Here is a 144,179-nt window from a genome sequence, read left to right on the forward strand (position 1 = left end):
TTTCAAAAAATTTCATATAAACTTATAGCCTACATGCTTAACAAAGTTCTTTAACCCAAATACATCCCAGTGACTTTATGGAGTTAAATTAGAAAGAAAAATAGGCTTGTCACTGGGCAGCTTTATCCCCTTTTCCAGAAAACCTGAGTCATACTTTCAAAGATTTTATCTCTCAAAGTTTTGTACTTGGCTTAATATGAGAGCTTTTTGATGTAATTTCTCTCCAAATTATTGAGGAGGGGGAGAGTCAGAGAGAGAGAGGAGAGAGACAGAAAGGAAACAGTTTCAAAGAATATGAGGAAATGTCTGTGATAATTATAATCTGTATTTTGGTTTTTCGAGAAAATCACTGTGAACTAAAAGACAGTATATAATTTTCATTTGATTTATTTCTTGAGTCTTCAAAGTCTTTGAACGGAGCCCATAAAAGATCATCATGGTTAAGCAAAACTGAAAATCACCAGTGAATTCTTCTCAATAAATTAGATGAGTCAAGCTATATTGGTGTGAAGCAAAATATGATCGGGCTCTAGGAGAAAAGGGAAACATGGGGGTGCTGGGGATGAGAGGACAGAGACGGGAAGGTAAAATGAAGCAACAATTTAATTTTACAGGTTTTTCCTAAAGATTAAAATTTATCTCCATATATCCTTCTATCCAGGTTAGCACTAAGATTTTAGACCTGGAAAGAAAGGGCTTTAAAGGTGGCGATTCCAGTGCTTGTACTTTTCCAGCTTTAATGTGAATATGCATCTCTTGGGGATCTTGTTAAGATGCAGATTCTAATTCACGAGGTCCGGGTTGAGGCCTGAGAGTGGGCATTTCTAAAAGCCTTCCTCCAACCGCTCTTTGAGTACCAAGGATCTAGTTCACTCTCCAAATTTTTTTTTTTAAAGATTTATTTTATTATTTATTTATTTATTTGGGCTGCCCACAGGCTTTCTCTAGTGGAGAGTGGGGGGCTCCTCTTCATTGTGGTGCACAGGCTTTTCATTGCAGTGGCTTCTCTTGTTGCGGAGCATGGACTCTAGGCTTGTAGACTTCAATAGTTGTGGCACTCAGGCTCAACAGTTGTGGCTCGTGGGCTCTAGTGCACAGGCTCAGTAATTGTTGTGCATGGGCTTAGCTGCTTCGAGGCATGTGAGATCTTCCCGGCCCAGGGATCGAACCCATGTCCCCTGCATTGGCAGGCGGATTCTTAACCACTGCGCCATCAAGGAAGCCCCACTCTCCATATTTTCGCAGATGAGCATGGTAAGGGCTAGAGGTACTGAGTTTCCCAACACCACACAACTACTCGGTGACAAAGATGTGAGGAGGACAGATCACGTCCCCCAGTCCAGGATTTCCTACACGGAACCAGAGTTTTTCCAGTCTTGATCTGTTGGTAAAAAGCCATGAAAATCATGATGCTCTTTGCAGAATGCCCTTAAACACTCACATATTCGAAGAATATTACACAAGCTGGTGCTATGTCAGATAGCATCTTAGGATAGAGTCTAGCATTAGAAGTCCATTATTTAATTTCAGCAGTGAACAGGTTGGTGAGCTCAAGAGGAAATCCTGGTTTTGTGCATCCTGAAGGTTACATCATTTGAGGAGTTTTCTCTAAAAAATGGTATTCAAAAGTACAAATACAAATTATTGGGAAAGAATATTTATCTGGAATGGGAGAAGAAATCCCAGCAAGTAACTGAATCATTGGGGATTCCTGCCTCTATCTTGTGAAATCACTTTAGGTAATTTACCAGAACTATTTATAAAGAACGGTGCCTCCCTGAAGCTTAGCACTCACTCCCAGTATTTACAAGAGCCTGTGCGAGTGAGTGGTCCTGAAGCTTCACCTTCATCAACTTCGCTGTAAAGCTGCCTCTGGTCGGAGACAAAGTTTGAGAACCAGTGCTGTCTCATTAGAGAGGGCTCTATGCTAGCGGTTCCCCTGGTGCAGGTCTAAGGGGTTACTAAGACCCATTCCAAAACCCTTCGTGGAGCAGATACTCAGTGTGCTGGTCCTCCACTGGATTAGACCCCTTGAGATTCTTACCTAGACATGTTCTGCTGTCAGAATAATAAAGGGTATTGTGTGAATGCTCACTCAGCTTCATTCCCACTTAGAAGGCACAGAGAGAAGCCAGTACAAAAACCAGGAAGGCAAAAGAAAGTCAAACAACTCTGAACAAATGCGCCAGCCTTAGAACCTTCTCCCATCTGAGTACTACCCTTTCCACTATATGTTTTATCATCACCCAGACCACCCAATTATGACCCAGATTTTGCTTCTTTGCTAATGTTCAACACTTTCGGTCAGCAGGATATTTATGAAAGTGACCAGAACTATAGAATTGAACCATAAAATGAATAGGTAGAATGATGTGAAAACAATGTGTGTGCGCTACAGTTCTTCCGAATGGTCGTAGATATTGCGAATTTGAATTTAAAGCCACTTTACCTTTACTTTTATAAATACACAAAATCCTGTTTCAGAAGATATTTGCTATATATTTTTTTTCATATGTAAATAATCGCTCCTTGTCCTTCAGGGTAGCATAGTTTCAGCACAACAAATCTGATTAAGCTAAAATTATCAGAGAGCGTAATGGATGTTTAAAACCTTCGGAGAGAGAAAGTTAAGAACATTGCACTTTTCTTTGGTATTGACGTTATATGATAAATTACAATAACACATTTTAAGCCATTCATCTTGTCTGTTTGTATTTATTTAACTGGGATATGTTGTTTGTTATATTCACAGTTTATGCCAGTTCTGGTAGATGCTATATCACATATATCTAAATTTGGTTTACAGATCAGGATGATTTATTTAAAGTAGACAAACACCCACATTAATTTATACTATGGAAATCAGCTTTGATTTTCTTTTTGTGGCCAACTTGGGAAAAAATCTGGTGAAATCATTTAGTCTCAGAATTTGCTTTATGAGCGATTTTCTCTGGGAAAAGAAGGGGGGACCTTCTGCTAAATTGGGGAGCTGGGTAACCAAGCATCTCTAGGAGGAACAAAGGAAAAGAACAGAGGGGCTAATTGTTTAATTAGTAAATGTCTGCTTGGTTAATGACATATTAATGAGTTTTTAAGACCGTCATATCATTTACCATAAAAGACCCATGTGCCTATCCCTGGATGTACTGTATAATTAAGTAATGTGGCCCAGAGGAGTTAATCATTTAAAACCCTGTCATCTTTCTCAAGTTTGCAGATAGAAAAGCCAGCACAGAAGGCACCTGCCAGGTAGAGTCAGGGTGGCACATAATTCTGAACTAAATTGTCTCTCTGCAACGGTTACACAGTCAGATGTCTGCCCAGAAGCAGAATTTTTTTTTTTTTCTTTTGACAATCTAGAGAGCTGCTAAGACATGGCTGTTTGCTTGCTGGCATTCAGTTATTGGCTCTGAGAATGTCGGTGTGTAGAATGGGGGCTGTTTGAGTGGCTTTTGAGTACTTAGAAGAATACAGAGGCTCAGAGGACTCTCTAATTCTAGGATAGCCCTCTCCACTATGGTAGCCACTTGCCACATGTAGCTATTTAAATTTGTTAATTAAAATTAAATAAAATGAGACATTCATGTTCTAAGTCACATTAACCACATGTCAAGTGCTTAGTAGCCATGGGTGGCTGGTGGCTACTCTATTGGCAGCCCAGATACAGAATGTTTCTGCCGTCACAAAGAGCTCTCTTGGACCATGCCGTCGTGGGTCATGGAACACCAGCAATAGGAGCTGTCAGGACGAGCAGGAAACAGAGTTCAACCCGCTTCCTTGCATGTCCACCCCTGAAGAGCTGAAGAGACGACGCATTCTTCCAACTCTGGGAGCTCAGCCCAGTCCTGCGTAACTAGTTCACATTCTTTTTTGTGGGGCAGGGTCCACACCCAAACATTGGCAGCCCTTTGTTTAGACTAGAAAGTGAAATTGACATGACCACAAAGTACATGATTTGGGGAATATAAATCACACTCCTATTAGTAAATTACAGAGCTTAGTACCACAATCAGCATGATGGAATTTTCTAGCCCAGCTCCTTGTTCTAACCTGCTTCTCCAGGACCCTCTACCTCTGCTTCCATCAGACCAGCAGGATAGAATTTTAAGTTAGAAGCAGTGGTTCTGCTCCTCCTGTATCTGCCAATGCAGTTTTCCCTGGAGTTAAATTCTGTGTCCAGAAATGTTTGAATGTCTTAATTTTCTTGGACCTTCCACATAAATGAGTTGTCCAAATGGGTTATTTTAAATAATTTAAATACCACTCCCTTTTCCTAAGACTGTATTACTGTCTGAGTTTCATTAATATTTCCTGGAATCAGCCCTCTTGGCTCCTAGAATTCTAAATATATTGGCTATTTGGGGGTCATTATAAATTTAATATATGTAAGCAGGTGACACCCTGTACAATTGGAGGTGCACGCCAGTGCATCCTTAGGGTCGAAATGCTTGAGACCCTCTCCCTAATCTTCCAGTAAAAGCAAGAAAACTCTGCTTCCCAAGATTCCTGCTGTAGCCCACGGCCCCTGCGTTAAAATCTTTTGCTAGAGCTGTAACACTGTTGCAACCGCCAGTGACTGTCCCCTCACACCTGACACCTAGGTTTCAAATAATTTAGGCTTAGAGTACCACCTGGCCCCCCAGGTTCCGACAAATCACAGAAGCTTCTAACTGCTAGTGGTCCGGCACTTTCTTTGTGTCATTTCCAGTGGAAGGACTTCGGTCAATTCGATTTCAAAAATATGGTTCTAGAAGTCAAAGTACTCAGCTAGAACATAGCTCTATTGGTAAATGCACATCCATTCTTATGACATGGAGAAATCTTGCAGGTAATATTGTCTGAGCATCAAAAATGTTGCCATGAAATTCACATTTTATTTTCTCCCCTTTGGACATCAGGTGGGGTAGATTTGATCACGGCCCACAGGTATTCACTCTCTCCCCACTTCGTCCTTGGGGGAAGTACAGTTCCTCTCCCTTTGGCCCTGTGACTTGTTTTGTTTCATGGTGGAGAGAGCGTACTTTTCCACTCCTTAACTTGAGTGTATTTCACTCTGGTCAAATGGATGTTATCGGTTGTAATTTGAGCAGAAGCGTAAACTGTGCTTGCCACACTGGACTTGCACTTTTATGGCCCACCTTTCATCCTGAGAAAAGTATGCTTTGAGTAGCTATTCCAAGAGGATGAGAGAGACACAGTGTAAGCCTACCCAACCTGAAGCCGAGACCCGCACCCAGCTGAGGCCAGCCTCAATCAGCTAAACTCCAGCCAGCCTGCAGATGTGTGAGCAAGAAGTATGTGCTTATTTTTTAATGCTACTGAGGTTTTGGATCTGTCAATAGCTGCAACATCAACTGGACCCTTCCTTTTACTTCCTAGTGGGGCAATGTTGGTTGTATGTGAACCAGTCACACGGCACCTGGTCATGCTGGCTTTATACTTCAATGATGATGAGACACTTGGAGCCAGAGCAGGGCAAGCATTTGCCTACTCAGTCCTGTCTTTGTCCTGACTGTGGTGGGGAAGTACAGAAGGTTGTCTTGGTGAGTCCTCACTGAAATGCAGAAGTAGGTGAAGGCCTTAGTTGTTGTAGTCCTCATAGGTGCCAGTATGGTTTTTGTAGTCATTAGAAAAGTGCATAATATTCTATTTTTTCTCTATAATCTATACATCCATACTCTTCTTGAAGTGACCCTTGACCGATTACTTGGTTTGCACATAAATTGCAAGCAGATGTAATGTGTGTTATATGTCACTTCTGGCTAGAAGCTCTGAGTACTGGTGCTCAACTAACCTTCCTATTCCCTTTGCTATTGTAACTGGCTGCTTTCCACATGGTGGAGGATGACGCTACAGAAGTCAAGTTCAGAACTGATAGACTTATACATTTGCATTTGTACCCCCTGGATTTTTGTCGTTGTTGGTGATGTAGCATAACCTAACCTATCCTGACTCTTACAATTCCTTATATTCAATATGATTGAAATACAGTAGAGGAGATTAGACAGATGACGATCCAAAGCAACGTGAGAGTAACACCGTATACATGGTTCAAGATAATTATTATTATTATTATTTTTTTTTATCCGAATGCAGAAAAAGAGAAATTGCTTCCGACCAAGGTGATCAGGAAAGGCATAATCAAAGATGAATAAGTTGAGCAGTCGTTTGAATATGATAAGATCTGGGTAGACAAATGGTGGTGGAAGGCATTCAAGAGAGATGAAATGGAAATGGAGTTGGAGAGCCCAAGGGATGTTTAGAAAACGAGAGCAGGCGGACAGGCTAGCATTCAGGCCTTTTAAAGCAGGGTCACTGCACAGCGCTGAGCAGGCTTTCAGTGTGGAAGCTTACGCTGTGGCCTTGAGCGTAGGGACCAGTGATAGAAAAGACCAGATAAGTAGGCCAAGGCACAAGGTGAAGATCCTTGAATGTCAAAGAAGTTTGACCTGTGTTCTGTGCAACGAGAGTGATCAGTGTTTCACGAGTCAGGAAGGTATCAGATCAGAATTGTGAGAGGCTTGTTCTAGCATGGTCTTCATGATGAACAGGAAGAAAAGAGAAAAGAATTTCTAGAACTTTCTCTCTCCTTTGCTTTGGCCAGAAGTTCCGCTGCAACAATTAGAGAGTGAGACGGTGAGGGCCTGAAATAAGACTCAGGAGATGGGAATATAAAAACAACAATTTGGAGGTTCCTTAAAAAACTACAAATAGAACTACCATATGATCCAGTCATCCCACTCCTGGGCATATACCCAAAGAAAACCATAATCCCAAAAGAAACTTGTACCATCATGTTTATTGCAGCACTCTTTACAATAGCCAGGACATGGAAGCAACCTAAATGCCCATCAACAAATGAATGGATACAGAAGATGTGGCATATATATACAATGGAATATTACTCAGCTATAAAAAGGGATGAGATGGAGCTATATGTAATGAGGTGGATAGAACTACAATCTGTCATACACAGTGAAGTAAGTCAGAAAGAGAAAGACAAATATTGTATGCTAACTCACATATACGGAATCTAAAAATGGTACTGATGAACTCAGTGACAAGAACAGGGAAGCAGATACAGGGAATGGACTGGAGAACTCGAGGTATGGGAGGGGGCGGGGGGTGAAGGGGAAACTGAGAAGAAGCGGGAGAGTAGTACAGACATATATATACTACCAACTGTAAAATAGTCAGTGGGAAGTTGTTGTATAACAAAGGGAGTTCAACTCGAGGATGGAAGATGCCTTAGAGGACTGGGGCAGGGAGGGTGGGGGGGAATCGAGGGGGGGGCGTCAAGGAAGGGAGGGAATATGGGGATATGTGTATAAAAACAGTTGATTGAACCTGGTGTACCCCCCAAAAAAAATAAAATAAAATAATAATAAAAAAAACATAAAAAAAAAAAAAAAAACAAAAAAAAAAAAAAAAAAAAAAAAAAAAAAACAAACAGTCACTTCTACAGGGAAGTGAGAGTCATGTGGTCATTAGTGTACAGGCCCTGCTACTTAAGGGCTGTGTTATCTTAGGCAAATTGTTACTGAACCACACTTAGCCTCAGAGTCCTTATATGCAAAATGGTGATTACGTCAGTACACATTTCCCAGACTTGTCCAGGGGAGTGAATAAGAACATTCTTTCATCCCAGTGCCTATTCAGCCTATATATTAAGTTTCCAGTAACTGGAAATTACTTTTATTTAAAATAATTATAATTTTGGTTTCTTCCAAGGCATATTAAGGTATTTTTTTTCTATTAAGCATTCCATTTGCTGTTTCTATGTAATACTTCTTTAGATGAGGAAAAAAGACTTCCTCAAAATGGTAAACTATCAAAATAAAAATGAAAAAAAAACCCCGCACTTTTCTGTTATTTCAATATCACTCGTCCATTAGACCAGAAACACCAAGTAAGCATGACCACCGGGTAGTTCTTTGTGTAGTAGGTAATTCCTTTTAAGGCCCTAGGGAAGTCGGCAGGGAAGAATACTGAACAGGAAGGCAAACAACATTAGGTCAGCATCCAGTCTCCCTTTGAGGGGATTCGCAGAACTGTTTTTGTTTGAACAAGCAAAGTTTTTGCAAAAGTTTCGTTTGTTTCTTGCTGAGTTCGAAGTTGTTTCCTTATCCTTTGGCTAATATTTTTAAAGGTAAAGCAAATATTCAAAAAAAGGTAAAATACCACTTTAAATAACAAGTGGAAAAATTGGTTTTCAAAACCTAGAGAATGTCAGCAAAAATAGTAAAGCCTACTTTAGCTGGATAAACTGAAAGTCGGTGGATGCCAGCAATATCCATGTGGCTCTCCTCTGCCAGGACCCATCCCGGGCACTTGTATACTCACTTTATCATAATTAGTAAAGAAGTTATTCCATTTTCAAATGAGGAAATTTCAAATTTCAGAGTTGGATACATTAAAAAACCTGAAATAAAGTGTGATTTTATTCATTCATTAAACATGGATTTATGAGCCCTTATTTTATGTCAGACATTGTTCAAAGCACTAAGCTGTAACCTCCACCAAGACCCAGATCTTAATTTCCAGCAGCTTCAAGTTTTGTAGGGAAAAATGAGTAAATAAGGAAATAGTGTGATGAGGTCTTTAAGAGCCATGCTCCCGGGGAAGCCTCCCTGGGTGAGGAGACCTCAGTGTTGGGTCTTGCTGTGCGACTAAGGGTTGATATCTGCTGAGGCCAGCGGGCAGGGTGTCAGCAGAAAGCTCTGTAGGTCCAGGTGGCTGCAGCACAGCATGAGGGATGGGGCGTGACCGAGGCCTTGGCCATGGGCCTCCTTGCCACGTTATGGTATCTGGACTTTTTCTTGCTGGCTTAATGAGAATCTGGCAGGTCCTTAACCCCTTGCCCCTCTGTTATCTTGGTCGAAGGCACTATTGTTCCTTACCAGAATTAGTGTCATCATGTCTTGCTTGGTGTCCCTGCTTCTGCCACTACACCCCAAGTCTGTTTTCACACTGCCAGAATATCCTGTTAAAACATGTCAGATCATGTCACTCAGCTTTAAACTTTCAGCGCTTTCCTCTCATTTAGAAAAGTGAAGTGCTCAAATGGCTTTAGTGAATCTGCTACCTTCTTCTACGTTCCACTTTCCCACACCATTCACTCTCTGATCTCACTTCCCATTGTTTGTCCTCCTTCTCACTCTGGGCCAGACACAGAGGCTTTCCTGCTGTGCTTAGGGCACATGTGCCTAGAGCATCCTCTCACCCCAGGGCCTTTGCACTTGCTCATCTCTCTGCTTACAATGCTGTTCTCTCTGACCCCCTTAAGGTCTTTACTTAAACATCACCCTCTTGGTGAGACTCCCCCAACCCCTTTATCTAAAGCTGTAACCCATCCTCTACCCGTCTCAGCAACATCCAGTTCTCTTTCATCTAGTTCACCATTTAACACGCTTGGATTTTCTTTATCCATCTTGTTTATTTTCTATCCCCCTCCCCTAGCATGTAAGTTCCACAAGGGCAGGCATGTCTGCTCACTGCTGTATCTCCAGTGCCGGCAGCAGCGCCTGGCATCGAATGGCTTCCCACTGAACATTCTTGACTAAATAAATGAGTACGTCTGGACACAACTTGAACAGGTACAAATGCCTTCTGAGATGAGCTTTCATGTCTGTATGAATACACGGCGAAGAAGAAACAGTGGGCTCTGGGCGTCACTATGTGTGACAGGGTGAGCCTAAAAATTAGCTGTAAATACAGAGTGATACTGGATGCCGTAACCTAGGGAGCCTGCGGACAGCACCCAGGCAGCTCAGGTCTAAAACTGCTGCCCTGAAAGTCAAAAATGGGAATAAATTACTAACATCATAATCCACATGGGTAGAAGGTTTTAATAAATAGAGAATGCCAGGCACATGTTAGGTTCTTTGTTGTTGGTAGTTTCTTTGCTTCCCTTTCCTCATAGAATACAAGACTCATTTCAGCTCTTCTGAAAGCCTTATCAATAAAACCCTCTGACCCTTCTCAGCAAGGCTCTGGTGCTTAATTTTTGGTTACTCTTCCAACTTTATAATTTACCCCAAATTAACACGATGATTGGCTCACCCATGAGTTAATAATACTCAGATCACGTGAGCTGATGATGGGTTAGGTGCCAAATAAAAGTCAGTGTTTGTGCCAGAATGTCACCAGAATATGAGGGGAAACAGCATACTTCCTATTTTCTTCTAGAATTTTCTGTAGGTCATTTTCTTTATGTATCTTAACAAACATCTCTCCTGGATTTTGTATGAAAACTAATAAAATGATAGCACCTGATAACACATTTTGCTGCTTTTACACTTTTGCCATATTTTAAGAATATGAGTCATAACATACACACACATCAAAAAACACCAAAGAGACCACTTTAGGGTTATTGCATCCTGGGAGTTGTTTTGTCTTAATGGGAATTTCCCTGATGATGGTGATCCTTATAACAGATAACCCTGCTGTGCGGCTTCCTTTGTGTTCGGCATATTTTCAAACCACTCCCTCCCTCCTCGCCCCCCTCCCCTGCCCCCTGCAGAAATATATATTTTAAAAATTCATTTAATTCTTACAACAGCCCTAAAATAAGTTATTTTCTCATCATTTCTTTTTTTTTTTTTTTTTATGAGAAAAGTCTTTGTTTACAGACCTTTTGTTTCTTGATGAAGAGGCAAAACGCTTCAAGGAAATTAAAAACTGTAGAGAAATCATCGGATATATAACGGGCTGTAACGAGGCCCTCTTTCAGGGTCACCTTAGCTAGATCAGCCCAGATCTCCTGCATCTACCCACACCCTGGGTGATTCCCCACAAGTGCCCGGACACCCTGTAGCTTGTAGGTAAACACCTGGGCGTGGGAGGAAATAGGTCTGTATATCATTTAATTCACCATTTGCAAAAATATTGAGATCAGTGCTTTCTGGGCACATGACTTTTTCTTTGGGAATGTAAACTAAAATACTGGGAAAAGTATGTAGCAAAATATAATGAAAACACCAAACAGTAAGCCATTCAATAAATTGGTAGTACTTCTTTTTTTTTGGCAGTGTTTTTCCCGACTTGTCAGCACTCTCCATGATATAAAATCAAGAAGAGAAGTTAAAGTTTTAGGAATGATCCCAAACTGCGGAAGCCAGTAAGTGAGATAATTCTATCAGCCTCCATGGCTGTCCTCACCAGCAGACAATCCAAGGACCTGTGGTCTTCACACAAAGGAAACGTATTTTTCATAACTTGACTTCCAAGCAGCGATTATCCCTTGCAGCCTGTTTGTTTTTCCAAGTGGTCCTGCTGATTAGAGGCTCTGAGTGCAGTCTGTAGTGCTTGATAACCTAGCTACCTTGGCTTTCTGCTACATTAAACCTCTTTGGTTTGCTTTAAACGGGTGCATTGATGCTTGTAGACTTTCTCTGCCTTCAGAAGCTGCATTTCTATGCCAAGAATACTTCTTGCAGGTGGTCAAGAAGTGTGTGATATGTGTTGGCAATGCAAGCATCAGAATGCAACTTCTGAGGTGACAAATTCTCAATAGAATTTCATGTCTCACCTCATTTTGTGGTTGAATTTTTAAATAATTCAGTGAGTATTTCATGAAGGTAATACATCATCACCATCTTCACACAATTGATATAGCGCTCCCCAAGTTCTACTTCAAGGCATAACAGTCCCATTTAGTGCCCTGTGTTGGAGAGTAGGGTGGAGTAGAAAAAAAACACCAGGGTAGAACATGTTTGAGAAATGTTTGCAGAGTCACCATTTACACGAGCATATTAAATCCTTAAAGCATCATTCAACATCTCTGAAAGTTATTGTTTGTCCACAGAATCCCCCTTTTTCTTGTCACAGCCTTTATCATTCCTGGGAGCTTAATTTCCATAGAGCACACGTTGTAAAACGCCAATTGTACAAATGCTGATAGGAGCCACGTGAAGGTTCTGTTTGCGGACATGCGCATCTCTGCTTTCTTGCAGGGCATGGGGGAGTCATTGTTCCTAAAAAGTCAATAAAGCTCTAGGTCTTTGATCTTATTTTTCCTTGCTCTGAGCCAGGAGTTGGGAAACTTTCTTTCTGTAAAGGGCAACATAGTCAATGTTTTTGGCTTCGTGGACCATACGGTCTCTGTCAGAACTACTCAATTCTGTCCTTGTAGCATAAAAGCGGCTGCAGACAATATGGAGAATAATTGAGTATGATTGAAATTGGGATTTCACATCATTTTTGTATATCAAGAAATTTTCTTCTTTTTTCCCATCCTTTTAAAAATATAAAAACCATTCTTCGATCACAGGCTGTGCAAGAATAGCCAGAGGGTTGGATTTGGCCTCTGGACCATGGCGGGCTGACCCCTACTGCTCGGCACCAAGACTGGTAAATAGGATGATGCTCGTGCCTTTTTTCACGCCAGCCTGATGCACCTTCTGGTTTTACCTTTTCTCATGTACTTTTTGGAAAAATTGAGAGAAGACAAATCTAGTAAATCTACCCATCCCTCAATATGCAGTTAAGTCATACCATGTTAATTACACTTTTCCTTCACAGTTTGTTTCCTACTGACATCTTTCTACCCTGAACCCTTAGAACAAGGCATGTCTGGGCCACACCAGCAGCACTTTGCCTCTGATACTTTGTAGTGCCTTTTCCTTTGCTACACACATTTTAAAGAATAAAGGTTTTATAGTGGAGATATTTTTTAAGCCTTTTTGGGGGAGAAGTCTTTTCTGTTACTTTCTAGTACCACTCCTGGACGAAAGTAGCACATGGCTGTGTGTCTACTGAGCAATCAATCAATATATGTTACAGGAAAACAGACAATGTATGCATCATACGAGAACGGATGGATATCGTACCTGTATGTTTAGAGGTAGTAATGTCAATATTATTATTGTATTTGGAGTAGTATGGCTTATTCTCAGGTGTACATCTGATGAAGAGGGTGATTGGTTTGTCATTTCATTCTTTCTTCATTTGTTCATTGATTCATCCACCCATCCATCATTCATAAATGCATATTGATTTCCTGTACCGCAGGTCCTAGCATCACAGTGGGTCCGAGTGTCATTCTCGTTGCTGAAACATGACCCCAACTCTGGATCCAGCATCTGCTGAGTCTGTACCTGAAACATCTCTTGCATCAGTCTCCTCTCCCAACTCTCCACTCCTGCCTCCGCGAGGCCTGCAGTATCACTCAACTGTTGGTCTTTCCATCTCTAGTCTTCCATGTCTTCTATCTTGTCTGTGGTTTGCAGAGTGATATTTTTGTAAAATAAAGTTTATCATTAAGAGAACGTCAGTCTCCCATTTGTAATTGTTTAATAACCCCCAGCACCTGCGGGATGTGAAGATTTCTCAGGGTGTATGAAGCCCCCCATGGGAAAGGCCCCAGCCTCCTTTCCCAGTCTCATCTGGTATAAATTTGCTAGAGCTGACACAACAAAATGCCAGAACTGGGTGACTTAAGCAACAGAAATCTATTTTCTCACCGTCATGGAGTCTGGAAGTCCAAGATCCAGGTGCAGGCAGGGCTGCTTTCTCCTGAGGCTTCTCTTCTTGTCTTTCAGGCTGTTTTCTCCTGTGTACCCGCATGGTCTTTGCTCTGTGTGCCTGCATCCCTGAAGTTTCTCTATGTGTCCTAATCTCCTCTTCCTCTAAGGACACCAGTCAGGTTGGATTAAGGTCACCCTAAGAGCTTCATCTGAACCTAATTACCTCTTTTAAAACCCTAAGTCTAAATACAGGTGCAGTCTGAGGCAGTGGGGGTTAGGGCTTCAGTATATGGATTTGCAGGAGACACAGTTCAGCTCACACACATCTCTGATTTTCATCCTCCCCCTAACAAGCATTGTCCACATGGGACATTTCCTGTATTATATCAAAGACTTCCACACTGCAGCTGTGTTCAGTCTTTATCCTTTGTATGAGCACCCTTTCTTCCTATCCTAGACTTTTTTTTTTGTCTAATGAACATTGATGATACTTGAAAATTAAACGTGAAGATTACATTTAGACCTATTCCTTTCATTGTTGTCTTTCCTGACCTCCTGGTGTCAGTAGAGACTTTCACTCATAGTACCTGTGACATGTACTGTACTAATGTGGGTATGTTTATGCTCTGAACCTAAACTGTAAACCACAGTCCATGTTTCATCACTGCTCAGTGAAGTTTTGTTGAATGAATGGCTTACAAAATCTTCACTGACCCTCTTTAATTTTAATTGGTCCAATAAACTGTTAGATAATAAAGCCACAGAAATGCTACAGAGTCCCTGAATTACAAAAGTAATATTTGTGAAGATAGCTATACAACCACAATGAACTTAAAAAAAATCAAGTACAGCCAAGGTCATCCTCAAAGGTAACATTACAAGTACTGCACCAAAGTAGACACAAGTTGAACCAGGAAAATTTTGCTTTTAACTATTATTCTCCTAGTTTCATTTACAAGAGAATAAGTTTTGATTTTTTAATCACTTCAAAATTTCTGGAGTCTCTTTTCCTTTTCTTTTTTTCTCTCAGAGATAAAAAAGAGCTAGTTTTTCCCTAAGGAAGGTTTATTCTGACAGTTTACTTACTGAGATAATAATTATTCTTATTTTATATTAGACTTTTACTCGGTTCCTCAGGATTTATAATTAGAACTTTCTTTGGGGGAAAAAATGTTTTGAGACATAAAACTTCCAAGACAAAGCTGTACCCATTTCCTACTGAAATACATAGCAACTTCTAGAAGCTAAATGACAGATGGGAGTTGAAAGAATTTTTAGAAAATTCTCAAATATTTAACAATAGTAGAAAAATATTTAAATCCTACCTTTGACACTTTCTTTTGTAGCTGTTAGACAGCAGAAAAATCTAAAATCTAAAAACAGATCTCTATCCACGTCCAGCTGTTCTGTGGCATTCTTTATTTTTTAGAAGGTTAAAAAATACTATTTTGTATAAACTATAAATTATAGTTCATTATCAACTATAGCTTAGAGCAAACTCTAAACAAGGATGAAGAACTAATGCAATTCAAAGGAGAGAAAGCTCCTACCTGCTGGTATGACTATAGATAAGTTACCCATGTTTCTTTTTTGTTGTTTACAAAAATTCTCCAATCATGTCATTAAAAATAGCAATGTTATACAGATACCTGATAGTTTTGTTCCTTGTTTAGGTTTTTATTAATTAGTAAATCCATCAATTTATTCCCTCAATCATTCAACCCACGATTCCTAAGAGTTTGCTTTGTGCTGGGTGCTCTACCATAGAAACTACACTATGCCTTAATTGGATTCCGTTATTTACTTACCTTTTTTCATGATAAGGGTTCACAAGAAAACTCTTAACGCATTTGATGAGGGCCTTTCCACTTGAAAAAAATGTCACACGTTTAACCTGACTATAAATGTATCACCAAAGTGCTTGGCTTCTGGCATAAAACAGGATCTATATATAAACACATCATAAAAATAGATAAAACAAGAGCAGAGAGCCCAGAAGGGTAAAGATGTCTTTTAGATACAGTCATGGTGACAACCCAAGCAGTGCCCAAAAGGGCCAGAGGATAAAGTGAACTGAACCAGACTTCAAGTCAACAGACATTTATTGAACTTCAGTTCTGCATTGGGTGCTGTGATCGTTGCTTTTGGGGATACAGATATAAGTGAAACATCGTTTCTGCCCTTAAGGAATTTATAAGGGGAGACAAGGAAATACAGAACCGCCACAGAAGGCAGGAGGGGTTAAGGGCTAGAAGCGAGATACAGCAACGGTGAATATCGGGGAGAGCTTCACACGAAGGGTGGGACTTGAACTCTTCCTGGGAGATCAGATAATCGTTGAGAGGCAGAGAGCGGAGGAAAGAACAAAGTAAACAACAAATTAGAAAAGTCATGAGGAAGACAGTGGCAGTGTGCAGTGTTCAGGGTTGGACCGGGGAAGCACACCCACTGGGAGTGGTAGCTGGGTGAGCGGTCCATCTGGGGCTGGGGCTTCAGTGTCTGGTGCTGGAGCCTGAAACCCACAGGGCAGGCAGTCCGGAAGAAAAGATGGGTGTGCAGTGGGGAGGAGGGTGGGCAAACTGGAACCCCTCTGGCTGAGCTGGGTCCTACAAGGAACAGTGGGAACCCACTTGCTTGTTTCGCCACTTCTCAGCCTCTATCTTTGATGATGGGAGTGGCTTGTGGGAGAGGCTGGAACCATTCTTTATGTAGTTTATGATGCACTGGCCCCAGGTGTGGGACAGGCTGCAGGAGGAGAGCAGAAAGGAGATAAGGACTTATACCTATTTGCTTCCCCAGCCAACCAACCAGCTGAGCCCCATTGCAACAACATGTGGTCTCCAACAGTGCCCGGTGCCCCCCAAGCCAGTCATAGCCTGCAAGGAATATGGCTACTGCTTCACGGTTCCATTGCAAACCTCGTGCAAATTATCTCGTGTGCTCTGTCCCCAGCTCAGAACTCAGCAGAGAAGGGAATCCTGAGACGTGTAATTCCAAACTGACAAATTGCAAACCTACTGCACGGTGCAAAAAATCACACAGGATTGTATTCTACCTGTTTATGTGATACCAGATATTTTATCTCCTCAGAGACCCCATAGTTTCTCAGAACATCATGGAGAGTGGGACACTCACCAGACCAAATCTGCTATCTAAACTATTTAGGGAAGAATTTATTCATTTGCTGAATATTACTCAGCTTGTTCATTAATTCAATTGTTTAAGCCCCAAAGTGCTGGAAATGAACACAAGGCAGAGAATAGAATCAGATTAAAGGAGGAAGTTGTATCACGTTGCTTCTTTCCTATTTTAATGGGGAAATTAATTTTTACCATTAAAAAATGGAGGGACCCATTCTTTATTTTTGCTCTATAATTTACAAATTCTAGATAATGCAAAGCTCTTACATACAGATATGGAACAATCTGGTCTTGAGCCCCTGAAAATAGTATGTTGAAACAAATAGAGCAGGTAATAAGTGAAATGGTTAATTTTTGGTGGTGAAAGAACTCTTAAAACCTTTTGTTTTCTCTTCCTAGAAATACATATGGATCTAGGTAGCGTCATGCTTTGGAAGACACCCCAAAGTGTAGGCGAGAAGATTCTTTGCTTAAAACATTAAAATCACCACCACCACAACCCACAACAACAAAACCAACAAAACCCAAGGCAAGCGAGGCTTGTGGCAATAGAAACAAAAGCCAAAGTCAGGTACGTAAGCACGGAGTTGTTTTTTTATGTTTGTTTTAATTAATTGATTTATTTATTGCTTGAATTAGGTCTCCGTTGCTGCGATTGGGCTTTTTCTAGTTGTGAGCGAGGGCTGCTCTTTGTTGCGGTGCGTGGGCTTCTCATTGTGGTGGCTTCTCTTGTTGTGGAGCACAGGCTCTAGGCCTGTGGGCTTCAGTAGTTGTGGCACGTGGGCTCAATAGTTGTGGCTTGCAGGCTCTGGAGCGCAGGCTCACTAGTTGTGGTGCATGGGCTTAGTTGCTACGAGACAGGGCTCGAACCCGTGTCCCCTGCGTTGGCAGGTGGATTCTTAACCACTGTGCCACCAGAGAAGTCCCCGGAGTTGTTTTTTAAGGAACACAAATTAAGTGCTCAACTTGTTTGTCCTTTCTTTTTGAATTATGCTGCTTGCAAAGAAAAAGGTTTGAAAGGACTAATAAAACACCATCGAAACTAAAACCAGAACTAAACGATTGAATTAAATAAAATTGGCAGTGTCTATTCTTAATTCACCTATATAACTGGGTCACCAGTTTTTATGCATCTTAGCATCGGGCATTTTGTCTCCAGATATAAAAACTATGTTTCAGGTAGCTCTGAAACTCAGAGACAATGTGATAAAGAAGGTAATTTGGAAGGCCGTGTGAAAGTGACCACCCAAAAGAAGGAATTGAATCAGGGTCAAAAATGAAATTGAAGAAGAGTTGACGGTGTGTAGAAAGACATGCTGAATTCAAAGTTGGTTTCATTGCTGTTCTTATTTGAAGCAAGAATGAAACTCCAGAGCAGTGATCATAATTCTGTGTCCTTGTTTTCTATCTATTTTAGAATTCAGTTGTGCTGACTATTTCCAAGAGCTCAGTGAAAGAGAACAAGAGTCTGACTCTAAATCTTGGAGTCCTGTGATAGGCTAAAATAACTGCTAAGACACTGTGTTCGAACAGCGCTTTAAAAAGTGATTTCCCATAAAAGATCTTTTTTGATATAACTGTTGTATGGCATATCTCCCATTTTATGGACAGTGTGAGTTTTTTGATGTGTAAGATGAGCTGAAATAGGAAAAGTGACAGAAAATTTACAGACCTATGGAATAATATTCCACAATGGGGTATTCTTTATAATTATCCTGGCTGAACAGCACCATCCAAAGTGCTTAAATCATCAACAATGCCATTTTTACTGTAGAGGATAAGAGTTACGATCCTGTGACTCTTTAAATTTTCTTCCTTGACAAAAGTGATCTACCTCTCTAGCCAGCCTGTCTTGATGATCCATGACAGTGCTACCCTTGTGCCAGATGGGTGTGATGGAGGGCTCCTAAAAGGCTCTTGGTGGGCGGAAAGCGTTGCTTACATAGAGCAGGAATCTCGTGAGATTTAAAGGTGGGAAGATGCTAGTTTGAGGCATTAATAACAGAATTCAGCCAAATGTACTTTTACATGGTTGCCATTGCTATTTTTTCTCTGTAACTTATGACTAAGTTTTTTTTAAAAGATTTTGAACATGGTATTAGTTTGTGGTATGTGTAACCTTTTAACATTGGACCCATGTCAACAGGTCGTTGTCCTAATCTACTTCCATTGAGAGCCTTAAATTAGACACTAAGGTAACAGTTATTCAGTGGTGATGAAAGAGTTATTTATTTACTCTTCTTCCCTGATCTAATCAACCACAAGTCTAGTCATTTCTGATTATTCCAGAGATCACTTCTTGCCCGTAGCTGGTACTCAGTCAAAATGGTCCAAAGTGTGACCAGATTAGCTACATTATTTAAACCAAATCCCTCTCCACTACCTAGTAGGTTTTTCATCCTTAGTGCCTACGAGTCCTTCAAAATGAGGATGACCAGAAGAGAAACTATTATCTTCTCCCTCAAAACTGTGCTTTCTTCCTTAAACGATTCCTTCTACCTGTGGATGGTGTCATAATCCAGTGAAACTTCCAAGGTAGCAACTTTGGAGTCATTCTACACCTCATTAATACCCTGTCTTGTCAAATCACAAGTGTGTTTCAAATCCAACCTCACTGATGTATTCCTCATCTGGGTCCTAGGATTCTACACTAGTCCAGGTCCTCTTTATTTATCACCTAGATCATGACTGCATTTCTCTAAGTGGTCTTATTGTTCAACAATCTCTCACTTTTCTGGACCCCACAGTTGCCAATTACCTTCCGTTCATTTTAATGGGATATTTTCTGGGGAATGGATGTTGTGTAAAATGATTCTCTACTTCCGTTTTGAAACTAGAACGTCTTATGAAAAATGGCCCTCCACAAATTAGCCCATGAGGCAGGTTCAGAAAAACATATCAGTGATCACGGAGGTAATGTGTGGACAAGGGAGGAGGGAACTCAGGGGCTGGTAAAGCAAGATAGACTGCTAATGATACTTATTAATAATGTGACACAAAGCATCTACATTGAGGTTGGAATCTAGAAGAATCTGGATTTGCCTTAATGAGGTAATTTAGCTGGGAAGTGAGCCTGGCACACACAGACTCGAGAAAGAGGGTGTTGTAGAGCAGGGCTGGATGCAGCAGGATCCTTTTGCATGACTGTCATGTGCCTTCTTCTCCAGTTACTCTTACACATACATCCTTTGGTTTAGCTGCACAACTTCTTAATGTAACTTGAAGATATCGTGTATCCACCGTAGATCAGACAATAGAGAAAACCCTTGGACTGTAAAGATGAATAACCCAAGGCTGCACTTCTGTTATTTGCTAAGGTATTTTCAAAGTATCAGAATCATAAAAGCTTAATACTTTTATAGATTTCCTATTCTTTGTAACCTTTGTCAATATAAAATTACCCTCCTTACTCAGTTCAACGCTTTTCTTAAAGGAACAAATTCTTATTAATTCATCAAATTATTCACTCAACAAGTATTTCCTGAATTGTGATTACATTCCAAATACTTTGATAGATGTTGGGAACAGATCTATAAACAAACATGCTGTTCCTGCTATCATGTAGTTATTACTACAAATAAAACTGATATCAATATTTTTACCCTGGGTCTTTTTGGGGGGGGGTTAGGGGAGAGGGAGTTGCACTCTAGAGCCTTATATGCTATTTTCTAGTGATGTTTTACTTTTTAAACGTATCTTGTAAAGAATAAAATATTAGATTGTTGTTTTAATGATTTCTGGGAGTCCTTGCCTTGTAAAGGGGGAATTTAGATCTTTTACTTTTATTTTCCTCACGCACGGTCTACCTTAGTTATCTAGATTCACACTTTTATTTCGTTGCTTAATTTCTCGTCTTTTATTTTTCACAATTTGAAAGGTACCCACTCTTTATTCTACCAGTTGATTTTTAAATCTTTTCTAGAACGTTAAAACTTTATTGATGTAACTGTCAAGTTAAGGAAGAGAGTAACAACTTTTAACTCTCCCTTTGAGAAGATGGGAGAATTCAGTGCTTTTCTTTTTCTTTTTCCCCTTAATTTAGGTCTTGATCAATGTATCCTAGAGCCTGGTGTGTGAGTGTGTGTGTGTGTGTGTGTGTATAAAATTTGTCTTAAATGTAATGTTTAGAAGACCAAAATAAGTATTCAGTCTTAGGCAGCTACCTTAACAAACCCTCCTTATCATCTTAGGAAAAGTTTTCATCTCTTGAATGACAGAGAACATTTTATGTAATTAAATCATGGTTTTCAAAAAATTGCTCTTTTATAAGTACTTTAGTAGGACACGGATGTTTTTATTTTCTTTTGAGGATCAGAAAATCAAATGTGTGCACTGCACGTATGGATTTATTTATCTTTAATGAAAACTGCTCTATTGTGGATTGTCTGCAATAAGGAATAATAACGGCCATTGTTATCTACAATAGGCATTTAAAAAACGGGAGTGAGTCGACAGCGGATAAATGTGAATTAATGTGGAATATGGCTCTCGAGACCCCAACAGTACAAAGAGAATCATACCATGAGGAATTAGAAATCTTAAATCCAGTTCAAAGTTAGGGTGTGAATCAGAGGGTCCAGACAGGTTCAAAAGATCAAAGCAAGTGTTCCGTCTTCGGGCAACTTGGGGTCCCAGATGTCTCCCTTGTCATCCCAGAAACTTGAACATTGGCAAATGGCGTATACGTCAGTTTTCGCCCTGGAGTATTTGAAAGACTGGAGGGGCCTTAGAGATCATCTTGTCTGAGAAATTCACTGTGCCTGTTCGGGAATGGAGCTCATTAGCGGTGGAAGCTGCACCAGAGGCTGCGTTGCCTGGTACCGGATCCAGGCTTCTTTCCATTGCCTCCAACTGCCTCTCATCTCAGTCGTAAGTTTATGATTAAACAGCAAATGTTAGAGATTTTACTTAAAAACTAGATCGGTTCAAGGTGGATCACCACGTATAAATCTCTGACATTTCTTTTATTAAAAAACCAGTCTGATAAATTTAGCCTCGTTTCCTTACATTAGCTAAGAAAAACCGTTTTCGACGTATTGAAAGTATTCACGATTTCCTAGAGGAGCCCACAGTGGTCATACATCCCAAGCAGTCCACAATATTTAAGCAATCTGTTTTTCCATGTAAATAAATACATACAAGTTGTCATCTCAGTGACAACTTTTCTCCATGAACATAATTCTTCTTTGGCCTCAATTTGATACATCGGGGACATTAAGTTTTCAACAACTACATTTCATTTCCCTTCTATGGAGTAATAATACTGCACATTAACTTTAAACCTCAAAAGCATTTGTGGAAAGCCATTTTAACCAACAGTAGCAGCATCTTTAGATAGCCATACAGCTTTTACTCTCCTCCTACAAGGTAAATAATCAAACCTTTCAACTGGTTAAGGGATAACAGTGCTACTAAAATAAAAGGATACATGTAATGTCTGGTCTTTCTTTTCTGAAAATCCAAGGCATGTTATCTGATTAAAAACATCCCTTCCCAAAAGAGACTATGTATACCTTTATCATAGGAAAATCCTCTTAAAAAAATCTTAGCTCTTTTAAAACATTCTTTGTTATTGGCTCTCAGCCAATGATGACTAGTAATTTGAAGAGAAACCCACGTGTCAAGATGATTTTTCTGTTTTCTCAGGGATGCCTAGAATAACTACTACACATCATGAGAGTAATTACTGGTATCCCTCTGTAGAAGGCAATTCAATGAGTAGAATTTTGTGAAACAACTTGATTGGTACATGATGGATTCAATTACATTTCTTAAATTGTTCAGAAATACACCTGTGGCTCTATAAATTAATAATGAAGTGAGCCAGCTCTGACTTGGGGAGCTCCCATAGCAAAGGGGAAGGCCAGCTGTCAGGAAGGGATCTGGGGAGTGGGTGAATCCCAGGATCCTTTGGGAATCCACATCCAAGGAGCCAAACAGCAGAACTCAGAAGGGAGAGTGGAATCCTCAAAGAGCTACCAGCAGAGAAATGGAAGCTGGAAGGTCCTTTTTTTTTTTTTTTTTTTTTTAAATGAGCTACAAGAAAGTGAATCCCATGAGCCTTAGGCATTTTGTACGTAAAGCGACAAGCCTTCCTTGGGGAGCAAGGCTAGAACAGCTTCCCATTTACAGGTGCCACAGCAATTGTGTTTTATGGGCACAGTTAGCCTGTCTGGGCTCATTGCGCTCCCAATTTTTCAAAGTGGAGATCAGACACCACTTGAAAACTTACCTCTTTCACATTGCCCGGAATGTGATTCCTTACAGATTTATTTGGATTTCCAAGCGAATGCGCCAACAAAGATGAAAAGTGGGTTATCAGTCATTTAGCCTACTGTGAATGAATTAGACACTTTCCTGATAATATCTGAGCTGCAAGGAAGGAATGGCATTTTTATGGAGCATCAGGTAAGGCAGAGTAAAGCAGCAGAGGACAGTGTAAGAGTGTTCCCACCTCCTCCCCCTAAGGTGTCAGCCGGGGAGCCAGAAAAAGAGATGAAGACAATAGGACAGGAGCTAAGAATGGGGGTTGGGTGGGCGGAGAGCTACATTAACAACATACATGTCACTCAGTGAGATGCTCATTCTACAGAATCAGCCCAGAATCCGCTCAGCCTACAAACATCAATACAAAGGCTTCCTACCCCATCTTAGTGTGGACACAGTCAAACTCCTGCTTTGGTCTCTACTCTGTGTCCCCATCCACCCATTTTCTTTTCCGTGGTGGTGATAATGCTTCCTATTGATAATACTTCAGGATAGAAAGCCTTCTTGAGTTGAGCTGTGACATATGAGATAAGCTGAATCAATGTGCTGAGATATTTAGGTCTTATGTTACTTATAAATCCTGACTGCTATTTTTTGGGGAACTACTGGTCTTCTCCTTCATGTACAGTCAGCCTCCATATCCACAGGTTCTGCATCCATGGATTCAACCAACTTTGGATCACGAATATTAAAAAAAAAATTCCAGAAATTTCCAAAAAGCAAAAGTTGAATTTGCCTCACGTCGGCAACTATTTACAAAACACTTACATTGTATGTATAACTATTTCCTTAGTTTTTATATTGTATTAGGTATTATAAGTAACCTAGAGATGATTTAAAATATAAAGGAGGATGTGTATGGGTTATATGCAAATACTATGCCATTTTATGTAAGGGACTTGAGCATCGCGGATTTCGGTATGGGGTCAGGAGGGGGGATCCCAGAACCAATCCCCCATGATATGAAGGACAAACTCAGCTATCAAAAGTAGGAATCAAATCAGTTTTCATTATTGAAAGATTCCCTCCTCTCCCCTTATCCATAAAGCATAAGCATAAAGCCTGGGGTGTATTTAAACACAAAGCTACACCTACCTTGGGTGGTGTGGTAACCTGACCACATGACCTAAAGACCTTGTGACCTTTGCTTAGGCACTTCTCCCCCTGAGTCTCAGATTTGTTCATTTCCAAAAAGGGGGGATTAGATAATAAAAAGAAGAATATTACTGTTATACTGTGGTCTTTTAATTCTTACTAAAATAAGCATACAGGGTGGGTTTTATTATCTTCCTCTGTATGGAAAAGGAAGGCAATGCTCTAAGCAGAGGAGCCACATAGCCAAGACTGTGCATCTGGTGAGAGTCAACGAGATCCACAGTCATGCCCTCGTCGGACAGACACGTCCACAGGGTTCGTCCGCCTCCCATTCTTCCACAGTCTCATGGTGCGAGTCTTTGTGAAACAAAGTCCAGTGTACACATGTAAAGGCCTTACATAGATGGAAGATCAACAGTAAGTGTAACGCAAGATAATATTCTAATTGATATTCATGAAAAATACAGATCTACCAAAATATTCCATTGTTTCTTCTAAGGTTAAGTTATATCATTTTTGGTGATTTCTTACTTTTTATGTCCATTGTTGATGACACATTTCAAATCGGAATAAAAGTGAACCCCCTCTTGAAAATGGTATCAACTTCAAACATCCTTCCCCTTTGTTTCAATATAAACGTCATGAATACACTATGGTGTTTAGCAGACTCTGATTTTATTTGCTTTATGTACATGAAACATTATTAGCAGGAACAAAGTCTCAACTGTTCTGTAAAGTCTTCAATCTTAAAAAGTATCCAATTATTCATGAGTCGTTTCCTTTGTTCTTACCTTTTCAGTTACCACCTTGGGGTAAACCATAGCATGTGGGGATTTAGAATTAGCATTATTTAAATAACCCTAGGAACCATGAACAATTTCTTTTAGGTTAAGTGATGTCCTTCCCCACCTTTAAGTCCCACGTGAATCAAGTTAATCACAAACTCAAACATATAAAAATTCAGATTACGTTTTGTTGTTTAGGCAATTTCACAGAGCAGAGCATAAAAGGAAAAAGAGAGAGCCATTGAAAAAGGCACATTCTAACAACATCCCATTTATGAATCCTTTTGTCCTCTTGACACTGGCAGTTAGGGCTTCCTGATAAGGAATTTGATGTTAAAATTGATGGGGAAACCCCACGTTTTACTGCCAGTAACTTGTTTTGTTTGGAAAGTTTCTTCTTTTAATTGCACAGCTGTGCCATCAAATAAAAGTGTGTGTGTGTCCTTTCCTGTTCTTAGATTAATTCTCAGAAGAATATTGAGTTTATGACCATTGCCCAATGGTGTAGCACACTGCTTTAAACAAAATGTCTTTATTCTTTTACAAGGTGGTTAATAACTAAGGCAATGAAATCTGATGAATGCTGTCTTTATGTTTTCGCTGAAGGTGTATGAGGAGTGTTGGCTTTTAGGAGACACTTGGGGATCCCTATTGTCCCAACAGGCAGTGGGATGGGATGTAGGAGCCAGGGGTCTCAGGCCATTAACTAATTTGTGACTTTGAAAGGGACCCTCATAAGGCTTATCATCTCTACATATTTTTTTTTCCCGTGGACAGTCTGAGAAAGAGAGTTGAAGTAATTCTGTCCAATTGTGAAGAGCTGGGATTCGCAGTAGATGGAATAAGGAAAGTGATTTTTAGCTTTTACTCATTTAAAAAAGAAAAGAAAAGAGCAAAATTGAGGAGTAGAATATTATAATGAATTATATTTATTCTTTGTGAAAGAAACAGAATGGTTTTATCATTATTATTATTAATTGCTTGGAGTTGAAAATCGCATTTCCTTCATTATCTGGAAATACCAGGTGGTAAGTTTGCTTTTGGATGCAAGGATGATGCTGTGTGGCGGTTGAGTGTAGGCTGGGCAGGTGGGGCTGCTGGAGTCTGCATCCCAGCCTCAGCACCTTCTACTAGGTCATTGTCTCACCACAGTCCCTAAGGTTGAACTTGTGCCTTGAACACAGATTTCTTTGCCCTGTGGGGCATTAGTGGACTGCAGGCAGATAGAGCCAAACTCAAGATGGAAAAGAATTCAGTTAATCCTGGATCCTGCATCTAAGAGCATCTGCTTTCCTCTCCATCAGATTCTAATTTTACTTTAGGACATTGGGTAAACTGTTCTGTCTCAAACAGATAGCCTTTGTCTCTTTGATCATTACTTGTGAAATATTCTACAATATCAAGACTGAGAACCTGATATGTCATCTAAACACAAGGGCATAGATTCAAAAGTAGCTATCATCCTGTTTACATTTCATCCCAGTATTTGGGTTTCTTTCCTAGCTCTGTGTTTTTGTGTATCAACACTGCAAAACTAAGTTCATAGCAGCAATGCAATTAGCAAGCTCTCTGAAAAACTGCCTCCGTTTGTGGCTGCTAATGTATTTGCTATAGATTTTAGTGACAGAAATAGTGATATTAATGTCGTCAACATCCATGTCACTGCTTGCAGGCATCATGTAAACCAAAAGGTTACATTTTAAATTATGAAAGTCTGGGTTGAAAAAAAAGCACTTCATTTTTCTGACTTGTCACGTTAGAGTTTAAGATTATGTTATAGGTGCCCAGAATTAATCATAACATGTTAGGCTAGGTAGAAATAAAATATAATGTGGGAAGTCTGTATCGTTGATCTAAAATATTTTAACTGTTATGATATATTCTCAATAATATGATAAAATTCTATTTTATGAATAGCCTCTATGTTTAGCCAGATAGATTTGAGTTTACCATCAGACATATTTTAATTAGAACACATTTCTCTGCTTTGAGATTCTGAAAATACAAGAATACAAATTATAGAAACAAGTCATGATTTTTGAGTTACTCAAGGTGGCACATACAGACGTACATGTGTGTGCAGGATGTGTACACATTTTATATTTACTAAATGCCTGTTTATTTAAGGTTTCCCATAACCTTATGGAGCTGGTATTGTTATGCCCACATTAAAGATGAGAAAACTGAGTCTTGGAGGTTAACTCAGTTGCCCAGGATCACACAGCAATAAAGTGGCGGTGCTAAGGCAAAATGAAGGATGCTCAGTCTTCAAAATCGTTACTCTCATGGATGAATCACTTCTAGATGTGTAACTGTATTACGAATTGTAACTACAATCATAACTCTTAGCCATTATTTCCACGGTTTTTGACATCAACTTTCTTCTTACTGGAGCATACTGTTACTATTTTGGTTCTTTTTTTAAAGATAGGATTGAAGAGGCCGTGCAGAGGGAACCCCTGGGTGGTGTGTATGTGTGCTGGGGGCGGGGATAATAATTTTCTAAGGATACTTGAAGGCTGAAAGCATCTTCTCTGATGCGTTGATTACCTTCCTTATGTTAACATCATGCTTTGAGAGCAGAGGGCGTGAGTGGTTTTTGACTTCCCCCTTTTCCTATCCCTCCTAAAACTGCAGAGAAAATGTTAAGGTAAATAACAAACCATTGTTCTGGGAGATTTACAGTACTTTAAAGAGACTAAAAATGGGACCTAATTGGGAGAATTAAAAACACTGGGACTAGAAATCCTGCTATCCATGGCTAGAATCCTGCTTGAGAAATTTCTTTTTTTTTAAGTGAAGTACAGTTAATTTACAATATTGTGTTAGTTTCAGGTGCACAGCAAAGTGATTCAGTTATATATACATATATATATAGTTCAGATTATTCATGTGCTAGTGTAGTTAATCCCACTCCCACATTAAATATTTGGAGATCATAATCCCCTGCATTTGCAGAAACTTCTTTTCAAGGATATGAATTTTTAAAAAGCTCTCCACCACTTAGTCATTAACAAGGCTAGCTGAGCTCTTTATGATTTATTCACTTTATGTGCTTATTCATTTCTCAAATATTTACTAACTACCTATTGCAGGTGAAGCATCCTGCTAGATGCTAAGAGTAGACAGCATAAAAACAAAACTACCAGAAAAAGCCAGATTGATACATTTCGTTACATAGAATTACACAGCTTTCTAAAACCTAGGTCATAGTCACTTAAACAGAGGGAAATTTTTTCAGCTTTGTACTCAAACTATTGAAGTTGAAGCTATCTCCAGTCAGAAGGCCTGTTTGCCTGATATTATCAAATCTAGAAGGATCTGTTTTATGAGAAAGTGATACCCAGTTTTATTCGTCTTAAAAATCAGTTCGAAGTTTTGTTTTGTCTTTTAACCTTAGAGCAAAGACAGATTGGAAGCTACACATGGGAAAGCAGAAATGCTTCAGCTGTTTTTGCCGGTTTCTTTTAACTCACGTTTCAGGTCAGGATTTAGTGAGTGAAGAAGAATGAAAGATATTTCAGCATCTTGTTTGATTGTTTACATTGGATGCTGTCTATTCTTAGTGGGATTACGGCTTGGAATGAGGTGATCGTGGAGTTCAGAGAATCAGGTGTTTTGACCCTCCTGTTTTACTAAATAACTCAGCTATTTGGAGAATGCTATTAAAAGAATGTAATCAGTCCATATTGGGAGAAAAATCATTTGTGGAATAATTTAAATGCCAATGACTTTAGTATTTTCCAACTCAGAAAAAAATAAGTAACTATAAATGAATGCTATTAGGTCACTAACAGGAATTTTTCTGAAATTCTCAGAAACTGAACAAGACATCAAGGATATTTTGTGGGTTACTTTTTAAAGTTAATCAAACAGTAATGGTGATTGTAGCATTTGGCCTCCAAATGGTATTAACTTTTGGCTGCTGCATCGATGTCATTAAATTCAATGAGATTTTTTGTTATAAAGAACTTGCCAAAGAAAATTTGCATACCAGAAAAAAAAGTAGTCATGGAATTTATTCATTAGCTTTCTTTAACCAGGAAAGGTCTACAAATGCAAAGGTTTAATGTTGGATCGGGTTCATTTGGCTATGTCACTGGGAAAGGTATCTTTGCACTGCAGGCTGCCTAAATTTGGAATACTTCAGCTCCATTGATTTACTTTATTCTTTGCTGATTTACAAAGAATATAGTGGTTTGCAAGGCCAGATATTCAAAGAATGTCACCATTTCAATGGCTGTTGAAAGCCTACCACTCCAGATCAACCTAATCCATGGGAAGGTCACCAGGGAGATAGTTTTATAGGTGTTTAGTTTTTATTACTTTCACCATATAGTGTTTTTTCCTTTCATGTTTTCTTGATCATTTCCTTTCACTTCTAATTGAATCCCTAACCTCACCGCTGATGTTAAGAATGAAGGCAGGCAAGGTTTTAGCCTTTGGGTTTTGTTGATTGATTCAAAAATGACAGCGTTTTAGTTAGTTATACTGACTGATCCTTGAATGGCTATTTGAAAAATTGCTTTCCTTCTATCTGATCTTAGAAGTGGCCTGAAACAAACCCAGAGGTATTTCTGATGCCTGGGTTGAGTGCATGCTGAGATCTGTCAGTCAATCCTTATCTTCCCCAATGCAGTTTAGAATATTATGTTCTTCCTTTTCTAAAGTCATATCAATTCAGCAATTTCATACTTTTTTCACAGCAATAGTGTTTAATTTATGAAAATTATATGTTTTAGAAAAATAACATTCTTTTCTTCCAATTCACTTTTGCTGTCATTAGATTTGTCCTTATACCTCAGGTCTTGTGAGGGCAAACATCATTGATCATAACAGTACATTTTAGCCAGAGAGGAGGAGCAGCCAGGGCCAGTGCAAGCCCAGTTGCTAAATTCACAAAATAGGCTGGAGATAATTAACTTCCCCAAAGAGGCTGAGCCCACTGGAGTTTGTGGGCTGAGGCTCCATTTAGGGTCCCTCCTTCCAGAGGGAGATGGAGGTGGGGGCAGAGAAACTGAGCAGGCTTCAGCACAGAAGGCAAGGTGGACCTCCAGGCCTTTAGATGGAGGCAGAGGACAGAAGCAGGAAAACGGAGAAAGAGCCTTAGTCTCACTCGGAATTGGGTACCAGGGCCCTGGGTCTTGGCTGATACGGTTTCTGGCCGGTAGCATATCCAGCTGCTGGAAACTAGGAGTGAAAAAGATAAAGTCTGCAAGTATGGCAAACCAGTTGGATTTGCAAAATTCAAATTTTGAAGGAGGTTAAGCACAATTTTTCTGTTTGTTTCTGTAACTGAAAAACAGCAGCATACATTTGAGCAAGAGTTTGTGTGATGCCTTTGGAGGGACTGAATATTCTCGGTGACATTGTTATGCTACAGGTTTCAGTGATTACGGAGCACAGTGCACTGTTCTCAACCCCCTAGTCTTCAATTTGTCTCCCCATCATAAATAATGTAAATAATGCAAAAATTAAATGAAAGCCCATTTCACAAGAAAACAAACAAACCCCTACACATTAAAATGACAGAAGAATCCCCAAACAGAGTGGAAAGCCCTGGAGTGGTGGCTTCACCATGGTAGAACTAAATCATCAGTACAAGCAGGTTCTAATAAACCATTCAGTGTGATAAAAGGGTGCTATTATATTAAAAAGCCCAGAAGCCTCTGCTATTGCTACTGCCATGAAGTGAATAGGTTAAAAGACTTTAAATGGGATTGCCATGGCTTTCTACAGCAAAAAGGCAAGGCAACAGGCAGATAATATGCCTTTATTAATGTGCAGAATAGAACCCTAATACAAATCAGTGGTAGATATGACATTGGACAATCTGGTTTGCCTCATTCAAAAAATTAGGGGAACATTGCCAGAAAGAAAACACATTTTACAGAAATGATCCCAATAGAAGTTTTTTTGGATAATGAATTAAAGTTTTCTGTTGAATAGAAACTTCTAAAAGAAAAGTAATTGAGTAAAAAACAAACTTATGGTTACCAGAGGGGAAAGGGGAAAGGATAAATTGGGAGATTGGGATTGACATACACACACTACTGTATATAACATAGGTAACTAAGAAGGACCTACTGTAGAGCACAGGGAACTCTACTCAATACTCTGTAATGACCTATATGGGAAAAGAATCTAAAAGAGAGTGGATATATGTGTATGTATAACTGATGCATTTTGCTGTGCAGCAGAAACTAACTCAACCTTGTAAATCAACTACACTCCAATAAAAATCTAAAAAAATAAAAATACAAATACTTTTGACCATGAGAAAAAGAAAAGTATTATAATTGATCAGTTAATGTTCATTTAATAACTTTTTAGTACCTCCCATGTGCCAGGCACTGTGTTAGGTGCTGGTACCCTTCAAAAAAGACATGATGTTTGTCCACAGTGTGGTCTACTGTGCACCAGACCCTGAACTGGGCTGGCATGAATTCTATCTTTTATGTTGTTAGTATAAAACCCATGGAAATCTTCAAAATAAAAGGCTTTTCTTTTAAAAAGTTTTACATCCACTATTTTGACATTCCTCTCATTTTTGTCTGTTTGATTCTAACCATCTTCTGACCTTAGCTCTGGAAGGTTAAATAAAAAAGAAATCAACTTAAAGAAACAGTAAGATTCATACATGAGAGATGTTATTCTTGCGCAATATTATGCATTATGTGAGAGATTGTCATTGCTTAGACAATCACTAAAATTAATTGTTAAACATATTACCTGATGATGTGACAGGGAATTTATTACAATATTTGAAAATGAAAAAAAGGATATGAAATATTTTGTGTCATCGTGATATAATCTCCTGGCAATAGAACCCCGGCACTGTGCTCCAGCCATGCTTTCAATTATATTACTAAGTAGTCACACATTCAAGGCTAATGAAAAATGACCTTTTATTTCCATGGCGCCCTACCCTATTGTCTTTAAAATGGGTTTCAGAAATGAAGATGCAATCTTAAATGGAAAAAAAAAAGTTATTTAGAGTGTTACACTTGTCTTTTTGTGCAAATACTGTTTATTTTTAAATTTGGACACGTTTAATTTTAATAGTTGAGGAAAATACTAAATCATAATGACAAACTTTGCTGGAATGACTCATGCTATTTTCAAGCTTCTTTTGATGCAATCACAGTTCTCCCTGAAGGGGTCCTTGCATTTATTTTCTTGGGGGACATCCTAATGGGAGTGGGTTTTGCAATAGATTGAATGTGCTAATAAGCCTGCCCTCATTTGATGAGCCTGTGATTAACTCTATAATGTGTTCTCCCAGCTAACAGTGTGTGTGTGTGTGTGTGTGTGTGTGTGTGTGTGTGTGTGTATGGTTGAGAGGCAGGTTCACCAGATTGTCACTGATTCTTAATCTTCCTTAAGAACTGGCATCACTTTAAAGTGGTTCCCATATAGTATGAAGTGATGGGGGGGGGTCTCTTCCAAAGTGTACGAGGATAAGTCCTTAGGGAGAAAAATATTTTCCATTACTTTAACCATAAGCCACTGGCACTGTGGGTTTGACTGATCATTGAACAACAGGGTGCTTTGTGCACATAGATCTGATTTTGAATGGTTTTTGGAATGGGCTTTGTTCATACAACCTGTAACTGGTTTAATGAGGTAGCTTCCAGTTGACAGCCTTTGTCCAGTCCCAATGATTAATGATGTAATTCCTTAAGTGTCTGTGTAAATGGACTTCCAAATTAAAATTTTTTATTTCATAGGTTTAAAATAGCATGTAGCTAGCAATCCCTGGTATAAACATTTCCACATTCCTGTGAAGATATGGAAAGATCAAAATTGACAACAGCAAAACAAATAAACAAACAAAAAGTGAAAAACAAATCACACTAGTAATACTCTTATCACCAGAGTCTGGGAGGATGCTTTAATAATTGCAGACATGATGCATCTAGACTGAAAACACAACCAGGGCCCAATATTAATAAACATTATTTCCTTCAAGGATAGAGATGCCCTTTCTCCCAGGGTCTACTTCCTTGTTCATAGGGTAACAGCCCTGCATGACCATCACTCTTAGAGGCAGAGTATTGGCCACCTGTCTTGTTTTCCCACTGGTCACAAAAGCCGAGCCCCAGAAAACAACCAGGCAGAAAGTAGTCTAGGGGATGGAGAATTGGTAGAAATATATTACACTCTGGGTAGTATAGTTTCCACAAAAAAAATATTGGGTGGGGTGTGTGTGGATGGCATTTTGTACTGACAATTACAGCTTTCTATGCCCTTCATCCATCCATGGTGAACAGAACCAGGTAAGAGATGTGGTGTTTAGAATGATTCCAGCAGACAAAATCCTACTCTGCTAGAAGCTAGTAATTGGACCTTATTGATTCAAGAGAGGCCTAAAATCAGCCCCTGAGTGTGCAAAGCATAGGCTGATGAGTAGAACACTCTCACTGGTCATTGGTAAACACTGGATACATCTGTAGGGCTATCTCCTGATTTCTGGATGAATCAACAGGAAGCAACAACGGCAAAAACAAAATTATCTATGGACCATATAAAACACTCCCACATCAAGGTAAATGAAACATTATTCTGAAAACTCAGAGTAGATTATGAAACTATTTTTTTGTGAAGAACTAGACAAAGGAAAACTATTTAGGCATCAACGATAAGATGCATGAGAATTCAGCTTCTCTGGAATAGTCACAGAAAACCACAGAAAAGAAAAGGCCAACTGAGGAGAAAGCAGTGCACATAGGAGATGGATAAGATACAGATGAATTTATGTATGATAATAAAGTCAGTAGGAAAATTAAAACCTGTACTGGGGGCAGTGAAGAGCCAAGCTGATACTTGGAGAATAACAATCAGTGAGCTGAGGGCCAGATCTGGGAAGAATTTCCATAAAGCAGGCGAACAAGTAAAATCAATTTAAATATTTGAAAAGAAGATGACATATCTGGAGAGTAGAGCATGGAGATTCAAACCTAAGAACTATAGATATCCTTCAGAGGAAGACAGATATTCAGAATTGTTTTTGACAGTTTCACTAGTGGGAAAGTCATCTGAATTTGCAGATCAAGAAGTTTCCATGTGTTTTAGTTGACCTCAATAAGAGAGACCACAGATAAAAATGTAGACTGCGCAAACGTAATTGCAGGAACACATCACCAATAAATCTTCAGTGCAACCAGACAAAACAACTGCAACAAAGTCACTATTAAAAGGGCACAAAATCAAGGATAGTTGAGCTAAATGGCTGAAGACAGTGGTAAATGAGTCATTGAGACTTAAGAAAATATCCTGTCTCAGCAATTGTACACCTGGTCATGCTACTTTTGTGAAAGTAAAGGAAAGATATTCTGCCTTGTAAAGGTGTTTGAATTATATTATCTTGTGTCCAATAAAAATTATTTCCATTGATGGGAGGATTAATCCATATGAAAACCTAAAGTCAGGAAAGAGCCTAGATTCTGTCTCAAGAAAATAGTAAAAAATGTGGACTGCATTATTTAACGGAGCTTCTTCATGACAATAAAAGTCATACATGTTTAATATTAGAAGAAAGTTTCATACAGTTTGGCAACACAGGCATAAATAATATTACGGCAAAATTTTTTTCATGGCACAGGAAGATGTTTGCAATATAATCAATAGACTGTGAGCTTCATGAGGACTGGCCTTGGGTTTGTTTGCTTCTTCACTTTATCCCTGGCACCTAGCTCAGTTTCTGGAACAATAAATATTTGCTGACTATAATAAATAAATAACGATTAGATTATTTTGGCAGAAGAGGAACTTTTCAAATATGTCTATCACCGAGAAAAAAGCCTCCTCTAGCCCCTCGTTGCGGTGGACACATCAGTAGCTGAGACACCGCCACCCATGGCTGCTGGGCAGAGGTGGAGATGTCTGGAGCTAGATTTTGCTCATGACAGAAACAGGAGGGACAGGCTTCCCTGTCATGCTGTGCATGTCTATCCCACACTTAGCACGTATTTGCATTTATATGTAGATCAATCTAGAATATAAAGCCCTTCAAGTGCTCTGTCTCAAAGAAGGCAAATGTTTGGGGAATTTAGTCAACTATAATGAGACCCTGCAAAATAGGATGAGAAATGACTAATCGGGCACTACTTTTGTCATAGAAACATGAATCTGGATTCATGTTATAGATGAAATGTCTGGGTTCCCCAAAATTAATAGCCTGAAGTCCTAACCCCCAATGTGACTGTATTTGGAGATGTGGCCTGTGAAGAGGTGATATGAGGTCATAAGGGCACGGCTCTGATTCCACAGGATTAGTGCCCTCATGAAAAGACACAAGAGATCCCTCTCTCTCTTTGCATCCATGCACTGAGGAAAGGCCACGTGAGGACACACCGAGAAGGCGGCTGCCCACAGCCAAGAAGAGAACTCTCAGTGAACCTGCAGACACCTTGATCTTGGACTTTAAGGCTCTGGAACTGTGAGAATGTACATTTCTATTGTTTAAGCCACCCTGTCTGTGGTATTTTATTATGACAGCTCGAGAAAACTAAGGCAATTAGTAATGTGTTTAGCGTATGTGGGACCTCAAGTTTCTTCACCTTGAATGTTTCCGAAGTCCTGAAGCCAAGTATCAGGCTCTGGTCCCTCCACTGTCTTTCACACCATAAAGAGTGGCTTCATGGGTAGTTACTGAAGGGCAGAAATGGAAGCAGAAAGGAGGTAGGAAGTGTGAAACTTGAGCTCTGTTTCTTCCTAACTTTGGGACATTGAGTCCTTATCTCTGTTCCTTAGTTTTCTCAATGACACCTGCCTTTCTACAACATGGAGGTCCTGGGAGGGTCAAATGAGATCATGTGAGTGAAACTGCTTTGTTTACCACTAGTACTATACACGTGTAAGAGATTTATAAAAAGCGCCACTCTTTGTCCTGGGAGAGGAAGGCCCAACTAAGTGGCCATGTGTCCGAGGACCTGCTCTAGCCTAGACTAGCCCTGCCTCCCACCGCAGTGAGAAGAATCCCTGAGATCAAGGCGAAAAGTCCACCCAGAGCCTGAGCCCTAGTTTCTGCACTTTGATTTGGGTACCTGAGACCCTGAATTTCCTACCCAAAGACTCCCAGCTTTAGAACCTACCTTGGCCTCTTCCTCTGCACCATGGGGTGGCTCATTTCTAAGACTGTGGTTCGGGGGTGAGGAGGATTAGGGGTAGATCTTGGACTTGCAGGCTGAGGGGTTCACAAATGCAGGTGTGTCCAGGTGTGTGTGTGTGTGGCCTTGATGGTGCAGGAAGGAACCTGGAGAGGGAAGAAGAGGGGAGCAGACCAGGATGGGAGGCTGTGGTTTGTGGCATAAGGTATGAGGGCCTCTTTGTCCTCTTTGTCAAACCCTGAAAATGTTAGGATGTATCTGTGTGAGAATCCTGGGTTCCATCTAACTGTGATTTGGGGCTAATCAATTTGTATGTCTGGGTCTCAATGGCCTCGAATTATTAGAAGAAATCATATGATTTGAAACTCTGTCCACAGATTTGGATACATAAAACCTGTGTATTTGGATACATAAAACCTATTTATTAAAGTTCTGCTTCAGTGCTACTTCTGCTGAAATTCTGGCTTAGATATTAGTTCCCAAACTAAGCTCTCATTTAGAAAATTCATACACACATTAATTTTACTGCCTTTCCAATATCCATTTCATTATGTATATAATAATCTCCCTTCTGGTTTTAAATGTTTCAATGGACTTTATAAATGATCTTCCTTCTGCCTTACCTAATATGAACTTCTCTCGTTTTCATTTTCCAGATTCCCAAATTAGTATTGAGAATTTTTAATCGTGCATCTTTTTCATTTTTATCAATTGTCATTACATCCTATTCTTTTATTTCAAAAATGAAATAGCATTTTCTTTTCTCTGCTTGATTTGTATTTCCCCTTTGCTTTCATATTTTAATAAGATTTAAGCCTGCATTTAACATACTTTACGGTATGGCTTCTCTACTGGCACACAGTGTTGTAACCCATTCAGAATTTGGGATTTCAAGGGATGATTTGAGATTGGATTTTTTTTAACTTAATTTGATTACAATAACTGGGGATATTTTATGAATAAAATTATCACATAATCAAAAAATGTTTTAAATGGGTAACTTTGTTTTAACTTAAATTGACATAAGGGAGTCTGTGAGCTGGCCTAAGATTCATAGCATTTTTTTCTCTGGGAGAATCCCAAGAGGTCAGTTTATAAACAAGTAATTATTGAACACACCCAAGAGGATGTGCTTCTTATTCCCAGTTCTGCCATTAAGCAAATTGCTTAATACCCTTGTCTTCATTGGTACAAGGTTGCATTGAGGATAAAGTTAGAGACAATGGATGAAGCCATACCTTGGAAAGCTGGAAGAGCCTGCAATTAGCATTTGTCATCATTAATAATAATACAATTATTACATAATACTCATAACGCATAATTTACATGATGCAAAACTAGACTATATTTTCATCGTGAAAATTCTTTACAAAGCTAAAGGCTCTATTGTTGCCTATGCAATGGAGGTCTTATGATTGCCTGACGTGTTTATTACAGTCAGCTTATTTCAGGCAGCGTTTGGCTTAAAGGGAACTACTCTGTCCCCTGCTTATATGATACATGAAGTCTGCACTGTTACAGAAAGTACAATTTTTTCTTTGATTTTTTTCATGCATTACAGCTACCACTTGGTGAAAAAAAGTATAAGTGAAATGATACTAACCACATGTGTGACCTTGGATGGAGATCTCACAGACTCATTGGAAAAGGTCCTAATGCTAGGTGCTTGCACCAATGGGTGGGGCAGCCTGCTCATTGTGAATCCCAAACTCACTACTCACCAGAGGCATAGTCTTGGGCAAATTCTTAGCCTTCTTGTGCTCGTTTTATTATCTACCAACTGTGGATAATATCAATATCTATTCTCTGGATTGCTGTTAGAATTAAATGAGTTAATACGTGGAAAACGTCCTAGTGCCTGGCACATAGTATTAGATCTAGAAATGTTAGTATTATTCATGGTTAATAACTTTGAAAATAATTGACTGTGCTCTGTAGACCTCAATATTTGAAACATTTTTTTAATGTTTAAATTGTGATAAAATATGCATAATATAACATTGAACATTTTAACCACTTTTAAGCGTAGCATTCAGTGGCATTAAGTACATTCATAATATTGTGCAACTATCACCACTACCCATCTCCAGAACTTTGTGATGAATCCAAACTGAAATTCTCTACCCATCAAATAGGTACTCCCATTGCCCCCACCACCCTGCCCCTGGCAACCACTACTCTATTCCTGTCTCTTTGAACTCGACTACTCCAGAGACCTCAAATAAATGGAATCGTACAATATTTATTTTGATAGTGGCTCATCCTAAAGGGCATGAGATGTACATCTCATTGTGGTTTTGACTTGCATTTCTCTGAGCATCTTTTTATATACTTTTTGTATATCCTCTTTGGGGAAATAGCTATTTAAGCCCTTTGCCCATTTAAAAAATTAGTTTGTTTTATTGTTGTTGTTTTTGTTTTTTACTGTTGTTGAATTGTAATCTCAACATCCTCAACATTTTAACTGAGAAAATACTTTCTCTATGGTTGTCAAGATGCCTGGTTAAGGTCTGAGAAAATTCTGCTAAGTACAGAATAGTATCAATTGTAAGTTCTTGTATTAAAATGCATAAATATTGCAAAACAGATATTTTCACAGATATGCTTTCTTTTTGTCTTCATGCAGAGAAACTTTCTTTGATGGATATTTTATAAGACAAATCTTATCAAATAACTTGTGTTTGCTTATGATTATTTTAAACACAGTCAAAATTAGATATTACAAAGTAAAGCATTTCTTAATTTCATTTCATTCTCATATAGCATATAAATTTGTCCAATTGAAATATAATTTTTTCATCAAAAGATTCTTTTAGCTATTTGAGATATTCCATAGCAATTTTAAAATTTCAAAATTTAATCTTGTATGACATTTTAACTTTCATTGTAAAATTTTCCCAGTTCCTCCCCTACTTTGTAGGGACAAATATCAATAACATTCTGTTTTCAATAATTCCAATTTGAAAAAAAATACTTCAAAATCTTATACGTATACACTTCTGGGTCAGATAAATTAAAAAATATATGACCTGCTCTTTGTGTTTAAGAATCTAACTGCCTAGGGTGGCAGCTGGGATGGGGTGATGGAGAAGAAGAGGAAAAAGCAAATAATTATAGTAAAATGTAGTAACAAGAATCTGGGAATATCCAATTGTGGTAGTAAACAATGTGATAAACCATCTCTTTGTTTTCCAGTTTGGCCGAATGGAATGTTACAATCCAGGAAATTCTTTTTTGCAATGGTGATGTCCTTAGAGATAAAGCTGAGTAACACATATATAGATGTTTTATATGATACAGGATTTAGGAAATGAATTTATGACAACGGGGCAAGTATAGGGACCAAAACTGGAACAAGAAGAAAGGTAAATAGTGAACCTCGTTCTAGAGAGGAGCCAGGGTTAGGAGTAGGATTTCAGTTTCGTCAAATTAACTAACAGTATTTAAAGCCAACATCCTGATTGAGAAGTGGAGATAAACTAGGAGAGGATAAAGGAGGAACACTCAACACATTCCTTTTGTGCTCGGGCATGCTGGTCCTCACAGGGTACAATCACTATTTGGATGACATCACTTTGCTCAGTGAGGACCAGCCTGGGCCCCTTGTGGGATGCATCCCTGAACACTCAGAAGCTCTGAAGGGGCTCTGTGTCCCCCACATCCAATAACCAATCCTCTTGGCATCAATTCTAACAGGTCCATTCCAGTATTCTTCTCTGAGGAATGTTCAATTTCTTAACACCACCCTGGTCTCTGAAAAGTATTGCCTACCAAATATTTTTAAGAAAAGGTGAATGTCAATTAATTTTTTCCTGAGAATTGCTTTAGAAATTCTCAACAATTTTGTACTCTCTAGAGCTACCCAAGGTGGTCTGAAAACCAGAAAAACAGAATTCGTTCATTCGTCATTCTGAACTATTTTCCCAGAACCTTTTCTGAGAGAAATTTGAGTCAAGGCTTTATTATATTGTCACCACTAATTTTTAACCTGTAAAAAAACCCCCAAATGCTATGTGTACTCATATACTATTATAGTTCATTATGGATTTTGAACGAGACATAGAAACTCTGTTGCCAGATTAGATTAATTTTATGCAGGTTGGGAAAACATCTATCAAACAGAAACTTGATTCTAATAGAAATACCCAGTGGCCAACAGCAGAAAAGAGATCTTTCAGATTTTAGAAAGCAAAATGTAGTAGAAGGCAATGTGATATATGGCTTGTTTATTTGAGTAAACAATCTTCCCTATATGTCAGGGTTAACTTCTGGGACACACATTTTCCTTAGGAACAAACTTTAGTGATTACAATCTGGCAAACATATTTTATGTATATGTATATATATATGTGTGTGTGTGTGTGTGTATATACACAAATATATGTATACACACATATGTATGTGTGTGTGTATGTGTCTGTGTTTATATATATATTTCTGGCCCCTCCAATAAACATATTTGAAAAGTTTCAGTAGTCAGCTCTGGTACTGTGCCCATCAGCTTACTGAGCTTTGCAATACTTAAGAAAAGTAATAGAAACATAATTTCAAAATATGGGGAGATCTAAATTTGTAGATGTGTTTTCCCAAGGGTTTGTCAATTATTCATAAGCCTCAGTAGACATTTTTACAAATGTGTATGAAAGTCAGCCTAAATCTATGTAAGCCTTCAGCCTATTTGTTTAGAATTTGCTGAGCACAGCCCTTGCATTGATTAGCCAACTAAAAGGAGAGCAGAAGAGCGTGTATAACATGGTAATGTCAGGGGGAATTAAGAAAGTTGCTGGGGAATTAAGAAAGTTGCTGTGGGAATGAAGAGAAATGGAAAGGCTTGAGAAAGATCAGAAAGTAAAGACTGGACTTGCTGCCTGGTTGTAAATAGGTGAGTAAGTGAGAAGAAAGACTTAGCAGTGACAGTTGGGCATCCAGCTTGGATACACTGGAGTGGGTATTGCTACTGTTTCTAAAGGAAGGGAACACATGCCGAGAGCAAGTATAGGGAGAAGGATGGTGAGTTCAGTTTTCATCTGGTGAGTTTGAAGGGCTCATGGCATGCAGCGGAGATTTCCAACTGGTCAGTTAATAAGCAGGTGTGAAACTCATAAGAAAGGATCTGCAGTAGAATACTTGGGCTTCAGTTGCTAGCAGCTGGTGGACAAAGCCTTGGGCATGATGAGGTCACTCAAGAAGAATATCTAGAGTGAGAGTAGAAGATGGTATAGGGAAGGACCTGAGGAACACCAAGACCTAAGGAATCATCAGCAGAACAAGAACCCTCAAAAGACACCAAGAAGGAAATCGGGCTGGAGAAGAGAAAGACCAAGAGTACAGTATCAAAAACCAAGATCTAGAGTAGTCTGGATTTTAGCAAACATAACGCCAAATAAGATATGGCTGAGAATAAACTATTCCTGACCCAAAGATAACTTTTGGGTGTGTTCGTTTTCCTGTGCGTATCAGGGATGTATAAAAACCCTTACTTGGTAGATCAGAATTACCATCTGTCACATTTCTTAAGGCACATCACATTGAATAATAGCTGATGGATCACTGACTCATTTATTTTTGAATAAATCACAATCGACCACCTCTGATTGGTTAAGGCCTTTGGGACACTGCGAGCCTCAAAGACGTCAAGGTGGCCCATGAAATCGTAGAACTGACAATATTGAGAGCTGTTAAAAGTTCGACTGAGCTGTAAATACTCGACTCACATGGAAGCAAACTGTGTGTATTAGAATAATAGCTATTAAGTTGTGAAGTGTGACTTCCAAAAGATTAGATGAAACATTTTAAATTTTTTTCATATCTGTTAATTTTTTAAAGCAAGTGGCTGCAGAGAACGTGGTTGATCTTGCACTTTATAAATTTATTTATTTATTTATTTTATTGGCTGTGTTGGGTCTTTCTTGCTGCACATGGGCTTTCTTTAGTTGCGGTGAGGGGGGTTACTCTTCGTTGTGGTACGTGGGCTTCTCACTGTGGTGGCCTTTCTTGTTGCAGAGCATGGGCTCTAGGCACGTGGACTTCAGTAGTTGCGGCACATGGGCTCAATAGTTGTGGCTCACGGGCTCTAGAGCACGCAGGCTCAATAGTTGTGGCGCACCAGCTTAGTTGCTCTGCAGCATGTGGTATCTTCCTGGGGTAGGGCTCGAACCCGTGTCCCCTGCATTGGCAGGTGGATTCTTACCCACTGTGCCACCTAGGAAGTCCGATCTTGCACTTTAATATGAATTGTTTTTTATGTCAAGAAGATGGAGTTTTACTTACACTTGTAAATATTTCATATTGTAGGTAATCATGATATTCTGTGTTTTCTAATTTTAGACTTAAGGTCCATAAAGATTAGAGTCTATGACATTGAGGAATTGTAAGAGCCTCCAGGGAAGTTTCAGATATAAGAAAGTGCAGCGAGCCTGTCTGCATAACTGATCGCACGTCAAAGCGGCTGCTTATTCAGAAATCAATGCCACACACAGATACGGTGGCACAGTTTCTGATGAGCAGGAGATGGGATAAAAGATATGCTGTAGCTATTTGGTGGCATTTAGTTTTCAGATCTACCTATGACAATTAAAACGGATGCTCCAGTATGCTACATTTAGAGACAGACAGGAAGCCTAGGTCATTTTCCCCATTACATTAAATGGTTGACTTGCAAAGAGAAATACATCAGTGGAGTGAAAGATTGTAATAAAAATTAACAATTGCTTCAAAGTTTTTACACGAATGTTACACTCATATAAATTAAGCTATATGAATTTTTGTAAAAAGGCGTCTGGATGGGATGCTTATGGTTTTAATCTGACGAGGCTACTGATTCCCTAAGAAAGTGATGACTAATGTGCCGTAGCACCCAACCTAGCCAGTTCTCAATACATTTTAATCCCCTTTCCTCTACTTATAATTTTCAATAGATTCTAACTTCCAAAGTTTTCACTGTATTTATTGTAATCCTAGTGCAGTTTTAAAATATTTTATCCATTTCATTTTACATTGATTCCATGTAACCTACATCTAACCATAGATGTCCCTCACTTTGCGTTACAGATGTACTTCTGAGAAGTAATAAATTGAATGATACTTTAAGTGCATTCAGGAAACTAATTATTTAAAAGCACATTGTGGTGAATTCTTTTGTAACTCAAATATTACGTAAGCTTGTGCTGCCCTGGATTGGATTTTATTAAAACAGTATTCTTAGTCCTAGCACTGATGAGAGAAATAATTCACAGAAGACTATAAATGTCCAATGAATGTAATTGAAGTATAGAGTATTTAAATAGCAGAAAGATACTTTCACTTTTAAAAGATGTTTAAACACCTGCTTGTATTTTAAAATAAGCTTAAAGGTCTATATCCATCCTTCCTGACTTTAAAAATCGACCTGTCTTTCTAGTTAGGCTTATATAGAGTCCTCTTGAAGCAGGGGGATTGCCCAAGTGACTTTGTCTTACAGTTCAAAGGAATTTTTTTTTTAAAGCTTCTTTTCACACATGGCAAGAAAATAAATCAATAAAACCACACATCAATCTCCAATATGGCACCAAAAAGAATCCTTAAATATAGTTATTCTCATAACTATCATTTCATCCCCGTTTTGTTGAGTAAATTTATGTTTTTGTAGCAACTAGATTGCAAAATACTTTAAAAAGTAACCAGAAGCATTTTTCAGAACTTTGCTTACAAAAAGACCAAAAACTGTAAACTAATCTGCACACTACCACAATGGAGAACATCTCATTTAGGGAAGATGGCTTTAAAACCTTCTACTTTTATACCCTTCTACATTTATCTTATCAATAACATGTAAGAGACAGGAACAAATTGTAATTGCAACCTAAGGGATCATTTTATTTGCAGTTTTTTTTTTAATTTAAAATTTCTTTCTAAAGGAGAATATATCAATCCAGCTAACAAATATTTATTTATTTCTACCCTGTATTAATTAGATACGTGAATTGTACAATGATGAACGTGGCCTTGGTACCTTCCTTCAGAAAGCATATAATCAGTCTACTGAGAAGAAGAAAGTCTGTATAAATAACAAAGTATTTATATGCTATTAGGGGATGTATTATAGATAGAGTTCCAGAGGAGGGAGAAATTACAGCTGGAGGAAAGAGGAAAGCGTTCCCACATCTGTGGGGGAAGCATTCTCAATGGAAAACGTCCTACTGCAAAGGCTCAAGAGATACAGGCAGGGATCCCCCGCTGAGCACAAGTAGCTCTGTTTCTTTGGAGTGAATGGGGGAAAATTCAGACCACATAAGCCTTGAATGCCACACTGAACAAATTGAATAATTTTCTATGCAGTGAGTAGTTATGGGAGATTTTTTTTGAGCTCTTTATTAGAATATAATTGCTTTACACTGTTGTGCCAGATTTTGCTGTGCAACAAAGTGAATCAGCTATATTTATATGTATATCTCCATATCCCCTCTCTCCTGTGACTCCTTCCCACTTTCCCTATCCCAGCCCTCTAAGTCATCACCCATCATCGAGTTGATCTCCCCGTGTTAAGCAGCAGCTTCTATGGGAGATTTGTGAGCAGGAGAGGATTATGGTAAAAAGTATGTTTCAGGAAAATTAGTCCTAAGCTGGTGTGTAACATGGATGGAGAGGAGAGAAAGGGAGGCTCAGTGTGTGGAGACAGACAGAGGATGTCACAGTCACAGGGGTGAGGAAATGCAACTGAATAGGGCAGGGCAGATCAGCGCAGGGTAGACATCCCAGGAACCAGAAGTGTTAAACAGTCAAGGGGATGGAGCCTGTTACAGAGAAGGTGGAGGGAGGAGGTATGTAATTCATCTCCACGCCTGGGAGAATGGCGGTAACATCGAATTAATAGAAATGGGAAAAACAGGCCCAGAAACAAGCTTGGGAATAAAATAGTAATCTTGGGTTACATGCCCTACACAATGTTTGATGTAGGTTTTTCATACTTTCTGCAAAAAAGCACAGTGATTTCCACAATTTATTATTCAAGCATTTACATATTTAAATAATTTTTTTTCTTTCTAAATCAATATAAGGATTTAATTAATTTTCTAAATGACACTGCTGGAATATAGCAATTCCCAAATATTCAGAACTAATATTATTATCCTTCATAAATGTTTGCCCCCACTCAAGGCCAGAATTCCTAGCAACTAAACTCTTTAATCAGAGAAAATAATGATATGAGTGTAAATCATATTCTACTTTTGAAACTCAGTACTCTGTGTGATGTGATCCTTCATTTTAGAGTTATTTAAAAAGTATACCTAAGAAATACACAGAATAAGTTTATGATGTCCAAGCGTTTGATGGACTCAGGAGATCCAGTCATCCCTTGGTATCCTCGTGGAATTGATTCCAGGCCCCTGCTTGATACCAAAATCTGTGATGCTCAAGTCCCTTATATAAAATGGTGTAGTATTTGCATATAACCTAAGCACAACCTCCTATCATCTCTAGATTCCTTATAATACCAAATGCAGTATGAATACTGTGTACATAGTTTCCTGCATGTGGCAAATTCAAGCTATGCTTTTTGAAACGTTCTGGAATTTTTTTTTCCTGAATATTTTCAATCTACAGTTGGCTGAATCTGCAGATGCAGAACTCACAGGTACAGAGGGCTGACTGTATTTCATTAGAGCAGGATCTCCAAAATTTTTCTGTAAAGGGGCTAATTTTGATTTCTCTGAATTTTTTGATACATGAAAAATAGATGACAAGATTAAAGGAATTGATTATAAAGGTAACATTTGCGTACAGAATTATCCATACATTTTCTGATCATTAATGCTACTGAGGTAAGTCTAAATACTAGCTGTGAATTTGAATGTTACTTTGTACAAAATAGGAAAGAAAATAGTATTTATCCAATAGTTAACAGAAAGCCCAAGGAGCTATTTAAAAAGTTTGGCTAAGTGTATTTTTAAAAATAAAATAATATTTTTAAAGGCTCTTGTGAATAACTCCAGCACAATTAAGTAAATCAGAAATGCTGCTATTATGTTTATTCATTTAAATGGCACAAAAGGCAGATCAGTCATTACTGATCTTGACAGACTTTTCATTTTTTTTTTCATTTTCTCTTACACTTCCATTTTCTACTCTCCTTTTTTTTTTTTTTTTTTTTAAACAATTATGTTTTGACTTCAAATGACCGAATTCCAGCACTGGCTCCTTTGCAGGAAATAGATGCGAATTACAAGACTTTTCCTAGCCTCATTCTTGATCCATAGACCATGAAATACTGCTCAGAGGATCTACTTGGAACCACTTCACAAAACTCCCCAAGTCACATGACTGACATTTATAGGATTTTCTAATTAATCTTGCAATGTTAAGACAGTGTCCATATATGCGATGTATTTTATGAGAACTGATTCAAATTCCTTATGTGGTACAGCTGGGCTTGGAACATCTTTGTAATTCCTGAGAAGATACAGCTGTTTCACAACTAACTTCATAAGGAGAATATGGGAAGATGAAAATATATTTTACAAGTACCCTTAGGAAATCTAAGGGAGTCTTAGATTAACACTGTATTACAATTAAGAGAAAAAAACCCTATGTGCTTAACTTTTTGTGGCAAGTATCAAAAAATAAAAAAGCAAGAATAACAACAAAGTCTACCTCAACCTGGAAAGCTTAGAACTATCCATGGAACCCAGTATGTTCTACAGATAATGTATTTCATTGTTGAAATGTAGTTGATCTTACTGAGAATAATTCAATGAATATAATGCCATTTTTCTACTGTTTCAATTATATTTTAATACTGGAAGAAATGTGTGAGACTTAGTTCTGCTATGATTAAAACTTAATTCCATTTATTAATAGCCATTGTATTCTACTAAATCTGGTAGAAAAGATTTATACTGCCAATTTATTTCCATTCTTAATCATTAGAATGAAATAGAACACATCAGTATGCTTCTTAAAATACCTTTGGATTATGAATTAAATATAAAATTGTGGCTGAAAAACACAGGAAGATGTTTTAAAATAGTTTGCTATAAAATTAACAAAAAGAAAATAATGAAGCAGGGATGGTCTGAGGTTAGATTGTTTTACCTTTCCTCCCCTCCCCCTTCCTCCACTTCCCCCTCCTCCTCCTCTCCCTTCTTCCTCCCTCCCTCCCTCCCCCTTCCTTCCTCCTCCCTCCCTCCCTCTCTCTCTCTCTCTCTTTCTTTTTCTTTCTTTTCTTTTTCTTCCTCTCTCTCTTCCCCTCCCCCCGAAGATAATTCTATACTTTTCCACAGTGTGATGTAGTACATTCTAGAAGTAATAAATATAACTATTTAGCTATTACTTAAGCAATAAATAAGAATAATTACAATTAGACACATATTGAAGAAGGAAATCATGGTGTTACTGCACGTACAATTTTAAAAATTAAACCTTTTATTTTGAGATACTTGTAGATTCACATGCAGTATAAAATATAACAGACACTGATCCTGTGTGCCCTTCACCCAGTTTCCCCCAGTGCAAACATCTGACAACACTCTAGGTCCCTCTCACAGCCACGGTGTGGACACTGATACAGTCAAGGTAGATAACATTTCCATCAGCACAAGGATTCCCTCATATACTTTTTTTTTTATAAATTTATTTATTTATTATTTTATTGTCTGTGTTGGGTCTTTTTTTGCTGTGTGTGGGCTTTCTTTTTAGTTGCGGTGAGTGGGGGCTACTCTTCCTTGCGGTGCGTGGGCTCTAGGTGCGTGGGCTTCAGTAGTTGCAGCACATGGGCTCAATAGTTGTGGCTCATGGGCTCTAAAGCGCAGGCTTAATAGTTGTGGCGCAGGGGCTTAGTTGCTCCGCAGCATGTGGGATCTTCCTGGAGCAGGGATTGAACCTGTGGCCCCTGCATTGGCAGGCGGATTCTCAACCACTGCGCCACCTAGGAAGCCCCTCCCTCATATACTTTTATTACCACCCCCACTCCCTCCTTAACTCCTGACAGCCATTAATAATGTGATACTATAATATAAAATAATAAATATTTAAAATTATAAAGGCTGTTCTTTTAGAGCAGTTTTAGGTTTGCAGCAAGATTAAGAGGAAGGTACAGAGATTTCCCATCTATGCCCTTCCCCAGCACATGCAGGGCCTATTGCATTATCAATATTCCTCACCAGGTGGTACATCTGTTACAATCTGTGAACCTGAATTGACATGTCATATCCAAGGTCCAAGATTACATGATCGCTCACTCTTGGCGATGTACATTCTATGGGTTTAGATAAACGTATAGTGACGTATGCATCATTATTGGATCACACAGAGTATTTTCAATGCTCTAAAAGTCCTCCGTGCTCGACCTGTTCGTCCTTCCCCTCCCAACCCTGCAGTCACTTGCAGCCACTGATCTTTGGATGTCACCATGGTTTTGCCTTCTCCAGAATGTCATATTATAAAGGCTGGAATCATATACTACGTGGCCTTTTTGGGTTGGCTTCTTTCACTTAGTAACATGCATTTAAGATTCCTCCATGTCTTTTCATGGCTTTATAGCTCATTTCTCCTTAGTGCTGAAAAATATTCCATTGTCTAGATGTATCACAGCTTATTTATCCATTTACCTACTAGAGGGCAATCTTGGTTTCTTCTAAGTTTTGGTAATTATGTATAAAGCTACCATAAACATCTGAGTGTAGGTTTCTGTGTGACATGAGTTTTCAAGTCTTTGGAGCATGATTGCTGGATCACACGGCAGGAGTTTTGTGAGAAATGGCCAAACTGTCTTGCCAGCCACCTGTGATATACAGCCGAGGATGAGAAACTGGGTGGAAAGGAGTTGAACCAATAGATCATCAGCCAGCCGCCTGCTGACGGGGCCACTGATCACAGCAGCATGAGGGAACCCAACTGAGGTGAGAGAAACTGTCCATCTTAGCCCAGGACAAACTGCTTCATCTTGGAATTTTGAACTAAATGATTATCATCATAAGCCATGACTTTTGGGGGTTTGCTAGTTAAGCAGTCAACTAATTTATAGTGCTTCAGACTTAAGGTGCAAGGATCTGAACTAGGAGGATGGTGATAGAAGTTAAATGGAAGGAGCTGATATAAAAGCCATTTCAAGTAAAAGAGAGAAAAAGAGCCTATATTAAATAGCTTCCATTTTGTGCCACATCTGTGCCAATTCTATATACTTTATCTCATTTAATCTTCAAAGGACCCCTGTAAGGATATCATTTCCTGCTTTCCTATGTATAAAAGACCAAGCTTTGGGGAAATTAAATAATGTGCCCAGGTTTATGTTGAGCTGGAATTCAGATCAGCTCTGAATCGAAAGCCTTTGCTCTCTCTCCCATATCACAACCAGAGGAATATTAAAAATTTTACCAATAATTTCCAGCCTTGCTAATCTTTTTCTGCATTACAGGGTCAGTGTCCCTGAGTTTTAGCTGGAGACCTAGGCAACTCTAGATTCCGTAGGTTAGAAGTTCATTAAAGGCTATTGTGATTTATTGTCAGAGGGCTGTGTAGAACATGGTGGCAGCTGTCAGACAATGGGCGGATTGAGACCACCACTGTTTGACAGGAAGAGGCAAATCTCTCATTCAATATATGTAAGCTATCGCGGGGGAAAAAAAAGACTCCTGTGGGGTGGGAGGGGCTGGCAAGGAAGAAATGAGAGATGAAAAATTTGCACATTCAGTATTTACACAAGAGATAAAGAATCCTCAAAATTTAATCAACCTTTTTGCACTGTTTTCAACTTATTCATAAATATGTTCACATCTGAACCACACACCATAGTAAGACCCTCTCTCCCAGGTCAGCTCTGAACAGTCCAGTACATCAGGCTGGAGAACAGCAGAGAATCCAATCTTGCCTCAACCCTCATGCCTCACAAATATATACCCAAATGGTGGCAGGATCAACATTTAATAAACTATAGGGAGACATTTACAAGTTTAAAAACACTAAACTTGTAAATGTCATGTGTCTAATCCTTTTTCAGTCAGAAGAGATCCTGTATCCATTTTATTTTAAAATGACATAATTACATACAACACTTTCTCTTCTGTGGCGGGGACTATATCCATTTGAATTGTTTCACTGCATACACACAAAAAAGAAAAAGACCCCAAGAAAACAAAAATAGGCTAAAAGTATAAGGATTTATTTTTCTCTCTCATAAGATAACTCAGAGTGAGCACCTCCTCTGAAATCATCAGGTACCCAGGCTCCTTCTATCTTCCTACATCGTCATCCTTAGCATGGGGTTTCAATTCTCAAGATTGCCTCGTATTTCAAGGTGACTGCTTGATATCTAGCTATCACATCCACATTGAAGACATCTGGAAGGAAAAAGAGAGAAGGGGAAAAAGCAAAATAAAACAAAACAAATATTAAAAAAAACCCACATGCTGAGTCACCTCTGTTTTTCAAGGAAACTTTTCAGCACTTCCATAGAGCCTGCAGAATGATCAATTAACCTAAGCTATGGACCAGGAGTTGGTCATTTGTTCACATCTAGCTGCAAGGTGTAAAATGAAGGCAAAGTCTACACAGTTTACTTACTAAGGAAAAAGAGAAAATAGCTATTGGTGGACAACTAACATCTCCGATAATAAGGATATGTGATTAATGTTAATACATGCACATTTTCTTAGAATTTTGCTTTTAAATATTCATCCTTACTCAGAACCAGAAACAGCGACATGTATTGATTGGTTTAATACTCTGTTAATGGCATATATATGATGAATACAGTTTAAAAATAAAGTTTTACGTTTCAGAATTCATCTAGTTTCTGCATGTTCTGATTTGGCTTTCATCAGAGATAACACTGGCTCTTGGATTTTAACAATTCACCTTCTGTTAAATGTAGCACATGATGTTTCAATATTAGAAACTAATAGAAAATTATAAAAAGCTTTTGTGTGTTTGTGGTTTGCATTAAGTAAGCGAAAAATATATTTTTGCATTGGTTATTGGCCATTGTTAGAGCAATTGAATTAGTACACTTATCCATCCTGTAACATATTTGGGTTTACAGGAGAGAAATTAAAGCACAGACAATCAGACAGTGGCTAAATATGAATTTTTAAATATCCAAAGAGCCAAACCAGATCCACGAATAAGAAAAATAACAATCACCTGATTGTCATGAACCATCTGAATATAGTTTTCGAGATATTGTTCACTCTGAATAGAGAAAAAAATGACTCCCACTGGGTAAGAAAAAAAGCAATAAGATCTAAATCTTAATCAAATGTTGTTCAGACCTCTGTATCTGGGGGCTGGCTTTACAGGAACATTCAGAAAGTTGTGTGTGTGTGTGTGTGTGTTTTTCTAGGTCTCAAATGTTGCTTTAAAGACCTCATGCAGGATACAATTGCATTTAATAATTTCATATTGTTTAGCTAGAAATTCAAAGCCAGTAACAAGTATTTTTGTCCTCTTTCCAAATAAAGAATAATCTCTTCATCGACTGACAGAAGGAATTCTTCTGAGCATGGACTGAGCCTTTAGGCTCTAGGACAGTGACTTTTTCATGTCTAAATGCAAACTTTAGTTGAAATTACAGCTCTAATTGATGGGACTTTTAAATCAGAGCACCCACAGGCCACTTTGCTCCATAGAACACCGTCATTTTCTTCCACATTGAATTAATTTTCAATCAACATTGTTTAAAAAAATGAACAAGAGTAGAAACTGGCTACCAATACTCTAATGCTGTTTCAAATCCCAAAGCACAAAGATTAATTAAGAACCAATTAATATAGAGCGTATACATCAAAAGAAGATCAAGGCGATAGGATGAGGTCAAGGTAAAAGTCATTTTTGTTTTCTTTTTTGAAGCTTAGATATAGCACAATTATGAAACAGAGAACATAAAACTGCTGAGTCTGCATTATTTTAAAGAAATACAAATATAAATTACCTTTGGTGTTACTTACCCAGGAGGTTATCACAAAAGAGAAAGCACCAGAAGCATTCAAGAAACACCTTCTGTAATTTCTTAGGCAATCAGCAGAGTGGATAAGAGTGTAGGCTTTGGAGTGAAGCTACCTGGACTCAAATCCTGGCTGAACCTGTATGGTTTTGGTCAAGTGTCTTAACCTCCCTGTGCTTTGGTTTCCTCACTTGCAAAATGTGTTCATGAGTATTCTTTCACACAGAGTCTTTGTGAGAACTGAATGAGACACTACATGTGTGATATGTAGAAAAGAATCTGGAATATAGTAAAACTCAATAAATACTATTCTTATCATTTATTGACTCCAAAATGTGAATTGAATGAGAACTATGTAAAGATATTATGAAGCTGAAGCAATTGTACTGCATTTAGAGTGTGTAAGTTTATTACTATTTTATTAAAATTTTAATTAATTTGATTTACCCTATTTGAGGGTAAGTGAAAATATTATAATATAGTACCCTTGTCACATTTAGACCAATAAATAAGAAAATAGTCAGGTATTATTTTAGCAAGTTCACTTCTATTGTACTTATTTATTAAAGGCAAGTATTCACACGAAATGGCAAAACTGAGAAATTGCATCTCAAATAAGGATGTCATGCATGAGATACGATGGAAAAGGTACCTGGTTACAGAAATGTATAGCAAAACAAAGTGTAATTTTTAAAAAAAGGAAACAAAAAGGATTTGAAAGACAATGTATTGAGGTAAACTGGATAAAAATGAGATTGTACTGTGAAAAAAAGCTGCACATGGGTACTGAATTTGGGGGTAGAAAAGGTTAATTCTTTAAATAGTAATGGGTGCATGAAATTAAACTAGTAGACATTCTGTGTTCACAAAAAGAGTATTGGACTAAGCAGTTTGGGGATCTGAGTTTTTTTTGTCATTTAGCTGTGTTTGTGAATGTCACCTCTCTGAACCTCAGTTTTCTTATCTGTAAAGCAAGACTGATAATTTCTAAGGTCTAATATATTTCAACTGGAAAAATAAGAAATATTGATGTGTAATCATATCCATGGTTCTTCATTTGTTTTCTTGAAGGCAGAGCAGTTTTGAAGATGATCTTTCCAGCTTTGTAAAGGGCAGCCAGGCTATGCCCTTTACTAAGAGCTTTCAGAGTATCATGGTGGTGGTGGTGGGAGATGGGGTTGGGAGTGCCAGAGGGAGGCTGAGCATCAAGAGATGCTGTGTTACATCCCTGTGCAGATGCCCCACTTCTAGCCGAGGAGGGGCTCTGGGTCCAACGTGTAAAGGAGCCCTTGGCCCTGCAGTCAGTCAATAGACAAACCATATTCATGGCCAGTCACCTATGTGTCTGTGGTGTAAAGCCAGGAAGGGCTTTTCTCTCTGTGTTCCTTTGTCTTGGTAGTACACTGACGCCTAATTATAAATCATGCAGTTATATTGCAGTGAAACCACATGTGCGGCTACGTTTGCCTTTGTACCTGTCATGCCCTTGGTTTATGAGTCTTCAGTCTTCTCTTCCTTGTACCTCATTGCTGTGTAGCTCTCTCCTTCCACTTTCTTTTATTATTACTATTACTATTGTTATGATTATTTATTTTTAAATTCTTGGCTGCATTGGGTCTTCATTGCTGCATGCAGGCTTTCTCTAGTTGTGGTTGAGCGGGAGCTACTCTTTTTTGGTGCGTGGGCTTCTCATTGAAGTGGCTTCTCTTGTTGCGGAGCACGGGCTGTAGGTGCACAGGCTTCAGTAGTTGTGGCTCACGGGTTCCAGAGTGCAGGTTCAGTTGTTGTGCCACATGGGCTTAGTTGCTCTGCGGCATGTGGGATCATCTCAGACCAGGGAGCGAACCTGTGTCCCCTGCATTGGCAGGCGGATTCTTTTTTTTAAAGAACTTTTGTTGAGATACAGTTAACATACAATAAACTGCATGTATTTAGAGTGTACAATTTGGTATCCCAATCTCCCAGTTCTTTCCCCCCGAACCCTCCCCGCTTTTGTTCTCTACATCTGTGTCTTTATTTCTGGCAGGCGGATTCTTAACCACTGCACCACCAAGGGAGTTCCTCTCCTTCCACTTTCTCTTCCTAAATCTTCTCTAATGAAAATCTCTGAGTGTAGGTAAAAGTAAATTCCCATTCTTATATTTTTCTCTTCTGTTGGTGGTATTTTCATCTAGTCAGCCGTTCAGTACATATTTACTAAGTGCATTGTATTTTCCTGGTACTATTTGAATTGTACTAAGAAAATGCTATTGAGTTGAAGTGTGGCAGGTGAGTAGGAGATAACTAAGCAAAGAAGAGGGGGAAGAGCACAATGGACTGAAGAAATAGTACAAAGACCCAGTGCTACATGGAAGCTGCATCCAGGTTTGAGAAATGGAAAATTAGATACAGAGGCAGGAGACCTGAAAGCAAGAGGGAGAGGGATAGAAAAAGAAGCCCCCCAAATAGTCAAGAAGTGTTGAAGTCTCATAGGCCACTTAAAAATGTTTGGTTCCAATTCTAAGATTAATGTGAAACCACCAAAGAATTTTAGGCAGTGGAGTTACATGGTTGAATCTGGGTTTTAAAGTCTCATGCTGGCTGTGTTGTGCAAAATAAAAGAGAGTGGCTGAGGATGGGTGAGGGTGGTCACAGGAAGGCCACCTGACGTGTGATTGTAGTTTTTCAAAGAGAAATCAAGTTAGTTGAGTCTACATTTGGGCAATATAGTGGAGAAAAATGCATATTTTTGAGAACTATTTAGACGGTTAAGCTGCAGGGCTAGATGAATTGGATATCATAAGCATCACATTTAATGTTTCCTGGTTCAGTGAATTTCAGTCATCCTTGAACAGGTGGATGGCCTCTGTTTATTTTTTCTTATCTGGTTATTTGTTTTGCTGGGAGGAATTTCCAGATGTTCCAAAGTCATACTGAGGATGGAGTGACTACCTCACACTGTCCATGTATAGGTCATGCTTTTCGTGACTTGATTGGGGATAGAAAGGTGCAGGTCTTCTGAGGGTGAAACTTTCTCAATGGTGCTGTAGTAGCAGAGGTTAGTGGTGGTACCTTAAAGTCAAAGGGAGGTGGGAAACTCAGGAAGAGGTTAAAAAAAAACCAAGAGAGAAGGAATTAAGATATTTTAGTGAATCATAGGGATTAACTGGGCAATTGCCACCATAAAATAATTATTAATTTCCTGTATTGTTGTATTTAATACATATTGGATAGTATTTATTTATTAAAAATGACATGTTCTGATTTATAGATTTTTGGGGGTTGGGGGGGCCCACTGTACTGCTTGTGGGATCTTAGTTCCCCAACCAGGGATTGAACCTGGGCCCTTGGCAGGGAGGGTGCAGAGTCCTAACCAGTGGACCACCAGGGAATTCCCTATTGGATAGTTTTTTTAAATATCTTAAAATATTCCTAAGAGTGGTCATGAATCCTGTTTTTCACATCCAACTTGGCAATTCAGCTTATGTTTAGTAACTTTTTAATACTGTAAAATTAAGCTACAGAGGTTATTTTCTATAAGGAGAGCTCTCAAAGGTACATTTAGTTGAGCTTTTTATTTTATTTTGTATCTGGTGTGTCATTAATATTAGTGATGTTGCCTTTCTGCCAGTTTAATAACTAGTTATTCTCATGGTATTTGCTGTCGGAATCCTGACTCTCACAATTGAATGTAAACATTTTAATTAATTGTTAGTAAGAGAAGATAAAGGTGAACCTTGATAATATTAAATTTTAAGTTCAATACAAATATATATATATATAATAGATGAAAGTTATTTTTATGAGTTTTCATGAGGTCTAACTAGGGCAGGACCTATGAGGCTGTGTTAGGGTGTGTTTCTCTGCACATATTAGTGTGCTGTGAGCAATGGTAATCCTCAAGTACTGAATAAATGGGTTAGACTCTAAGTCTGAACCATGGTCTGAGTGTGACTGTAGTGCGAAAGGACAACCAGGTGCCCAGAGTTTTGCTCAAATTTGTGTAGTGTATTTAATCTCTTAACAAAAATTCTAGCAGATCTCTAGTATTGACTTGGGATAAATCTCAGTATAATATTTAAGTTTGAACAAATAAAAAAAGTTATGAACTTCTTGTTCTTATAGTTCTTATACATCTCTACAATCATGAAAATGATAAATCATAAATCATGTCATAAAACTCTAAATCAAGTTGGTACACACCTATGAAAGCAATAGTATTTGAATTGCTAAGACTGATTCATTGTGACAGATGACACTGTTTTTCTGAGACCAGGTGATCTTTTGCCATGTGAACATGGAATTGAGTGCAATTCTTTCAAGTTTGACAAGTGCTCACTTTTATTTGCCGGGAGTGGGTCAATTCTCTCTCTATTTTGCTCTGTTCAAACTACTGTGGAACCTAAACCTTTGCTCTGTGTTGTGTTGTCTCTTGGCCATCACTTCGGGTTAATGCATAAGTTCCATTCTAAGTGCACCTCTGTTCTTATCTTTCTACCTAAGAGGATGAGGGTGGAAGTATATACTGTCAATGAGATCCTAAATGCAGACAACAATGAAAATCAAATAAGTGTGGTAAATTAGAAGTCAAGTGAAGAAAATGTTCTAGAAAATTGGGAGTGATGAACTGTATCATCTAGTGAGATAAGTGCTGAGAAATGGCTGCGGGTTTTAGAATATGGAGGCTGCCATTGACCTTGACCCATTTTGATAAAGAAGGATGGAAGAATAAAACTTGAGAGAAGTGGGTACAATAGAGAATAGGAAGAGACAATTTAGGGACAGAAAATACAAACAATCCTTTTGAGGAACTTGCAGTAAAAGGATTAGAGAAAGAAATGGTCCCTGAAGAGGGAATAGGGAAAACAGAGTGTTTTTTGAAGATGAAAGTAATGAAATGTTTGCATGTAAATTGGGATGATTCAGGAAAGAGAGAAAACCTAATGATGCAGAAAGGAGGGGGTGTAGAATCACTGGAGCAATGACTCTGTGTGGGCCTGAGGGGAGGGTACATACAGTACCAATGGAGGGGCTGGCTCTTGATGGGCACACTGATAGGTCACCCTTGGTAGCAGAAGGAAAAGCAAAGGATAGGCTGATGTATTCTAGTTGGTGGGTAGATGTGGATGTTCTCTGATTGGTTCTGATTTGATTTCTAAGTGAAATCACAAACAAGTTCATCAGTGGAGAGTGACGATGGAGGAAGTTATGTTAGAGGTTCAAGATATAAGAGAAAGTGTAAAAGAGTTGTCTAGGCGGATAAATGGACTACAATGGGGGATTTGGTTTGATAGGTGATTGTAATTCGTTTGATATTAAAGGCACAGTTGAGTTCTGTAGTTATCAACTTAACACAGGGGTTGGCAAACTTTTTCTGTAAAGAGCCACGCAGGAAGTATTTTAGGCTTTTGGTCCCTATGGCCTTTGCTGTAACTACTCAACTCTGCTATTGCAGCGTGAGGGTCGCCGTAGACCGTATGTATGCTGGAGTTGCCATAGACTGTACATAAGCCCTTCTACAAGACCCCACTCAAATGCCATCACCTCATTGAAGTGTTGCTTGCTTTTCTTGGGCAGAGTCAGTCGTGCTTCCTCATGCGGTCCCACGTACTTTATTCAACCCCTTTCTGCAAGTCTTGGCGCTGCTTTGCGTTGGCTCAAGACAGAGCTGGATTATTCATTTTCAAGGAAATCAGTGAATTGGTTAGTGTAATATTGGTAGTTTGAAATCAGTCATGGTGGGAGTAGTTATTCCACAGAGATCGGTAAGCATGACAAATCAGATTTTCCCTCACTCCCAAGAGCTGGCTGGTTGTTAAACATGTACCTGCTACTCCCTGTAATTAATGTGTTTGCATCACTGTCTCCTCCACTAGCTCCAGCTCCTCAGGAATAATGATCATGTCCACTATTCAGCTATTAATTCTGTCTTCTCCATCTGCAGGATGGCAGCGTACGTAGTAAATGCTGAAAACGGTTGAAAAAATTGTAAACGTTTTACATTTTCCCTAATTAAAAATGCAAATCTGCAAAACCTCTTCCAGGTTAATCACCTTCCCCAAAGTCAGTAAAGTGTACTAGCTCATGTGAAGAAGGTCTAGGGAAGATGTTAGGTGTTTGTGAGGTTAACCTCACATTGGATTGGACTTCAGCCTATCACAGTGTTTTTCTTTTTTTATGAATTGATTTTAGTTTTAATTTTTTATCATCCAACTGGCTCTATCATCTTTTGCCTGGACACAGCTGTGCCTCCTCTCTGGTTGTAGGTCTCACTGTGCTTAATAGCCTGGTGCTTGGAGCCAGATTTCGTCCTGACGTTGGGCAAGTCTGTTCTTCTGGGTCCAGCAGGACACTTAGAGCAGTGCCTCTACAATGTTAGAGCTAATTATCAGTATTAGCTGATCTCCCAGGCTTCTCCCTTGCCTGTCCAAAAGTCTATTCTCTACAAAGTATCCAGAGTGATCTTTAGCAAACTTAAATCAGATTACATGATTCCCTTGATTGAAAACTGCTGATAATTTTATTATGATGGAAATGAAAATCCAGTTTCCTTCTCATGGTCCATATATCGTCCTCCCACGATCTTCCCCCATGACTCTTTCTCAGTTCCCCTCATACCAAGCTCCCCTGCTCTCACTAAGCTCTATCCACTTAGGTCTCCTGCTTCTCGAATCTGCTGAGTTTTCATTCATTTTACCTTAGCTCCTCACTCTTCCCTATGCCTGGAATAAGTTCTTCCTCATTCTGTCATCCATTCTCATCATTCAGACCTTGGTCCAGATGTCACTTCTTCAGAGAGATCTCTACTGAGCACTCTTTCCAGGGGATCTCAGCTCATCTTCATTACAATCTATCCATCTTCCTGTTTTATGGTTTTTATACCATTTATGCATATCTCTCATTGTCATATTTATTTATGTTTGCTTCTTTTGTTTTTTCCAATTGGATGTAAGTTTCAGGAGAGTATGAATAGTGTCTATATTTTTACTTCTGAATCTCTAGTGCCTAGAAGAGCACGCTCTCAGAAATTATTACTGAATCAATAAATGACAAGAATAAATGAATACATTGTCTTGTTCTAATTTGGAAACCCAGGCGATCAGCTTGTCCTAATGCTGGTGAATGGTGTCTCCTTCCATCCATTGCAGAAGCCGGAATCTCAGGGTCACTCCTAACCTCTCCTTCTTCTTCATTCTCCATGGAATCAATCTTTACGTTCTGTACGTTCTGCTTCCAAAGCGGCCCATGAATTCCTCTATTTCTTTATCTCTAGAATCATTGCTACTTGTTGGGATTTCTAACTGGACATTGTTGCCTATCTTTCTCAGCTTCAATGTACTCAATTCGCTGCAGCCAGAATAAACTTCCAAATCACGATTCTGATGATGTCTCTTCAATGCTTAAAACACTTTAACATTAAAACAGTTCCGCGATGTAGCAGCAATATCCATGCCTGATTCACAGTGTCTCTTTTGCCCATCTGAGGAGTTGCCTGCCATTGAGGAGAGGTTCTGGCAAGTCGTACCTTTCAGCTGGCTTCCCATGTCAGGTATATGAGCTCTCTCTTGAGGGGAGGGCTTTCGCCAGGACCAGGGCAGCTTACTCCGTGCTCAGCCATCGGGATCCACTCTCAGACAGTGGGGATGGCATCAGTGGATGATGCCCAGCCACCCCGGCTTCCACAGCCTGCAGTGGGGTGACTTTTGACCCCCTCCCGTGGACTCTTAGAGGGATTCCATATAGGATTGAGCTGTAGCCTTAACCAGCTCATTAACAGATTTTTCCTGCATGCCCTTCTTCTCTTCCTCACTCATGCATCCTGAAATCAACTCTGAAGTAAACTACCAGACTCCAAGGCCTTGTCTCAGGGTCGGCTCTTGGGAAAACACAAACGGAGATGCGTGGTTTATAACACCTCATGGATCTGGCCTTTACGTCTCTCCCTCCCCTGGTGATTTTCCTTGGTCAACAACCACTTCCTACCCATATTAGCCTTGTCATTTGGCCATACTGATTCCTTGACTGTATCCTGCTCTTTGTAACTCTCTAAGCCTTTGCATACTGTTGCCTACACCTTAAATGCTACCTCCACCTTCCAGCTGCTAACCAAGGGCCTTGTTCAAACAGGTGTCCCATGAGTGCTTGTGCAAATAATTGGAGCCTGAAATGAATTCCTGCTCATGGAATTCCACGTAGAAGTCAAATGACTTCAGTTTATTTTTACACAGCATATTATGGGAATATTGCTAAAATTCCGAGACGATATATACAAGCAGAATAGTAACATACAATAATTTTTTAAATTTCCAATACATGTTTTTCTTCTTAACAGGCTTGGAATTAACCAGGTGCAAACTATCAACTATTTTCATTTGGAAACAATGGAATATTCAGCTGTCCAGAGAATACATTTATTTGAAAAACATGATTTTCAAAAAGCTAATATGAACTTAAATTTTTCTTTTTATAATCAATCAAGTCCTTTTTTGATGGTGGATTATCACATTGTTACTCTTTTTAAAAATTTTTTATTTTATTTTATTTATTTGGCTATGTTGGGTCTTCATTTCTGTGCATGGGCTTTCTCTAGGTGCGGGGAGCGGGGGCTACTCTTTGCTGCAGTGCTCAGGCTTCTCAGTGCAGTGGCTTCTCTTGTTGTGGAGCACAGGCTCTAGGTGCACAGGCTTCAGTAGTTGTGGCTCACAGGTTCTAGAGTGCAGGTTCAGTAGTTGTGGCACATGGGCTTAGTTGCTCTGCAGCGTGTGGGATCTTCCGGGCCAGGGATCGAACCTGTTTTCCCTGCATTGGCAGGCGGATTCTTAACCACTGCACCACCAGGGAAGTCCACATTATTACTCTTAATAGGGCTTTTTTTTTTTTTTTTTGCCAAAAGTGTTCCCCCAAAGTAGCATTTGCTTGGTTTTAAAGAAACTTTTAAGTTGTATTAGCAAGAGCCAAAGTGATGATAGATTTAGACTCATTATGTTTTTATTTTACTACAATACTCTCAGCAAGAGATAGCTCTGATCCTGAGCATATAATTAGGGCATTTGAAGTAATCCGTGCTCGTACATGATTCGAGATGATAAATGCCAGTTACAACAAACAGGCTACTGCTCCTTTTACTGCTACTCTTTCTCTATGTCTCATAACTAATGACTCACTAATAACTTGCTTTCCTTTTCTTCTACAGTGTTTTAAATTTGATAACATTAATAAAAATCTAAAGTTCCTCTAGACCAGTGGTATCTATTGATCTGACAACATTTGGAAGAACAGGTGGTCTGGCTCAAAGGTCAAAATGACCTACTTATAGTGACACTACTAGTGACACTACTTACACAATAAATTCACATATTTTATATTTCATGTAGAGGCGCATTTTTATTCACAGCTTTACAGCTTAGGTCTAAGTAATTTCCACTTACTGTTCAGAGCTCAGACACACATTCCGAGGCCACCCACACTACTCTAGAATACCTGTGTTTCCATGCACCATGCAATTCTCCAGCACAATCCACTTTAGACCTTGGTAATTGTGTCTCTATGTATCTGTTCTCCACTAGGCTAACTCAGTGAAGATCCAAATTGCCTCTATATTTTTTCACCACTATATCCCTAGCTCTTAGCACAACACCTGATGCATAGTAAGTACTCAAAAAACGTTTGAAACTTCCTCCAGGGTACATCGATGTTTATTTTTCCAGCATACATAGAATTTCAGTTGATAACTTCATCCATTCGTATGTTCATGCATTTAACGTTACTTAAACATTTATGTATTCTACAAACTTTTATTGAGCTTCTGGTTTGTGCTGATGGATTAAGCCAGGTACTAGTCCTTTAAAAATAAAAGACAGAATCCCTTCTTCTTAAGAAAGGAGATAGAGAGGCGAAAAATCACTAAAATATAGAAGAGTAAGGAAGGAAGGAAGCCAAGATAAATAAAAAAAAGACCTGTCCCTGACTTTTTGTTTCTCCCTTCTGGTTCTACTGTAGAGATTGAATGTCCTTACTGTTTTCAGCAAATTGCTTATGGTTCAAAATAAGCAACAGTGATCAATTAATATACACAGGTTAAATAGGAAAGGGAAGGAATACTTTAATGAGACATTTAAGAAATATTCCAAACACTAGTGACATAGTCCAGCCTACCTTTACAGGCAGGAATCTCCAAAGTGTCTTTACCCTAAGTCAGTGGTCCTCAAAATTTGCCCTACGGACCATCACCTGAGAAGTTGTTAGAAATGTAAAATTAGGCCTCTCTCCAGACCTAGAGAATCAGAGACTCCAGAGGTGGGGTTCAGCACTCTGTGTTTTAATAAGTGCTCCTACTGGTCTAGATGCTACCCCCCCACCCCCCACCCCCAATCTCCCCCTGCCAGCTTTCCCAGTGCAGAGTCCCTCCATCTGCAAGTACCTGTATTACCAAATCCGGAGTCAGACCTGACTCTGCCGTGGTTCCTGAGACACAGAATCTGGCCTGAGAGTGGCACAGCCCATGATGTGATTTTAGGTCACTAGCTGGCCTCTTTGTGGGCAAGCCCGCACACAGCCAGCATGATTCCCCATGTGCTGCTCTGACCTCCTCCTGGCTTCTTGTCTTTCCCCTCTATTTTGTGTCACCAAAGTCTCATAGATGAGTCTGTTTAATATATATCATATGCAGACTTAATTAGTGATAAGCAGAATAGCATTCACTAGTTTAAAGGAAAAGCAATAGGAGTTTAGGACAAATTTAGTAGTAGATATTTTCAGCATTTAGTATGACAGTGATAAGTCAGTGACATGAGTTTGAACCCATCAAAAGCCATTTCTTTACTTTGTCAATTTCAGGGTTTTTGTTGTTGTTGTTTTCCTACAGCACTAACCCTCAGTGTCTTGAGAAGGTGCAGCTGTACTCAAAATGGGAATAAATGAATCTATATACATCAACATGGGTTCCTTACTTCCTGAAATATCCAGTACACACACACACACACACACACACAAACACACACACCCACCTACACACACACAAACTATTTTTGTTCTTTATATGTAGTGTTCTTTTAAAATGTATTTCTGAGTTTTAAAAAATTTTTAAATTGTTTGCTTTGTAATGGGTGACTTAAAAATCTTAGTTTTACCACTCTGGAAATTCTGGCTTTTCCCTAATTGCTCAATTGATTTTTCAGAGAGGAAGGCTTGCTATTTTTCAACTTAAAGCATATAAATTTATCTTACTGTTCTATTTTTTATAGTCTCAAAAACATATTTGATAGCAGTTCAAATGGCTTTTGAAAATTAGAATAGTAAAAGTATGGGGAGGCTTTCAATTAAAAATACCTTACTTTGTCCTTTGAGCTATTTTCTATTTACTAGGACATTATTTAACATTGAAAAATTAATGTTAATACTCTCTGGAGAACACAGTCCTGTGATGAAGATAGTTGGAATTTCCTAGAAAATACAGAGAATATCAATCTACAGTCATTCCATAAATGTTTTAGAAATGCCAACTTCATGCAAGACACAGCTCTAGATTCTGCGGTGAAATTAGAGGTAACACTTAAATGAAATGGAAAAAATACACATGAAAAGCCAAGTTACAATGTCAATATTAAAGAGAGGTTGCTTTTGTGTAACTTATTTAAATTATACTCTTTTACACTGTAGAGCAAGAAGGAAAAGAATTATTATGTTCACTTCCAGATAGCAAAACTGAGGCTGAGATTTGCAAACATCAGGTGTCTTACCCAAGGTCATGAGTCTCTATGCTAAGTGACAAAGCCAAGATGAGGAGTAACTCTTTGGCTTCCTAATACAGGACTTAGTCTATGTTGCCTCTCATAAAAAAAAAATAAAACAAAACAGACAACAACAGTAATAACAGTAACTGAAATGTGGTGCATGATGGATTTGTGAGTGAATAGCATACTTATATCAACAAAATACTTTTTTGCGGCAGTGATGGTTGGGAATTCCCTCTTTGAAAGAAAAAATGATGCATGTGGTTTTGAGCCAACTGATCTAAAAGTGAAAGAGCCCAGTCTTGGGGAAGTGATCTCACCAGTGGTGAAAGGAGGAAATAGATGTGGGGGACCCTGAATGGATCAATAGTCTGCCATGGGTGAAGGCACTCCCTTAGACTTCGATGGCTATCCTGACGTGTGCTTAGGCCTGGCCATTTATTTGCAGAGACTCTCGTCAGCTGCCAGGGTCTAGACAGTTACACCTTGGGGGCCCCATTAATGGTAACGAAGTCCAGTCAGTTCTGGACAGCTTTGTTTTTGTCCAGTCAAAGCCACAAGACAATGGTTCTCTGTCAAGATCTTTTGGGTCTGTCGTCCCTGGATATTATTTGGCAATTCTATTTATTTTAAAATAAGGACTATAACTTTCTTTTTCCCCCAACGTGAGGCCAAATAGTGGGGTTTTGTTCCACGTGCATTTAACACGACTCTGCGGAGTGAAAAGCAGTGTTGTTGGTGGACCTGGAAACGATCACACTCGATGATCATTAAAATCAGACTCTGAAGACAGAGTCCCGAATAACGCTCAGGATTCTCCCCGTGCTGGGTGGGTCCTTCCTTCCTTCCTCAGAGCACCGGGCATTAGACAGTAGATGGCAGTGTGAGATGAGGAATTTCAGCCTTGGCAGAGGCTTGCTTGAAACCAGCCCAGGAAAAATGGCTTTTTGACTTGGAAGCGTTTATTAAATGAACCTTCCGTCAGAGTTTTGTCTGGCGGCCAGGAACCCACCCTGGAAGGCTGGGGCAACCCACAGGTGCGGCTGTAAGTGCTTTGTTTGAAGTGAGGCTGCTGCCGGGCTCGGAAGCAAGGTGGGGGTGTTTGTGGGCAGGTTCTTAGCCACAGAGCCAAGCAAACTGCCACTCAACCGTCCTGGCACGCCTGTGCCCCTGGCAAAGTTAGCATCTACCCTCCTCGCCATCCTGTTTCAATGCAGAAGGGGAAGCTTGGAAATATATACAAGGTTAACCATGCTTTAGGTTTTTACCTAATCTTCACCTTCCTTTCTGTCTCAAACCCCTTAAAAATCAGAGTCAGGGAGTGAGGGGGTTTCTAAGCTCAAAAGCAAATGATTACATGAGAGAATTTCTGCATTAATCTGAAAGGATACTGACTATTCCCCACGGCTTATCAAATAATAGATTCTATTCAGAATTTGTAAGAAATCGTGGAAAACAGGAGAACGTTGAAGCTGCTTTGGGCTTCTTTTTTGTTACAGACTCTTAGCCAATGCCGGGTTTGGTATCCGTGATTAGTTCCCCAAATTTATACCCCTCTAGAATACTTTATAACGAGAAAGTGTATTTTCAGCAGGGAAGGAATAGCTAAAAACATTTGATTTACTCATTATTTTACTTAATAGAAAAGAGGTCAATAGTTCGGAGAGGATCCACACTCTACATGCTGTAATTATAGAATTAAAAGAGGCACGCTATCAGCGTATCATAAAATTAGTAATTTTTCTGCTTCGTGGACCTACATAAAAACTATCTCCTTAATTTTAGGTGTAATTTCTAGGCCAGAGGAAATTTCAGCTGTTGTATGATGTGATACATCATACACTTTTCCCAGCTGTGAAATGGAGACAGTGAAAATACTTACTTCATAGAGCCCGACACACAGTAACCATTAGTCATCACAATAAGCCTGAGACAGTAAATATTAGCCATTGTTGTCATATAGCTATTGATGAGTACAGGTATATTTTTGAACAAAATTACTTTCTTCTCACTTCCCCAAATAATCCAAAAGTATATTGAATACTAATAATATTCTGTACCAAACAATTTGGTAGGGAAATTTGCTTAGAAAGGAATGCATTCCAAAAGGAGTTGGGACCATCTACAGAACACTAATTTTTATCAATGAGCGTACAAGGAGAAAGGCATGAGAATAAAGTATTTGCCTGAAGTCACATAAATCTCTTCCTTTTATTAGGCAGAGTTTCTTTTCATCACGTGAGAATGGGTGTCAGAGCTTGAAGGATTAGAGGGTGAAAATAGTAGTCACCATCAGAAAACTGAAGCCTTCTGAGAAGATGTTCAGTGACCAGAACTTATGTTTATTAGGAAGAAAAGTAAATTTAGAGGAATTGTTCCAATGAGTTGTGTTTAAGAGTATCAAAAAGTTCTTTCCCGACTCCATCACTTTTTATTTTCTCATATTTTCCTCAAGTTGTTTTTACATTCTGTCTTGTTTTGTTTAATTTTCCCAAGTCAATATATCTGGGTTCTTCTCCTGGCTCTGCCACTTCCAAGCTTGGAGGTCGTGAGCAGAGTGTTGAATGCTTCTCTGTTTTCACCTATACAAATAAGGAATAATAATACCTTAAGTTCTGGTGAAATGAAATTAGTAAATACGCAGAATACCCTCCAGCTCAGTGTTAGGGCATAGTAAGTCCTCATTCAATAAAAGCCAGAGATAAAAAGGATCATTTGACTTGACATTTACAGAATTAGAAAACTATAGAACAGAGTTACGGCTGAAAAAAGTTCAGAATTAATCAAAGTCACTTATTTTAAAAACAAGGAAGCTAGTGACTAGAAAAGTTAAATAAAAGATCAGTAACACTTACTGTATTATTATTAGCTAGGGTTCTCCAGACAGAACCATTGCGCGGGGTGGGGGGATAGATAGATAGATGATAGACAATTATTACGAGAAATTGACTTATTTGATATTGGAGCTGAGAGGTCCTAAGATCTCTAATTGGCATGGTCTAAGTTCTGGTCTGAAAACTGGCAGGCATGAAATGAAGGAAAAGCCCGTTTTTCTGTTTGCGTCTGAAGGGAGGAAAAGACCAGTGTCCCAACTACTTCAGTCTACCTATTCAAATATTAATTTCACTCAGAAACACCCTCACTGACCCACCAGAATAACCTTTGACCAAATATCTGGGTACCTGTGGCCGTCAGCTTGACACAAAATTAACCATTACACTGATGTAAACCTACTTTATCATGCTATTGAAGCTTCGAAAGCAGTCAACTTAAGGAAAATTTGGGTCCTAGTTGTCGTGTTTGCTCAAGTATAACATTTGTACTTTATCCTCACTATGTTTAGGCTCTTCTCTTTCTAAGATAAATGCACATTCTCTGGCTTTGAAAATGCTACTCTGTTAATTGCTTGCCTGGGGGTTTTGTTTGGGTTATATGGCCTAAAAGCAAAACAGTTCCACATGTACAGAGCCAGCCATAAATTCGTATGTAGGGGCTTCCCTTAATGGTTCCTATTTGTATCTTCCTGGTATTGTCTCTGCCTCAAAGTGGCACAAGGAGACAGCAACAAGTTGTTTTCTACCTGCTGAAATTCTGGTCACCAATTCCAATGCGTGCAGTGGGGGTTTTCCTCAACCAACAAGGAACTTTCCTCAACCAATCGAAAGCCGTGGTTGTCACCTGTGCTTCTGACCGACGGGCTACCAATTGGAGGCTCCCACGACCCCCTCCTTGGAATTCAGACACCAGTTGCAAGTTCAGGTTGTCACCTGTGCTTCTAACCGACCAGCTGAAAACCAGAGGTTCCCACACCCCCCTCCTTCGGTTAGATTAATTTACCACGGTGGTTTCAGAACACAGGAAACCCGTTTGTTCTCTAGGGTACCCATTCATTACAAAGGATGTTAAAGAATAGGAATCAACAGCCGGATGAAGAGACGCAGAGGGCAAGGCGTATGGGAAGGAGTGCTTGCAGTCCTCTACAAGTGCACCCCTCTCCGGCACCCACATCCCTTCACCAACCCGGAAGCTCTCCGAACCCCGTCCTTTTGGTTTTTTATGGAGGTGTCATTACATAGGCGTGATTGATTAAACTGTTGGCCACTGGTGATAGAGGCAACCTCCAGCCCCTTGCCCATCTCCTGAGGTCAGGGAGGTGGGGCTGAAAGTTCCATCCCTCTAAGGACACTGTGGGTTCTGCCGGCAATCAGCACCCCCATCCTTTGTGTGGTCCAAAAGTCACCTCATTGACATTACAAGGGACACCTTCAGTGCTCTCATCACCTAGGAAGTTCCTAGAGTTTGAGGAGCTCTGTGTCAGAAATTGGGACAAAGATCAAATTGGAGTGAAGGCCATATATATATTTCTCATAAATCACAGTATCACACCTGTCATAGGGAAAACTCAGAATTGGTTATCTGCCTTGAGGGAACTCTGGGATGAGAGTCCACAGAAACTGTGAATCTCACCACCTGGCTTTGAGAGTCCCGTTCACCAGAAGGAAATGAGTGGGAAAGGGTGTGAGCTTGGATCTGTCAGGGGAACTAAAACCATACTAATATGTGGCCAAAAGGACCCTAAGCTGGAGACAAAAATCAGAGGAGAAATCTCCCCTGTGCTATCAAAGAAAAGCAGATTGGTCAACGTGTATTTAATCATAGGACCAGGGTGTGCATAGCTGAGGGGCCTTGGGGACGGCTCAGGGCATTACAGTACTTAACTCTAGATTATTTGGGGCAAAGAAATCCAGTGTCACGTTGCTAACACAGGACAATTTCACTTGGTAAGAGTGGCGGCCAAGATCTATACGAAATTTACCCGAATATTTTCTCCTCTTTTCCTTCTCAACCATGATCAATAGCTTGTTGTGGTTATTAGGCTGTATTCTTTCAGTGAGTATCTTTACACTTCAAGAATTTTTAATAACTTTTATCTGATGAGTGATATTTAATTTAATGTATTAGAAGAATCTGGGTATCTATGTAATATATTTCCTACTATTCACTTTAATTCTAATCATTGTTATTTTAAATATTTTTTCCTTTTGTATCTTGTAAACAGTACAGAAGTAATATCTGAATTTATTTTTAAAATTTAAGTATATCCTTAGATTACAAAAGCACTTTAGAGTATATCTTTGGATTATATTAAATACTTCTTAATTGAAAGTATTTAAACTCAGTAATGGGGTGATACTATTGCTAATGTATAAAGATAAATATAAAATTGATCCTATTTTTTTTTACCAATGCCCATTTTGGTTCCTAAATTAATGCTGTCAGTTAAATATACACACTTAAAATCAACTGTGTTGCACATGTAGATCAAATGGTAGACTCAAGAAATCATATGTGTTTATATAATAATACTTTATATTATGGACAATATCTTATATCTGTATTATTAATTTATAATTCAAGGTGTCGTCACTAAATCCTCTCATGAATATTATTGTGTACTTACAACAAGAGTCTTCATTTTTCCAGACTCTGGATTTAAAACAATGATGTCTTCAAGAAACTTATATTCCACTACCATAGACAGAAAAGTGATGAAATAATTATGATCTGAGAAGACCAGGATTATCATTGAAGTATAAATAAAATATTGTAGACACAGAGAAGGAAGCTACAAATTCTTCGTGGGGAAACGCAGATGGATCAAAGAAGGCTTGGAAGCTAATATGTATTTTGAGCTGAAGTGGAAAAGATGAAGAGTCGTCCAGGAGGAGAAATTGGGGAAGTGTATTTAGGGAGAGGGACTAGCAAGGGTGCAGAGGCATGTAAGCAGGCAGAATATTGGAAAACTAGCAGAGGCTAGGAAACAAAAAGAGAAAGCTGAGATTTAAATCTGGAAAAAATACAAAAGATCAGAGCCAGGTAGTGGAGGACCTTACAAATTATTTTAGATATTTGCAGCCAGAAGAGGTTTTACCTTGTTTAAACATCTTCCAGCAACTCTAAGAAGTTGGAAATGAAAGTAATCTCAAGTTGATGAAGGATCACCTGTCTAAAAAATATCCGACGAGATACTGGTCTTCTGATTTCTGACCCTGTACATTTAAACTGCATTTCAAACAACACGGGATTTATTCGAACCAATGTTCCAAGAAGTCAAATAATAAACAAGAATAAGTTGCAGGGGGCAAGGATTTTATCTATCTTGTTTATTACCCTATTCCCCATTCCTAAAGCAGTGCCTATTTCCAAATGTGTGGAGCAAATAAAGAGCAAACTTTTATTGAGTGCTCACGAAGTATCAGACATTCTTTTAAATGCTGTTACATGGATTAAAGGATTAAAGCACACACTATTAGAGAATTGTGTTACATTTTTTGGTGCAATATTTTACAAATTGCTGCTGGATGAGGAAAGAGTAATGTGATATTGAAAGTTCTGGATAATATCATCAAGTGGGGTCTAAAATGGCCCATTTTTTGAGAAGAGATTTCTTTAGAGAATGAGATTTGTCTTCAAATATTTGAAAACCTACCATGTAAAAGATGTAGAGATATTTTGGAGAATAGTCTTCAGAGAGCTTACCTGGGGTCAAGGTATGGGTACTAGAAGGAGTTATATTTTGATGTAATATATGAAGGAATTTTCTGAACTTTCTGACAATTTGATTTAACCAACAATAGAACAAGTTAATTTGGGATGAAACAAGCTTCCCTTTATTCATGATAGTGACACAAAACTTGAGGGACGCTGATCCTATAGAATAGATATTTTCTTTGAATGACAGATTGAGCTATATGATATCCAAGGATTATGAGTCTATTAGGAGGTTGGTAGACCAGTTGGATTATTTTGATTTGGGAGAGAAGAGCGCCAATCTATTAACATGTATGGATGAAAGCAGCTGGCCTGTTTCAAATCAGCTTGGAACATCAATTAGAGAAAAAAAATCTCTTTGGCCTTTTCTCAATGTCCTTTCCAAGTCAAAGCAAATTATTCATAGTTTCCTTTAATGTCTGCTATTCTGTTTATGAGGAATGACTCAAGGGAAGTTTTTCTTTAATTCAAAACAAACAGATTGCTTACATGTTGAATGGTTGGCTGATACTTAGATGTTTCCTGAGAATGTTTACTGCTTGTCAGGTGTTGTATTACCTGAACTTTTAGTGACTCATGGGAAGGGACAGACATCAGGTCATGAACTCTGGTTGCTGACATTCAGATCACTCTATGGGCTAATTATGAAATTGCTGGTGAAAAAATTCTTAATAAAGCATCACAAGCAACGAATAGCTTAGCAAACCATTAAATTGTAAAGCAGATTCTCATGGCTTAGGATATTGGTAAGGGGATGGTTGCACATCTGTATCTGGAGCTTCTCTTGCAGGAGGCTCTGAAAAAAAGGGACACAGTTTTCTGAGGACATATATGGACTAGAGGTTATGAAACATCAAGTTTGGATCAGATCTTTCTTTCTGTTTCTTGTTTTCTCATTGGAGATCTTATTTCCGAGGCCACTGCTAGCCCGCTCCCATTCTTGGCTGAAAGAAATGGAAGCTAAAGAAACTGATGGTATCAGATCTCTGAGGTGGGTACCTCGGAGGTTGTTACCCTAGCTAGGCACCCTTTCTTCTGTTCTCCACACCCAGGGTTAAATGTAGAACTCGGGAGTTCTGGGTCAGGCCCACTAAATCTCAAACACTCCGTGTTGTTCTCTCCTGCTCATAGAGGGTGAGGGGCTCAACAGATACAGAGCCAGAGAGGTGGACTGGCCTCGTGGTTTAACGTTTAAGGCTGTCCGACTTAGTTAGTGTCCCAGCTTTCTTTACTGCTTTGGGTAAGTCTGTTGGAATGTTTTTAATGCCTTTTCTTTTGACTTGGAAGTTTAATTTTTAGGTATGAAAGTTTTGAATTCTTAAATTTCTTCCCTTTTAAACTTTAATCAAGATATAGAGAGGAGAAAAAAAATCAATCTTTGACTTTTTAGAACTCAAAAAAATTGAACAAGACTTCTAACTGGATTCATTTGTTTTACATTCAAAATCAGAATCTCTTAGGTCATTGGAGTAGTAGGCTTATGGCCGTGTGATTGTATTAAAGGGTTATGGGTAAATTTGTGAAAAGACATTTCCTCGGCAAAAAGATTAGAAGATCAGCAATCTTTTAATGTATATGCTTCCTAAATAGTATTTCTATAAATATAATCTTCACTCATTGGTTCCTACAAATAATCTGCTTTATTTTGTAGATGACACATGAGTATTCGGAGGTCAGGTTTTTAGCTTTCTGTTTAAACAGTGGTTGGTAATAGGTGTACCCTCTATCAGGCATTCTTTCATGAGTACAGTTTCTCTAAAGTTCAAAATTGTCAGCAAATGGTGTAGTGGGCGGAGCAGTGGGTGTGGATTCCTTACACATGGGTCCTGACATCTTTCCTGCCACTAATAGCCAGCGATGACAGGATATAAACCACTATCTCTCTGGGTTAGTTTTTTCATCAGTAAAAATTCAAATATGGACCTAGGTGACTTTAATCTTCCCGCAAGCTCTAGTATATGTTTCTATATTGACAATATTTCTGAAAAGCAGTAAAGCCACTTCTTGAGAATGGAATGTATTATATAACAATTTTAAAAAAGAATAAAATAATGTACTTCTACCCAAGCAAAATCTCAAACAAATTATATCTTTCCAAGTAGTAAGGTGATATCAAAATAATTCACATTTCATGGGATTTGTTTGTTTTGCAGGGGGTTTTGTTTTTGATTTTTACATTTTTAGTAAAACACATTGGTCAAAAAATGAAGAAAGTTAATATTCTTTTTTTTTAATGTTGAAGTTATGATTGAGGCTTAAAAATTTTCTAAGGTTTTCTACTTTAGTTACTTTTAGAGAGTCTTGTTTGCTTCTTTATTTCTGGTTTATTCTCCTGTTCCTCCTGGGGAGGAAAAAATTTAAAGGAATAGATAGTTATCCAGATAAAAAGTTTCTTCTTGCCTGAATGTTTCTAGTACTTTCTCATATCCTCTCAGTTTCCCAAATGTGCCAATGATTCCTCAAACCTCTCCTTTTGACCACTGCGAGACTGAGAACATCACCTGATGGTAGCTGAAAGAGTGCCCCTCCTACCTACTCTTGAAGAAGCTACCATGGATGGGTTTAAGCAAGCACATGGCTTAGACTGAGCATGGTTTAGAATGAGAAGTAACTTAGAGGCCTATGGCCTCTCCACAGTTTCTCTGGAAACTTTTCTGAGCTTCCTATGTGACTTTGTTTCCTCTTAAATTTAAGTCAGGTTCTTTCTATTCCCAAATCCCCAGTTCCTCTTTGGTAGTAAGTTGTCACTCAGATGCATACTCTCTTTTGCAAAACCAGAGGACCACTCGTATGTTGTTGTGATAGGTCGCGTCTCCTGGCATCATTATCTCCTGTTGGCACCAACACCCCTCTCCTCTTCCTCACTCTCATCAATTCACTCCAAGTTCATATTCTGTCTCATAGCATCTGTTTTCACTTGCCGTTTTCACCATTTGGAGAACAAAGTTATAGTTCTGATCCCCATAGGGGTCAATTACCTTCACCATGTTCTCCATCCCATATTTCATTTCCAAGCCAAGCTGCCATTTTGCACTTGGCTTGCTCACATCGCAGTTAGGGGAGGAAGTGTGGATTGGAGTCAGAGGGGAGGCAAATCTTTTGAGTAGGTTTACCCAAATCCATCAGTGCACCTGGAAAAACAATATAGCAGAGTGCATAGAGCATAGATATTAGAATCAGAAACTAGCATTCAAATCTAGGCTTTGCTGCTTGTGAGCTGTTTGCCCTTAGGAGGTCACATAACATCGTAAATTCAGTTTCTTCATGTGTAAATTATAGGCATAATAGCAATCTTATTGGACTATTGTATGGAATGGAGATAACAGATCATGCATTCCAAGTGTCTGGCACTTGAGAGAGAGGTACTAAATAAATAATACTAATTTATTATTATCAGTACCACAAAAAGTTAACACATCTCTTTATTGATGAGCCAGTGTTACAGTCCTCAACGCAATTTGACAATTACTCATCGAGTGCCAGACGTGGACTCTAGCTGTGTGTTAGAGCCCGTAGGGTGCATGAAGGATGTGTAAGTTGTAACTCTTTTCAACGTTTCTGTCATCTTCAGCTCTGCTCCCTCATTTTCATCTTCAATACTGTACAAAGTCCAGTCCTTTACTAAGATATTCAAAGCTCCTCTCAACTCACCTTCAGACAATCTTTCCAGCCCTCTCCTCTTCCTCTTGCTCCCACAGCCTCCATTCTTGCCAATCCAGGTTACTCACATCCATATGCCTCCTTGTGTTTCCTTGAGCTGAAGACAGACCAGAATGAGGCAGTTGTTACTCATTTTAAGACTCAACATAAATGTAACTTTCCCCGTGGAGTCTTTCTTGACCTGTCCTTCTACCCCATCCTCACAGGAAGGGTGATTTATATAAAACATACAGCACAATAAGCCCTTAATAAATCTCATTCCCATACCCCTTATTCTCTTACCTATCTGATTGCTCCTTCCTATCTCTGTTGTAAATTTCAGCTAGCAAGCCCTCTGTCTTAGATGTCTTCCTTAGGAGAAGACGCAAGAAGAAGTAGCTCCATTACTTATTCACTGTGTTACTTGGACATGTTCAGAACTGTTTTTACATCCCTAAGTGGGAAATACTTGTGTAACTGACCTGCTGTGTATAAAGCAGTTGGCACATAATAGGTGATTACTTTTTAGACGTGAGGACAGTGGCACCTCTGTGTTGATATCTACTAGTTGTATCAGTGCCTGTCGCTGCATTTGAACTCATCAAGGCCTGGGATCATACTTCATGTATTACTGTAGCTCCGTTACAATCACAGCTATGGACTGATCACAACTATGGGCTGATTGTATGCGGGCTTGCAAGTCCTTCACTCTTTTCTCCAGAAATACTGCGTCACCGAGGGCTCACAGTGGCTCCAGCTCACATCTGGAGCTCCCTCGGCTTATTTCCTCGGCTCAGCATCTCTTCTAAGCTCACACCCTCCTCTGGCACTTTTGCCTCCTCGGTGGTTCTTGATTGTCCCTAAAATTAAAGTGAGAAGGTTTAAAACAGTCCCCATATTTCCTTTTATTTTGCCTCGCTTCCTCCACTCAGAGGGATTGCCTTTTTGGTTCTCTAAGCAGTGTTTATATATCTAACCACATAACATACCTTCCCCTTGATGAAAAACTAAAGTTTTGGTGCAAGTTAACGTTTCTCTGCAATGGACAAATACAATTCAAAATAAAGGAATAAAACTCAGGCTGATTGATTACCTTAGCTCACTAGAATAGAAATTATACTTTTGGAATGGATTTGTGCAAAAGAAAAAAATTATTGGATTTTTTTTTTTTTTTTTTTTTTGCATTTTACATTGGTGAGTTTCATGAAAGTGCTTTGGCTTTTAGAACTGGGTGATCACTAATCTAGTGGGAAAATACGTGCAAAAGAGGAAACAAAGAAAATATTCACTGAGAAAAACAAGGACATTTTGAAAAAGTGTTAAATACACAGTCACCTCTAGTCCTGAAGTGCTGATTTCCTTGAATCAGGTTGTATGTTCTGGGTATGCCAAAACGTCTTTCTCTTAAGTGGAATTAATACAAGAACTGGAGCTCTAAAAAACCTGGGTAGTTTTCACTTGAATGTTTTTTGTCAAAGGACTTGTGTTGATTCAATTAATTATGCCCCCCCACTGAGTTCCATTTTCATCTGAACCCACATGGCAAAGCTGTAAATGATACGTGCAAATAAGGATCCACCTCTGGGGAAAGGCTTCTTAAAGGCATGCCTGCTCCCACTTTGTGAGTTGCCAGCAGTGTGCTCAACTAGGTTGCAGGGCTGCAACCCCATGAAAGGGAGCTGGTCTCGTCGTCTCCCTTTTTTTCAATATTAGTGTCAAAATATTCCACTTTAAATATGTTTGAAGAATAAGGAGAGATGTGACAAATGCATTTCTACTAAAATGAAAATGAAAGATTGCCTATTTCAGGAATTCTGTTGGAAGTATATTCGGTTCTATCTTAATAATGCTGAAGGATATATCACAATGTCTTTACGTCTACTCAGGTGTCATAAAAACTCAAGCAAACGTCTTGCACTGGGATCAAATCTTTCTAGCTATTGTTGCATTTCAGTTAAAATTATATTTTACGAAAAAGGGTATTTAACCCCAAAATGATTCATTATCTTCCTCTCTATGGAGAAATATTTTTCAAGACTCAAATAGGATTTTACATTATAAGCAAGCAAAACTGAATGCTAAATGAATATTTTAAAATATGGTTCCTGGGTCTTTATTTTAATTTTTGGTTTTAGGTGGCACATCTAATCATGACAGAGAGCCTCCTGAGTTTTAGGGTTTTTTTATTTTTTATTTGCAAATGGATATAAATACCACAGTGCTATACATATTTTGCTGGGGCCCAGTATCTGACTAGGGGATCAATTTAGATTTGTCATTGAATTTCAGGTTAGAATGCAATTCGATACACAGCACATACCATATGGGTTCTGGACAGGCAAGCTGGGGTTTAAACCTACCTCTGCTGCTGGAGAACTCTGCAACCTTGATCAATCTTCCTATTGTCCCTGGGTTTCACTTTTACCATCATAAGTGGGTATACTAGTGCCTACCTTGCAGACTGACTTTGAGAATCAAATATTGATATTTCATGATGCACAAAGATCTTCACCTGTGCTCAGAAAGTACCATATCATAGTGTGGTCCCCAGACCAGCAGCATAAACATCACCTGGGAAATTGTCAGAAGTGCACATTCTTGACCCCATACCAGACTTACTGAATCAGAAATCTGGGAGCAGGGCCCAGACAGTTGTATTTTAACAAGCCTTCTATGCATGCTCAAATTTGGGAAATTGCCACAGTGTATAAGGAACTCTATAAGGACATTTACTGACTCAGGTAAACAGTGATTTAGAATTATCCTAGAAACTCATTAAATAAGGTGGCTCATACTTCTTAAATAGTCACAATGGGAAGAACAATCTTCTTTATAAATATACATCTATATTTATAAATATAAAAGTATAAATATAAATATAATTTTATTCACATCTGTAGATGTGAATAAAAGTAACTAACAACTGTTGATAGCTTATTATCTTCTAGGGTCTGTGAGAGTGTGTTACATACACTAATTTTTTATTTAACTCTCAAAACAACCTCAAGAGAGAGGTGCTAATAGCAGCTATACTAGACTGAGCGAGTAAAGGGATTGCAGAAGCTAACCCGGCAAAGTGAAGGTGGGTCTCTCACTTCGACAAACGTCACAAACCTGATGTTTAAGCACAATTAGAAAAATACTCTATGAAATCAACCTGATTACAGAAGTCGTCTTTATTTTGACAGAATTGTTGAACAGACATTCACAGTTGTATTTCATTTTTTTAGTTTTTAATTAAAAACTTTTAAACAGCCTTGAGATATAAGTGATATATACAAAATACACATATTTGATGTGTACCACCTGATGCATTTGGACAGACGCATTTACCCATGAGGCCATCAAGATCAAAGAGACATCCACCACCTCTAAAAGTTTCCCTGTGCCTCTTTTATGTTTGCTTTTGCATGTCTTTTTGGTTGTTGTTGTAAGAACAAAATACGAAATCTTAACACGAATCTACTCTCTTACATACTTTTTAGTGCACAATCCAGCCTTGTTATTGTAGTCAATGAAAATAATCACTTCTACAGAAAGTCTTTTGTGTACAGTCCTCCTCAAGCTGTGTCATAGCAACCTTTCTCACCTTCCTCCTGGAACTTCCCAGAATCTGTGGTGTATGTCAGTGTTTATATCTACACACACACAAATATGTCTTTATGTTTGTGCTTTTATACCTATTTGCATATGTGTGTATGTATGTATAAACTTCTTGAGGGTAGAAATCACATTTGTCCTATTCATTCTTTGTAGTTCAGACACTTAGCACAGTGTCTGGCACACAATTTGAACTCAATAATTACTAATTTAATCAATGAATGAGTGAATGACCGCATCTCTACTGGTGTTGGTAAAAAAATATCAAAGATTTACAGCTTTAGAAATCAGGATCTTTTTTTGAGTACTGCTGAACTGAAGAAATTGTGGCTGAATCTCTGTTTAGGGAGCAGACACATTCACTTTAATATTTTTAACATTAACATGGCCAACAAACCCACAAGTTATTAGATCAATGTGACATTTCATTCAGCCATTAATCATAGAGACACAAATTTTGAGGTTGAAAAGAATCTTAGAGAACATCTAATCTCTCCTTTTGCAGATTGGGAATTTGGGCTCAGGAGTTAAGTAACTAGTTCAAGGTTAAATGCTGGTTAGAGGTGAGGCTGGAAGTGATGGTGAAATCAAGGTTAGCTGATTCCTAGCTCAGCACTGTTCTCACTCTAGACTGTCTTAATATACTTGCACCCGGCCCTGAGCTTGGGCATGTGATACATGAACTGCAGTTAACAATATCTTCCTACAATATCATATTTAGTACAACTGAAAAGTAGAAATGGAATGTTCTTCTAAACTGGCTTTGCTGCTAGCAAGCTGTGTAATCTTCAACAAGTTACTTTAACATCATCATGCCTCAGTTTCCTCATCTCTAAATCTTAAGAAAAATATTGGTACCTGCTTCCCAAGATTGTGATGAGTATTAAAGGAGATGAAATATGTAAAGTGTTTAGGACCGTGCCTGGCACGTGGTCAGCTCTTTGCAGATGTTATGATGTCATATTATTCTTGGAGGAAAGTTTTTCAGATAACCATTTTCCTTTGAATTGAAGTGATGAACAGCTAGAGTGAAAGCCTAGCTGGATGGTGAGTTTTCACAGGTGGCAGAGGAGCAAACTCTTCCTAATTCCCATCCAAGATCAGACAAAGGCTTCTCACTCTTATTCCCACCTGATTTGGTGAGCTGGGATATTCCTTCATGTTACTTATTAAAAGTGTATGACTTGGACACATTTGAATAAAGACAATTGAGCAGGCTAGATGGAATGACCTAAATTCTTACCAAAAGTTTTGGATTATAAACACAAATTCCATTTGAAACAATCAGTCCACATAAAAGCAACTCGCGTGTCTGAGATGACATAGTTGATACCTGGAAAGGTTGTCTGTAGGTGCACAATGCAGAGAGCAAACGAAGGTGAACCTTGCTTGAGAAAATGGGTATGTTTCTGAAAACTTGTCCACAAATTAAATCTTTTTAAAAAAATAATGATTAAGTACTTCTGTGAAACTCTTTATTTACCAAAATATCATAGTGGAAATTCCTTCTGTCTAGTCTAGAGGCAAATCTAACTTAATTTGGAAAGATTATGAAGGTACTTATATATAGCATCATATATAATGGGTGGTATATATATTATTCATATAGTGTGTGTGTGTGTATATATATATATGTTTATTTGTATATGTATATATATATACACACACACAGAGGTTTGGGTTCATGTCAAGTTTAAAAAATGTATCCAGGCTGATTGCAAAATAAATTCCTTAAGTGAGCTGAGGCAATGAGTTCATGTTATTTACTGATCACTAAGCAGTTAGATTTATAGCAAACATAACAGATTGATCAGAATTGGCAGGAAACAGACAAAAGACTCTGGTGGCGTTTGCCACTGCCATTAAATTCTCCTAATTAGGGGACTGTAACTATTTAAGTCATTTACAGGATGGCCAATAAAAGGCATTCACATCAGAAGAACTTCTTGTAAAATGGAAAGTATATTTGGAACATAGAATGGCTGGTCAGAATCGGGCTTAATTTTTTTTCTTTAAAAAAATAGACAAAAATGAAGTTGACTTGTTTGTTTGCTTTAGGCTTGGATTCTGTGTAGGAACTCGATTTCCTTTTGAGGACCCAGAAAAGTGCAAACTCATTTCTCATAGGATGGTCATGTTTACATTCCAAGGCAGAGAGAACAGATCTTTGTTGAAGGCTGCACTTTACTGCACTGGCACAAAATGGAAACTTGAAAATTGGTTCTGCAGCTTCCATTAGAAGAAAGGAATTGTCAATTATCCATAATTAATATTTACCGAGGACTCACAGGGTTGTAGCAGGTATGAGGGAATGTCAAACACACCCACAAAAGTTATGTTATTTCAAGATAAATATAGATTTGACTGCAGTGTTTTCCCACTAGTACTATATTTTTTCATTCCTTTAGAAATCTAGTTATATATTTTTAAAGAAGGGTTGACTGTATATTCTTTAACTTGTTTCTCTTTTACTTCTCCCTGCGGAAAAAAGAAGCAGCGGCAACAAAAATAAAAGTTTTTATGATCCTGGTGAATCAAGATACTAAATCATGAGTTAAATGAAGAGGCGTGGTGGTTTTAATGAAGAAAAATAAAACGATTTAAGCGTTGCCAGGTGGAAAATGAAAAAAATCTCTTATATGGAATGTGTAGAAGGGGATGAGGCACATGGATGTCTGGGACGACAGTTTCCAATGTCAGGAATTCTTTGCCATGGTCTTTGATCTGCAGTCCAATTTCAGTTTTGGTCTAAGAGAAAAAAACAAAGAGGGAAACTATTACTTGTTTTAATGAAAAAAATCTCAGTGAACCAAGGCTGACTATGGAAAAACTATCCAGGAAAAATGGTGTTGATTCAAAAAACAAACCTTAAAAACAAAAATCAAAACAAAACAGAAATCCCCCTCTTTCTTGTATACACAGAAACCAGCACCCTAAGTCACCGGACACTTAATATGTTGTCTATCCAAGGTTATGCTATTATTTGATATCCTCTGGATACCTTTTCTTTTTCATGAGTAAGACTTTTATATCTTTTGAGGATTAGCCATTGGTTCTAGCTGATAACTTTATATTAACATAATACAACTTCTAAAATTATGTTAGCAGTCATCTGCTTATGGAATCTGGCAGATGGAAATGTTGCCAACTGCCATTTTGCTGTTAGAATATATTCTGACTTTGTTGCAAAGACTGATTTTTGCAAGTGATATTCACATTGTTAAAGAAAAAGACCTTTCTTTTGCTGCCCTGTGGCACACAAAGTTGACTTGGGAGAGTACCCTTTGACTCTCCCAAGGATTCTGGATATAGTAGGGCCTATTAAAAAAAATTTGCCTGACTCAAAAATATGAGGGAGAGATCTTGAGTTGCCAGAAATGAAAAGGATATTTAGAGTCAGGGACATGAGCTATAGTTTGGGTAGGATGTTTGAGTATCAGGCTGGATGTTTTTCTTAGGTGTTTGGATTTTAGTACCAATGAAGACCAGGATCTAAGCCACTCTATGGAGCTAGAAAGGGCTATTTTGTCTTTTTACCTGGGATCAAACACCCAATCTAATGTCTAGGGAAGCATCCTGGAAGCCATACACCCACCTTTAGTCACTGATGGAAACAGAGTCCCCTGGAAGAAATTGGAACTTCAAGCCCACCGTGAGTACAGGTGAAAGGCTTCAGTAATGTGGCTAAGAAACTAAAATTCTAAACTAAAACTAAAACCCAAACTAAAAACCAAATGCAACCAGTAGGAAAATCCATACTTTTGGGACCGCAGGAAACAGAGAAATCTAAAAGGAAACAAATAATAATATCAAAAATATTCATAGATGAAGGGATAGGCACGATAAATGTTACAGAAACAGAGAAAGCAGATTGGAAAATGAACCAAATAGAACTTTTAAGAGCAAATTTAAATTAAAAAATTTAAGAGTGAAAATATTTTATATATATTCCTTTGTGTGTAAGATGGGGGGGCCAGGCGGGGGAGTGGAAACTAAGCTCCTATTTAGAGTACAGTAGTGCCTACCCAATAGACCGACATTTTCCCAATTGAAGATTTTCCTCTTAATATTTTGTAAAACTATCTAGGCAACAAATGCCTTTAATTATTTACTTCTTTTATTACCCTCAAATACTAAAAACTCTCACTTCTCATGATTTCAATATACAGCATTATTTCAAAGGGTAAAATAGAAACAAATAGAAGTCAGAAGATGATGGTTCTATTCTTTCTTCTCTCTCCTGCTGCCAGGTGTCAGTTCTGGGGTTTGATTTTGTCCTACTTACAAGCTGTTATTTCATGGATACTCACAGAAGACATGAGACTCATGGGTCAGAGACAAAGGACTCTATTACAATGCAGCAGACAGCAAGAGCATCAGCGTGTTTGCACCAGTTCTCTCCATTATGCCCAAGTTTCATGGGATGATTCCGAGGGCTGGATGTATGCCTGCACATGCAGTGGGTCACATTACAGGAAAGGGACTCTAAGCTCGGGGAACACACAGTTTTGTAGCAAGTAGGATGCAATTCTGCTCTGCTCTTTGTCTTGAAGGGGGATGCTACCTCATCCCTCAAGACTTCTCACAGCAAACAAGGTCCTGTGAAACAGCCCTGGTGGAGCGGGCAGAGTTTTGCATTCTTGGCTACTAGCACAATGTGTAGAACCTCAAGAAACCCATAGGGGAGAGTATCCCACAGTGGGAACATTGCTTAGCTTCTTAAAGTCTCACTGCCTCAGTTCCCATGCTGCTTAAATGAAACAATAGAAATCAGATACCTCCAAGATTAGATCAGCTCTGATATTCTACTACTCTTTATTCTACGACTCTCTATTACATGTGACATAAAAGATGTGTGTTCAAACTGGGACTAAAATCTCAGGTTTCTGACTCCAGTGCAGAAAAGAGATTAACATTCGTAAGATGGCAGTGTTGCTAAGGGGAAGGGATCAGATATGTCGAAAACGTGTTAATGAAACTAATGAAACCACAGTCGAAGAATTGAATAACAACAATTAAAAATAGGAAGTGATACATTTATTTCCATGTCGATTGTGGTTTGGATGTATGTACACTGATAAAATACTAATATTATCGAACATTATTTCCTTTGGGGCCAATTAATTACTTTGATTAGTCTATTTTGCTTACTGAGAGCAAAAAGAATAACTATTTCACTTTGTGATGCTAGGCTTATCCAGTGATTTTTTTGAAGTTGTTTTGTATAACATATGCAATTTCTTTCTTTTTTTTCATCTTTATTGGAATATAATTGCTTTACAGTATTGCGTTGGTTTCTGTTGTACAACAAAGTGAATCAGCTATATGTATACACATATCCCCATATCCCCTCCCTCGTGAGCCTCCCTCCCACCGTCCATATCCCACCTCTTTAGGTTTTCACAAAGCATCGAGCTGATCTCCCTGTGCTCTGTAGCAGCTTCCCACTAGCCATCTATTTTACATTTGGTAGTGTGTATATGTCAGTGTTACTCTCACTACGTCCCAGCTTCGCCTTTATAAGTTATGAAACTATGGGTTTATGCCATCATCTTTTGCTATCTTCATATCCTTTCTGATGACCACAATCAACTGTCATGATTTAGAAAGGCCTTGTAGTCTTGAGAAGAAAGCTTTGGTTGTCCCGTATCACACACACACACCCATATTTCACCCCTTAATATCAAAATTGTCATTCTTTCCTTCAGATTGACAATTCAGTAGGACCTGTGTTATGATGACTTTCCCTAGGTCCAAGGTGGTCACTTTGTCCTGATCGTCTCTGAGAACAGAGTGTGATTTCTTCCTTTATTCTACAAGGCTAGGAAAACATGCTCAAGAGCTTATTACTCATAAATTCTTCAGACATTGTTTTTCTGCTTCTTTCTAATAAACGAGGGAGATGAAATAAAGCAAATCTCCTGACATATCCTTATTCTTTTATGCCCATTTTTATAGAAAATGTTTCTGCACCACTTGCATTCAGACCTATATTGCAATCAATATTAAACACCTCCCTCTAAAATAACTGTACTGTATGCAGCTTCCTCTTTCCTGCTGTGTTTCTGTTTGTTGTCATTTTTCTTAAGGCACACACCAGCAGTCTGCTCTCACTTCCCTGAATGCTCATTTTGCTTATAGATTCACTCTCAACAGCCATAATGTCGTTTTCCCTGGATATCAATAAATGTCATATATTTTGACTATTTATCTTGCAGGCAATAAATATCCTTTTACAAAGTGCATTTCATGAATTAGCTCAAATTACATTTGGGCTGCTTTGGAGCCACAGAGAAAGTTTGCTACAGCACAACACCGTATTTAACTTCAGGGGAGAACAAAACTTCCAATTCTCTCATTAAAAGTCAAGGTGAAGAGCCTCATTTTTTTTCTTTAACAAACATCAAGCCATTTATTTTCATTTATCTGTCACTTTTATTAAAAGATTTCACGGTGACATATGTTTCTCAAAGTTTAGGTGTGAATCAAAATGAGCCTTTGCGTTTCAAAGTGTATACAATACATCTTTTAGAAGGTTTATTGCCCACCATTGATTATGAGCTATTATGATGAAAATGAAAAATCGGAAAACGTCGGGAGAAGCTGTGGCTTTAGCACGCCTTACCTTGCTTCTTTTGATCCCTGCCTTCTCTTCATTTATTTGACGTTTCTTGCCTCACCACGACCATTTTAGTTGGTGATACTGTGATAGCAAAGTTATCTGCCAGTAGGAAATATAAACCTTGCTCCCATTATGATTTGTTTTACTGCAGAAGGGCTTAATAATTTTTCTCCATCCAACTTTTCCTACCTGTGGCAACCAAAGTAGCATTATGAGAAATTCTCTTATGAATAAGGCTTAGCTTCTGAATCTGGGGGCAGGGAAGTCACTGATTTCTCTAGTTTAACATTTTTGATAACTAGAACCCTCAGAACAAATGGTAGCCAGCAGGCATCTCCCAGAGAAGAGGAATTCAAAAAGGAGTTCTCCATGATGTAGAAAGGACTCTTAGGAATTCATAGGACTTCTATTTTCAGTATTTTCTCTCCTCTCTCAACCATGACCCTTGTATGCAAGGACAATATTGGACCATCACACTGGGATATGAGTCTATCTCCTAGACATGGTAAAAAGCAAACATAAAAACCTTGATCGGTTTTCTTACAATTCAGTCAAAAATTGCACACCGTGTGGGTTTTTTTTCCCAATGAATTAATGGAAATTTGTTGAGCATCTACCATGTCAAAAACACTGGGCTCCCTGCTGAAGCAGAATCTAAGTGTGTGTAATGCTTGGTCCTACCTACCACCAACTTTGCCAAGCATGGGGTGGGGGGGGTCTATATAATTATAGTTATGCTTGAGGATATTCGTTCTATTCTGGGGGGAACAAACCAGTTATTTGGGTATGAGACTAGCTAATTGAAGATCTTTGTTTAAGAAAGCAATATTCACAGTAGAAATAGCTCTGTATTCTGACCATCTTTAGCGTCTCTTGCATGTCATTTTAAAAAAAATAGTGAAAGCAAAGCCTGACGTCAGGGAATTTTGCAATTGGTCATTGATAAGATTGAATGTTATTATGAGGACACAATTGGGAACCTTTGGCTCAAACTCTTGATGACTTTTTTCTGGTATAATTAATATTGAACAAATTGGGTAGTGTCTATTCTTTTTCTATTATCTGGAAGACTTTGTATGAGAATAAGCTTATTTCTTTCTTACATGTTTGGAAGAAGTCACTGGGGAAGACGTCTCAGCCTGGGTATTTCCCTTTAGGAAGTCTTTTAACCATAGTCTCAATTGATTTGTAGATACAGGACTATTCAGATTAGTCATTACTTCTTTTTTTTTATTAATTTTTTTTATTTATTATTTTTTTGGGGGTACACCAAGTTCAATCATCTGTTTTTATACACATATCCCCGTATTCCCTCCCTTCCTTGACTCCCCCCCCCCCCGAGTCCCCCCCACCCTCCCCGCCCCAGTCCTCTAAGGTTACTTCTTGTGTTGGTTTTTTAAGTATGTTCTGCCAGGATTCTCTTTCATCAAAAATTTCAAGTTTATTGGCACAAAGGTGTTCACAACAGCCTATCTTTTAAAATATTTTAATATCCATAAGGTTGTTGTGATATCCTCTTTTTTATGTCTGAGATTTGTAGTTTGTCTTTTTTACTTTATCAATCTTGTCCTGGAGTTATCTTTTTTATTTTATTATTTTCTTTGGATTTAGTTTTGTGTACTCTTTTCTGCTTCTTAATATGAATACTCAGATAATTGATTTCAGCCTTTTCTTTGGCTATCATCAGAAATGCACGTATATGTGTTTTATACTATAGTAAATATAATATTTCTATCCAGATATTTATTAAGTAGTCATATACTACAATACAATGAAATATATTTACGTACATATTTATATATTAGATCTGTTAATATAGGTTCTATGTACTTATATTTTATATAAATGCATATATGAACAAAGAAAAGACTTAAATCAATTATCTAAATATCCATGTTAAAATATTATAAGATATACAAATTTAAAAATATATAATATCAAAACCGTGTCATGCAAGGGGCCGTCTTCTCTTCCTCTGTCAAAGACTGAGTTGCTTTGAGTCGAGGTTTTGGTAAGGCTTCTTCTAACTCTGGTCCACTCTGTCTCTAAGGGTTAGCTTTCCAGAGATTGGGGTGTTTACTAAGATCCCCAATTCCTTGGTGGGTTCAGGACTACAGTATTTACCTCCTAAGCCCTGAAAACTGCTGAAAACTTTACCTGATTTTCATAGTGCCTCAGCTTAGCTTCTTAAACTCTTGGCTCACAGCTGGAGAATTTGGTAAAAGTCTTGGGAAGACCGCAAAGCTTGCACTCACTTTTTTACCCAACCTGTTTCTCTAGGATCTTAGCTTCTCAATTCCAGGGTGATCTGAACCCCAATTTTTGTCTGTCCATTACTGTGAGACTGATAAATGCTCTGCTGACCTTTTTGCCTCCTGGCCCAAATCTTGCGCTCAGATTTTTAACCTTTTACCCAATATCAAGAAATCAGCAAATGCCCCAAGGTGAAGGTAAAAGAAGTAGGCTCATCTCTCCCGAGTTCCCTTCCCCCAGTATCTCAGCCTATCAATTCCTGGTTGTCTCAGCAGCTCTGCGATGACTTCAGACTTAGGATGTTGTGTATTATTGGCTTCTCTCGTTGTTCTTAGTAGGGGCATCCTCGTACTGCCATCTGCGCAACACAACCCCTGGCAGAAACCCTGGCACAACTAACAAAACTTTCACTCAGCTTTTCTGAATGGTGTTTGCAGTGTTAAGACCTCTTTTTAATTAATTAAAGGTGATTTTATGATCTTGTAATTATAATTTAGATGACTATTGTGTTGCACGTGGTAATACTGAACATATATTGTCTAAGTGTATAAACAAGAGTCTAGAAAACTTATAGATTTCAAACATGATATATCCTCACATTTGTAAAATTCCAATTCATGTATATAAAACCATTCTAGTTATAGAAGTAATTGCATGAAAACTTTTAGTAAAAAGCCACATATAGACTTTCTATTTGGGGTTATTATTATTAAAACTATATTATCATTGACAAGCTGTGTGTCTATTCCAGTATCACTTTTAATAAGCAATGTCGTATCTCAATCATTACACATTTTCTGTGTTAATATACAAATTATTTATTCATGCTATGTTAACGTGACAAAATAGGAATAATATTAGGAAACACTCACTTTGATCCCTGACTTTGAATATATTAATCCATTAAATCTGCTTTACCTATGCAAATAAGGTGCTTCTCACAGGCTCACTGACAAAATTTGGGAGTCCCAGAAAAGGGATAATGGGGAAATCGATCAGATTTTCAAACCAATTAGATCTGAACCTGAAATTTGGAGGTTAGGCACTAGTAGAAAAAGATTAAACAGCCCTATATTATTCAGCCAGTAGCAAAGTCCTACTGCTTTTGTTTGAAAACTATTGATTGAAGTTGATTGATGGACTTCATGGATGGGAGGAGAAACAGATTGTGGGAACTGGGTAGATCCACTCATGAAGCTAGCTTCATTCATTAGGAAGATGTAAATAAAGTTGCACTGTTTCTATATGCTGCCTGGCTTGATTCAAATATATTTCTAATTTTTTTTTTCTGAGTCTTTCCATTTAGCCTACACTGGAAAAATTTATGCTGAGGTATTACATATATGTATAGAAAATAGAGGAGAGGGGTTAATTGTGCATTCAGTTGTCCCTTTAAGCCAGTTAAATACTACCTGGGGGAGGTGTGCATCCGTCAACACACATCTCATTTCGCCATTTCATTTGACATCATTGGAGAAAATGTAAGCAATTTAACTTATTAATACAGCTGCCATAGCATTGGGAGTAAAGACGACATGACATTATTACTCTTTATGCACCAAACCAATATCCATACATTATGGAGCATCTACTGTGTACAAAACACTGTGCAGACACCAGGGACAGTAAAAAGTGACATTTAAAGTGGGCTGTGTTTACTAGGGACCCACGCACGTCTAATACTCACATCAAAACCCCATCTTGGCTCTTAAGAAAACCTGAAATCCAGATTGGAATCTTCAGTTTTATGTATCCTTTCTCCCCAACATATGGTGTCATTCTCCACTGCCAAGGAGAAGCAGGGGATGGAGACCATTAACTTCAATTTTGTCTAAACCACACTGTCCATTTCTTTTGCCTCATTTGTGCATTGAAAGGGGGATGTTTAGAGAAGTGGCAGAATGACTTTCTCATCATAAGTGGTAAAAGGGGTTTTATAAGATGCTTTCACTTTGTAAACAGGTATGTATGTGACGGAGCCTACCGAACATTCCTGAGTTAGGTCCACTCCCGTGACTGCTGCTTTGTTTAAATTTCCACTTCACCATGTGGGGAAAAATGGCCTCCTGTTTACAAAAGCTACTTTAGCTATTGTAAAATCTGGTCTGACTGAGCGATTTGGCAAAAAATGAGAAACACCAGAGAACGAGTTTACTGGGTAGTTAGGAGAGGAGTCTTTTCCCATCTCACGCATCTTATAGCATCTCTAACTTCAGAGTGCCTTAGGCAAAAGCACTGGAGAGGTGGGGGAAGGGAATGTGGTAACCAGCTTTTCCTTCTAATGCCTGCACTAGCCCTACTGGCATCCCAGACCATCCTCTACCTTTATTGTTTCCTCAATACTCACCCCCAAACTATGCCCTGTCTCTCGGCGCACCTAGGAGAGGGTCCTGGTGCTGCAGACTAGAACTGGAAGGATTGAACTGATGGAGATGCTCTTGACTATGTTGATGTCTGGGAAGAGACAATGGCCTGGAAAAGGAGCCAAGCAAAGGCCAAGGGGATGCTGACGTTGGAGGCGGTTGAGAGTCTGAGATGACACATTTGGCAAGTGAAGTTTGTGTGAGTTTAGATTTCTTCTTAGTAATTTGAGTTTTTGGTGGATGACCAGCAAAGAATAAAAGTGCAAGGAGCACAGATAGAAGACAAGCTGGTTGGTGAAGTTTCTGTGGCAGATGAGAGACGCAGCAGGGTTACGTTCAAATATTTACCAATCATTTAATTTAATAAACACTTGAATAGAGCTAAACTGGTGCCTTGCTCCATTGTAAGCACTTCCCAAATACTGACTAATAGCAACTTTAGGAGATCAGTTCAGTTATGACTTCTATTTATAGGGAGGAAACTGGTGAATTGAGAAGTTCAGTAGCTTCTCCAAGGTGCATGAGTAGAAAGTTGCAGAGGCAGAATTTGAACTGGGCAGAGTGCCGTGGGCCTCCACATGCTCTGAATCATTATGTGATGGGCCAAGGAGAGCCACTCAGCCAATAGTTAGGGTATGGATCTTGAGTTCATGGAGAACAGAGACAATTTCTCCAGGACTCACCATTCTGGGTGAATTAGCTCTGCTTTGGGCTAGGGGGTGGGAAGGGCTGGAATCCCGAAAGGGAATGGTCAAGCATCAGATTTAGAGGGAGGAGGGTTGAAATCAGTGGTACCTGAAAATGGGGCCCATTCAATATGAAACTGAGTACCTGTCACTTAGGTAATTTGCACAGACCGAGAGTCCCTATCATTTTGACCATGGGCTGATTTCAGGGTAGCTTTTTTTCTGGGAGGAACATGGCAAGACAAGTACAATTAAAGAGTAAAAACACTTTAAACCAAAAACGTACAATCTGGGAAGGAAACACCCCTCAGTGACCTAGGAGAGAAGCAGTGAGGCAGGAGCAGTGAAGGGCATTTGGATCTGCTCAGGGTTCCTTCTGGGGCACACTTCTCATCAGCTGACTTCCCCCCAGATTTTTCTTCCCTGCTCATGCTTCCCTACTGCCTTATCCGTTCAAACGACTCTTCCAGCTACTATGGCTTCTCTCTGGCCAGCCACCACTCAAGCACCTCTCCAACCCCTGAGGACCTTATCTCCTATCCACACAGCCTGAACTTGGCCTCCATGCTACCATGTCTACTTTTTAGTATGGATACTTAAACTTGCCTCCTCTAATTTTTTATCTTAGGAAGATAGGAATTAAACTAAATCGGCCTAATACAAAAGAACGAATACATGGCAGTTGGGTGAGTAACTAATAAGAACAAAACAATGTCATTTATACTATCATTATTACCATTACTGTTGCTATTATTATTATTATTTAATAGCTAACTTTATGAATACTCACTAAAAATTGTCAGCTACAGCATAGTTAACCTTTATAATAACGTTAGGTGATAGGCACACTTCCCATATTTCGGATGAGGAGACCGAAGCTTAAAGAGTTTAAATAACTCATCAGGGGTGGTAAGTGGTTATACCAGGATTTAAAGTCAGATACATCTTATTTAAAAATTTTTGATCTCAACCAATACATTATGTTAGTTCAGATATGAATTTAATCATAAGAATACGTGCCCAGGAGACATCTGTTGTTAAGTGAATTTGTTTAACATTTCTTTGTGTATGAACCTAGTTTTCACCATTGCTAAAATGATGAGGGGAATTATCTAGGTTCAAATTAGACACTTCCTGGAAATATAAAGTGTAAATAATTACAACATACTATGACAACAGATTGATTATGGCTAAGGAAGGCAGATGATAAACGTTCACATACATCTGCCTCAGACCTACACGTATCATCATTAAGTTACAACTTGCCTGAGTGAATTGGCAAGTCATTCATAACCAGTCATTAATACACCATAAATCCATGTGCAGTCCACACACCCCAACTCCTACTGTAGAGAAAACAGGTAAATAACAAACAAAATTTGAATGGCATATGAGACTAAGAATGAACAGTCATTGAGTAGGGGGGAAAGGAAGGGACTCACTTGAGGGGAAAGGAAGGGAACAAACTTACAAAAAGGGTTCCTAACCAACTAGTTTAATGAACTAGTGAAAACTTTGAAAAGAAAGTGGCAACTGATTTAACTCATAAGAAAATTTCGAGATATTTTATGTTGTTATCTGATTTAATAAATGAGAAACTCTCAACCTGATAGTCTTCTTGCCAGTAATTGATATTAATTAACTCTGAAAAACTCAACTGATCACTATATAGTTTGCCTTCTCTCCTAATTTAGAAAATTCTTTGGATTATTCCATTTCAATTCAAAATTTGCATACCCCATGCTTTTTATTTTTATGTATGTTTTTTAAGATTTCAAGAGTAAAAATTCTAGCCATCAAAGTAGAAACTTATGAAATCCAAATGGGGATTTTAAGAAAAATGATTTGTATTCATAAATACCTTTAATTTTCTGGAGCAGAACTTGAAGTCTCTCTTCAGTACTTTTCAGAGACTTCACACCGAAGGTCATTTACCTGTGTCTAGCCCAGCTCTCTTACTGCTGAATCATCTATCAGTACACTTGACTTCCTTAACCAAAGGCTGAGACACAGACCCCAGAAATCTGCAATAGCAAATAAGCCACAATTGCTTGCTTCTGTAGTTTGCCAAACTGAACAAAGTCTAGCAAAGCCGTTACTTCCCTAATAACAAACATTTTGCTGGCCACTTTTCTCCTCTCTCTACTCTTTTGGGTTGTATAAAATGCCTTTCAAAACAGAAATTAGTTTTCAAATTGTTTTCTGCCAAATCCAGTAAATCTAACAAATCTTGACTGATGCCTGCTAAGGACAAATGGTAAGAGCAGCATGTGAATCCGAAGATTTTCAGAAAGGGATTTTGCAATTAGCATGTGGTCCTCTTTTCTTCCAGCAGGTAGTAAAAAGAGAAACATCTAACAGTGGGGTTCATATCTCACCAAATATCAAGCAGACCAAAATTACTTGTTGGAATCTCTGCTTCCCTTGAAGTCTGGGAGAGATCTTGTAAGTTTCCCTCCTGGGCATGGGAGAGAAAACGCTCTTTTTTTCCCAGGGAGAAGTGAAGGCCAGTGAATGCTGCTTTGCCCAGGGCTCATTGGGGCAGGTAGGCAGCCAGCCATCATGTAAGGCACGGTGGATGTGCAGAATGCATGCAGTGAAGAGACAGACAGGGACAGATCTGGAAGCTGCATGTGGAACGTTACTCCTTGTAATTCTAAACGCTGTTTATTTGATTCTTAAAATCCTTTTCTGAAAATGTGGTGTCATTGCCTCTGATCGTGGCTTGTCTGTTGGTATTCTGTGAAGCTGCTTGAATCATGGAGGAGCAAAGGAATAAGTACCATTTTGGTTTTAATTAAATTTTGAAAAAGATTCAACCATATCCTGCTTCTTCTTGCCATCAGGGATCCTACAATTATTAAATTAGGCTGGTGGTGTCTACTTTCAGAATCATGAATTTTTACCAGCAGATAATTTCTCTTTTCTATTGTTGGATATTTTCTTGGTGCATTTTACGGCTATCATCTTTGGCAGAGCTAATCTGGTTTTCTTCAGCCACAGTTCTGCTTGTTAATCCATTTATGGATTTTTACATAGTTTCTCCTTGGATGGTGGGTGAGTGTATTACCTCGGAGGCTTTTTTTCAAGCCACTTAGTAGAACTTGTTCCTCTTTTCTTCTGTCCATAGTATGTGTTTGAACCCCTCCTGCCTGCTAGCTTTTTGAAAATGTATTTCAGGTCCTGGCTGGGATGACATCAGATGAAGATATTCACACAATGAATAAATTTGCAGAAAGTTGAGTATATTCAAGTTGATTTACTTACTTTTTCAAAAAGAGATTTTTCTTTCTTGGCTTGAAATTTACCTACACGTTAAATATCTCTTTTTCTATGTCAAAAACTCTTCTAAACACAGAGAGGGTACAACATATGCACACACACAAACTGAAAAATATGATACCATTTTTTAAATTTACCAAATGTTTAAAGAACTAATACCAATTCTTTTCAAAATCTTCCAAAAGAAAGGGGAAATCACTTCTTAACTCATTCTTTGAGGCCAGCATTACCTTGACACTGAAGCCAAAGAAATCCCAAGAAAACTACAGACCTATATCCCTTATGAATAGAAATGCAAAAATCCTCAACAAAATACTAGCAAACCGATTTCAACAACATATTAAAAGGATTATACCACATGATTGAGTGGGATTTATCCCAGGAATACATGGGTGGTTCAACATACAAACATCAATCAAAGTAATACATCACATTAATAGAACGAAGGGAAAAAAAATCCTGTGATCATTTCAATTGTTGCAGACAAGCACCTGACAAAATCCAACACTCTTTCATGATAAAAACAGTTAACAACTAGGAACAGAAGGGAATTTCCTAAACATGATAAAGGGCATTTATGAAAAACCCACAGCCAGATAATATGACACTTACTGGTAAAAGAGTGAAAGCTTTACCCAGAAGATCAGGAACAAGACAAAGACATCCACTCTGGTCACTTCTATTCAACACTGTACTGGAAGTTCTAACCAAAGCAATTAGGCGAGAGAAAGAAATAGAAGCCAATCAGATTGGGAAGGAAGAAGTAAAATTATCTCTACTCACAGATAGCGTGATCTGTGAGAACATCCAAGAAATCCACCCCTAAAACTCCTGAACTGTGAGAGCTAATCAGTGAATTCAGAAAAGCTGCATAATACAAAGTCAAAATACAAAAATTGTATTTCTATAAACTAGCAGTGAAAAACCCAAAAACAAAATTAAGAAAACATTTCCACTTATAATAACATCAAAAAGGAGTAAATTTAATCAAAGAGTACAGCATTGCAAAGCACATTGAAAATTTCAAAAGCTTATCAAAAGAAATTGTTAAAGACCTGAGTAAATTGAAGCATACCCTGTGTTAACAGATTGGAAGAGTTAATATTGTTAAGATGGCAATACTTTCCCAATTGGGCTATACATTCACTATGCAATCTATTAAAGTTCCAGAATATTTTTTATACAGACATGGACAAGCTGATTGTAAAATGCATGTGGACTTGCAAGGAACCCTGAATAGCCAAAACAATCTTGAAAAAGAACAAAGTTGGAGGATTCACATTTCACAATTTCAAAACTCACTGCAAAGTTACAGTAATCAAAACAATGTGATATCAGCAGAAGGATAGACATATAGGTAAATAAAATAAAATTGACAGTCCGAAATAAACTCATATATCTATGGCCACTTGATTTTTGACACAGAAATCAAAACCATTCAGTGGGGAAAGACTAGTCATTTCAATAAATCATTCTGGGACACCTGGATATCCATATGTTAAAGAATGAATTTGGACACATCTCACACCTTATATAAAAATTAACTCTACATAGATCCATGGCTTAAATATAAGAGCTAAAAATACAAAACTCTTAAAAGAAAACATGGGGGTACAAACTTATTACCTTGCATTTGGCATATTCTTAGCTAAAACACCAAAATACAAGCAAGAAAATAAAATATATATATATGTGTGTATATATATATAAATGGGACTTCACCAAAATTAAAAATTCTTGTGCATAAAATGATACTCTTAAGCAGGGAAAAAAACAACTGATAGGATGGCAGAAAATACTTTTAAATTATATATCTGATAAAAGTCTATCATCCAGAATATATAAAGAACTTTTACAACTCAACAGCAAGAAGACAAACAACTCAATTTTAAAATGGGTGAAGGCTTGAATAGACACTTCCCCAAAGCAGATACAAATGGCCAAAAGCAGAAGAGAAAATGTCAACATTATTAGTTGTTTAGGAAATGCAAGTCAAAACCATAACTAGGTACCACATTATGCTCTCTAGAATGATTACAACAAAAAACCTGAAAATAATAAGTGTTGTCAATGGTGTAGAGAAATTGGGATCTTTATGCATTGCGAGTGAGAATGTAAAATGGCTCAGCTGCAGTGAGAAGCAGTTCAACTCTTCCTCAAAACGTTAAAGAATTACTATATGACCTGGTAATTCCACTGCTAGGTATATATCTGAAAGAATTGAAAACATATATTCAAACAAAAATATGTACACAAGTGATTCAAACAGCATTATTCATAATAGCCAAAGGATGAAAAACGATATTCATCATTTCTTGAATGGATAAACAATATATGACATAACCATACAATGGAATATTATTCAGCCATAAAAAGGAGTGAAGTACTTATACATGCTACAACATAGCAGAACCTTGAAAATAATATGCTAGTTGAAAACTCACCCAAAACTCACATTTTCTTAGGGTTCCAGTTTTATAAAATGTCCAGAATGGACAAATCTTTAGAGACAGAAAGTAGAATAGTGGTTGGCAGTGTCAGAGAGCAGGGGAAGATGCAAAGTGACTGGTTAGTGGGTATTGGGCTTCCTTTAGCAATGATGAAAATGTTATTGAACTAGATAGTGGTGACGATTGTGCAACATTGTGAATGTACTAGAAGCCACTGACATACACTTTGGTTAAAATGGTGAATTTTATGTTGTGTGAATTTTACCTCAATTAAAAAAAATTTTAACAGGGTACCATTCAGGTAGTTCACAGTCTAGTTGAGAAGAAGACAGGATGAACATACATCTACAATCCAGTAGAGGCATTCCTTACTTTCCCTGGCAGCGTGGAACCATGATATGGCTGTGCAAGCTGAGATTATGCACAGATCTTTTGATTTTTTATTTTTTCAGCTTATTGGAATATGATTGACAAATAGAAGCTGTATATATTTAAGGTGCACATCTTGATGGTTTGACATGTACACATAGTGGATTGAGCACAATCAAGGTTGTTAATATATCCATCAGCTCACATCGTTGCCCCTTGAAGGGGATGAGAAAGCTTAAAATCTACTCTCCTAGCAAATTTTGAGTATATGATATAGTATCGTTAACCATAGTCACCATGCTATATGTCAGAACTTATTTATTTCACAAAACGGAAACTTTGTACCCTTTGTCCAACATCTCCCCATTTCCCTCTTCCTCCAGCCCCCTGGCAACTATTTCCTGTGGGTAAATACCCAGAAGTGGGGTTGCTCAATCATATGGTAGTTCTGCTTTCAATTTTCTGAGGAATCTCCATACTATTTTCCATAATGGCTGTAACAATTTACAGTCCCATCAAGTGTATACAAGCATTCCCTTTTTCTGACATTCTTGCTAATACTTATATTCTTTTGTCTTTTTGATGATGGCCATTCTAACATGGATGAGGTGATTTTTCTTTGTGGTTTTGACTTGCATTTCCCTTATGATGAGTGAAGGTGAGCACCTTGGAAAAAGTTGATACTGCTTCATAGCATTAAAACATTTTGTTAAAATGTTAAGAACTGTACTGTATAGAGAAATAAAAAATTAGAAAAACTAGCAGTATAGTGTAATTGAAAACATTAAAAATATGAATTAAAGTGTTTTATTTCTTTACAAACACATCAAAAGTAATTTGGGCAATGCTTGCTTATTCTCTTAGCATAACTTCTGCTATGGAATGAGGAACCATCTTTTCTATGCCTTTGCAAATTTTCATGTTGTTTTCTAAGTTTGGATCAGATTCTGATATTTTTATCCTTTGCATTTTCAAAGTTATAAGATATCTGTGAAGCTTTTTCTCTTTTTTGCCAGTACTTTCATGATTTTCATGAAACATGATGAAGACAAATGTTTTCTTTGTTTATACCAATACAATCATTTTCACTAAGTTTCTCTGGCTGCATATCTACAATCTCTTGAAAAACAGTGTTAGTATTCCCAGGATCAGCTATTTCTCCTATGAACTTCATTTACATCTGATTCTACTTTCATTTCCAATGTCATCACATTTCATTTCTTTGCTCCATTTTCATCCTTGTTGACCAACCCCCTCTTTGGCTTATCCATTTGTGCAAAGCATCACTTGGTTGTCTCACTGAGAGAGAATGAATCAACACAACTGCACGCTTTTCTGTCTTTCTGTAAACTGCTAACAGTGACCAACCACCAACAGACTCTGAAGGAAGCGATAGGATGTGCCAGTGATCTTGACGCTTACCTGTTGTTTACATATTGATCTGTGAACAAAAGAGTTAGCAGTGAAGTTTTACTTTATGCAATTACTCATGGTTAATACGCCATGGTAGCTGAAATTGAAACCGTGTTGTTGGGGAAATTGCTGCTATTTAACTAAACCATGATCATTGTAACAATCATATTGGTGCATATTGGTCCATGCGAAGCGAGGACCACACGTACTGAAATTGTGCAGTATTGGGTAACCATGACTTGCATTCGTTTAAGGATTAAGGTGTTCCTTTAGGCGATCAGTTATGAACATAAGCTATTAAGGAGAGCAAAAGCATAGTGTATGTGGGTCATGAGCAGGCTTACCTGAATACGGCAAAGAAAGTACAGCCGTAGCAAAGGTGAGGCAGGAAGAGGATAGACTGTGATGGGGCTGGAGATTTAGGCAGAATTGTAAACTGGAAAAAAAAAATCTACTGAAATGAAAGATCATGATTTATAGAGGAAGAGAAACTGAGTTTTTTCTACTCTGTATTACACATTCCGTTTTTAATTTTTGGCAAGTCATGGGCATCTGTTTCCTTATTTGCAAAAGGAACGTAACTGTACTTAGTGCAAATGGCTGAGTGTAAAGATTCTTGAAGGTGGGGAAAAAACCTTATGCCCAGTATTTTATTTGATATTTTTTATTGATGTTTATAAGTGACTGAAATTCAAGATAGGTGTGCGCCCTGTGTGCCGTTGTTTCCATCTTGTGCAATTAAAGTTTGTGCTGTGTTTTTTTGTTTGGGAAAATGCTTATGCTGTAATGCATATTCAGTGTTTGCCTTTACATGTAGGACAGAAAACAAAGGACATCATAATGATAACACTGGTTATCTAAATGGTGGCATTAAAAGGTTTTTCCCTTTAATTTTCTATAATAATTGAGCATTATTTTTTTATAACAAAATGTTTTAAATATATGCCACTAAAAAAGAGTGGATGGAACTATTAAAAAAAAAAACAACCTAATGACTGTGTTTCTTGAAACTTTTACTGAGTGCCTGCTAAATATCTCTGTTTGAGAGAGGATAAGACATTGTCTTATGCTGTAAGGGTTGGGAGATGGGAGGATGGAATAGTTGAATAGACCCCAAATTACCCAACAAGCTGGTAGATGCTGGAAAGGAGGCAATAGTGAATAGCTGAACAGGGAGCAATCATGATAAAATATCGCAGCATTTTAGGAAGAATTCTATCACAATTCTTGGCAGGATGAATGAGAGAGGATGGATGCCTAATGTTAGTGAAGATCTTAAAGCTCCTGTTTATTGATCCCAGGTCTAGGGTGAAACCACTGGAGTGAGACACTGAAGGGGACTGGAGGAAGCATTTGGAGTTAAGAAAGTCAAGATTCTGAAAGACCAGAATGTTTCCCTAATCATCTACATATAAAATTCCCAAGAATGGTGGCAGGATTAACCCTCATTTATGAAGATACCCTATATGGAAATAGGTCCTCGCTCATTCCGGGGGATTGACTTAAATCTTTGATTAGTTATTATAGCCTGGAAGATAGATTTCCGAGAAGCGTCAAGTGTTCATTACCTGTAGCATGTGGTATCTGTGCTTCTCAAACTTTAATGTGCATGAAAAATCACCTGGAATCTTATTAAAATGCAGATGCTGATTCTGCAATTCTTCAGTGGGACCTGGGATTCTGCATTTTTTAAAATCTCCCAGGTTTGCCGCTCTTAAGTAACAAGGTGTGACATTTCTCCGTGAGAGCTTCAAATGGAATAATTTATTCTCCTCAAATCCCATGGTCATAATTTGGAAAGTAGAGGAAAAAAGCACTTTGTCTCATTCTAATACAACACATTTATCATAATTTTGTGAGTAATGACTTAAAATTGTCATTGTACGATAATAGGTTTTATTTTTAAAGTTTTTACCTAACATAAAAGTTTATATCATAAACTTTTCCATGTTATTACTTAAACATTTATATTATGTGTTTAATATTCTACTGGGCATGACAGTCACTTAATTATTAAGCTGTGACTGAACGCTTATAATGTATCAGCTTTTGCCTGTTGGTGAAATGATGGCAAGCTACGAATATCTGTGTATATTTTCAGTATTGGTGGCATTTCTTTAGAATAAATTCTCAGAAATGGGAACTGATGAAAGGTATGGGCATTAATGTGATTCTTCATTTTTATTGCCAAATTAGATTAATTGGCTATTGCATTCTTCTACCTGCAAAAATAAGGGTATTTATTGGATACCATAATCTTTTAAATGCTTGCTAATTTAAAAGGTGACAATTTATAACCTGTTTTATTTTAATTCGCCTATGACTCTGATTACTAACAAAGGTAGGTGATTGTGCACTGGCAAGAGTAGTAGAAGAACAAATTTCATGAGCCGTGGAGTCGGACCCCTTGAGTTCAAAGCCTGACTGCCAATTACTAGACGGCATTTTTGAGGAAGTTACCTAACTTCTCTGTGATTTGTGTTTCTTGCTTTGCAAAATCTAAATATTTATGGCATTTATGTCATGCAGATGTTTTGAATATTAAATCAGATAACACTTGTAAAGACCTTAGAATAGTGTTTAGAGCATACAGATGGTCAATATAAATCAGTAGTAATTATTTTGGCAGTTGTAAATGGTCTATTTGTACTCTTTGCTTGTGTGTATTTGTTACTGAAAATGTTAATACAAATTAATAATTAGAAGTCAAGGATGGAAGCAATTGTTCAGATTTGTACTATTCAATATTGTAGCCAGTAGTCACAGGGGTCAATTTAATTTAATTTAATTTAAATAAAATAAAAATTATGTTCTCCAGCCATTTTAACCACATATCCAGTGGTAGTAGCCCCACATGTCTAGTGGCTATTGTGTTGGACAGTGCAGATTCTCAGAACATTTTCCTTATCACAGAATGTTTTATGGACTGTGCTGCTTCAGACAATCCCTATTAATGAACTTTTGAATCTTGAATTATCCAATCATTTACCTTAAATTCCCACTTCACTTCACTGCTATAGTTTTGTCATTTATTGCTCTGTTACTTGAGATTTTCAGATTTATTTCTTTACTTTCTTAGAGTAACTCTGATAATGACATAACAAAGTCATCCAGAAGAGGTGTCAGGAATGAGAATTGATGCTATGTTTGGGTAGGTAGAATCGAAGGGAACCGAAGTACTGGAAAGGTTTTACAATTATTATAGGGATTGTAATGGAAAGAATATAATACACCAGATAACTTTTCATTTATTATTTTTCCGATAATAGACCTGATATAAGAATCTTGGTTTCTTAAAATATTTTAAATTATTTTGTTCTGTTATTCGTGTATTATTTATAATCATCAAATTGTGGTTTCTTACATATAGTTAACACACAACCAACTTTACTGGGCGGCAAAATAATTGATATTGATAGTTGGAATGTAACAGGCTACTAATATGTTATTCTCTCTTCCTTATAATTTTCCTTGCTGAAACACTTGAGGTGACAGACAAAATAGTAATATATAATAAATAGAATAAAATTAAAAATGATGAAAATAAACAAAAATAGAATACTTAAAAGTTTTTGGTCTTCTAAGTTTTTGATTCTTACTAGAATTCTTGGTGTTGAAAAGTGGATCATTTACCATCTGAGAATATTTACGTACATTGGAAATGAAATCTTGGTCTCTGAAAATGATTGCTTGAATCATATGGCTTCCATATTATTAGAAGCATATATATTAGGAAAAAATAGACTCCCAGTAGTAAAAGTGAAATGCTATAGGGACTAAAAGGAGGAAGTTAACCAAGTTATTTGAGGGAGTCAAAAAGTGATACATGGACAGGTTCACATTAAAAATGGACCTTAAAGGATGGGGAACACTTTCTTAAGAAATTTAAGAATATTCTTATAAACACATGAATTTTCATATATTTGATGTGTTGCAATCAGTTTCAGATGTTATCCTTTTTCACTGTTTGGAGCCCATACCTTTGGACTGTAGGAACCCTTCACGTGCTCCCATGTCCTAGAACGTGACTTTATTAGTCTTTCATAGCTTCCTTGCTTTCCTAACAAAGTGTCCAGACTTATCTTAAATTTGTCCTGCCCTAGACTTGGAATCATAATGGGCAACATTTATGCAAGAACCTGAGACACTGGGCAAAAGTTTTGGAAGGTAGATGAAAAGCCATGAGCAAAGGCATTTATAAATGTTGAGGGAAGGCTGAGGTTGCAAAATGCTACACCCTAAAGGAGGGGAGAGTGGCTGGATGGAAGACGGCATGGTTGTGGGGAATTGGTTCTAAAAACCGTAGGCAGTGATGAATTGTCTTATTATCATTTAACATTTTTAAACAGATGGATGACTTGATTGCAATTGAATTTTAAGAAGGCAGATTTAAAGATGGTATGTTAGATGAGAAGAAACTGAAAAGAAATTAATTACAAGGCTATTACAATAAATGTGATGAAAGCTGATGAAAATTGCAGTAGAATTGGGCAATCTTGTACAGATGTCAGGGATGTTCTAGAAGTAAAATCCACAATACTCGGCTACGGATTGAATACAGGAGCTCAGCCAAAATAGGAGTCAAAAATATTAATGAACTTTGGAGCCTGGGAATATAGTCCTTCAACAGGTATAGGAAGATGGAGAAGAGCAACTGGATTTGTGGGAACACAGTTGGATTTGGGACACATCAAGGTAGATAAGAATCTAAATTTAAATGTCCAGGAGACAACTGGAAACTTACATCTAAAGCTAAGGAGGGAAAAGACAGAAAGATTTGGCAGACTTTGATATTGAGGTTGCAATAAATCCGTAGAAGGGGATATTAATTCAAGAGATTGTACAAAGAGAGAAAAAGATGGCTTATTAGAGGGTCTTTCACAGTCCTTATCATTTAAGGAGAAGGAAGACTAAGGATCTGTTGAAGGGGATTAAGAAAGAGACTGCATAGAGTTAAGAGGAATGAATATTGGTAGCATGCAAACTAAGAAATGAGGGGTGCTCAAGGATGAGACAGGACTCAACTGAAAGGGTAAATAGAAGAGGAATTGGCAAAAGGCATTTTATTCTGCAGTTGTGTACTCTTCGACCAATGAAGGGTACACAGTATAAGTGGAATACCTCAAATGTGGGGGTGACTAGGAATGGGTGTTCTTTGAGTTAAGAGTTAAGAGGTTGAAGTCTGGAAATCCTTGTAATCAAACAATCTAGAAATCCTTATAGGAGAGCCAGGAACTAGGCAGAGCAGCAGCCAAAGGCTAGATTCGAGATGCCAACAGGTGATCAAGAGCTACAGACAAGGTGGACATGGGCAGAGTCCCAGGGCAAGGAGCGGAGAGGCTAGTAAATACCAAAAGCTGAGACATATCATTGTCAGGTGCCGTGACCGGAAATTCTTTAGTTGTTCTCAAGAGGAGCTCGTGGCTCTTAAGCACAGATGTGGAAGTGGTGGAGAGGAAGTCTGCAGTAAATAAGCAGATGAGACAAGCTGGAATTAGCAGGTCTGAGTGCTTTTGCAAGACGTTTTTAGTGAAGGGAAAGGAGAATGGCTTCAGGATGAAAGAGGATCAAGAAAAGACTTTATGAGGTTACAGGACAGTTGAACATGTTTATGGGCAGAGGAAAAGGATTCTGGAAAACAAGGAGGTTACAAAGATGGAAGCAAGAGGAAATAAGTTTGGAAAGAGAAGTAAAAAAAGCAGCAAACAAGAAAACATGGCCCAAACCGATTTAATTTTTCAAGCGTCTGGCACCATTTTCTCGTTTGGTTTCTAAGAGTCTATGGTGTTTGTTATATCATAGGATCTGATTTATGTGTAGACGCAGTTTATTTTAGTAGAATTGACTGGCACCTGGCTCAGATTCCAGGGGAAGTGCAGCAACGTTTTTTTTGTAAAGATATCACCAGTTGCTCCTTATTTTCACTTTGGGCTGGTTTTGCTGTGGTGATGGTGGATTTGCGTAGAGAGGCCATACTTTCTTATTCAATTTCCCTATACCTCATTGGATTGTTTTTTTTACAGTTGCTAGAAACTTTGGAACACTCCATAGCCATGGAAGAGAAAAAAGAGAGCCGTCCTTATTCAAGACTGAGTGTATAAACTGACCTCAGGTGCGTGATGTCTTACCAGCTGTGTGCTTTTCACTGGGAACACGGGAAGTATATTTTCAGTATCACACTTTAATGACTTTTAATACCTTTAATACCAACCAGAATCATTATTCAGGTGGTACACAATTCCACATTTAACTAATTAATTAAACATGATACTCATTTCTGTGAATCATATATTCTGTAGAGAACTTCACAGATTATTCTTCTTGACGCTGGGTTTTGACTTACCCATCTGAGAGATGGCTGTCTCCAATTAGGTAGAAATATTTACCTAACCAGTTAGAATGCCGAGTTCACTTGGAAAGAATGCAAATGCAGGAAAATATTTTCATGAACAAGAATTATTATTTTTTGCTTCAGTTTGACTTCCTGTATACCAGATGTTTCTATTCTGAGTGTGTGAGAGAGGAAGAACTCTCCTTATTTTGTTTTTCCACCAGCACCATTATATGTATTCCAAGAGGATCCTGGTATCTGAAATTACTCAATGGAAAGATAATAGTTGTATACATTTTCTCCAGCAGGTATAAAACATCCATTGAGCGAGGTGAGGACCTCAGACAGCTTTTAAACCATCTGGTAATGTGCAGGCACTCACAAAGGATAGAAAAAGCAAGGCTTGAATGCAGCAGTTTTATCCTCCCACTCACTTCCTTCGTTTCTCTTCAGTCATTTTCAGCAGAAGCTGCCAACGGGGTTTATTCCTTGGCTGTTCTGTCAAATGTTAGGCTCTAGTACACATACTTGTGTATATACGAACAACTGTTTTTTAATAACCTGCCAAGAAGCTATAATCTTCCATTGTGATCCCCTTGGGACTTAATTAGAATGGTTTTCCACAGCCTGACATGTTTATGGGGCATAGGTAAAGAGACAGTTCATAAAACTGTCAATTTTCTGAGAAATTAGAGAAAAATTGGGCTGCTCAGTGCTTTGGCAATTCTGTGCCGCTGATACTAGCATGGGAAGCAATGAAATCAAAGGAAACATAACGAGATACGGATGCGTCAGATATGGGCGGGTTAAAAATAATGTACAAGGGCATTTGTCAATTTGAATGCATAAAGAGGCAAGTGGAGAAAGCGAAGCATAAACGGGGGTAGCCTGACTTTGGGGTGTTTGGGGGCCAGGCGGTGAATACTGAAGCACAACTTATTTGCATCCGGAAGATTTATCATTTTGCCTAATAGGCAAGATCAAGAAATGAGTTCTAGGGTAGAGAGTGGTGTAGAGTCTCCCTAGGGGAATGGTAATGTGAAGAGCAGTGCTTTCATTTGGGGATTCTTCATTTAAACTGTCTTTTGCTTCTTTAGGTAAATGTTGTTAGTCTAACATAGACTCTGTATTGAGAATCAAGTCTGTGGAAACAAATGAAGCAAATGTATCCTGGCCAGACCTCTTTTTGCACTGGGTCTTTAATAAAGGTGTTCACTCTCTTGTCCAGGCTCTCACTGTGGCAGGGGTTCATGAGCAGGCCCCTGAAATAGCTCAGGCACAGCTCCTGACCTGCAGTAGGAAACAGCCCCATGTGACAACACCACAAGATCTTAAATATCAGGTAGAATGTTCTTAAGATTACCAGACTGGGGGAGGGAAGGATTGGGAGTTTGGGGTTAGCAGGTGCAAACTGTTATATATAAGATGGATAAACAACAAGGTCCTACTGGACAGCATAGGGCACTATATTCAAATCCTGTGATAAACCACCATGGAAAAGAAAAAGAATGTGTGTGTATATATGTATATATATATATATACACACACATAACTGAGTCACTGTGCTATACAGCAGAAATTAACACAACATTGTAAATCAACTATACTTCAATAAAATTAAAAAAAAAAAAGATTACCAGGGTGAGAGCTAATATTCAAGGAAGGCCTACTGTAATCTCAGGGACTGTGCTGGGCAATTTTCATGCATTTCTCCATGTAATTCTCCCAACTGCCTTCTGACATGTGTGCTATTGTTCTCGTTTTACACATGAGAAAAAGGACACGTAGAAGAGTTAAGCAGCCTGTCCAAGGTCATCCAGCCAGTGAGAGGCAGAGCTAGGATCAGGGGATCATTATCTGCATTCTTTTCATGATATCATGTTGCCTTTAAAAGTACTATAAAATGGTGGAGTATGTACAAAATATGAGTTTTGGAAGAAGAGGAAATTCAACATTGAGTGCTGCCAAAGCGGTTTTGGCTTGAGTAGTAAGAACTCCCCTGTATTCGCTAAAAGCCCCCATCCTGGCAAAGCACTGGCATGGGTCCCCTGGAAATGAGTGACATCTGAATGATATCACTCAGGACAGGGCTGGCGCTGGCAAAAAACAGAGCTTGGAGACCAGGTGCCACTATTGTGTTTTGACCTCCTTCCTGGAGAGCTCCACCCCTACCACCTGGGGAGTCCAATTCATGTGCCAAGAGTTTTATTTATTCACCCATCTATTGAATGATTGGTTGAGCGTATTTTCCAGACATCGTGCAAGGGACTTGGGGTTCAAAATGGGCCAGAGACAGTTTTCCTTGCAGAGTGGAAGGTCCTAGACTTCGCAGTCAGGTGGTCTTGGATTTAAGATTCTGACTGCTACTTACTAACTATACAAACTTGGTTATTTTTTGACCTCTGTGTTACCCAGTTTCATCCCAGGAAAAATAGCGAAAGTTGAATAGACACTTTAAAAATGTTCATTTTATCTTCTTTTCTTGTTTCTTGAGACCTCCTAAGTTAATAGTAGATGTAGACACAATAAGAATGAAAAATAAGGTTGAAATATTAATTAGTAAATGCTTAACAGAGGTGTAAACTAGATCTTATAGGGGAATAATGAATGGATTCTGCCTGGATGGTGAGGAAATTTTTGCAAAAGAGGTGATATTTGAACAACATAAAAAGAAGATTTTTGAAAGGAGACCAAGGATGAAGAAAATTTATGTGTGATCAAGAGAACATGGCCATCCTATGTTCTTGAAATACAGTGTGTGTGTGTGTGTACACTTGGGCGGGTGAGGTTGCAGAAGTGGTAAAACAAAGAAGCACCAGAAGTTGAAGATAGGCTGAGTCCCAAGGGTAAAAAATCTTTCACATTAACACTTTATTATACTGGAATGAAAAGCCACTGAAGGATTTTAACCAATAAACTTAAAAGAAAAGACTTGTATAGCTTCAATATTGATTTAGCAGATATTTCCATATGATGATAATGGTTTCATTCTGAGCCATCTAAATTACCTGTTTATGCTGTTAATTCTGTACACAAAACAGCACTGTTAATTTCAAGTATGAGAAACATATAAATAGTTCTAGCAAAAGATGTGAAACCAGTAAGGTGGTTTAATTAATCCTTGAGTTACTTCCGATGACAAAACCCCATTGAGTTGTTGAGAGATGAAATTTTGGGGAAAAAATGCTTGTTGAGTAACACATCCTATAGCAGAACATAATCTTGATTTAAAAGAAATTAGGGATTATACAGAACCAGGGATGCCATGGGTTAATAAAGTCCATAGCACAGCATTTTCTAGCCACAACAGTTTTGCTTGATTTCACAAATCGAGAGGCCTGCCAACATTGAAATTACCTCCAGAGTTAAGTGTCTTATAATTATAGTCTATGTAAAACCATAATTAATGCAATGTTATACTTACAATTTTGTAATGATAATAATAACCTTCTTCCATCTAAGGATCTAAAGGTAATTCATAATCATTAATTAATTAAAATTCTTAACGGCATCCCAAGGATAAGCTAAAGGGGTTATTCAGAAAGTGCTCAAAGTAAGTTTAATCTTCATTTGGAACTACTGTAAAATAAGTAAGTGTTGGCGAGAGGGAAAATAAAGTGTGTTTAGTTGGAATTGATCAGAGTATTGATATCAACTTCTTTTAAATGTGTCATTTCCAGCAAGTCTGCCAGAGCACAGGAGAATGAATCATCTCATGGCACAGTGACTCTGTCGTACGTCTTAGGTGCTGTTAGGAGGTCACCTATGGACACACAGCAGAGGATCAAGTCATTTTTGGTGAAATGGTTGATGTGAAGGTAGGGGTGATGAAAAAGTCCTTTGTTATGTTTCTTGAACAAAGCAGAACTTTGTTCTGGATGTGTAATTGTACTATCTGACTGTTCTACAAGTGACTCATTTGCAGTTCTAAGTTCTACCTTATTTTATTATTTTATTGTAGTACTTGACCAAAAAATGAATGACATTCATAATGTTTAGAACTTATTCTGGCACACAGATGATTTAGAAGCGTGTGCCCAAAGAATGTTATTGTTCCTAGTTCATTTCAAACAGAAATTTATCCCCCGCCTTCCAGAAAAATTGTTTTAACTTGTTACAACTACTGAAGAAAAGATGAAAACCTATTGAAAGTTTTAGATTGGTCATATCTTTTCATTTCTTTTGAAAAGTATAGGTCCAAGGCCGAGTTCTTCCTTACTCTTATGTATGATTTTGACCCAAGATATTATTACAGGGTACTAACGCATTCCTCATTGCCTTATATTATTTTCAAGTAATTGGTTGCAGAAAAATGATATTGGATGTAACAATACAGCATTTAACTGACCATAACTGCTAAAGAGTGGAATTTATAATATTTACAATAAATGGTACTGTTATTATTCTGTAGCCAAGATACACAAATTAGGTAAGTATATTTATTATAATAAAATTATTAAAATAAACAGTTTATAATAAGTATACTTTTGGCACAACCAATTAAAATTGTTTTACTGGTTTATTTTCTTTCTTAAGGATAAAATGAGATAAGCCACCTTGTCTGGATAATTTCAGTCTCCTCTTTTTTCTTTTTTTCTCTATATAACCTTTCAATTTCTTTCTCACAGAGTACTGCATTTATTTTCATTATATACTCAGTCGTTTGTCTACTTTTTGATCCATTTCTTCCAAGATTTTGAAATCATTAATGTTACTCCTAGGAAAAGTATAAGAAGTCATTAGATACAGATTTTGTGTGATTTGTCTTTAATAAACCACAAACCATCAAAGGGAGAATACTTTAGCAGCCCAGGACACTATATTTTTATTTCTTGCTATTTGATGTCTTGTGTCTTTATCATTTTTTCAAGTTACTAAACCACTTATTGGCTTTTACACATTCATAAAATAAAACCAAATAAATAACTGACATATTTCTCTCTCCATATATATATATATATATAATAAAATAGAAATAAACAATAAAATAGAAAAGACTGGAAATCAAGGAGAGACGTGCTAAAGGTCACCAAAGTACTGTAGCGAATTCATTCAGATCAAAGAAAGTTGGAAGTTATTTGACAGTGTTTAATAGGAAGCAGCTGCATTGGAAGTCTTCTGTAATAATTGATTCCTCTTTTAACTTGCAAAGGACTGTGCTGTTTCCAAAGAATTCAGATCATTGCATGAAGTCACCCTTTTCTGATTTTTTTTGCCTATACAGTTCAGGAGGTATGATGCAGTGTGAAGAGTCAGTGTATGTCTGATCGAAGTGTCAGGCTCTATACATTCTCTGCTCCAGGATCCTGGGGTGAAGTGCTACAAAGCACAGTTTTGGTGGAGCAGAAATTGCCTGGCCTTTCCTGCACTTCCCACGGCAGTTGTAGATGGAAGGCAGTGAATTCAGAATTCTCAGCCTGGCCAAGCCATCGTGCCCGTGAGCTTTGCTTCAGCATCCAGGATATTGCCACATGAGAACTACATTTCATTTGTTCTCAGATGTTTGCAGCTGAAGGGCCATGTTTTAGGGCTGAAATTTCTGCCACACGACCAACATCACCAGCTTCTACTGCCCATAAATAAATATCCATCAGGATTTGCTAGAACCTGTCGCAAGACTGACCTTCTGTTTCATGAGTTACTGATGATGTGAAGCCTGGTTTTATCAACTATCCCGGTAAAATAATAAATTCATGTTGTCACCTAATTGTAAACAAAGATAATGAACAGGAGGAACTCTGAATTATTAGAGAACATTTGGGAGAACTTCTGCTAGATATTGTGAGAACAGGAGAAAAAATGCTGTAGTTTGCAGTGAAAGTTACTGGCCTTCAAATTCATTATTACCAGAATGTCTGAAATTCAAAAGGTCTGTGTTCTATTCTCTACCATGGACATTGGAGAATCAACTGTGGTAGAATTAGATGAAGAGACTTGCAGATCATCTGGGCAGCCCCTCACCCTTACCTATCTCACTCTTTTTCAGAAACAAAGAGGTTAAGTGATGGGTAAAGGCCTTCAAGCTTCCCACATCCCCTCTCTTTCCCCAGCAAGTACATGTGTCAGTATCCTCACGTTCTCCTTTTCTCCTCTCCCATTCCTAGAAGGAAATATCTTTTCTCAGGTGTTAAATGCAAGGCTGATACCCCCACCCCTATGCCTTGGCTCCATCCTTTCCTGAATCCAGAGGAAGACTCTGGAGTCTTCTTCCAACAATGAGCTTTTCTCCCTCCTTTACTTAACTTCTCTCTCACTTCCTGTAAAAGAAAATCAAACTGCACTGCATCCAAACCTCCCATCAGCTTGGTGAGCTTTGAAAAATGTTTTGAACATTGTATTAGGGAAAACGCACACACACATACACACACACACAGAGAACAGAATTCCTGCAGCACTCAACCTCAACAATCACAGCTCCTGGCCAACCTTATTTCAGCTCTGCCTCCACCCATTGCTGCCTGATCAGTTTTGAAACAAATTCCAGATATTAAATCATCTCTAGGATTTATCACTAAAATAAATCTTTCATTAAACATGACAACACTGTCATTCTCACAGTTCAAAATTAACAGTAATACTTTAATAGCCATCGAATATCCAATTAATGTTCAAGTTTTCCCAATTGTCTTGGATAATTTTTTAAGAGCATTTGAATCAAGATTCCAATAAGATTATCCTTTGCAGTTAGTCTCCTCCTCCTTCTCCTCCTCCTCCTCCTCCCCTCCTCTTCTTCTTTTTCTTCCCCCACCCCCACCCTCTTTCTGTAACTTATTTGCTGAATAATCTATTTGTTAAGTGGAGTTTCCCCCAGTCTGGATCTGCCGATTACATTCTGTCATGTGATTTGGCAGGTTCTGACCCGGATGATTCCTACAAATTCATGGTTGGATCTTGAGGCTTGATCAGATTCAAATTTTATATTTTTGCAAGAAATGCTTCTAGATCGTGTTCTGTACTTCAGTTGGGAGGTGATAATGGCTGGTTGTCTCTTGTGACATTGGAGTCAATTGACCAGTTCAGTGGCAAACATACCACTGGGGGCAGAGCAGTGGCAGTGACCTGCTCTGGGTCTAGGCAATTAGGGGTGAATCGCCTACAGTAATTTGAATTCTAAAGAGGATTTAAAAAGCAATATAATTAAGTAAAAGCTGGCACACTGTTTATTATTACTGAGGCCACTAATTCTAAATAAATCTCTGAAAAATCTTCAGCTGGACTAAGTTGTAAACAATTTCTGTGGTTCCTGTTGAGTTTTAATAGTATACAAGTAAGCCACAAATTAGCACATTTTAATTACCTATCCTTTAATAAACATTTTCGTCTACATGGAAGTTAGTTTGGAGAAATCCAGCTTCACAGTTGGCCCTGACACACAAGGACTGGGTGGAATGATTCCATTTTAAGAACAGCTTCATAAGGATTTGGGAGTTCTGGGTCCAGCCTGTGACTTCGGTCCCTTTGAGGCTACATAGTCCTGTTTAATTCCAAATCCAATAACATATCACAAATCATTGTCAAGAGGAATACACAGAATGCAAGTTACTTTACTTCTCAGTGGTCTTTTTGTGTGACCACTTGAAGTTATTCACAGGCTATTTGCCTTGTGAATTTAACTTCATTCATTCTTAAATTTAAAAGACAAATAGCGCATGAATTGCAAGGTATAAGTTTTGTTTGGTAAATGCAAATTCTAGTTCATACATCAAATTTTACTGTATTTGATTTATGGGTTTAAAATTGGAATGCATTCTTTTTCATTGTTAATTTTTCTAAACTAAAGAACATATTTGCAAAGGAAGGTAGGACAAACCCTTGATTCTTCCTCTTTATTTACTAGTTTTCAAAATAACAAGTAGGTTCCCTAACATCCTCCAAAGGTAAGGAATTTGGTTTTGTTGTTATGAACTCATTGATCTAAATGTATTTGATGTGCTTTGCAACACAATAAATCAATGGCAGTAAGGTAGCAATTATTATCCCTATGGCCGCCTCAAATGCCCATGTATGGCTAGCATGGGAGTCTCTTCAGGTCAGCTCCTGAGTCCTTTTGATACAACCTTAAAAGTCTTTGATAGCGTTTTGCTTTTTGGTCTAACAAGATGTTTCAGGCACATTTTGTGTATTTCCTTTTCCAGGCTTGGCATCTGTCGTTTCTACAAAGAGCACTGGTTTCTTTTAGGGTGAAGTAGTGTTTAGATGCAGCAATCTGAGCACGAATGGTGCTTATTGTTATGGTGCTGGTGATGGTTTCTAGGCATTTTTAGTGGAGAGTGCTAGGGACACAAAAAAGGTAAAATGTACAATAAACTAATACTGATATTTCCAAGTCAAATTCCGGATTCCAAGATTTTTACTTGTCATCTTCCATGTTATGTCTAACTCACAATGAAAATTCCAGTTTTCAATAATGCCACCCTAAATGCTGATTTGCTTTATTATGTAATTCATGCATGATAATCTCAGAAGAGCAGTACCAGTGCTACCACCCCCACTCTGATTACTGTAAACATTTAAACCTTTCATGATTACTTGTGTCTATAGGATCTCTTCAACTAGGGATGTACAGTCATGTTCCTGTGTTTTAACATCACTTGAAAGAGTTCCTCTTTTTAAAATTGTGTCCACTTGGTACCTATTTAGGTTCATTTGTTTCATTTGGCTTTAGACTACAGGTTGCTTTTTAACATTTAATTTTGGTTTATGATTATGTAAACTATTTACATTGTTCCAGGGTAAATTCTGCGGAGTAAGGTATATTCAAAGAAGTCTGTCTTCTCCTTCTACTTCCTCCACCTCTCACCTTGAGGTGTCATCTTTAAAACATTCTGCTTTATTCTTCCATTTTTAGTACAAGCAAATATTGGTTCGTGCTTCCATTTGTTAATATTTACAAATACAAACAATAGCTTATGATACACACTATTGTACACGTTGAGCATGCTTCTTAGTTCTCTTGGATTGTCATTGCTAATGTAAGGGTGATAATGCCTACATGAAGTTTCCAGGTGCATTAAGTGAAATCACATCTATGAAGTGCTTGAAACGGTTCCCAGCGCAAAGCAGGCACATGTTAATTGTTGGTTTTCCCTTCTCTCTGAACTCTCTCAGTACAGATCCTCCCCAAACATACAGGACCTCCTCTATCTAACAAGCCAGCTCTGCCTCAGACCTACAAATTTTGTGAAGTTCCAACCACATTTTTCACCTTCAGTCTTTCTTCTTAATGATTTCTCTTACAATCAGAGAGAAATAACCCAAATTTCTTCAAACCCTAACCAAGGATACAAAAAACCGGATACTAAATTCATACTGTGTTTTTTTAGTTTATTTTACTTTCCCTGAACATATGTATATATAAATTGGAGTAAAATATCTTTGAACATCAGACCTTCTTTTTAACTTAAAGCTTTCAAAGCAGCTGGGGTCCCAACTTGGGCTTCCTCAGCTTCTTAAGAAGTTAAACATTGAAATGTGGCCTTGGGCTAGTCTCACATTGCTCTGGGTGGATCACAGTGCCTTAGGTAGGATTGACTCATATGAGTTTGGTCCAAAAATTCTTCCAAATCGTGGAGTAGGTGGAGGGATAAATAAATTAAAAAAAAATGTCTTGGTAGATTCAAAGAACTAAGATCTTTTAACCAGTCATCCTCCATTTGGACAGAGGCAGTAAGACCCTGCTCTGCCCAGCTCTTTTACAGGGCATAGGGGAACAATTGACATTACTTCTACTCACCCTCTGACAGCTCGTCGCTTTGCAAAGCTACACTTGAGTACAACTGCAGGCCAAAAAATGTCTGTCCTTGGCAATGAAATCTAATTGTTCAGCGGCTCCCTAGATGGCTCAGGAAGGGCTGGTGTGATGACATTGAACTAAGCTCCACACTTCACATCCAAGTAACTGCTGAGAAGGCCCTAAGTTTGTTAATGTACTCAGTGCTTGCAGGAGACAGCAACTCACTTTATCTCTCTGGGACTTACTTGTCTTGTCTGTCAAAAGCCACTGTTGTGTAAGATATGTAAGATTTCTTCCAACTTTGAAATGCTGTGATTCCTGGTCCGGCTTGAGCCTAACATCAGTTAGTGATGATATTGGTGTAAGTGTAATACAATACTCATTTTCTCACAAGCATGCTTTCAGATTTAAACGTACAAGTATTTTTAGGTTTGGAAAGGAACTTTCAGGGTGTGGGAGTGTGGAGATTCACATTATTTTATCTTATGTATTGGAGAGAAAGAAACTAGAAACTATTAAGAAGGAGGTAAATGTGGTGAGAAAGATTGGATTTTGTTGGTTTGAATGGTAAACTTGAACACCTTGGTGCTGTTAAATATTCAGACCCATGAAGCTCCTCTTTTCCACGAGGACACTGAAAATACTGTAAAGAAAAGTAAAAACTACAAACATTTATCGAGCACTTACACGCTGGATACTTTCAAACAGATTCTCTCATTTAAACTTTACACTAACGGTGTGTTATATGTTTCCATTCCTTTCTATAACCAGAAGCTCAGTCATGTTAATTACTTGGCCCCCAAATCACATAGCCTGTAAGGGCTGTACAGAGAAGCTAAACTTTGTGGGGCAGTTATGAGCTGATATATTTGGGGAGTGTAGGAAGGTATTCAACACCTCGTATGGACTATAACTGTGACTTCATCTTCTCTTCTATCTTCTTCTTCTTCTAACCCCTAAGCCCATTATCTTTACCTGGTGTAAGACAGTTTAGTGAGCTCAGGTGCTGTTGCTAGGCTGCCTGCATTTCCATACCTACACTGTTGTTATCTAGGTATGTGGCTGAGGACAAACTCCTTTATCTCCCTGATCTCTCTTCCTCAGTTTTTTTCATCTGTAAAATAAGAATAAATAAAATATTTTAATTTTTTTAATGAAGATTAAATGAGTTCATATATACAAAGACAGAGCAAAGCTTGGCATATGGTACCCACAATAAATACAAACAGTTCCTATGAATGTATTTCTTCTTTCCTACCTGATTTTGCAGAAATAATTCTTCAAAAGCTACCATTCATGGTGTTGTTATAAATAAGATAGGTAAAGAGAACATACCGATAACACTTATTTTATTGGTCAAATTCTCTGATACGGTGGAGCACAGAATGACTTCTCTTGTTGCCTTTATCCCTTACAAGCTTAAAGTCAGTTTAAGTCTATCCTTATCACTGCTTTTGTAAAGTAATTCTTCTAAAAGCTAGTTACGATGAGAAGGAAAAAGCAAATTCTATTCTAAAGCAAGGTCTGCTTTCTTTTACCCAGAAAATGTCTCTTTCTCTATTTTGAAATGAGAGGACACAGTTGAAGTGTGATCATTCCATCCACCCACCCATCCATCCATCCATCCATCCATCCATCCATCCATCCATCCATCCATTTATTCAATTATTCCTTTACCAGTCACTCAGAGTTGCTCCACACAGTGGAAAGAAAATCAGCTTTGGACTCACACATCTACTATGAAAATGACATTCTGCCTCTTGCTACCTGTGTGATCTTGGAAAATTTACTTAACGCCTCTGAGCCTCAGTATTCTGAAGTGAACCATCAAAGTGACAACACCTTCCTTGGTATTGCACGGCCAACCTGCAAATATATGGAGGGCAACAAATTTATCTTCCTCCCCAAATAAGGTGTGAGCCTAGACTAGCACAGTTTGTCTGGGTCACTGTTTAGTGCCATTTGGTTTGGCTCATGTCCTGCCTAGAGTAGGAGCAACACAGAATGTAGAGCTGGAAAAGGCCAACACAGAGTATAGAACTGGAAAAGGCCTTAGACCTTATCCTATCCGATTCGCTTATTTAATAGATGAGGACATTTTGGTCCAGACAGGGTAAAAGAGACTTGCCTTAAAATCAAATCTGCTAAACTGTAATGCATTATATTGTTTGCACTTTGATTTTTTACTTTATCCTTTCCTTCTTATTTCACAATAAAAATGAGTACCTTTACGTATCTATCTTTAGAAAATTACCTTTCTTTGACATTCAGTATTCAAGAAAGGTATATATACTTTCTAATCCACTTTTTTCTTCTTACAGTATATCTTGGGATATTGAAAATATCCCACTTTTACAAATAAATCAATAAATTTAAAGAAATGCCAATCTAAATCTCCAAAATATACTTTATAGAACTTTATAAGTAAATTTTAAAGATTATATGGAGGATTGAAAGCACAAAGATAGGCAAAGCATTTTAAAAAGAGGAATGAGGGCAAACTTTTTCTACAGCTGCCAAAATATAATATAAAACTATAGTAAATAAAATTATGCGGTTTTGGCATGGAAATGAAAAAATAGATGAATAGAATAGACTAGATTCCAGAAAGAGACTATGACTATAATAAAAATGGCACTTTAAATCAGTGGGGAAATCATTTCATAAATGATATTGGGATAACTGGGTCACACATGGATAAAAATTCAGAATTTTACCTTATAGACAATATACTATTAAAAATAAAGAATAAAGAAAAAATAAGTCCTACACATATGTAATGAATATCGCAATCCTGTGTGTGTTTAAAGTAGCATAAGTGTGTATGTATGTACACGTGTGTGTGTGTGTGTATGCTCAAGGAAAGAATCATCAGAGTATAGGAAAGAGGTTAAGAGAAACTTACTTTTTTACTTTCTATATCTCTGTATTTTTAATATTTCAACCTTTTTTACTATTTTTGTAATTAAAAAAGAAACAGTCCAAAGTACAAAAAACACTTCACTGAGTTGTACATTTTCTAAAAATTTCTGGCAAATTGTATGTGTGTGTGCATTTTGTAAGCCAAATCTCATATTAAATTAAGTAAAGGAACTATTATTTTTTGGAAAGTTAGAGTGTTTCCTTTCAAAAAAGTGAAAATCATCCCTTAATCTCTCCAGTTCTTAGGTTTAGGAGTTGGTACATCTGGTTTTCTTTAATGGTGCTTATTACTATTTACCCTTGATACCTGGGAGACCTGATGTAGATTAGCCATGTCACACTGACTTCTGAAAGATGGGGTCTGTCCTGGACTCTGTTCCTTGCTTCTGCTTAAGCTTTTGTTGAAGAAACTTTTCTGCAGCTGAAATGAAGTTTGAAGACTAGAAAACGAGTTTTTTCCATGTGGCCTAATGGAACGTGGGATAATGAAGTTCTGTTGTATAAATATATTCATTTTCTGTGATATTATATGGGTACACTGGTATGGGTACAAAACCAGGATAGGTTCAATACGTATAATAACTAAAAAATGATAGAAAACACTTAAAGTGGAAGACTTTTTAAAAATGCTTTCTACATGTGAACTCACTTAATCCTTAATCCTGTTGGAGGTTGGAAACTTGCCCACATTCAGAGAGCTGGTAGGTATTGGTGCTAGAGCTGTGGTCCAGGCAATCTCCTTTCTGAGTCTGTTCTCTAGTTATAGCCAGTCACGCAGTGGACATTCTTGTGTATGTTTTCTTACATGCACATGTACAAGCTTTCCCTAAGTGTGGAATTCTTGGTACTAGTGTGAGTTTGAAATCTCAAGGGTTCTCAGGGTGAAATTCAAAACCAGCCCTTGGATAGGGAGGGCAAGGAGAGATCACAGAAAGAGGCAGAGTGCTCCAGATTGGTAGGTGGCAGGTTTAATAAGTGAGGGAGCTTACCGCCAGGCTTGTCCTGAGTGACCTCAAGATGAGCAGGTCTCCACACACGCTCTCTATAAACTCCTGAAGTCCAGGAGTTTATAGAGAGCCCTTAATGGGGTTCAGGCACATATCCAGTCCGGATGATCTCAGCAAAACATTGCTCTCAAGGCCACTTCCTTCAAAAGGCTGTTAGTAAGAAACTGTGGGCAGAACTACATCCCAAGGGCGGGGTGATGGGAGAGAGGAGTCAAGAGCCTCCGATTGCCTGGGTCCAGCTCTCTGGTCAACCATCTTCTCCATGACCTTCTCCAGCACCTTGGTCAGACTTACTCACCTGCAACTTTCCTAGATATTGTCAACTTCTCCTATTTCTCCACATCCTTTCTAACACTTTAAAACAACTTTTCATAATGGTCAGTCTGATGGATGTGAAAAGGTAGACTCTTGTGCTTTTAATTTTCATTTCATTTACAACAAAAAAGCTTGAGATGCTTCAATTGTTTTTTTTAATAGATTTGTAAAAATTTATTTTTATATTCCAAATACTAAGCCATATATTCTGTATAAATATTCCCGGGCTCTTTGTTCTGTTCCTGTGGTCTATTTCCCTAGCCTTACACCAATACATTCTCATAGTCACATGAGATATTTACTTTTTTCCTCCTCTCACTGCTTTTCCTCCTTCTCCTCCTCCTCCGTTTTCTAGAACATCTTTTATCTTATATGACAAATCCCTCACCACTTTCTTCTTCAAAATAGAATTGACTATTGGTGGCATTTTCTTTCTTTCATATAAACACTGATATAAAGTTATCAAGTTTCAGGAAATAAATCTGTTGCATTGAGTGTATGGATTAATTGGGTGAATGGATATGCTAGTTCTGCCCAGCAAGCACTTTCTGAAAATGTTGGAAGCTCTAATTATGTTAGCTGCTGAATCTTAATATGTAATGAATTTTATTGGCTTTTCAGGAGCTGGTTACCAAAAGAGATTAACAACTTTTTTTTAAGAACTTTTATTGAGATATAGTTAACAGACAATAAATAGCATATATTTAGAGTGTACAATTTGGTATCCCAATTTCCCAATTCATTCCCCTCCAATCCTCCCCACTTTCCCCACTTGGTGTCCATGTGTTTGTTCTCTACACCTGTGTCTCTATTTCTGCCTTGCATTTCCTCTTTCATAGTTGTTAGCATTTGCCTTATGTATTGAGGTGTTCCTATATTGGGTACATATATATTTATAATTGTTATCTCCTCTTCTTGGATGGATCCCTTGATCTTTATGTAATGTCCTTTCTTGTCTCTTGTAACAGTTTTTATTTTAAAGTCTATTTTATCTGATATGAGTATTGCTACTCCAGCTTTCTTTTGATTTCCATTTGCATGGAATATCTTTTTCCATCCCCTCACTTTCAGTCTCTATGTGTGCCTAGGTCTGAAGTGGGTCTCTTGTAGACAGCATATATATGGGTCTTGTTTTTGTATCCATTCAGCCAGTCCGTGTCTTTTGGTTGGTGCATTTAGTCCATTTACATTCAAGGTAATTATCAATACGTATGTTCCTATTACCATTTTCTTAATTGTTTTGTTTTTGTTTCTGTAGCTCCTTTTCTTCTCTTATGTTTCCTGCTTAGAGAAGTTCCTTTAACATTTGTTGTAGGGCTGGTTTGGTGGTGCTGAATTCTCTTAGCTGTTGCTTATCTGTAAAGCTTTTGATTTCTCCATCAAATCTGAATGAGATCCTTGCTGGGTAGAGTATTCTTGGTTGTAGGTTCTTCCCCTTCATCACTTGAAATATATCATGCCACTCCCTTCTGGCTTGCAGAGTTTCTGCTGAGAAATCAGCTGTTACCCTTATGGGAGTTCCCTTGTATGTTATTTGTCATTTTTCCCTTGTTGCTTTTAATAACTTTTCTCTGTCTTTAATTTTTGTCAGCTTGACTACTATATGTCTTGGCGTGTTTCTCCATGGGTTTATCCTGCCTGGGACTCTCTGTGCTTCCTGGACTTGGGTAGCTATTTCCTTTCCCATGTTAGGTTAGTTTTCAACTAGAATCTCTTCCAATATTTTCTCAGGTCCTTTCTTTCTCTCTTCTCCTTCTGGGACCCCTATAATGCGAATGCTGGTGCGTTTAACGTTGTCCCAGAGGTCTCTTAGGCTGTCTTCAGTTCTTTTCTTTCTTTTTTCCTTATTCTTTTCTGCATCGGTGATTATCACCATTCTGTCTTCCAGGTCACTTATTCTCCCTCCTGCCTCAGTTAATCTGCTATTGGTTCCTTCTAGTGTATTTTTCATTTCAATGATTGTGTTGCATATCTCTGTTTGTTTGTTCTTTAATTCTTCTAGGTCTTTGGTAAACTTTTCGATCTTTGCATCCAGTCTTTTTTCAAAGTCCTGGATCATCTTCACCATCATTACTCTGAATTCTTTTTCTGTAAGGCTGACTATCTCCTCTTCATTTAGTTGTTTTTCTGGGGTTTTATCCTGTCCCTATCTGGTGCAAAGTCCTCTCCTTTTTCATTTTCTCTATCTTTCTGTGGCTCTGGTTTTCAGTTCCACAAGATGAAATACTGTTGATACTGCTTGATACTGCTGTCTGCCCTCTTGTGGAGGAAGCTGTTTAGGAGGTTCATGGGTGCTTCCTGATGGGAGGGACTGATGGTGGGTAGGGCTGGGTGGGCGGAGCTCAGTAAAACTTTAATCTGCTTGTCTGCCAATGGGTGGGGCTGTGTTCACACCTTGTTGGTTGTTTGGCCTTAGGCTAACTAGCACTGGTGCTTACAGGCTCTTTGGTGGGGTTAATGGCAGACTCTGGGAGGGCTCAGGTCAATGAGCACTTCCCAGAACCCCTGCTGCCAGTGCCCCGTCTCCTCTGTGAGCCACAGCCGCCCCCCACCTCCCCAGGCAACCCTTCAACACTAGCAGGTAGGTCTGATTCAGTCTCCTATGGGGTCACTGCTCCTTCCCCCTGGGTCCTGCAGAGCACACTTTTTTGTGTGCCCTGCAAGAGTGGAGTCTCTGTTTCCCCCAGTCCTGTGGAGTTCCTGTAATCAAATCCTGCTGGCTTTCAAAGTCTGATTCTCTGGGGATTCCTCCTCCCATTGCTGGACTCCCAGGTTGGGAAGCCTGATGTGGGGCTCAGAACCCTCACTTTAGTTGGTGGACTTCTGCAGTATAACTTTTCTCCAATTTGTGAGTCACCCACCCAGCATTTGTGGGATTTGATTTTAACACGATTGTGCCCCTCCTACCGTCTCATTGTGGCTACTCTTTTGTCTCTGTATGTGGGGTGTCTTTTTTGGTGAGCTCCAGTGTCTTTCTGTCAATGATTGTTCAGCAGTTAGTTGTAATTCCGGTGCTCTTGCAAGAGGAAGTGCGCGCATGTCCTCCTACTCCCTCATCTTAATCCTATCTCCAACTTCTAAAGTAACCTACCCATGGGCATGGCCCCTGTCAGATGTCAAGTGCTGTAGTTAAAGTTTTAGAAAGTTTATTATTTATAAATAAATTTGCAATAATAAATTTCTCAATGTTGTTATTATTGTTTTAATAAATATTGAGCCAAATCTGTCATGTTTAGAGTAATGCTACCACCTCCAAATGCAACTAACATTGGAAATGTACAATTGTGCAATATGGTTTCCTTTATTAGCACATCATTTAATATTTAATAAATATTGAGATCTTTATATATTGTGTTTTTAATTGATGCTCTTGTTCCTAATTCTCTGGAAGAATGTATGTGATCTAGATTCTAGGCAGCCACAGGTGGGCATTGACCATCATCACCATTTTTCACCCAAGATGAAGTACTCAGGTTTATCTAATGATTTATTAGATAATAAGCCTTTGCACAAGCCTCTGCATATTTCAAGTACTTGTTGATGTTGAATGATTCTGACTTAGTGGTTAGGATTTCTCTTTGGTGTATATATTTCATTTAGATTCACTCTATAACACAGAGTTATGACAATTCAACTAGATATCATCTCATAAAATAGGCTTAAAAACCAGGCAGAAATCTCTGCAAGAATTCATATAGGTTGGCTTTGCTACCTTCAAAACCCATGCAGAGAAGAAATAATGTTTGATTCTTTCTCTTTAGGCTTACAAAATCCTGTTGTTGGAAGAACAAAGGTTATTACACATATTTTAATTATTTGGATTATAGATATTACCACTCCTTTTCAAATTCACTTTGGGCCATGGCTTTCAGAAAGTTTCCACCACATGCCATATACTGTGTTTGGCCATTTTATATCAATTTCTTAATTTGTTCTTCAGAGCAATCTTGCAGATTAGGTACTTATCTCCAATTTATGGATGAAGAGACTGAGGCTTAGAAAATTTCCTAAGGTTCCACAGTTGGAAGCAACAGAGTTGGGTTTCAAACATAGCTGTAGAAACTCCAGGTCTGTGTTATATCATATCATTCATTTGTATTTCCATGGGCCATTCTCTATTACAGAATGATAGAGAATGACAAAAATCAATGAATGTCAGGCGCTAATTTTTGATTTAGGTACTAATCCCTAAAAGGTAAAAGAGCCTTTTTTTTGGTCAGCCCGTGACGCTCCAACTCAATATTTAATATTCTGCTAATGTGGTTACTTAATTTCCTGAAAAGCATAAATGATGTGCTAATAAAGGAAGCCACATTGCAAAATCATACATTTCCAATGTTAGTTGCATTTGGAGGTGGTAGCATTACGCTAACCATTACAGATTTGGCTCAATGTTTTGGAAGCTTTATAAAATCCTAACTTCTAGAGTCCTGGTCCTCTAGGCACAGTTCATAAGCTCTAAAGAGGTAGTCAGATCAGCCATGGCTAAAGACCCTTCCATTAGGTTTTCACTTTCCATTTTATTTGACCATGAAAATTGAAGTAGATTCAAAAATGACCTGGTTTTGATATCAAATAGTCCTAATTTCTGTATTGAATTTTAAATTTTAAAATAAAGGCTATAGCCCCAAGAGATTTAAACATATTGTTTCAACTTCTAGTAGTAGAAGAATACAATTTAAAAACCAATGCTCTTTCAGAAATTGATGTAACACTTGTGTGAAGGAACCAGGGGAAAGATTGGAAAGGAAGGTGTCAATTCAGGAGGCTTAAAGAACAAACTTTCTTTCCATATAGAAACTTTTCTGTGGTTGAATATAAAGAATAATGCCAGAGGAACAAAGAAGGTAAATCTCAGCTTTGTCTGCATCCAGCTGGCCAGGATAAAGGATTAAGGTCATTTTAAAGCAAATTGTGTCCAGTTTTGCAATTTCACTCTTCCTGGACAAGTATAAACTGATAAGTAAAATGTCAAGCCTTGAAAGTCTGCCTTATAGTCAAAAAAGAGCCATGCTGGGAATTGGTGACAGTCGTGATGGTCTAGCCTCTGTGACATGGGCCTGCCTGTGCCTTGGTTTCCTCTGTGTTGTTCAAGTTCAGGTCTAATGAAATGCCTTATCTTCCATAACATGTCCACTCACACACTCTCTCAGCTTTTCTCCAACTCCAAAACTTGGTGACTCTGGGTTTGACCCAGCACGAGGAATAAGAAATGTATGGCCCTGGTTCCCTAGTTTCAAAGTGGAAAATCATTCAACTTTTAAGTGAAACTGACCTGATGGCAGGCATCTCACAAAAACATTAGAAAGAATAATTGTCCCTCTCTTCTCCCAGAAACAAAGGGCAGATTTTGGTAGATGAGAAAGCTTTGGATACAAATACCAAATACTAAATATCTGGGTTCAAGGTCTGCTTCTGTCACATCCATATCGTATGACTTTCAACAAATCATTTCATGTCATTTTATTTGTCCTTTTATAAACCAAAGGGATTATATTATGTGATTTAAACTCAGCATCCAAAAACTAGAAAAACAGAAATAAAAAATTCTGAGTTATTTTGTATGAAATGCAGATAAAATTTAGGCAGAATATTAGGTTAAGCTGACAGAATGGGGAAAAGATCTAACTACATTGAGGAAACCATGAAATACTTCATATTATAATTAAAGCAAGTTGTTTGGTAATTTTACATATGCTTGGGCATTACTCTTCAAGCCCTGCTCCAACCACAAAAATATATCTTAAATTCTTAAGATTACAATAGATATCTATAAAATCAATTTGTTCAAGAGCCTTTCAATTTTATTGCTTAGATTTGCCGGGACATTTTGAATATATATAGTTCATGTGGAAATTATTTAAAATCATAATGTAGACCCTTGTCAGCCTGACATCATTTATCTGTGACTCTGCTTAGAAGCTGGGGTATAGATTCCATGACATCTATAGGCCCCTGCATGTCCCAGGAATATGTGGGTAATTGGTTTTAGCAGTGCTTAAACAGCACATGACTTGAGTATAGAGTAGGCAGAATTTGACCCCAGGAAGACAGGCATAATGTTAATTTTTTAAAAATAAGAGCACTTGAAGAAAGCCAGAAATAAATCCAGAGTTACTCTAAACAAGGCAGAGAGAGGCTTACTCATCACAGGGAAAAGTGAGGCTCATTAAAGAAGGTAATTATTACCTCTGACATACAGAACTGTGTGCTGCTTTAAATTAAGGTTCTTAACGAGGCATTTCATTGTGTGTCCTTAACTTAGGGTTTTAAGGAGACAGCCTTTCTTCCAAAGTCGATGGGAGTGGAGTTATGTTTGAGAGTTTCACCGGAGAATATTTCAGGAACGAACAGCTCAGGAATACTAAATACACAAAACTAAATACACACAATTTCAGAACAGATTGCTGGTGTGCTGAATGCCCATCCAAGCCATGTGCTTATAAGAGGAAAATGTAAACTTTGCCACATGCTAATGATATGCTAATGAGTATTCGTGTTAGACAGATGACAAGATCATGGTCTTTGTTCCTTTTCTGCTAATGTAACGAATAAGCTTGAATAAGCACTTTTAGGAGAAAGTTGTAAACGTTTACATTTTCCCCCATTTTTATTAGTTCCTGTTTATTTCACTTTTCTTGCTCAACAAATGTGTTTCTTTTTTTCTTTCTGTACTGTATGGCTTATAGGATTTGGGATGGACTTCATTTTTCTTGAGATTTAACAGACTCTCATCTTCTCACAAGGCAAGAATTTGGCTTGATCACCAAAAAGGAATTCTTTATACCTGTCTCTAAGCGGTCCCTTTATCAAAAAGCTTATACTGAACACTGATATCAACTACGTATGACACTCATACACATAAATGTGTTGTGTTTTAAGAAAAATAAATGAATTTTTAGTTGAATACACTTATTTAAAAAGTTATAGTTTATGGCTCTGCTTTCCAAAATTTAAAAATACCTCACCAAACCACATTGCTGTTATAGGAAATGAAATGGGGGCATTGCATTCTATTCCTATTTCCCAGAATATAGCTAAATTCTGGAAAACCTCTTGCCCATTAATATGATTTCCCTAAGGATTTTTTACCTGTTCCATCTAAGAGTAAGTGATAGTATAGCAATTTTGTAACTTCATTTTCTCTATCAGAAACATCGGAATGTCTACCAAGCACCCAGGAGGTACACTAGTCCAAGAGAGAATCTGTGATCTGTACCTACTATAGAAAAAAAAGTCTAAATCTTTCTAAACTTCAGCACACAGGAGCATTTGAGTGTGACCCATAATATTACTACCTGGTTAAAATTCATTTCCAGTTAAATTACAAAGTCCTACTCTTAGGCACATGCATCTCACCGTGGGATTTTTAAAGTTGGTTCGTGTCCTTGGTAAGTGTTCAAAACGTTCTCTCAGGTCAGATATTCTGTGACATGAACTGTTTTGTCAGTGATGCTGACCTAGCCTTTGTCAGTTTCTATCATGATGTCATGCTTAAAATATATGTTTAGTCTGTTTTAAAAATAAATATGTCATTTTTTTTATAGGCTATCTTTCTAATCTTGGCAACTGGTGCAGCCTTTATTCTTCTCTGTTTTTCTCTCTGTGTCATTTACAGATTATAGAAGAGATGGCCTACCATTGGCAGTTTCATTCTCCCCATACATTCCACATCATTTAAAATGGAAATTCAGGATATGTTTTCTATTAAATATTTAAATTATCAGGGAATTTGGAGTTAGATCTTCACAGTAAAAATATTCAGAATTTTTTCAAATACAAACGAAGTAAACTCAAATATACACTATCTATGTCCAATATCTCAATTATTTGATTTTTATTTGAGTTTAATTCTGTGCACATATCATCCACTCACTTAAAGGGAGTCATTACATTAATCAAAGGCCACATCTTCAAGTCTCAATTTTGTGTGGGCACCAAGAGACCACAGCCTCAGAGAAAGCATCTCTCTGATATGCATCTTCAAGAATATTCCATTTAAATGCATATTAATAATTATTTTGTTAAATTGCAATATTCAGTCATGGAGAGGTTTTATTGAACTCTCGTCCTCTCCACAGTTATCATATCCTTAATCTAAATCATACCCTCATTTAAAGCGTATGTTTTACTGCCTTTCAGGTCACTTTTCTCACCTATGATTTGAAAAGGTTGTATATATCCTTTTTCATATTTTGGGATTATTGAGAGGATTTCTTTGACAATGTGCATTTATAGGCATGGTTATAGCTATGAAAGCTAATAGCTCTTCGGGCTCTGAACATATTCTAATTCTAAATTATAGATGAGAATGTGGAAATTCTAAGGAGTTTAATATCAATCCAAAATGAGTACACAGTTTTATCAATAGTTTAAGTGAAAGAAGAAAAGCGTGATTTGAATTTCATGATCCTTCAACTTCTGGTTTATTGCAATAAAATAAGTCTGGGATCACGACAAAAAAACTAAATTATTCAATATCATCTAATGTGCTCTTTCAAAACAGGCGGTCCTGCAGTTATCAAACATGCTAGTAAATTGCCTTGTCGATGTTTTTGAAATTTGCATTTGTTAACTGTTTCTGAGGATGTTTTAGCAAGCTAAGTTTTAGAGCTATTCCAGGAAAGATAGAGCATTCGTTTTCGAGAGATCTTTTAAAAGATTTGGTTTTACATTTTTGTCACTCCTCAAGCACAAGCTCGTGGCTACTTATGTGACGTTTGAGACAACCCAAGGTACATTCCCCAAGATTTCTCCAAGGTCACCTTCACAGGTAATTGTCCTCGAATTCGGCAACTGCTGGCCCCCTCGTCTCCCAGCAAAGACAACCGGAGCTCGTGCTGCACTTTTGCTCTGGATCTCATCTCTTTAAACCCTCTCAGGGCCTCATCTACATTTTCATCTTAACTGTCCATGACACCCCTTCTGGCTTGAAACATGTTCAGTTTCCATTACCCTGGAAACCCTATAAAACCCATTACCTAATGTTGCTACCGCTCACCACTATCACAGGCGCCATCATTTTCCTTCTTTATTTTCTTGCCAAATTTAAAAATGCCCATAACTCATTGGTTTATTGATTCATTCATCCTTGGATATGGTACTTTATTAAAGGTGTTTATTGGAAATCCGATATTGTGCTAAGGTGGTAGAGAAAAACATGTGTATGTCACTCGCTGTCCCCGCCACGAAGACACACTTAGTGTTTAGCATGTAGTAAATGCTAAACAAACGTGTTCTTCTATCTACCCCCCCCTTTTCTGTCCACATTCACCAATTGTCTTCTCTGTTTATTTAAATTTATTTTATTGGAGCCAAAGTCATTCTTTCTTTAAATAAACATCATGTATACAAAATATGGGCGGTTAAAGAAATTATCAAGCATTATCATCTACCTTAAATCAACTGCTTATTTTTTATTGTTCTCTCCAGGAGTTACTTACCTGTATACATACTCGCTTGTCATAGTTTTATACTGAAGTTGTTGTGACCTTATACGCGCACATGCTGGCTTTTGTACTATCATTTCCAAAATCTCAAAGAGAATAATATTAAATGTAGAATAAAAGTTAAGTGAAATGCCGTCACTCTGAGATATCATGTCAATATTTTAGTGACCAGGATTTTATATATTTTCCTATGCACATATACATATACTTTCATATGGATTGAGTATTGTTCAAAGTGTTCAAAAATTTAAAAATCATAACTGTAATATTTGAAGACATTGTAAATATAAACATTTCAAGGAATCAAACTTGTATTAAGTTCTCCCATTGGGTTACCACTCTAGGTCTACATATATGGCTGCTTCTGAGTCTTTTTCAACACAAATACATACATGAGTAAATATCCAAATATGTAATTTTAGCAACGTAAATAGCGTTGTACTAGATATACTTCTCTGCAGTTTACTTAATATAACTTAATGTCTTGAACAAAAAAAACATATTAATGCTTCTTTATTTACTTCATTCAATGTTTTCAATTTTTAAAAATTTTTAACTAAATAACAATACTAAATAGTTAAATATATTTTTATTTTTAACTAGATAAAATATATATACACGTATATATATTTTCATAAGCATCTACTATGAGGTTTGAAAATAAAATCAGCAGTTGACAACCCCATCCGCTCTTAACTACTTCTCAGAAACTTTTTTGGACATTTCTTCTGCATTAAAATTTGTTTTCCGAAACAACACTGTGTATTGCCATTTTTAGACCTCCTTATTTTAGACATTATTTAGACAGTGATTTCCTACAACAGAAAGATGTAATTTATTTTTTCTACGGAGCTCCTTAACCCCCTTCTCTTCCATTTACCTATCTGCTATATTCCAGTCACAATTTTTGTGTTAATTCACTAGTTACTGTGTATATGACTACAGGCATATGGTTTACAGCTCAGTAATGTAGAGTACTACAATTACACTCCCTTTCCTATACTGCTCAGGCAGTTAATAATTGCCCTATTTTATATTATTTTCTTACTTTCCCTTTACATGTATTATTAATTTATCTTCAGATTCTCTGATAAGACTGTCACTTCCCTATAAATATGGTGATGTTTTCCTTGGAGATATCCACCTCTTTTTTCCCTGGTGGCCTAACCTTTGATTTGTTTTGCTTTGTTTTGTTTATTTTTATTTTTATTTTTCATTGAGGTATGGTTGGTTTACAACGTTGTGCTAGTTTCTACTGTACAGAGAAGTGAAGTAGACTTCTCTGTGCTATACAGCAGGTCTAAACTTTTAATAATCTGCTTTGATTCTGTTCTCTTTAATTCATAGAGTTGAGTGTTTCATGGACCCTTCAATCTCGTATCTATATTTAAGGTTATTTTTGTGCTGAGAAGTTTGATTGTATTATTTCTTTGAAAGATTCTTTCTTCTGATTTTGTCATTCTCTCTTTCTATAACTCTTAGATTGATTCTTTCTTATGAAGTTTTTCATTGTTGAAGGTTTGTTCTAGCTTCTTAGAAAGTTCTTCGATTTTATCTTCTAGTCCTTAAATTGAATTTTAACTTCTCTTGTACAAGTTATTAATTTCCAAGAGTTACTGCTTTATAAATAACCCTCTTAATAGTATCCTTCTTTATTTCATGAATCTTCTCTTACTTTCTCACTTTTTTCAAGTTATAAATTCCAGGACTGTTTTTTTTGTTGTTGTTGTTGTTCCTTTACTTTTTAGTTTTCCCCTTTTCTCCTAATGATCTTATTTTTTCTGAGTTTCTTTTCTCTGTCTCCTTTAATCTTTGTCTTTCTTGTTGGAGGCTTTAAAAAATGTTTTCTATCTCTGGCTCTCTGTTCATGTTCAACATGAGGCAGTGATATACTAACAGGAAGGTCTGGGTGGATAAGTGGGTAGATTTGTTGACTGTATGTAAACTCAGCCTTTGGGTGGGGGGCTTCCAAGTGCCAGTCTCTATAGGTATTTTCTCTTGGGCTGGGGAATTTTCCCAGAAAGAAACCCTCCAATCTCTTGACTGTGAGACCAGGGTAAGAATAGTGTAGAAGAGAGTGTGGTTTTAGCTTGGTTGCAGGGCTCTTAGAGCCGGGCAAGGGAAGAGTGTGGTTCATAGTTTAATTCTCGCTTTTACTCTTCCCCTTCCTGGTACTTCAGTCTTATGCTCAACTGTGTCTGATGTCTGTGAACCCAGAGCATCTCTGGTTTGCGGTATTTGCATAGTAAACCTCTCATCACCCATTGGGTGGCAGAGATGTAGTGACCTGACTGAATCAGATGGGAGAGGCTACCTGGGGTGTAGTTACTGTTTATATAGACCAATCTCATTGTTCTTATCCCTGTCCTGTGTCCTTGCCTTCATATGTACCAGCTGCCTCCAATTTTTGAGATATTCTGAGATCATTTGGTGAAAATTAACTTGTTTCCTATTGGTCCTTAAACTGAGTAGGGCTTTGGTAATGACCAATAGAGAAAATTTTGTAGTTTCAGTGAGATCCAAGACTTCCACATTTCCTTAGCCTCACTGCTGCAATCGGTTTTAGTCTTCTTGTTTTTTAGCACAAGGTATGATACAAATACGAAAGGAAAAAAAAACAACCCAATATAATTAAAACCTACCAGAAATAATACATCTGTTCAGTAGTGTTTTAATAAGTCAAGTGCATAGACAATAAGTAATTATATAAATAAAGTTTATCACTTTGAAATTGCATTGAAAAGGCTGACAAAAGAAATACCATAAGGTAATACCCCCCAAACTTAGCAGAGATAGGGGGACTGTAAATTACTCCTATAGGGGAAGGATGGACAGGCTAGGGCCAGTGTTGTGAACAGTGAATTCGTTGTAGATTTAATGAAGGGAAACTACTGTTTGATTTTTTTAAATGTCAACATAAGAAGAACAAATACGGGGAAGATTTCCCATGCCACCTACACCTACCTAACACAAAGCATTATGCCCCGAATGTGCTTGTACTCTTCCGTTGTTTCTCTTTGGGATGTTCCCCAAGAATTCTTCTTAGATGCTAAACAAATATTTCATAACCTAATAGAAACACTATTCAGTATGCTTCCTTTCTCCTTAGCAGGAATCGCCTGGATATTTCTGTCCACTATTTGGAGGAAAACTTCCAGGAAATGTCAATTCACAATGTCTATTGAAGCAAATGAACTCTGTAAAATGAGAGATTTACAAGCATCCTTAAAAATCCTGCAATGTGAGTTTATTCCCAATTTCAAATCATACTCTTCTCTCATGCTAACCATCTTGCTGCAGACCCAGTGATGGTTTTCTCGGGATGACCTGGCAGTGGGACCTTCTTCAGTGACTCTAGAACCATCGTGTAGAAAACAGTTGGCAGCCTCCAGAGGCAGTCTTACTGACCGTGGCCATACCACTTTACAATTTTTTAATCAAAGTCATTCTTCACATATATTATGCCCAGGGTGTTATTTTTCTTCACAACATCAGGGAACTGAAGGATTAGCTTTAGGATAGATCCTGAGCAGTCTTGCTTTTTCTGTGATTTAATTCTGAAAAGAAGTCATAGACTAAACTAAACCCTGCTTTCAAATGATTTCCTCAAAAATACAGAAAAGCATTTTTCACTTCTGCACATGGCCCTCTACCCGACCGTCACAGGGACAACAAAGATGTCAGTGGGAAGTGGAGGTGATCAAGAAAAGAGAGGTATGTATACTAATTGCTGCAATTATCAATTTGTCAAAGTTTGTAGATCATTAAGGAAGCAATGGGTTTAAAGGTAGGCAGTCTTTTGTCTCCTGTCCACTGGAAAATTCTGTAATTTTGACGGGATCGGGTGCGTTCAGGGTGGTGTGGCCATGGACCAAATTCTATAGTCTTGGAGTTAGATCAGCAACAACAGGTTGTCAGGTTAGCATCCGACGTTGATGAGAACATCCTGGTGAAATATGCAGTAGGAGACCACATACATCCTAGGAAGGGGCTCGGAACACTCTTTCCTGAGGAATTCAACCTCATATCAGTAGAGGTAAAGTGGATATAAGAAAAATGCCATGTGAGTGGAGAGCATGAGGAAAGGTCATATATTTCAAAAAAGAATATTGTTTACAAGGAGTGTTAATAGGTTTCAGGGGAAATGTTAATTTTTTTTCTCCTAGATGAAATAGCTACTGTAAGTTTTTAATGGTTAATCATTCATTCCTGAATTTTTATATTAAGCATTTTATATTACTTTATTGACTTAACTTTTATGCTCTTCTTCATTTTGACAGTAAAGAATGACCAGGCAATACTCTTTGAAAATTGGAGACCATTTGCAGCTGCTCTCTGTTGAGGAAAGTGAATAATAGGGTGCCCTGAAGGAATTCCGAAGGTATCACTCAACAGAAACTTTTGTGTCTGAAGAAAACTAGATCATTTTATCATGGTAGGCATAGTGATATGTTTGCTTTAATAAAATGCCATATTTCTGCCTTTAATCTCTTGTCAACCAGCTATTAAAAAGCCCCAAAGTGTATGCGTGCAGCACATGTAAACACTTGTGGTTTTGAGGTTACCACAGAACATACTAATAAAGCATGTAATTTGTGTTTTGTGCACAGACTGTAATAATTTATTGAGTGGTAGAAAGAAGCTAGAGAAGGATTTTCTCTAACCGTAGCCAGCAAGTCAATTTAATTTTAGGGCTCTCCACAGAGGTGCATGCAGGCACATGTTCCTACAATGAAATCCTGTGTAAAAAGCATCAGAAAGCCTCCAGAACAATAGAGTGGCAAAATGTAAATTAATTTCACACACACCAAACACATTCTATCAAGTGTTCTTGTGTTCTTCCTTTAAGCTAATCAGCTGGAAGGGTGGGTATTCTTTCCCAAAGAGGTGTGTGTGTGTGTGTGTGTGTCTCACATACTGATAATACACTGAAAGGATGTAGATTAAGTTAATTCATTAAATTAAGATCAATCGTCGTAGCAATCACTTTTTAAACTTCATGAACGTGATCTCCATAGCCACTGTGGAAAGACGGCAGATGATAGTTTTGCTCCTTTTTTTTTTTTTTAAAAAGGAATAACAAGATGTGGAAAGGTTGAATCACTTTTACAGGATTATGGAAGTGCTCACGGTCTGACTACAGCTTCTACCAGGCTTATTGGAGCAACTAATTTATTAGTTTATGCAAGATACTTATAAGTAAGGACTGCAACTTCCTTGTTTTCATGAAACTCCTTCCCTCGTGAAATACCTTGCACACCAGAAATGCAGATCATTTGAATGGAAAGGCCTTGAGTCTAGGGAAGAAATGAGAACCACCTTATTGTAGACATGCCAATGTCTGGAAAATTTGGGGGAATTCTGTAGTTTGGGAATAAAACCACACTTTACGCAAACAAAACCATGTTCAGTTTAGAGAAGATGTCTGTGCCCAGAGGAAATGGGTCTTAGGAACTCTGTGTTTATCCCCAAAAGATGCAACATGTCTCTCCTGGAAAGCAAGTCACCATTCTCTATGCTTTTTTTTCCCTATTAAAATGTATATAAATATATTAGTATTCAATGTAGTCAAATCTTTTGTGGTTCAAAACCTTTGGAATTTGAGGCCAAATTGAAATGAATCCTTTGTTGCACTTTTAAGCCATCACCCACTTCTTCACTTGGTACTTTTACTTATCTAATCAACCAGCTCCCATGGACAACTAAGGACGGAAGAGCTTCCTGTGGCCCTTGGAATGCATAGAGGCATTTTGCAAACCTGTGAGGAGACAATAGCAGGTGTGTCTGAGAGCCATTCTATTTAAAGCAGAATTGAAATTGAACTGATCAAACCTGGGAAGGAGTTTTCTACAAGAGACTCAGCCAGTTTTCTACTCTTATGCGAAGGAAACCATGGACTTAGTGGCCATTCTAATCCTCTCTGTGGTTTGAACTGCTCTACTCTTTGATCATTTGCTCACATAATAAAGACATACAGAGAAAGGACAGCGGAAGGAAGGGGGAGGGCAGAGGAAGGAAAAAGAAAAAGGAAAAGAAAAAAGAAAGGAGATAACTAGAAAGCCATATTTTTCAAATGTTTATCTTGTGCTGTTGGCCAGTAGTATTTTGTTTTGTAGTAACAGCAGTTCTGAAGTCAATATTCATAAAAAGCCAAGAAGAAATGTTTTCAGATTGATAAAAGTTATAACTTCGAAGATTTTTGATTGGCATAAAATGTAAGAGATTTAAAAAAAGTAGAGATGAGTTATTTAAGTAGCTGAATTAAAACAACCTTAATTGGGGCTTTTTTGCTTAACATTCTTTTTGGTGTTTATCTGTGGGTTTCTAAACCCTATGTGGATGTCAAATCATCTTTCACGAAGTGTCTTTTAACTGAGCCAATTTCTTCTAACACACACACACAGGGGAGGAGGGACTCATAGAGCCAAAAGATTAAAGTCAAAACAAAGGTAGCTCTCCAGGTCATGTTTAAATCTGTAACTCTGTAAGTCTGCAGAGTTCATGCATCTCAAATATACTTAATTTTGTTTTAATATAATGATCAAAACAGCTATTGAAACGTGTTAGGTAGAAACGGGCAGATATGAAGAATAATAACAAAAGTGAATCAATTTAAAACACCGGTATAGACTATACTCTAAATTAAAATTATTTAAAAATCAAATCAGTATCTACTACCATCTATTTTAGGGCTTTCATCTTTTCTTCATCTTTTTTTTTTTAACAAAAGTCATATACAAAAGCTATAATTCCTATTTAAAGTGGTTAATTCAAAATAATTTCATGATTGCAATTAGAACTATAATTGATACCAAGACACACAGCACTGACATCACAGCATATAATCTAAGTTGAACTCACTAAATCTCCTGGTATCTACATATATGTAAGACCTATAACAACCAGATAATTTTCCTTAATACGAAGAATGAGGGAAAGACAATACTTTTTCTTTTTTTTTTATTCCCACAGAGCATGCATATATTTCTTTACATTGAGATTTATAACCAACTGAAGAGTAAAAGTCTAGAGCTAAGAAAAAGTTTCACAAATTCAGGTTCCAAAAGAGTTGGATAATGTCAGTGGCTTGTCAATATCTTGAGTAATCATTGATCCTTTATAAGAACTTGTGGACTTTACATTTTAGGATCACAATATTCCATGAATTAAGGTTGAGTAGATATAAAAATATTTAGATGCAGATTCAGATACATCTGGACTAGATTTTGCTGAATGAGACCTCTGAAATAAGATTACTAGCTGTTTTTTCAAAATATAATTTACATTTGCTTAACTTTATTTGGTGTTTACCCTTCATATTTGAAACAATCATTAGCTCTGAATCAACACTAAAAAAAAGTTATCCTAGGGTCTGTTAATTTTGGAGCCTGACTGGCTCAAACTATCCATAAATCCAAGTGCAAGATTTCTTAAATTCTGATATTTAAAAAATTTCATTCATTCATTCGTTAATTTGTTCCTCCACGTGCCTTTGGTAGGGTCTAAATAAATATTTGCTGGATGGAAGAATGAATGAATGTGAGTGAAGTTCCATACATCTGGGCTGTACTTCTCACTTAAGAAATAATCATTAACTCTGAATGAACATTCAAGAAAAATTCTAGATGGGTGATCACATAGTACATGCAACATTAAATCTCCGGCATGCATGGGGGTTTCTTTTTAATGATGAAATGTCATACATAATATATATGCACTTCAGACTATACTGCAAGAAAATTGGGGAGATTTGTTTCTCTTCTTTAGAGTCCTGTGGTTTCTTTTGCCCTTTGCCAGGAAGAGGCTGCAATGCTTTTCGGATCAGTACTGGTGCAGGGGCTGTTATCAAGGTTTGCTGCTACTCCGGGATGTTCGCTTGTTTGCTCATCATGACTTTATTGGGGGGTCCCAGCTATAATCTCAGAAAAAGAGATTTCTACTTAGCATTGACAAGATGAAACCAAAGTAGCATATATTCATCCACTGTTTTCCCCAGAGCATTCTTATGGCAAGAAATGTCAGCAATTTAGCACATGACATTGACCATCTGTGTACAGATGTCCATAAGAGACATTTGTGGTTAACTCTTTCAGGTTAAGGATGGCCAGCAAGAACGGGGATAAAACAACCTTTCCCTGTAGCATGTAGCACTGCCTCCTCTATATCTTCTGACAGAGTAGTAGCAGGTACTCAGGCTGTTTCTTGAAATTATACTTTATTTTTCAAGCAAGGACATTTGGTGCCTGAAATGCCTGCTAGGGATTTATTTCACTGACTTGCATCTCAAAGAGAAAGGACACCAGAGGTAGGAGGACCCAGGGTTCAGACATGCGAGGCAGACTCAGGAGTAGCCTTGTTTGCAGTGCACACTTTCAAGATGGGAGAAATCAGAGCCCAGAAGTTGCAGCCGAGGAAAATGCTTCACGCTCAGAAAGGGTGATTCTGAGATCAAAGGAGGATTTGTCACCTATATCACCTCTTGGTCCAGCCCTATGAGATCATGCCCGAGTGTGAGGGAGGGAGCTATGAGAGAGGAAAAAAACCAGAAATAAGTGTTTCTGTTTTGCGGAAACACAGCTGCACGGCTGTAAGTGCCTTGTCGTGGGTGATCACGTGGTGGTCACAGGCTGTCCCTAAGGTAGCAGAAAGCTGAGAGGCCCTCAGGAACCCATCCCTGACTTGTGGCTGTGGTCAGATTGGCTGTGGACAGTTTCAGGTTACAGCAAGCTAGTGCAGGGAAACAAACATCAGCAACATCAAACACAAGGGAAACAACAGGTTGGCAGCCCCCAGAAGCTGGAGCAGAGTGTGACAACAGCCAATGCTTGAGCTCTGACTCTGTGCCTGGAAATGTTCTAAGAGCGTCACCTTTAGGAACCCGTGTACACCTCAAAACAACTCTGCGAGTTAGATCTTTTCAGTATCCCCATTTTACAGATAAGACAATGGAGGCACAGAGAGGTTAAGTAACTTAAGCAATGTCACACAGCAAAAAGTGGCAGAGCCACTATTTTAATTTGGATTGAAGAGGAAAGTGAAGGATTTTTCTAGAATCTGAGAAACATTTGAGGTGGGTGGGTAGGAGGGATTTTGCTTTCAAGTGGCATCAGGGGTACTGAAATACCCAGGAAGAGTATGAAACCTTTTTTTCTTTTTTTTAGTCCTAGGTTAATGTGGCCTGAAAACACTCCTGTGGAAGCAATGGAACAGCAAATACTTTTCTCATACGCACTGCCTTCGAGAGCTGCACTTGAATTAGCTCCAAAAGAACAGGAGAGGAGGCGAGGAGAGGCACACATCTGAAATGCTTATCGTGAGTCGGGCACTGGCCCGGGTGTGTTACCACGCATCTGATGCTCACAGCAATCCTTCCATGGACCACTTCCATTCTATTTTATAGTTTAGGAAACAGGCTCAGAAAAGCTAAGTGGATTTCCCAAAGTCCCACAGATGCAAAGTTGCAGAAAGGGGATTCAAAATGCAGGTCTGGGACTTTCCTGGTGGTCCAGTGGTTAAGACTCCAAGCTTCCACTGCAGGGGGCACAGGTTCCATCCCTGGTTGGGGAACTGAGATCCTGCACGCCGCATGACGTGGCCAGAAAACAAGACAAAACAGAACGCAGGTCTGACAAGTTCCAAAGGCCATGCTCTTTTCAAAATACTATACTGCTCCTCCCCAGAGAAGAGATATACCAGAAAAGGAAAAAATGTGGACTTACAGCATCTTTCATGTTTAGAAAGTGCCATCTATAGCAAACATTAAATTATTAAGTTGATCATTCACTTGAATTAAACATTCCTCAGAACACAATTGCGGGAGACCCTATTCATCTATTAGCAATTACAGGGAAACGAAAGCGATGTTGTAAGGGGCTCAGTCATTAATTGGAGGTTCTAAGTAAATGCATCCCTGCTGCTTTTGATTAGGACGAGGACAAATGCTAAAGGCCCTAACTTGTCCAAATGCTTAGGAAACACTTTGGAAACAGGACTGCAACAACTTTGTGCAAACAAGTAGAGTTAGTCAAAACCTCTGATGCACGAAGGGTATGATCAGATTCATCTATGCAGTGATTTTCCAAACGTTTGTATTAATTAAATGGCCGGCTTCTGCTATAAAATGTTTCTCCCATGCCTCTCCCTCAGCCGCCACACTAAGGTAAACCTCAGATACGACAGTGTGGCGGGCAGCCCCTGATTTTAACGAGTTATATTCGGCAAGTTGTTTGGAAATCAAATCCATCGTCTCAGAAGATAGCTGTTATAAAGAGGCTACATTTAAAATTTGTCCACTTAACCTATCTGGCAGATTCGGGAAGCATAGCAGAGCAGTCTGGGGAGGGAGAGAAGATAAGTTTGGTGTCATAAGAACATGGTTTTGAATTGTTGAAAAAAGGGACAGTGCCTCTCACTAAATCCCACACAGAAGCCTCATTTGTAAGTAGTGGTAATACCAGCCACCACATTCCAGTGCCTTCTAGGTGCCAGACATGATTCTAAGTACCTTATGTATTTGTTCATCTTTACCGTTCTGTGAGGTTAGTACTATCATTGATCCCATTTTACCAAAGAGAAACACAAGGCACAGAGATGTTAACTCATTTGCCCAGGGTCACGTCACTGACGAATGGAACCAGAATTTGTCAAACAAGAAAAAAATATATCCAGCCTCACAGTTCTGAGATTCACTTAAAACCCTATATAGGAAAGGACTCTGTAAACTCTTAAGGGTGGAACAAACCATTGCTTTTTTTTTTAATACATCTTTATTAGAGTATAATTGCTTTACAATGTTGTGTTAGTTTCTGTTGTACAACAAAGTAAATCAGCTATATTTATACATATATCTCCATATCCCCTCCCCCCTTTTTTTTTCAAACCATTGCTTTTTAAGTGCTAAGTCAAAATGCCAAGGAGAGTAAGCTGGGGGAGGAAAAGCTTCTTCCTTTTCGATGAACATGGAAACAGCCCTCCACACAAAGCTGACGTGAGGCTGGTCTTGGGGAATCTCGCTTTGCCCTGTGAGTGTTTCATCTGAACCTCTCTGGCCCTTCCCCCTGCTCCTCCTAAACTCGAAGCTGACAACTGAGCCCTCCTTGAACTTTTGCGGGGCAGCGGGGGCGGGGGGGCGGTGCGGAGGGTGATGAGAAGGGGGAGGTAGCATTCATGTTTTCCTGATGCTTTGACATCAGTGAGAGAAAAACAAAAAATGCTGGGTCAGTGACTGACCCTCGGAGTTTTTGCTGTGATGGTTCGGTCAACACCGCATGCCCCCTCCCCACCCACAGGGTTCTGAAGTGGATTCTGTGATGGGGAAGGGGTTCTTTGGGTTGTTTGTAAATTAGAAACTAGTGGTAATAGTTCCAGCTGTTGTTCACAACTTAAAATATAAACCTCTTCTGACTATTTAGGAAGTCAAATATGAAGGCTGATTTATAGAGAACATTATGAAAAAAATTGTTCTTCAAGTTTTAACCAATTCTTACTCACACTAAAACTTGACAGACCGGAGACATGATTCAACTTTCAACTCCATAGATTCATAATATGGAGGAAACCGAAGTTCAACAAACACTAAGTAGAAGATTTATATATTTTGAACACTGTCATATTTCATGTTATCACCCACTGAAATCAAGATGATTCTGCTGATTGGTGCCAGTTAAAAATGTGTTAGAGTAACTACCATTACATGTGGATGGTGCTGTAAGACTAAATTTAATATTTCTTTTCTTGGGTCACATCCATTGATGAAAGCAGAAAACAGTTTTTCTCTCTAGGTGATACCAATGAGATTTGTGTGGAAATACACATTTACTGTAAATTGCCTTCTCCCATCTTTCCCAAGAGAGAAACAGATGTCTCTGGTCTTTTTCTTGGACTCAGTGGTACACCTTTGAATACCTCAATCCAGCTTCTTTTTTTCTTTACTTTCTTCCATCTTTCCTCTTTCTCACCCCCTCCCTTCCTCCTTCTCTCTCTTTCTTTTCTTTCTTTTTGTCTCTTTTCTTTCTTCCTTTCTCCTTTCCCCTTCCTCCCTCCCTCCTTTCCTTTCTTGTTTTTGGTAAAGCAAAGAGGGAAACTTATTATTTCTCACAGTCACCACTGCTACGTCTGCTCTTAATACTCCCACTGTCCATGCTGCCCGTGAGTTCATGGGCGTGCCAAGGACATGCACATCTTCTTGCCTTTGGACATGTGTAGACCTGGAACCTGCAATACTCCCCCTCTTCTCTGCCTGATTTATTCTTTTTAGAACCCCCTGCTCTGTGCAACTATCACCTGCTGCAAGGAATGTTCTTGCTCCTTTCTGCCTGGATTGGTGCCTTCCTCAGTGTTCCCCTGCATCTGGTGCATCCCCTATCACACTTTATAACATTTTTGACATCTTTTGCCTACTTTTCCCGTTAGTCTGTGACCTCCCTTAATCTTTTGACATCTCCTCGACTCAGGACTAGAGACTAGATTTTCGATCCAGTTTCTTTTGAACGCCGTATATTAGTTTTCCAACAAAGCTGCTACAGATAAAATAGGAAACGTGGACATAGGAATGGTTTCTCTGTCATCTTCCCGCCCCCCACCCCCTTTTCTTTTTTGGACTGAAATTTTTTTTTTTGGACTAAAATTGCACTAGAAATAATCAGAGAGCAGAAGACCAAAAAAAAAAAAAAAGTTGAAAGAAAATGGGAAAATTTCCTTCAATATGAAAGTGGTGAAAAATCAAAGTCTTCAAAAAGTCTCGAATACCAATTGACATGTTTAAATCAACTCCGGTATAAAAAGAGCAGTGGTAATTGGCACTGACAGGTGACTGGGGCACACCGGAAATTTGGGAGGATTATGAGGACATCGTAAGTCTACAGGCTTGAATAGCGCGTATTTGAGAACAAGGGTCTTTTAAGGACTGATAGACATTTGAAAACCAATATTTGTTTGGCTGTGTGACATTTCTCAGGGATCTGTTACTAGAAGCCAAAGAGGAGTGATGACCTGGGACAGAGCATTGAATCACCTTGATTGACACCAGGCAGAGGAGAGCATTTGGTATCCGGAAGACTCATATGCAAAGTCTCATAGCACATTGCAACAGCTTTCAATGAAAAAAATCAAACAAGCTTATGAAACAGCTCTCTTTGGCCATCCAGAAGACTCTCTGAATTAAGTACTGGGAGTGCAGTGGATTTACTGTCCAGTGCTCAGAAATTCTGAGAAGCTGTGAATAGTCATGTGATAACATTCTCGGGATAAAGCAGCAGTGCCTACAGCTTTATAGTCAACTTCAGCCTACAAAAATCCTACACATTTCCCGTATATCACTGCACACAAATCTAGTCTGGCATTAAGACTTTGTAACAGGTTTCTGCAAACACATTTTAAGTGTTTTTTTTTTCCCACTAGAACTTTAACGCTACTGTTTTCCTATTGCATTTCTATGAAAATGATCAGGTAGATTCTTATCTTTCACCAGGGAGCCTTCCGGGTATATAAGTAGTGGTCGTAGCCACGTGTGTTTGATTTATGGCTCGGACCATGGTAGCGTTCTCCATGGCCACTGGTGTCCAAGGTTTAAGTGTTGCATGTCTCCTAGTGGGACTATTATATTTTAAGTACAATTCTTGTAATTTATATTTTGTCTTTCCCCCTATATTTAATCTCAGATCATACCATAAAGGTAAATAGCTGCAGAAACAGAAGAAAGCCCAGAGTCCAATGGAGTTGGATAAGCTGAAAAGGGATGATAAAATCTTTTTCAGTCTAGCAGAGCAAGGCCAAAGGGCAGTGTGTGGTTTGCTCTATGCTCACCAGAATGTTCTCTCATTTCACACAGAGTCAGTCCTGTTATGTTGAGGACACAGTGTTCTAACGCTAGAGAAGCTGTCTTTTTTTAGTTATTAAGTGTGAGTAAATCTATTCTGCTTAATTACAAAAACATGATGATGCCAGCAATCTGATAAACTATCAGGGGATTGAAAATCAGGTTTCGGGCATGTATATTTCCTCTGATGCTTCCAATTTCGTTGGTGGAACGTGGTATAGATAGGTTTATCTGGAAACACCTTCAGCAAATTCAATCCTTTTCTTAGTTCTTCCCAAACACCAGGAGGATTTTCTACCCATGGATTATTTGTGGAATACTTTTCCTTGGTAAGTAGTTAATGGAAGTAAAACCTTTAGAGAAACTACACTTATATCTTGCTTTGATATTGATCCATTTCATATATTTCCCCTTGTTTTTTTGAGAGGGGATCTTAATGCAGTGATTGATGATTTTTTTCTGTAACAGCATGACTAAAATAAATCTCAGTTTGGGTGGAGGGGCAGACAGTGTCTGGACACGTGAGTTCTCATCCTGCCTCTGCCAGTATTTAATTGTATGATTTAGAAGAGGCACCAAGTGTTCTGCCTCTGTTTCCCTATTTACAAGAAGGCTCATTCTTGTGGCTAAATTCTTGGGAAAGAGGATAACACATTATATACGGATAAGGAAAAATACCCAGTTGTGTAATCACCTCTGTTCCCACCCTGGTCACTTATATTCCCTATTTCTCCACTTAATTCATTTATTTATTTTTCCAACAAATCTTTTTTTGTATTCCAGTTATGTACCAAGCCTTGTGCTAGTTAGTGGGGAAAGGCATTCCATTTATCCTCAAGTTTACATTTTATCGGGAAGATAGCCAAATAAATGGATCAAACAGTCAAACGTTCGGTGCCTTTGGAGGAAAAGTACAGGGTACTTGGTGGGCCTATGAAATCCAGTTGAGACAGTCTTGGGAAGTCCTGGAAAGGGACATCGAGTCAGAAACTTGAAAGATAAGTGAGAAGTAGACAGATAAAAGGCAGAGGAAGGTCCACAGTGAGGGCACAGGTGGAGCAAAAATGTCAAGGTGAGCGATCATGTTCAAGGGAACACAACATAATAGCCCTTTGAAAAGCACGGATAATAGAGCAAAAAAGGCAGAGTGGTAAGAAGAGGCTGGGCAGCGTCTGATTGGCCATGACCATGAGAAGGCTTTGAAGGGCTGAAGTGGGGAAGGGGCTCAGTCAGACCTAAGGTTCAGAATGGTACTCCAGCCACGATGGGGAGACTGAGTTGGAGGAGTCAGTACCTTTAGGTGCTTAGTGGACATTTGTTGGTGCACGAAGACATAAACATCTTATTAATCCTCACATATGAGTCATTGGAAATGGATTCTTCCTTTTTTTTAAATCTATATTTTTATCATCTTTTTCAGAGGAGTATATTATAAAAGTATTTTTATTTTTTCCATGACACCAATAAGAAAAGATGCTCAAATGAGAGACACACTTCCATGGGTGGATCTAGGGTTATACAGTGATGCGCCTGTCATCACCATCATTGTCATTAGTATAGCTCAGCTTGTCCTGTAGACGGAAAATATGGGTAGGATGAGCTTTGGTGACACAAAATGCCCATTAATTTAGCTATAGATCCTCCCCTTTTCCTTCCATCCATTTAAATATTTGGATCAAGACTTTATAGCTGAGGGACTTCCTAGGTGGTGCAGTGGTTACAAATCCACCTGCCAATGCAGGGGACACAGATTTATTCCTGCCCCAGGAAGATCTCACATGCCGTGGAGCAACTAAGCCCGTGCACCACAACTATTGAGAGTGTGCTCTAGAGCCCATGAGCCACAACTATTGAGCCCATGTGCTACAGCTACTGAAGCCTGCGTGCCTAGAGCCCGTGCTCTGCAGCAAGAGAAACCACGGCAATGAGAAGCCAGCACACCACAATGAAGAGTAGCTTCTGCTCGCTGCAACTAGATAAAGCCTGTGTGCAGCAACAAAGACCCAACGCAGCCAATAAATAAATAAATTTTAAAAAATATTTTAAAAGACTTTGCAGCTGAGAATTGCATTTTAGAGGCTCCCAAGTCTTGTGCAGTTGGAGGAAATTCTCCTAGTCATCTTACATTCTTTGCAAGTTATTTTCTCATGCCGTCTATGTACTCCATGTGCTCAGTGGTTTTGATATACAGAGTTTTGCTGATTGATTAGGTGTCTGCTGCAATCCATGGTCCTTATTTGACTTTCTTTAATTTGAGTTTTGGCCCTAACCATATTAAACTATTTTAATTGTTTGGACAATGTTGGTCCCTGGTAGGGCAGTTCAATGTCTCATTCTCATCCATCCTCAATAAATGAGGAAATAAAAAACTAAACAGCTAAAATAATGACTTGAGGAAAGTGGCCATTCCACTCTCTCTTATTCTTATTTTTTCATATCAGCCCCAGTTCTTTGTGTTCTCTGACAGCCCTTTTCCAGAAACAGGTGAAGGAACCATGGAATCAGTATGTGGCCACTTAAAAATAATAGAAATAGAACAGATTTAAATGGAAATAGGACAGATTCCTCACAAAAATTAACTTTCTTGGACCCTTTCCAGAACCCATCATAAATGAATTGGGTTATTAATGACAAAAGTCTTTATTTAGGAAATGTATTTTAAAATTTTACTTGAAAATGGGTGCAGGTTCATTTATTTTAGGCCTTGTATGTGCTTCAACAACAAAACTAACAACAAAAATTGTAACATAAAGCCCTGTGAAGTGGAAATTATAATCTTGATTTTTTTGGACTGATTTATTTAGTTTATTAGCTCGAATAACTATATATGTAAATATATAACTGAATCACTTTTAATATCTATCTCTCTATTATCTCTCTATCTATTACCTTATATACAAAAGACTTGTAAAATCTTTTTGTTTAAAACAGGAAAGTTAAGGGAGCTTCTTATACTGCAAAAGGCTTCATTCATCAATATACAAAATAATGGACTGAGGGCTTTTTAAATAGAAGAGCACCTTTAAGGCATTTAAAATATTTAATATACTTTACATAACTATTTTACACATATAAAGCCTTAGATTTAGTAGGAAACATTAAGATTATTTGGTACAACCTTAGCAGATGAATGAGTCCTCTTACAACATTCATAATAAGAGATCACTCCATTTTCCTGTCTGTCTCTAGTGATGGGAAATGTACCATCTCCTTTGAAAGCCAGGCATACTTTCATACTAACTAATTTTTAGGCAGTTCTTTCTTACACTGAGCTGTTATCTTTTTTTTCTGCAATTTTCACCTGCTTGGGTTTTGTTCTGTCCTCAAAGGGTCTCAGTGAATGAACCTCATCTCTGCTCCACTTGACAGTGCTTCAGATATTTAGAAACAGCTATTATGTTTCCACTCTTTTTTTCCATCTCCTACTAAACACACTGAAAATTATTAACTGTTTCTTAGAATTTTGTTGGTCAAAGACCTATTGGATCTAGACCCCCCAGACCTGAACAAAATGTCCCTAAGGTACAAACCAGGACAGCATACAATTAAGAATCATCTTCTTTGCTCTAGAAATAACAACCAAAAAAAGGAAAAAAAAAGAAGTTTTGGTCATCTTTTCTGACTAGTTTGCAAAAGAAGGTATCCATTGGATTAACAAACGTCCTTACACATGTGATTTTGGGTTTTCCCTTGATTTTTGACTAAGATTTACATTGAAAAAGTGTATGATAAAAAATGCAAAGAAAAGGGGAATCAGAAATGACATCAGATTATCATTTTGGAAAAAAGTAAAAATCATTGCTCAGATTCAAGAGCTTTTTATAAAGGGTTTTTCTTTTAGGTGATTGAAAGGAAAATGGTAACATGTAAATGTACCTCATAAGAA

At 38.1% G+C, this 144,179-nt stretch overlaps 1 long non-coding RNA gene across 1 annotated transcript; it reads left to right on the plus strand.

Moving 5' to 3' along the window:
* The first annotated feature begins 17,132 nt into the window (after positions 1–17,132).
* On the plus strand, positions 17,133–106,859 carry LOC130831508 (uncharacterized). The gene is made up of 3 exons (XR_009048067.1): positions 17,133–17,180; positions 102,744–102,832; positions 106,732–106,859. It is a non-coding gene; the product is annotated as an uncharacterized LOC130831508 (long non-coding RNA).
* The last annotated feature ends 37,320 nt before the right edge of the window (positions 106,860–144,179 follow it).

Source organism: Hippopotamus amphibius, chromosome 11, assembly GCF_030028045.1.
Source record: "Hippopotamus amphibius kiboko isolate mHipAmp2 chromosome 11, mHipAmp2.hap2, whole genome shotgun sequence".
Lineage (NCBI taxonomy): Eukaryota > Metazoa > Chordata > Mammalia > Artiodactyla > Hippopotamidae > Hippopotamus > Hippopotamus amphibius.